This window comes from Magnolia sinica, chromosome 17 (assembly GCF_029962835.1).
Source record: "Magnolia sinica isolate HGM2019 chromosome 17, MsV1, whole genome shotgun sequence".
In the NCBI taxonomy this organism is placed as follows: Eukaryota; Viridiplantae; Streptophyta; class Magnoliopsida; order Magnoliales; family Magnoliaceae; genus Magnolia; species Magnolia sinica.
Window position 1 is genome coordinate 73,016,420 of NC_080589.1, and position 144,179 is coordinate 73,160,598.

At 40.3% G+C, this 144,179-nt stretch overlaps 6 protein-coding genes and 1 long non-coding RNA gene across 11 annotated transcripts; 5 read left to right on the top strand and 2 right to left on the bottom strand.

Annotated features, from left to right (window-relative positions):
* The first annotated feature begins 2,033 nt into the window (after window positions 1-2,033).
* LOC131231378 (protein HLB1-like) lies at window positions 2,034-6,063 on the top strand. The gene is made up of 3 exons (XM_058227544.1): window positions 2,034-4,259; window positions 5,382-5,472; window positions 5,597-6,063. The coding sequence occupies exons 1-3, from the start codon at window positions 3,237-3,239 to the stop codon at window positions 5,785-5,787; spliced, it is 1,305 nt and encodes a 434-aa protein (XP_058083527.1). The 5' UTR covers window positions 2,034-3,236; the 3' UTR covers window positions 5,788-6,063.
* A 1,893-nt stretch (window positions 6,064-7,956) lies between these two features.
* Window positions 7,957-74,406, bottom strand: LOC131230272 (uncharacterized). 4 transcript variants are annotated; one of them, XM_058226110.1, is made up of 5 exons: window positions 74,248-74,406; window positions 68,460-68,582; window positions 67,603-67,653; window positions 8,942-8,993; window positions 7,957-8,414 (listed from the first exon to the last, which is right to left on the bottom strand). In XM_058226110.1, the coding sequence occupies exons 2-5, from the start codon at window positions 68,577-68,579 to the stop codon at window positions 8,314-8,316; spliced, it is 324 nt and encodes a 107-aa protein (XP_058082093.1). In that variant the 5' UTR covers window positions 68,580-68,582; window positions 74,248-74,406; the 3' UTR covers window positions 7,957-8,313. The 4 variants fall into 4 exon arrangements, with proteins under 4 accessions (XP_058082093.1, XP_058082092.1, XP_058082090.1 ...); XM_058226109.1 differs by lacking the exon at window positions 8,942-8,993 and adding an exon at window positions 65,386-65,437; XM_058226107.1 differs by lacking the exons at window positions 7,957-8,414; window positions 8,942-8,993 and adding exons at window positions 64,551-64,872; window positions 65,386-65,437.
* Window positions 33,697-34,893, top strand: LOC131230273 (uncharacterized). Its single transcript, XR_009163955.1, has 3 exons — window positions 33,697-34,004; window positions 34,173-34,288; window positions 34,795-34,893. It is a non-coding gene; the product is annotated as an uncharacterized LOC131230273 (long non-coding RNA).
* On the top strand, window positions 58,513-62,493 carry LOC131230270 (uncharacterized). Its single transcript, XM_058226106.1, has 4 exons — window positions 58,513-60,709; window positions 61,812-61,902; window positions 62,027-62,163; window positions 62,309-62,493. The coding sequence occupies exons 1-4, from the start codon at window positions 58,538-58,540 to the stop codon at window positions 62,369-62,371; spliced, it is 2,463 nt and encodes an 820-aa protein (XP_058082089.1). The 5' UTR covers window positions 58,513-58,537; the 3' UTR covers window positions 62,372-62,493.
* An 11,668-nt stretch (window positions 74,407-86,074) lies between the features above and the next one.
* LOC131230241 (ultraviolet-B receptor UVR8) lies at window positions 86,075-103,531 on the top strand. 2 transcript variants are annotated; one of them, XM_058226074.1, is made up of 6 exons: window positions 86,075-87,270; window positions 89,601-89,813; window positions 89,893-90,003; window positions 91,453-91,821; window positions 92,115-92,222; window positions 102,970-103,531. In XM_058226074.1, exons 1-6 carry the CDS (start codon window positions 86,932-86,934, stop codon window positions 103,309-103,311), a joined length of 1,482 nt encoding a protein of 493 aa, XP_058082057.1. In that variant the 5' UTR covers window positions 86,075-86,931; the 3' UTR covers window positions 103,312-103,531. The 2 variants fall into 2 exon arrangements, with proteins under 2 accessions (XP_058082057.1, XP_058082058.1); XM_058226075.1 differs by having other exon boundaries at window positions 89,604-89,813.
* An 8,061-nt stretch (window positions 103,532-111,592) lies between these two features.
* Window positions 111,593-113,920, bottom strand: LOC131230866 (CBS domain-containing protein CBSX5-like). The gene is made up of 2 exons (XM_058226890.1): window positions 113,373-113,920; window positions 111,593-112,480 (listed from the first exon to the last, which is right to left on the bottom strand). The coding sequence occupies exons 1-2, from the start codon at window positions 113,708-113,710 to the stop codon at window positions 111,652-111,654; spliced, it is 1,167 nt and encodes a 388-aa protein (XP_058082873.1). The 5' UTR covers window positions 113,711-113,920; the 3' UTR covers window positions 111,593-111,651.
* Window positions 113,921-134,473: 20,553 nt separating this feature from the next.
* Window positions 134,474-135,917, top strand: LOC131230631 (uncharacterized). The gene is made up of 2 exons (XM_058226522.1): window positions 134,474-134,992; window positions 135,207-135,917. The coding sequence occupies exons 1-2, from the start codon at window positions 134,474-134,476 to the stop codon at window positions 135,915-135,917; spliced, it is 1,230 nt and encodes a 409-aa protein (XP_058082505.1).
* The last annotated feature ends 8,262 nt before the right edge of the window (window positions 135,918-144,179 follow it).

A 144,179-nucleotide genomic window follows, 5' to 3' on the forward strand; every position in this document is an offset into this window, starting at 1 on the left:
AAATTTCAGGATTTTCCCGCCAAAATACTTTTTTGAATTTTTTAATTAAAAAGTGTGGTGTGTGTACTTTGTCCCACATCGGAAATGCAAAGAATAGTTTTATGATTTATATGAGATGTTGAGAAGGGTATTCTTACTTGGAGCTTTTTGGAGGAGATGAAACACGGGTTGCGTGTTCCAGTGCGAAGCACTGAAACACACGCAAGCACACACCCACGCGCGCGGGCTCGGGCTCGGGCACAATCACAGGCACGGGCACGGGCATGGGCGAGGGCGTGGGCAGTGTGGCTGTAGTGGCGCTAGATGGCGCACTTTGCACTTTATAGGTGACTGAGAATGGTCGGATCTTAAATTCGAAACGTCCAGCCGTTTCTTAAACGGATGGCTACCTTAAAAGCCACAACGGTCCGAAAACGGACGGGCCAGGATGATCCAACGATCAGATCTACAGATCTAATGACCAAAAACGTCTGGGATTAATGGACAACGACTAGAAACGTTTTTCAAACGTTCTGGACCATTGAATACCACACGACAACGGGTCTAAACCTGAGGCCTATATAAACTGGACCATTCCAGTCCGATTTCATCATCTCAACACACCATCTCTCCCATCAAATCAGATACAGTCCATAGCTTCATTTTTAGAATATTGTTATCATCTCCATCATCTAAGTCTGCCAGAATAAATCTACTGCGTTAAATTGTTCCATAGTGGACCTATCGTGATTGCTGCACACTGGATCCAGATAAAGCTTGTCTTATCCTAGAAGCAATTCGCCTATAACCCATCAGCAATTGATAAGGGGGCGAATCACGCTTTAAGGACAGCATATTTTATACGTGATTCAACTTAATGATAATTTTTATTTTTTCTATTTTTTATTTTCGGTGTATCCAAAAGAAACTTTTTTAACAACCACCATCAGGACCTAATTAGATATAGGTAGTTCTGTCCATGTCCATTGTGTTGTATATGTTTTATCTGCATCATCCATCCATTTTGACATAATATTTTAAGACATGAGCTAAAAAAGGAGGTGATCTGATGGCTCAAGTGGACCATACCACATAAAGCAATGTGATTTGAATTCCCATCTCAAGCCCAATGTAATGTTTATTTGCCATCCAACGTATTCTTAAAGTCACATATAACTTTATAAAAGGAAAACATAAATATTAGCTCCATACAAAACTGATGTGACCTTTGGACGTTTTGAATGGCTCTCAAATCCAACTGTTTCCTTTGGTGTGGTTTACTTAGCCCTGAATCTCATTTTTTAGCTCGTGCTTTAAAATAACATGTAAAAATAAATTGGTCAGTAGGTAAAATCTATACATCTCAGTGGACCTCTTAGAGCCTCTGATCGGACCGTTCATCTGTAGCTAGGTCCCGGTGGGGTTCGTACTCAATCTGCGCCCCCATAAGGTCATATTCACCTTGGATGAGGAAGAGAAAACACAAATATCAGCTTGATAGAAGGTAAAAAATGTGGCCAATAAGAAAGTTTCACCGTTAGATGTTTAGTCCCCACACATCCTCACTGTGTGGTCCACTTGAGCCTCGGATCCACTTCATTTTTGGATCTATACCCTAAAATGATCTAGAAAAATGGATGGACGGCATGGATAAAACTCATATACCACAGTGGCGCCCACAGAGACCTTCATAGACGGATTATGGTCTAGCGGGGATTGAAATGCGGGCGAGTTGGCTTGATTCGCTGAGAACATGGCCGAGTCTTGAATCGATTCAGTCCGAGTCACACCGAGTCTTAAAACCTTGGATATTTGGGGCCCTTTGAATGTCCCATTCCCCTTTCACGATGAAGTCCATCAGATCAACTGTGGATCGAGACCGTTGATTTTAGGGCCAAAAGATGGATCGGGTGGTGAAAGATCTCCCACATTGCAAGATCCTAACTGTGGATTCTTCCCCATCTACAGTTTGCTCCAAATGTTCAACGGTCATGATCGCTAACCATGGGGCCCCACAGTACGGAATCCCACTCCAGACCAAACCATACAAACGAGAAACACTGAGATTCTCCTTTCCAATCTCTCTTCCCACGGAAACCCTCCCAAATGGAAGCTCTCATCTCCGAGAATTTCTTCCGTTTCTCCCATCTCCCCTACTCTCCTTCTCTCTCTCCCTTCAATTTCAGACCCTTTTCCCAAAATAACCCTCCCTTTCACCATTTTCCCCGTAGAAATCAGAGCAGGAACACAAAATTCCCGATTTTGAGCTCAATATCTGCTTCTCCCACTTCAAATTCATCGGATTTTGGAGGATGGGGCGACCTGGATTCCTGCCAAGAACTCAATCAATCCGGTGAGCTCGATGGGCTCTGTAGTTTTCTAATCTCGTTAGGATTCAACGACAAAAAAGCATGTTTTCCTGTTTTTGGTAGGATTTGTATCTGCTCTGGCTATTTCTAGAGTTAAATTTTCTTCAGTTGCAGTTTTTCCTGCTTCTGTTTTGGTTTTCGTGGTCGGGTTTTCCATAGGGTTCGTTCGTGGGGCCCGCGTTGACGGTGGCCGGGTCGAATTTGATGAGAAAATGGGTAATTTCAGCAATCTTTTGCGTGAATTAGATGTGAAGTTGTCCGAATTGAAGAATGGGATGGAAACTGCGATCGATTCGCAAAGTGTTGAAGTGGGTGAAATCGAAAGATACTGTGAAGTTGTCGAGTCCGTGAAGTTAAAGATTGTGCCTGCAAGGAATCTTGTGGAAGCTTCCATTGATGATTATCAGGAATCTGTGAGCAGTAACGGGGTGTGGGGCCGGAATGGCCAAATGTGCTTTTTGCATAACGTGAGGAGCTGCAACGGTGAGAAGTCAAGTAAGAAAAGAAAAGAGATGGGTGGTGTTGGTTTTGATTTTGTGAAATTTCTTGTCGGAGGATTGTTTCAGGAAATTTCAATTGGGTCGAAACCTCAGAAGTCGAAGGATGGCATCAAGCGAGGATCTATGGAACAGTTGAATTTGAATGAAAGTGATCGAATTGGTGGGGATGCGATGACTGGTAGTGTTTTAGCAGGTGGAATTGAAGAAAAAAGCTTAAATCCGGCGTCCGGCATTAACATAGAAAATGCTAAGGCAGGTTCTTTTTATCAAGAGTCCTTTGACAATCCAAATGTCTTTGGAAATCAGCAACAACAGGAAGGTGGGCCGAACAATAATGGTGGAATGTCTTCTTCTCCAAAGACTCAACCTTTACAAGTAGTGCAATTAGATGGGGCCAACTTTCAAATTCAAGAAAACTGAAGTATCATCGGAGATGGTGAGAAGAAATCTGCCAGAGATGCTACTTAACAATGAAAAGATTCTCGGCAATGCCAAATCAATGTCTATAAATGGGAAGCAACCCAAAAGCTCTAGGCAACAGAGTTACAATGATGATTTGTTTTCATATGATGATGAGCTTAGTCGTCTGAACGTATTGCAGTTCCGAAATGAGGGAGACGGAGTGTGTGATCCAGCTGATTTTGGTAGCAGTCGGAGACCAAATGAGCTTGATTCATTAAGTACGGAAGCCAAGGCATTGCCGCAACAAGAAGAGGTTCTTGAGGAATGTGATAGAGCTTACTTTCCCTCTCCTGGCCTAAAGAATGGCAAGTATACAGATGAAAAACAGACTTACAGATGTGATTTGCAACAAGGAACAGTGAAAAGCATGAGATTAGAAGACCAACCCATTTCAGATAATCGCTTATCTGCCTTTGATACGGAAGTAGGTAAGATGCCATTGTCTTCGACGATATCAGATGATGAGGAATTTAATATGCATATGAAGAAGGCTACTGGCCTTCTAAAACATGCTAGAGAGTGTTTGACGAGTCGGGTTGATGAAGAAAAGGCAGAGATCGTGCTGTACAAGTCTGCAAGCTTACTCTCTAAAGCGATAGCTATGAAGCCGATGAGCTTACGGGCTGTTGGTCAGCTGGGGAACACATTTCTTCTTCATGGAGAACTTAAACTGAGAATAAGTCGTGAGTTGAGAACTCTCCTATCAAGAAGTGACTCATCTGATGAAAGAGGACCAAGAGTTCAACCTCCGGGATCTAAAAAAGTCGTGAGCAAAGATAAAGTAGCCTTGCTTCTCGTTGATGCGTGTGAAGAATGCGAACAACTCCTTGTCGAGGCAGGAAGAAGGTACCGCATGGCCTTGTCAATCGATGGGAATGACATCAGAGCCCTCTATAATTGGGGCCTTGCACTGTCCTTCCGTGCTCAGTTGATCGCAGATATTGGACCGGTAAGCATTGCTGCCATTGGTTACTTAAACTGTTCTCAATGTTAAAGAACTCATGAATAAACTCAGACTTCAATGCATCAAATCCCATTTGCAGAGCTATGAGAACCGAGTCCAAACTCGCATTCATGCGCATGCACACACACATGCACGCATATTGGCCAGCTTTCCATTGACTCAACCGAGATGATTGATTCAGCATAGTCAGATTTCCTATGGAAGAGGAAGTTTCTTAAACATTTGTTGCAACTATTAGCGAACCGCATGATTCATGGGTGCACATGGATGTTAACATGGCAGTGGTCACAAGATCCAAGACATTCAGCAGGTGGCCCCCACTGTTTGTGTTCCTTGGCCAAAATCGAGATGGTCAATTGTTTTCCTGTACTCTGGTAAAAAATTGTTTATTTGGGTAGTCCAGCAGAACACCTGAAGGACCTATCCACATGCATTCTTACTGCACGCCATTAATCAAGGGGGAGAGAAAGTAGGCAGTTATTGAATTTGAAAAAGAATGCAAAAGAAAAGGGAAAAAAGAAAAATTAAAAAGGGGAGAGAGCAAAGAGAGGGCTGGCGTGTCAGCAGCCCTTTATTGAAAGGGAGTCTAGCAAATTAGAAAGAGGAGAGAGCAAAGAGAGGGCTCACGTGTCAGCAGCCCTTTATTGAAAGGGAGTATAGCTTTCTTCTATTTTAGATTCTTGGAAAATTAGAACTTTCATATAGTTGGAAATGTGAGTGAGGGTGGGAGGGAGGGGAGGGTCTAGCTTTCTTCTATTTTAGACTCTTGGAAAATTAGAACTTCCGTACAGTTGGAAATGCATGTGTGTGTGTGTGTGTGTGTGTGTGTGTGTGTGAGAGAGAGAGAGAGAGAGAGAGAGAGAGAGAGAGAGAGAGAGAGAGAGAGAGAGAGAGAGAGAGAGAGAGAGAGAGAGAGTCTAATAGGAATCTTATTTGAGAGGTTTCATTTGGACAGCACTTGCCAATTTAAGTAGATTTGAATGGTCGTGCATCTGATAGTGCTTCATTAGGCACTCCACAAATTGGCCTAGAGCTTGTTTTATTAAAGGCATTTTATGTTTTGATTGTTGAATTTCTATACAGTCTAATTTGTTTTCCCATTTTCAGGAAGCAGCAGTTGATGCCGACCAGGTGTATCTAGCGGCGATTGACAAATTCGATGCTCTGATGTCGAGAAGTAATGCTTATGCCCCAGATGGTATTTCTCCACTCCATGTATCTCATATTACCTATCTATAACTTGTACATCTGTGTTGGGGTTTTTGAACTATTGCATAAACTACTAGTGAAGATCCTTCCTAAGTAGTATATATGGTTTACAGGACTGTTCAGATGGGGCATAGCACTGCAGCAACGATCTCACCTACGGCCGAGTAGTAGTAAAGAGGAGAGGAAGCTGCTTCATCAAGCAAAGAGGCTCTTTGAAGATGCACTGCGGATGGACTCTGATAATGTTGAAGTAAGAGAAGCTCTATCGTCGTGTATATCAGAGCTAAACTATAGGCATTTATAATAATCATCTTCAAGCAAAGCTCTATCTTCATGTATATCAAAACCACACAAGTAATTTTGCAACTATTTAATAAAATCCCAATCTATTATAGGATCCTTCGAGATATTGGAGTACTCGAAGCCGGCTGCTTGGATGTTCAAATAATGTAAGATGAGGAATCTCTTTCCAAGAGGGAGACATGAGATCCAGATCTACTAGGATTTTAAATTCTAGAATTGTTGTTATTTAGAATTTATACTCAATAATACCGATTGGGTATCATAGATTCGTTGGGAATTTTGAATAGTCTGTGTTATTTTGACTCCATGGGTGCATTTGGATGCACTACCAGATTGAAGTTCAACCATTATTAGTCTAATAAAATGAAAGTAACCAAATTGTAATTTCCTTAGTATTCATATTTGAGGGAAGGAAACCTCATTAATTTTTGTCATTGCCTCTTGATTAAACTGAATGGTTGCAATTCAGTTCACTTGTGCATCCAAACATGGCCCTGGTCTTAGGTTATTTCTCTTCAGTACAGATTGCTGACAAGTCATCACCTACAACCAGTTGCATGAGAACTCTGCATGCAACTAACCTAAACTGCCAACATGTCACACATTCGGAAATGCAGGTCATGCATATTGTGCTCTCCACCATGAAGAACACCTGGTGCAAAAATCAGGCCAAGCGTATGGTGAATCGGACCACCAAGTGGTCTGGGCCTGGTTGATGAGTGGAGTGGCCTGAACTTTGTGCTAGGTTATTTTCATGGTTGGGTCCAACTTATGCATGGCTTAGATGTCCTACACATGGGTTGTTTGGATGGCGGCATGTGCATGTGTGTAATGATACTAAATTTTCTGAAAAATTAGAGGTATCATTTGCGAAAATGGATGTCAGTATACCCCATCTCCACTATATATAATGTCAGTAGATGTGGGCAAAATTATTTTTTGGATGTGGTAAACCTTTCCATTTTTTGGATGTGGCTTTTAAGGAATTTAGAACCGTACGACAGCTATCTCTTCCTTTTTGTAAGGAGAATTTTGTTTATACTGGGGTAAAGTTGGTTGAGAAATGGGCACTAAAAAATTATACATGTGAAAACCGTCAATGGTCCATATTTAACAAATAAATTCTTATTAATCAAAAGCTACAAACACCATATGAATCCGAAATTTGGAAAATAATGCAATTCCCACAACTTAAATGCTTTGAGTGAGTTAGTATGTGCCATTTGCACAACTTGAGAGTGCCATACCCACCATGCATTCACTGCCTTCTGCATTCAAGTTAATCCAAGCAGTGAACTATCTACTTTTATATTCCGATGCAGCAAATATGAGATTCTTTATCAACATTTCACTCTAAAATTGGCAATTGATGGATTTGGAAAGAAAAAAAAGCCTTCACATGCATTTAAGAAGCAATTGTAGAGGCATTGGGCAGCACAAATGCAAATGTCAATGCCAGTGTAGCAAGACACAAGATCTAGGCCTCTCATCAGGTGTCCCAATGTATATGTGCCATCAAAATCTGCACCAAGCAGATGAAAATTGACAGACCCTCTTTCAGTTTAATGAGACCAAGTTGACTCGCTAGGTTGAAAGCTCACCCATTTTTGTAAAAGTGAACTTCAAGCTTCATGCTTTCTAGCATAATCTGACTCAGCCGAGTTTTCCTGAGCATGGAACTCTACACAGTAGTCGTTGATCTCTGTCCATTCTCTCACCATTGAGCAATAGCCATATGGATTGGACTTGCAATGCAATGATCTGAGTCTATGGGCTACTGGTGTTGGCCTGATATGGTCCAGATTGGCTTATTTCTATGCCAAAGCATGGCCCACCAGGTGTGGAAGACCAGCTGAAGTTTGATCACTAATGACTTGCCCGAACCCAACCAAGGCAGGAGTATCAATGGCTGTGAAATCCAGTTCAGGCTTGATTTTCTGGGGCCTGCATCTTTGGTATAAATTAGTGGACCAGGCATCGCTTCACACTGGCCAGACCAGATGTGGCACATTGCCACCCACTGCCACTAAGGCACAGGTACAAGACCCAGATCAATGGGTTCCACCATGAACATGCCCTGCACCAAAAGACAGGCTGATGGTGGACGACACATCTATGTAAAAAATGGAGTGATGACCCAGATCTTGAATACCTCTAAACACAAATCACCTCTTTAAATCTTACCTGGCACAAACTGCCTGTGCATTTCTCATCAAGTACTCATATTTGCTTTAAAAATAAAAAACAATAGATCCAATGTCACAAGAAATTCCTCATTGCTATTTGAATAATTCCTCTCCTGTCCACCCTTTTTATAATTTTTTTTTATGAAATTTTTTATATATATGAAATAAAATCAGACGTCAATGTGACATTCTCCGTTCTTTTCAAATTACTCCTATTAAGACCCTATTGCTTTTCTTTTACATCATATTTACATGCTGGGGCGAGAGCTCAGGACCCTTAGGCTGCAACAGTAAACACCATCCATGGCGGGCCTACTTGATCTAGGCAGATGCTTTAGTCATCACTTCTGATTGTCATCTTGAGGTAATAATCTAAACTTCAAAGTTTTGTGAAGGCGAGCAATGGGCTTGACTGCTTTGGTTGAAGCCTGATTGGAGTCAACTGCCAGTAGAATTTTCTTTCATAAATAGATACACAATGCATAAAAAATGGTAAAATAAAGAGAGAGAGAGAGAGAGAGAACAAAAAAAAAAAAAACTACAAAACAAAAGATAAGATATGATTCATATAGGTTTGTAAAACCCACACAATGTACAAGTCAGCTAATTTACAGGCCACCGGATGAAATATTCAAGCCATCCATCACGTAGACCTCACCATGAAGATATTACTGCCCAAAGGAAAAGGGTCCATTCAGTAGGTGAGCCATGATATTAGAAATAAGTTGACAGGTTAGAAAACTTTGGCTGTTTTTTCACAGCTGTACATTTGTTCAGTTGATTGTGGACCACCTGACTAGTGGACTGGAATGATTCTTGGTATGGGGAATCTACTTAGTGGTGCCCTTCTGATGGATGGCTTGGATATTGCACGTCCACCACACTAGCAAGGATGTGGACTCAGGAAAGCTCAGATTCCTAATCTCTACAAAATGAAAATTTTAATATGGATGTTAATATGAGACTTACCAGTTTCCGAGAAGACAAAGCATGTACCCATTGTTTCTTCATACTCTCCTATCTGTCAAACAAAAAAGAAAAACAAAACAAATTGCTTTATTTAGAGTTGCAACGATCCACCAGAGTATGAGGGTGATGTAGATGGTAATGATGGTGATGAACGGCCACAAAAGAAACCTTGGAGAGTGGATCAAGGTTATGTTTGGACGCACCATCGAATTGAATTTCAGTTAGTAATCTAATAAAGAGGAACTAACAAAGTTGTAATTTCAGTCCATGACATCCACATGAAGGTGTGGGATCAAAATTGCAATTACATTTTACTTACTAGTTCTCTTTGAAAACGCAACTGCAATTTGGGGGCTACATCCTTGTTATGGATGCTGCGAAACATTACTGGTTTTAGTCATTTTTCCCTATTAAATTAAGTGTTCGTGATTCAATGCACTTGTGCGTCCAAATGAAACCTAATAGGTGAAATGTAATCAAGGAACTGTAACTCTTGATACAGCATTTGAAAGGGATCAAGTAGAGAGGATTTCCCACAAGAAGTCTGTGGATATGTAGTATCCTCAGGCCCCGAGTCTGTATAAGTTGGGCCTAGGATTAGCAATCAAGACAATTGAGTAACGGGCCTGACCAACTATGCACCTTTCCCCAAAAAATACCCCAGATTTGAGGACAGTAGACATCCAATGTTTTTTCAGGAGCAAAAAAAAAAAAAGAAGCTAAAACCAGGAAAAAAAAAAAAAAACTCCTACAAACAGGCCACAACCAACAAAAAAGCAGAAGAACCAAACAACAGAGGGTCTCTGGCTGCAAATTTAAAGAGATGAGACTAGACCCAAAATGAAATAAAAAACAAGATAACCAGCCCACAAGACCAAAGAGAAACAAAAGGGATACGATGGGCACTGCCTCAAAACTCCAATCAGAATGCAATCTTCTAATGAAAATCCATAACATTTTTGGGGAAGGAGGGAGCACCTAATAATGGTGGCTTTGATTCTGCAGACATCCAACCTTTGGCCTTTGTCCGAACAAATGCTTTTTTGTTCTTAAACATCTATTTCAGGCAACCAATTGAGGGATTAGGATTGTGCCAGCAGGAACCTTGGGGGCATGGTCTATCCATGGTGGGGCCCATCAAATCAATAATGTGGATCACTGAACCACGAAACCCACTTATACAGACCGAAGCTTTAAAAAACATATCCTCAGGCCAAGGATCATCGAATTTCTCACAAGTACAATTGCAACAGAAATTTTTTTTTTTTTTTGGAGGTGGGGGGGTGGGGTGGTGGCGGAAGTTACAAAAATTACATGCGTTGTAGACATAATAACAGAATTGACCATAATATGGGGGGGGGGGGGAGGCGGGGGAGAGGGGCGGAAGTTACAAAAATTACATATGTTGTAGACATAATAACAGAATTGACCATAATATGAATGATTTAGGAAGGAAATGAAAGAACCTATTACATCTCCTCAAGGAATGCAATCCACCCTATTACAATCTAATACCGTGGGATGGGCCTGTCCAAACACGCCCTGAATGATTTAGGAAGGAAATGAAAGAACCTATTACATCTCAAGGAGGAATGTTATTATGACTCCTGTGAGGAGAGATTGAAGAGATGAATTGCAACGTGGAACACATGCACACAGCAAGTCCAACCATGAACATGTGGAAGCCCATAAATCAGATCAATCTACTCATCACGTGGACCAAAATCATACGAGGAAAATAGATAGTCAAAAAGAAGATTTCACCCACAGCCTATATTCAGTATAGACATGCACACGGTATGTCCAACCATGAACAGCAAGAAGAATGCTAATATGCAGCTCATGAAATAACATTGAAGGTCTATGTAGCACTCTCTTCACAGTACACCTGGGCAACATGTGGATTGAGATTGTTGATCTGGTCACTCATCATGTGTATATGCGAAGCAAGGAGATTGGAACATGCTAAACATCCGATTGGCAGCCAGCCTGCAGAAGGGAACGGTTAGCTCAAAATAGAGCAACGATCAACATTCAACCAGAAAAGCTTGCAACAAATGGATCTGCAAGAGTTATCCAGCCACTTGGATTTTTTGAATATAGCCCATCCACATGGTGACCACCGCAGTAGCCAGTAAGAGAGGTGCATGGACCTTCGATGATGAACATTGCATATTAGCATTTCCTCTCTAAGCAATGGAATGAAACCATGCACAAGGCAGCCCTCTCTTTAACTTCAGTTGAGGTGTCGTATACATTCTTGTACAATTACATTCCTAATGCGAACAATTTTAACAAGCGGGGCCCACTGTTCATTGATAATAACATCAGTCTTTTTAACTCTTAATTAACTCATATGTATGCACACGGCAATATAGGATTTTGTTGCCACAACCTGAGTCCGGTTGATGATTTTCAGTGCATGCCCAACCCGAAGTGAGACAAGGTTGGTTTGGGTGGGTTGGGCCAATCGAGTTCAGGTTGTGATGTAGGACGAGGTCAAGGATAATCATGTGGATAGCTAGACTCAAAAGATATTGGACTAGAAAGTTGGATCAAGATTTCCATTATTAATCATCGAAATTGTGGGTACCATTATTACTGGTTGTATCTCTAAATTCATAAAAATTGAAAATTTATAACCATCATATTAATGATTATCAAGGGTATGTTTAAAAAGTAAAAGATCGAGGGGTAAGAATTAATAAGGAAATCAGACTAGTTATATTATTTTTTTCCTATAATATTTTGTCATTTATGCCTCGTCAATTTTTTGAACAGTTTGAACTATGGTACAAATATGCAATGTGTATGGGTGTAGAATCTTGATATCTCGCAAAATGATGCCAAGATAACCTGAGTGTAGATCAGAGAAAACATAAGCGCACTAAGTTGCCTTCATTTTGCGAGTACAATGTTCAATACAATGGTACGTCATCCAATTCATTCATCTCACTTACCTTATTTCAAAGAAAGAATTATTTAAAAAAATTATAATCTTCCAAAATTTAAGTAGGACAAAACATTAGGTTTTTATTATGATTTTATTAAGTGACCCACTAAAGTGATGAAATTTTGAGATCATGTCCAAACAATTCGTCAGGAGGATTTCATTAATATTAAGTCACGATTGAAAATAATAATAATACATTAGGTACTCAAGTGAGGTAAGATAAAATTTTCATAAAAAATAATATTTGTTATTCACTAAGAAAACACTTGCATGCAATTTTAAATAAGAAATATAAATGAAATATAAATTAAATTTTACCGGTGATAATTTCTTTAGTTTCTTCCAATATCTTAATTAGGTCAAATCCTTAAAGACAAAAAAAGAATAGAAGTAGAATTTAAAACACTAATAATTAAAATTTAAAAACAATAAGAAAAAATAATAATTTAATAATTTTTATTTTGAAATTTTTAATAACATATTTTAAAAATAAACATCAATGCAAAGTTTAAAATAAGTAAAAATATTTAAAAATAATCATTATCAAATTTATAATTTTCATGATAATCATATTCAACCTTTAATTTACAATTAGTAGCATAAGTTTAGATATTTTATAGGCGCCTTTTAGGCTTTGATAACTAACGAACTTCTAGTTGCATTTGTTACGATCATACAATTCAAATATAATGAATAATAAGTCATGTCTTTTTTAGTTTCTTTTAATCAACGTTAAATATATAAAGTATAGTTCCAAATGAAGATGTGAATGGTTTGGGCTAGGCTAGGGCGATGTCTGTTTAAGCCTGACTTGCGAGGTATAACCTATATGTGAGCTCAGCCCAAACTTGTGACGGGCTAAAATTAATAAGCAGACTCAAGATGTTTATTCCAAGATCAAACCCAAGCCCGACTCTATGTGCGATAGGTTAGGTGATGTAGAGCAGGACACAAACCTATTCTTCGCATAGATGGACCCAAAAGAAGCCCAAATGAAAGTGGACGTAGTTTGTCACATCTGGGCCCAGTCCTATGTATGTCATGACATCCAGAAAGCACATGCCAAGAATCATCCTGATAAAAAAGGAACTCAAAAGTTGGGTGCACAAGTGGAGCAACATATAATCACACCTAAAACCGATGTATTTTTTTAACCGTATCCATGATGGGCCACTAGATGATGGGCCTAGATATCATACACATGAGCCATATCCACACATTCAAGTCTTGCAAGTAGCATTTCTAGTCTGACACAACACTCAGATGCCTTTCAAAAAAACAAGGAAAGGTATGGATGGTAGTGATCATGAGTGGGCCAGATATTCGATGTTTGCACGTGTGATTATCACGTGCTTGTTGATCGCAACTTATGTGAGGGTCATTTTGTACTGCAGTGAGTTGGTGGGTCTTCTTTCTACCTGCGTGCCTTGTGAAAGGTGGGCCACTTGTAAGGGGCACCCCTTGCTTATCTGGTCTCTAGTCATTTCATCCTCCAAAAAAAGCCCCTTCCTCGTATAGCATGTAGCATGCCCTTGCAACGTCAGGGCCTAGCTTAAATCATGTGGCCACCATCGAGGGAGTAAGGTCTACTTCTCAAAGGGACCTGTCTAATTCTACTCGGCCTTTTGTCAAGCAAGGAGTCCAATCACTTACTTTGATCCCTTCGACACTATTATCTATGATTCCAAGCTTTCAGTGTATCAATATTTGTTGGTTCCCAATGACATATAATTTCTGCATCTGATGACTTTAGAAGACAGGCCGAGGGACATCTTAGCGTCATTCCATATCCTTTCTGATCAGTCCCAACACCTTAGATTTGGTGTCATTTCTTCGAATCTTCACCAAAGGGTCAAATACATCTTCAATGATAAGAGTGCTTATCATTCTAGCTAATCCCCATCAAATCTTTCTGATAGAAGCATCCAACCCTTGGGATCCTGACATCTTAACCATAGATGTACAACACTCTGATGAGGACATCCTATACTACAATCTCAAGTTTGAGACTACGACTTACATCCCTCTTGTATGTTCCATCGGATCAAATTACATCTTCTCTCTTGTCGAGCGTCAGATCTTTTGCTATCAACTCAAATACCAAGACTCGGCCTGAGTTAATGAGGTTCAAGAGAATGTGGATGGGAGAAGACTATGATGTCAGCTTTCTATAGGTGAGGGAAATCAAAATACAAAGGTCCTAGAAGAGGATGAGGTCGTCAAATGGAGGGCAATCCCTTTATCTGCACACCAATCTAATTTATCGGTGTAGAGATCATTTATCCTGAGGGCAAGCCAAATTCCACCTTAGAGGACCAAAAAAGTGGATTGAGCCTAATTGAGGTGCCCAACAATGACTTGGACAATGGGTAAGAATTGCCCTTGATTGACTAGACCATAATGTTAGTCACACCTAAGCCGGAAGAAACTAGAGAGTCTCAATGCATCAACGATGAGCTGGGAAAAACTGCATCTAACACTGACTCGGAGCCTAGTTTCAGATTTATCATGACGTTTGGGCACGACAGTGGGGATCCACTAATTGATCCCTTTGGCCCTGCCTTATGAGGAGAGGGAGTGTAGGGCAGTAGCTAGTTCGTAGTAACCATGAAGGCACAATAAAAGCCAAAGCAAATGGTGCTTGGCTCCCTAAACCGAATAAAGCTACCCCTAGTTTGCGTCGATGTCCTGCTTGGGGTCCCTTAAAATCAAAATCCTAAAAAAATCATAAAATCCTAAAAACCCAAAACACAAGATATTTCAAACTTTCAAAAAATTTAGATATTTGCAAAACTCTAAAAACCATAAAAATTTTCAAAGCCATAAAAATATATCCACAAAATCATTCAAAAATTCCAAGCAATAAAGTACCAAGATTGCATGTCGAAGCACTTCAGCATGATGTTGACTCACATGATTTTGATCTCGAGTTAGACCTTGAATTTATGGGTTTGGACAAAGCTATTGATGTGGAAGATTATGAGTTGACTCTCAAACTAGAGGATTTCCTCAAAAAGTTTGAAAGTAAAAGCCAATGTCATCTCTAAAAATATAAAAAAATTAAATCGAGGATTTCCCAAAACCCCTAGGAGTACTAGTTGTAGTTTAAAAGCCAATGTCATCTCAAAAAATTTTAAAATTTTAAACCTTGGAACCTCAACCATCCATAAATAGTAAGTTTACAATTTATAGTAAGTCACAATTTCTAGGAGTTTTAGTTTTAGTTTAATTCCTAATTCTGAAACTTCTTCCAAGGTTTAATATCCTTATTTAAAGGGTTGTAAGCTTATTTATTTCATTCATCAATCCATTTACAAATTTTCTAGATTTATTCTCTTTTCTTTTGCTTTTCCTCGTTGATTCGAGGCATCTCTGTGAGGAGTCTAGAGAAGTTCCGTCAATTCGAAATAGTTATCCATTTGAGGAAGATGATGCTCGACCTCAACACATCCTTACCTGCGTCAACATAGAGTTGGGCTTGGGCTTGGGCTTGATCTTGGAATAAACATATCGAGCGTGCTTGAGCTTATTGTTTTATCCCTTCAAAAGTTTGGGTTGAGCTTGCACATATGTTCTACCTTGAAGGTTGGGTTTATACAGATCTCACCCTGGCCTGGCCCAACCCATTCATACCTCCATTTGTAACTATTTTTCATACATATAACATTGATTTAAAGAAACTGAAAAAACATGACTCGCTTTTTATTACTTTTGAATTTCATGATTGTAATAAATGCAATTAAAACTGCATGAGTTTTCAAAGCCTGAAAGATGCCTATAAAATCTCTAAACTTATAATAGTAATTGTAAATTATAAATTGAACTTTTTATCATGAAAAATATAAATTTGGTAATGATTCTTTTTTAATAGTTTAACTTAGTTTAAATTTTGCATTAACATTTATTTTTAAATTATTTTATTTTCAAATAAAAATTATTGAATTATTACTTTATTACTTTTTCGTATTCTTTTTAAATTTTAATTATCAATGTTTTAACTTCTACTTATATTGTTCGTTTATCTTTTAGAATTTGATATAATTAAGATATTTGAAGAAACTAAATAAATTATCACTGGTAAAATTTAACTTCTATTTAATTTTTATTTGTTATTTAAGATTGCATACAGGTGCCTTCTTGGTGAATAACAAATATTATTTTTATTAAAATTTTGGCTTACCTCACTTGAGTATACCTAATGTATTTCTTTTTTTCAATCGTGACTTAACATTAACATTAGTGAAATTTTACATGTTCATCAGGTAGAAAATTCGTTGTTTGGAAATTATCCCTAAAATTTCAACACTTAAAGTGAGTCATTCCATAAAATTATAATAAAAATCAAATGTTATTTCCTACTTAAGTTTTGGAATATTGTAATTTTTTTAATAATTCTTTCTTTGAAATAAGGTAAGACAGAGGAATGAATTAGATGACATATAAATACCACTGTAAGCATGTGAAGATGTATAGGTACAACAAATATAATTTCATGTAAGATAAATGTTGAAAATAAGATTCAATAACTAACGCATGTGATCATGAATTAAAGACATCAGTAATCAGTTGCAATTTAAATAGAAACTATCCCTTATGCTAATTTGACAGTAGAAAGGTCAAGGGGAAGAAATCATCACCTTATGTTTTGAACCACCTACATCACCGCTAGGAAGCACGAGTGCCCTTAGAGTCGAAGCCTGTTATGATGATAATGGTCCAATGATTGTCTGGTCTTACTAACTACGAATCGACTAACACTTATTTGTTCAACATGGCTAATCAACTCGACGCAACTAAGTGTGACGATTTTAAGCCTGAAAAAACAAGTTAATTTTCTAATTAGAGATTGAACGACGGGAGTTAGCTACAAGCAGCATTAGGATTCTTCCGCATCTAAGAATAAATAAATAAACAAGAAGGGAATTGACTCACTAAGTCAACTCAGTGTGTCGCTATGATTAAACAGTCATTAAAGATCTTGAGTAGAAATAAAACATCTGGATGTGAACTTATCTGACATAAGGAGGATGCGTGGCCTAACTCATCCCAGAAAGCGTCCTGAAATCAGAACTCGGTGGGTTGACTTGCTCAGTCGACTTGGTAGCAAGCTCTTCTTTCTCTTTTCGTTTCTTTCTTTTTTTTTTCTCTCTCTCTCTCTCTTTCTCTCATTCTTTGCTAGAACTCCAGCAACACTCAGACCAAACCCAAGCCTAGCTCAACCCACTGGGACTCGATGGATTTCAGCCGAGTTGACTAGGCAGCAACCAAGGGTTCAACCTCCCCCTATCTCTCTCATTTCTCTTCCTCTTTCTCTTTCTCTATTCCTTCTCTCCTTTCTCTCTTTCTTTCTTCTTTCTGGCCGTAAAAATGGTCCAACAATGGCTGTCAGACCCGTCCTGACTCAGCCCAGACTCGTGACTCGTCAGCATGGTGCAGCACAACCAACACGCTGCCTCTCATTACAACAAAAAAAGGGCCTTTGCCGGCAGTCAAAAGCGCCACTAAAGGCCCAAAAAATCCAGCAAAGGGGTGTGTCGGTAAATCATTTGCCGGCACTAATCACCCTTTGCCGGTGCTTTTCGGTTGCCATTATTTAACAGATTTTTGTCGACGCCCATTCTACTTTTTACCAACGAATTTTGTTGGCCGCCGGTAATAACTTGAGAAGTGCTGACAAAAGTCAAAAAAGAGCCAACAAAAGTCGGTCCAAGCGCCGGTAAAAATATTCAAAGAATGGTTTTTAGAGATGGAAAAACATCGATAAAAATCTATGAAAGCGCCGGCAAAAGTCTTACAAAGATTTGAAAGGGGAGCATGGTTTTTAGGTCAGTAAATTTATTTTTTTAATTCAATTGCAACCAGCATTTTTTTAATATTTAAAACCTTAAAAATGTTGCTTCCGTATTCTCAAAAGCATCTCATTCTCTAAGGCACGAATTTGATCCAATATATAAACAACCTCTACATGACTAACTAGATCTAAGATTCCAGTCCATAGCCAAAATGGATCAGAAGACTGTCAAAAAGGGAGAGAGGGAGAGAGAGAGAGAACAAAATACGGCCGTGTTTCTTTCATTGTGTACCTGCCTGACAAACATCCTAGATCATTAGCTCCCACGATTAGATTAATTATAAAAACAAGCATTATGATTGTCATTAACAATGCTCAATTCTCCAAAAAATGGAAGTAGTCCATAGCAATTGAGTAAAAATCATCAAACAAAGATCCAAAACTGCGTTTTATGAAACGTTCAGTACATTGACATCATATCACCCAAAAAAAATCTATTGCAACTATAGTATTATATCTTGTCATTAAAGAATTTGTCGCAAGCTAGAAAAGAGACATCGACTAGTGATTACAAAATGGGCCATATTTAGAACATCACCACCAGCACAAAACGCACTTCCTTTCCCTTGCAACCATTTGAAACACAACAGTTTGAATATAGACCCACCTAATCTAGGCTAGGCCACTTACACTATTGGTGGCCAGTCGATGTTCCAGCTAGCCACTACTGACCCAAAACTAGTTAACTTGAATGGAGCAAGATGCAGTCGTAGTTCTAAAACTTGGTGACTCGACTCAAAACTCGGCTGAGTTAATTTTACTCGGCCAGATTTGGAGCGAAAATCTTGGAAACTGTGTTAATTAGGAGTTGACAAGACTCGTCGAGTGCGCATGACTCGATAGAATCACTCACTCAATCAATTGTTTTTCTATTTTAGGAACATAGGATGAAAATTGTTGGGCATGATGGAATTCAAACAGTCAACCTCTCTTCTGTGACCTACTACCTGCATACCATATAGTGCTAGATTTTATTTTATTTTTGTCTAATTTATTCACTCTAGCACCTTCCAACATTTTATTTTAAAAAAAAAAAAAATCACCACACTAACAACTTTAAATTAATTATTAAAATATCTGAGTTCGGTCAGGTACGGACTCGGTGGAGTCTTCGAGTTGACCCAGCTAAACATTGACTTGAGTCTTGAGTTTTCAAGTTTTTGAACTATGGATGTTGAGCATTTAATGTCAAGGCTCAACAACACCAGCATTCCCCATTGCCATCCAAAGAAGTCAGGATTCTTTGGAATCCCAAACATAAAGTAAATGCTTCCGGTGGATTAGAGGGGAAATCCTAGAAGAAACTCATTCCAAATCCAATTGCTTAATCGCATACACAGGCCTACTTTATGTTCATATTGGATGAAAACTGGATGTAAGAATAACCTTCTGTTAGGGACAAAAGAAGTCTAAGAAACTGATTTTGAAAAGAGAAAGGAAAAAAGAAAAACCAATAATAAAATGTATTAGGACTAATAGGCATGAACTAGCCAAAGTAATCTTTCATTTTCCTAATCCATCCTAATATATTCAAAATATTTCATAAAAATAATATGCACCTTCAAGTTACTAGCATGAAGTTTATTTATCAAGAGGGAAGATAAATATCTTGATTTGGGGTAATCGGATTGATTTGGAATCTAGTCATGATGCAGGACATGAAAGTTAAATATGATATGCGAGATTTCAGGCTTAAGATCACGTTAGTTCAGAAACAATTACACAAATTCCATATCCCACATGAAAGTCCAAACATTCAATTAAGGGGAATCTATGCGGGTCCAAGCCTACACATGATAGGGCTGGATCAATAAAAATTATGAACCAAATAATACTCAAAGATAATAAATAATCATCCATGCATGCATAGTAATCAGTCCCTAATCCAAGGGATTCAGAAATTCCAATTCAGGGAACCCTAGGGTAAAAAAATTGGCAAATAACTTAGGGAAAACGTAATCTAGGGCTAGGATTCATGAAAAAAACGGCTATGAGGATAAAAGAGGATAAAAACCTGAGCCAAAAGACGATCCCGCATGTGGACAGCAACAATGGCCAGACGACATACGAGTGATCCCGGCCGCACGTGTGTGGGGCCCACTATTCAAAAAAAGGCCACCTTGGCCCTGGTCGGCCAAGGATGTCTCTAAAATTTCCAAATCTCAGCTCGATCTGATGTACGGTTTGTGCGTGGTGCTCCGCCGAAGTTTCAGCTCGCCTGTGGGCCGAAATCTGGAAACCTGCTGTAATGAAGAAATCTGATGCAACAAAAGGACGAATTCGAAGTACGAATGGTGGGGGAAGATGGAAAAAAAGATGATGGAGGATGGGGGTGAATCCGGATCAATGTGGCTTCGCACCACAGTAGTTAGCCCTTCGAAAAGGGAGGGTTCGCACCCACTTTTGAATTCTTTCACAACTCACGAAAAGAGCAGAAAAATAAAGCAGAAATTTTTTTATTAACTTCAATGAATCCAAAGAACTACAAGGGATGCATATTTATAGGGAAAATTCTATACCCCAAAACTCGCACCATGTGCGCAACCTATTACTTGGCGATGAAGTAAACTAAAATAAAAACCAAACAGAGAAATATAAAGCGTTCACAATGTTCTAAATAATAACAATAAACAAAACCTAAAATATGAAATTAATCTGATGAGTGGGCCACGATCATGAGATCCCATGATGGGCTTTTCTTGACTACCGGGCCCACTTTTCTGGACCAAAACTTGTCTTCTAACTAGGAGGCTCTCCTTAGACATCGTTATCGAGCCAGATCGATGGTGGGGTCCTCCTTCTGCGTACGTACGTGCATAGGGGTGGTGGTGTGCGGGCGTGCGTATGCACGATGTTCTCATCAACTCTCCCCGACTGCGAAGATTTCGCCAGTTACGAAATAAAACTCCTGAACTGCTCTAGAATGTCGGGATTAAGTCTCTGAAGCTCCTCCTTAGTGAGTCACGCGCTGTCTGAAGCTGGACGTGACTTTCATTTAACTAGGTATTTCTAAAACCCGCCATCAGACATGGAAATTATCTCATGGTCCAGGATATTCTCTATTTCCTCTCTGGGTGTGTGAAGGCTAGGTATGGGAGGCAGAGGTTGAGATGAAAGGTCAGGAAGAAGCCATGGATCAAAGGGTAAGGTTGGGGCATCAGGATGGGTGGGCGAAGGGCCGGACAAAGTATCAGTAGGTCCTTGAAAAGCAACTAGATCCTCCACATTGAATGTGGAACTAATTCTCATGGAAAGTGAAAGATCTACCTCATATGCATTGAGACCATTTCGCTTTATAATTTTGAAGGGCCCAGCGCTACGCACGTGTAACTTACGAACGGCCCCTAGAGGGTACCGCTCGGGCCTGATGCGGACCATCACAAAGTCCCCAATATTGAACTTTTTGAAATGTCTATGTAGGTCTATAGAAAATTTGTAATGCTCATTACTAGTAGTGATCTTTCGCCTGATTTCTTGATGCAATGAATGTATGTGATGCACAAAAGACTCTGCAGACTTTAATGGCCTATGTGACAATGACATGGGGATAAGATCAATAGGGTTCCTAGGCTTATAACCAGTAATGACTTCAAAAGGACTTAGACCTATGGACCTATTGACAGAACTATTGTATGCAAACTCGGCTATGGGTAGCACGACATCCCATGTCCTGCTAAGCTCCCCCACTAAATATCGAAGTAAACTCTCTAAGCTCCTATTAACCACCTCAGTCTAGCCATCGGTCTGAGGGTGGTAGGCAGAAGAAAATTGGAGCCTAGTATCCATCATGTGCCATAGTGTCTTCCAAAAGTAACTCATGAATCTCACATCACAGTCAGACACTATGGTTTTTGGTAACCCATGCAGTTTGATGACCTCACTAAAGAACAGCTTGGCAACATGAGAGGCATCGGAGGTCTTAGAACAAGGAATGAAGTGGGCCATTTTAGAGAAACGATCCACGACAACAAATATGGAGTCATGCTTTCGAATAGTCTTGGGAAGTCTAAACACAAAGTCCATACTGATGTCCTGTCAAGGGATCAATGGGCCTGACAAAGGTGTATATAATCCTGTATTCTGTTTCCTTTGCTTTGCCAGTTGACAAGTAAGGCATTGCTCTATAATTTTGGCCACATCCAACTTGAGGCTTGGCCAATGAAATCTATCCTCCACTAGGGCAATGGTCTCGTCACGACCGAAAAGACCCGCGACCGCCCCTGAATGTAACTCTCAAACAAGAAAATTACGAAGAGAAGTACTATAAAGAATGCTAGTGTATTGTATATTGTATTTATTGTGTGTCCTTTTAGTGTAAGTGCATGTGCACACTTCCCTATTCCCCTGCAGTGTACTATATGCTTTATCATAATAAAATATTATGTGTCAGGGCAAGCAAGCCTAACACATCATCTCTCCCAAACTCTCCTCCTCCTTCTCTCTCAATATTCTCATCTCTTCTTCACATTATCCTCATCAAATCCTTCTCTACTGGTGCGTGGTGTGCACAAGCGGTCACTCCTAAACAAATATCTGTCCAAAATTAAATACTCACTGTTAGCTCCTGACGGACTCTCTACTAAAGACGTATACACAACCCCAAAATCTAGACACTCAGAATACTCTTCTTTGATGCGCTCAAGGCCCGTAACTTCAACGCTCATGGAGTTGAGTAATGCAACTCGACGACTCAACGCGTCGGCGGGCTTATTCTCCACACCGGCCTTGTGCTTAAGCACAAAAGTGTACTCTTTAAGGAATTGAACCCACTTAGCGTGCCTGGGGCTTAATTTCTTCTGAGAGTTCAAGTATCTTAAGGCCTCGTGATCTGAAAATAAGACGAATTCTTACGATAACAGGTAATGTCGCCAATGGCGTAGTAATTGCACTACCGCGTAGAATTCCTTGTCATAGGTAGAATTTCTTTGCTTCGCCTCATTCAGTTTCTCACTAAAAAAGGCAACAGGGTGCCCTTCCTGGCTAAGTACTCCTCCTATGCCGACTCCTGACGTGTCACATGCGACTTCAAAAGCTTTTGAAAAATCTGAAAGTCGCGTGACTGGAGCTTCGATCATCTTGACCTTTATCTCCTTGAAGGCCTTCGAGGCGGCCTTTGTCCATTAAAACTCTCCTTTTTTAATGCAGTCCGTAATGAGAGCCACAATGGAACTGAAACCTCGAATGAACAGCCTATAAAAAGTGGCTAAGCCATGAAAGTTACACACCTCATGAATATTGCGGGGTTCAGGCCAATTAACGATGGCCTTGCCTTCTCGAGATCCGCCGATACGCCCTCAGCTGACACAATAAAACCTAAGAAGATCACACTACTAGATAAGAACGCGCACTTCTTTAGGTTGGTGAACAACTTCTCGGCCCTAAGGATCCCACAAACCTACCTCAAATGGTTGAGGTGTTGCTCCTTAGTCATGCTATAAATCAAAATATCATCAAAATATACGACCAGGAACTTTCCCATGAAGGGTCTCAACACTTGGGTCATCACATACATGAAAGTGCTTGGGGCATTAGTTAACCTAAAAAGCATAACTAGCCACTCATATAGCCCATCCTTCGTCTTGAAGGCCGTCTTTCACTCATCACCAGGGCGTATACGGATTTGGTGATACCCACTTTTGAGGTCAATTTTTGAGAAGATAGTGCATTGGCCATCATATCTAGCATGTCATCAAGACGCGGTATGGGAAACCGATACTTGATTGTGATTTTGTTGATGGCCCTACTATCAACACACATCCTCCATGTGTCATCCTTCTTAGGTGTAAGAAGGGCAGGCACGGCACACGGACTCATGCTCTCTCAAATGAAACTCTTCTCTAGGAGTTCATCAATCTGCCTCTTCAACTCAGCGTGCTCCTTCGGGTTCATTCTATAATGCAGGAGGTTTAGTAGAGTTGCCCCAGGGATTAAATCAATGGCATGTTGTATATCCCTCATAGGGGGAAGCTCATTCGGTAAATCATCAGGAAAGACATCACGAAACTCATGTACTACCTGAATGGCCTCAGTGGGTAACTCTACGCTAGTCTCTGGTATACTCTCCCTAGTTACAAGGGCGTATATCATCGAGTCCACCTCCGTCTCTCGCTCAAAGTCTTTGGCATTCAAAATATGGAGTGATTTGGACTTGGACTTCGACTCCTTCACTTCTTTTGGGCCGCTCACACCACTCTGTGTGGTGAACTCTTTTCCAGTTGTATTCTTGGGTGGCAGAGGATTTAGATTGACCTTCTTGCCATCAAACCAGAATGTACACATATTTGAACAACCAAATATGGTCACATCTCTGTCATAGAGCCACGGCCTACCCAGAATGATATGGCCCACATCCATAGGAACAATATCACACCAAATTGTGTCTTTATAAGATTCGAACTGAATAGGGACAAGACAGCAGTGCGAGACTGGAATGGATGTTTCATCAACCCAGGAGACTCTATAGGGTTGAGGATGGACTTCCATCTTCAAGCCCAAATGACTCACAGTGTTAGTCGATGCCACGTTGGCACAACACTATCCACGATCATCTTACAACTCTTTTTCCCACATTTTGCATAAGTGTAGAAGATCGTGTTGCGGCGCCAGTCATCAGTGTTCTTGGCTTGAGCCAAGGCGCAACGCACAATTACGAGGGTCACAGACTCTTGTGCTCCCTCTTCCTCATCACTAGGGGTTCCGACTGGCTCATATTCCTCCTCCTCACTATCACCCTTTGGGGGCACTACTTCTACTTGCCCATCAATAAGGAGTACTTTGGTGCCCTCTCTCGTGCCGCATTGGTGTGCAAAATGACTAAACCCCTGACACCTAAAACACCCAGTAGCCCCACTTCCACGTGAACTAGAACCGACAATCTCTTTACCCTTATCATCCATAGGTCTGGGCTGAACATTAGGGGAAGGTTTGTTTTGGAATCCCGTGTTAGGTCTAGCCCCAGAGGGGTTGGCCTTAACACCGGATTCGCGAAAGTCAAACTGCCTTCCCACAGATGCTTTAAGGTATTGCTCGACATCTAACACTACTTGGTACAACTATTCGATAGTGTATATGTCTTTGGCGAGCAATTCTCTCCTAATGTCAGGACGGAGGCCCGTTTTAAAACGAGCAAGGGTGAGTACGGGGTCCTCATCAACCTCACAGCGGGTCAAGTACTCTTCGAATTTCTCAATATAGTCAGCAACACTCATGGAATCCTGTCGAGGAGACTGTCACTCCTCAATCAACCGCAGGCGATAAGAGAAAGGGGGGTACTTCTCTTTCAATGTTTCTTTCATTTCTCCCCAATGGACTATTGGGAGTTCCCTCGCCCTTTCTTTTTTTCGTTCAACCGTCGCCCAAAACCTCTTTGCTTGAACCACAAGCTTCATCTTGGCGAATCAGACTCGTCGAGCATCCGAAATATCATACCACTCAAAATAGTGGTCCATATTCGCCAACCAATCTAAAAAAGCTTTAGAGTCTAAGTGGCCATCAAAAGTAGGGGCATCTACTCTAACTCCCTTGAGGAGTTGCGCATCTGGGTCATATTGGTCATGATGTCCCTCACGGGGTGGGTGCATAGGTGCGCGCCCATGACCAACTCCTTGGCCGCCTCCATTCCTTGGTCTAATCTCCTGACCACCTGCTTGAGAATGGGCATCTTCCCCAATGGTGGGGTTTGCCCTGAGGGAGGCCCCTATTTGAGTAACACGATCATCAAATTGGTTAAGGCGTTGATCTATGTGTTGTTCCAAGCGCTTAGACATAGACTCAACCTGCTGGGCTAACTTGGCCATTGATTCTTGTAGTTGCTCCATGTTTAGAGTAGGGTGCAAACCAAAACCGCGACCCGCACGTGTGGGCATACACAAGCTAACTCAACCTAAGGACCTGCTATGGCAACTATATGTATCTTAAAAAAAAACTAAATGACCCTACGAGACTCTATATGAAGGAGACTACACACTGTTACTAAAATTCAGCTATATGTGATGGACTGAATGCATGAAGGACTCAAACAAACTAAACCCTAAATATGTGGTGAATTCCCCTACAAGAACCTTATGCTCTGATACCAAATTTGATGCAGGACATGAAAATTAAATATAACATGCGAGATTTCAGGCTTAAGATCACGTTAGTTCAGAAACAATTACACAAATTCCATATCCCACATGAAAGTTCAAACATTCAATTAAGGGGAATCTATGCGGGTCCAAGCCTACACATGATAGGGCTGGATCAATAAAAATTATGAACCAAACAATACTCAAAGATAATAAATAATCATCCACGCATGCATAGTAATCAGTCCCTAATCCAAGGGATTCAGAAATTCCAATTCGGGGAACCCTAGGGTAAGAAAATTGGCAAATACGTTTGGGAAAAAGTAATCTAGGGCTAGGATTCATGAAAAAAATGGCTATGAGAGGATAAAAGAAGATAAAAACCTGAGCCAAAAGATGATCCCGCGTGTGGACAGCAACAATGGCCAGACGGACGTACGTGTGATCCCGGCAGCACATGTGTGAGGCCCACTATTCAAAAAAAGGCCACCCTGGCCCTGGTCAGCTAAGGATAGTCTCCAAAATCCCCAAATCTCAGCTCGATTCAATGTACGGTTTGTGCGTGGTGCTCCGCCGAAGTTTCAGCTCGCCTGCGGGCCGAAATCTGAAAACCTACTGTAATGAAGAAATCTGATGCAACAAAAGGACGAATTCGAAGTACGGATGGTGGAGCAAGATGGAAAAAAAGATGATGGAGGATGGGGGTGAATCGGGATCGATGTGGTTTTGCACCACGGTAGTTAGCCCTTCGAAAAGGAAGGGCTTTGCACCTACTTTTGAATTCTTCCACAACTCACGAAGAAAACAGAAAAATAAAGCACAAATTTTTTTATTAACTTCAATGAATCCAAAGAACTACAAGGGGTGCCTATTTATAGGGAAAATCCTATACCCCAAAACTCGCACCATGTGCGTAACCTATTACTTGGCGATAAAGTAAACTAAAATAAAAACCAAACAGAGAAATATAAAGTGTTCACAATGTTCTAAATAATAACAATAAACAAAACTTAAAATATGAAATCAATCCGACGAGTGGGCCACGATCATGAGATCCCATGACGGGCTTTTCTTGACTATCGGGCCCACTTTTCTGAACCAAAACTTGTCTTCTAACTAGGAGGCCCTCCCTGGACGTCGTCATCGAGTCAGATCGATGGTGGGGTCCTCCTTCTGCGTACGTACATACGTAGGGGTGGTGTTGTGCGAGCGTGCGTGTGCACGATATCCTCATCAAGTCACCATTTCCGTGTCTTAACACACCCATTTCAAATGTTAGCTCTATCAGCTCCACTATATAATTTCCAACTGCTAAAGGAATCAAGGCAGAGGGCAAAAAAAATAAAAAGTCACTCCATTTCCATTGACAGATTTATTTCATTAAAAAAAAAATCCCAAGATAAGAGTAACCGTCTCCTCATGGAAACCAAAGCCCCCTGATGATCCATGAAAAATTCAACAAGCTAATGAAACTCTGGAAACATATTGTTTTATAATAAAATGTCTTAACATCTCCCCAAAATGGGAACTCGTAGCTAAACAGTCTCATGCCTGGCCTTGGGCTTCTATTCACCTGCTTGTAGAGATCCATATTCCCATTCCACAAATCCTGCAGTCTCCTTGTAGCTTCCTGTTTTTCTAACTGCCCAAACACAAAGGCCATGATCAATATCTTCAAGGAAGAAAGAAAAGAACAACAAAAAGAGAGAAAACTATGTAAGTGGGAAGTGGACCCACATAAATCTAGGAGTAACATCCAGTCCTTGCTTACGTATTCTCAAAAGCATCTCATTCTCTAAGGCACGGACTTGATCCAAAATGTAAACAACTCGTATAAGACTAACCAAATCTAAGATTCCAGTCCAATAGCCAAAATGGATCTGAAGACTGCCAAAATGTATCCATTTAAATAGATATCTATGGTTTAGATTCCATGTATATGGGAGATTCACGCCAAAGATCCCCGCAACCAACGAATAAATTGAGAGGCAAAAAGTTCCAGAGCTAAGGAAGAGCTCTAGCTGCAATGGAATAGAAGAAAATAGCCCCCACCCTCACGTAAGAAAAGGTAAAGAGTTACTTTAGGCAGTTTAGGTAAAGAGTCAAAGGCCTTAGGTGGCCAAGAGAGAACTTAGATTCTCAAAATCTTCCTAACGGAAGAATCAAAAGAATCCAAAAATTCACTCCTGAACTGAAAAAATAATGTCATATAATATTCTCGTAATGAGCTGCACCAAAGTTACAAGGGTGGGTATTTGGACTATTAGAACTTACATTAGACCCATTTTTTGGCAAATATGATGCTCGATGGTTGTCCTCATTGCTTGTTGTGGACTCTTCACAGAAGAAATATAAGGCAGTATATATGAGCCAAGTATTTTTTTTCAGCATAGCATATCCAACCTGGATGCATAAAAGATTATTAAATTGAACAACAGTTCATGAAACAACCATAGTATAACCACAATGATATAAAATGTTTTTTTTTTTTTTTTTTGCAGTTATTGATACGCTACGAAACTTAGACACAGCCATAAATGTTAGTGTTAAAAACAGTCAAGGTATCAAATGATGGTGTTTTGGTCAGTTGTCCATGTTTTGGCAATCCCAGACCATTGATATGATGGTCAATTGTGTATAGACCATGCTCAACGTCTCCTTCATTGGAAGGGCCTAGCCATGCATGCAATCATTGGCCTTTCTGAATAGAATGTGAACTGTTGCTGTATTTTCTTAAAACTACATCTATGTGATGATCATCAATGGAAGAATTAGCTCTTGTGGGGGAGTTTTTTATGACATGGTCTATCCACTATGGGCCTATCAGACTCTGGATCAGCAAACCATTGGCCCCACTTATACTCAAGACCCGAGGATAATATTCATAGCCTCGGGTCAAAGGATTATTTGATTATTCTCTTTCACAAGTTGAGAGTAAATTAGAGATTATGAGTTGTTTAAATATTTCTAAGCTACTTAACGAAACATATTTTTAGAATATCTTTGATTGAGCAAAGCAGCTTTGTTACTCTACCCATTATATAGATTACATTCAAGTAGTTGATAATAAAAACACCCATTGATTCAATCCTTATATTTTCCTACCAGAGGATCAGCAGACATACTAATCTATTGAACACCTCATTGGATTCAAAAAGCAACAAACATCACAAAGAAATAAAAGCATTAAAGAACACCTGTGCATTGTCGTCCTTGCTATTAGAAAGGAAGTTGATCTGTTCTTCTGAAAGGTCCACCTAGCAATTTGGGGCACACCCAAATGCAATCATAAGTGATATCCACATTGAAAAAACAAATCAATGATCAAGAAAGCATCTTTGTTTAACAATATGCAACAACAAAACTATGGGGCATACATGAATATTTCGAGATATTGAGGTAAGAAGATTGGTCCTGCTTTTCTATGCTCAAGTGAACATCTCCCTACTTTTCGATATGGAAGCAGGTTATTTGTAAAAAGGCAGATACAATAAAAATAAATAAACAAGCACTACGATTTTTTAAAACACTTTGATTGAAAATGATTTCCATGGAAGCATACCATCGAGTTTTAGGAATTGGGGATTTATGGAATCATTGATAGTTTCTCCAAATAAAACTAATAAACCCAAGTTTTCAAGTCCTCTAAGACAAGGGAATGATTTTAAACCAACATAGGTGAGAGAGAGAGAGAGAGAGAGAGAGAGAGAGAGAGAGAGAGAGAGGATCGTAAATGAAAGTCAATACTCACTTCCAGACCAAGCAATCAATAGCGGCATTATACTTGGCTCAACTGGACGTAACTTGGAAACTTGTTTTTGCTGTTTGTTTTGGCACTGGAACCTTGACCGCTACTCCCAAGGGCAAACATCTTCGCACCAAAGACACTCTTCACCTGTAAATGTTAAGCAGTAGGACTACCATAAACCATCATTAGACAAGATTGGCATCCTTAATAAGTTAAGAACTAACCTTAACACTTACTTACATCCGTGTCCCATCCAATTCCTTGATTGTCAGCAACACCCGAAATGGAAGATTTACACCCTCAGTAATACGGTGTCTACAAAAGGAGTTTTCCATTAAATAGGAAGGCAACCTGATAAGTGATGGTATGTTAAACTATGCAACAAGCCTGAATAACACTGCACACAAGTGCAGGAAATTCTGCAATATCTAGGGCCAGTCCCATCACAACAGTTCAAGCAAAAGTTTGGAACTAACTAAAGGCTCCTACATAAACTACAGAAAGAAACTGGAACAGTATTCGTTTGTTCGTATCAATCAATGGTGCAGAATCAATGTTCCTCCAAGAACCTGTTTTCAGCAACCAATCCACCCTTTCATGTCAATGATGTTCTCAATAATAGAAAAAAGGAAACCCATTAAAGAACAAGCTTTAGCTTTTCTAAAGACCGCCTTCAATCATGTTAAAGGAGAGAAGCTGAAACTCCGATGAATATCTAGATCTAACAAATCTAACAATAATAAGAACACTACAATCTCCATGCCTCATCAATGGATATTGGCAAAATTCAAAACTGGATTACCCTGCAATGCTGCCAAAACAATGGGTAGATTGTATCATCTTTCACCACGACAATGTCATGCTTTCTAATTTTCAAACTGATATTTGTGCATCTTTTATCAGGCCCTGAACAAATACCTAATTTTTGTTATCAAACATAAGAGCCGGTGCAGGCACATCAACTGAGTTTCAGTATGCAGCAGAAGAAATCACGGAAATCTACAACAGAACATAGCAATCGATTTTACTGAATTTTTTTAGTAGATAACACAAAGATAGCTGCAACTTACAGTTAATATATTGGAAATGCACATCCTACAATCATATCCCATTTTTAAAAAAACACACACACACAAAAAAAAAAAAAAAATAGAACAGATTTTTTTAGATAATCAATGCATCAAAAGCTAGAAACAAAAGTTGATTTCTACTTTCTAGAGAAGTTTGCAACAAAAGACGAATTCAGGGGGGAATTTCACGGGATCCGAAATAACACTTTATTTGGATAATAAGTGACATGGAATATACAGCAAGTGTTCTAGATTAGTCGTGTTTTTTATTGGGACTGGCATTCCATACAAGTTGCCCCAAAATTCAACAGGAGTGCACCCCTGAAATTCTGCCTACCACAGATTTATTGGGACAACAGAGCAAATAAAAATGATGTCAATTTGGCAGTCCCCAAATTCAGGTTTCAGCTGTTATGATGCATAGAAATGTCTCACTATGACATGCTCAGAATTTTTATTAACAAATAGGAGAAGTGTGCTTTTACATTTACATGCATACACAAGTGATGGAGATTAAATCTAGACGCTTGATCCAGAATCAATTTTCAGTCCAAAGCATTGCAGGTTCTTAATAGATTTTTCCAACCTTTAGAATGGGCAGATCATATTCTTTTTTTAAGCTTAAAATCTGATCAGTCCACACGCATAGATTTCCAACTAAAAACAAACAAACAACTAAAATATAAGTTTCTCAAGATTTGCTAATTTAACTTCGCTTGCAGCAAGCTTTAATAAAAGGGAAATCAGGAAGTGGTGCCCTAGAGCCACTGATGATATATAACCTTTTCATGATGTTGACAAACATCCTACAAGAATGGAGAGTTAGAATTTCAGTCATTTGATGATCATCCTGACTCACACTGTCACACATGTATGAATGAGTAGCATTTTTATTTTAATATGATCGGGATGCAGAGGAAAACACACTGCGTCGCAACAGAAATGCAAAATCAGATGTAATAGACATACTCCCATGGCACATTGCCGACAAGCATTCGATCTCCTTCATTGTCTTCATAAATAAGAACATGGTTGGGAGTTACTACCTTGCCTTCTTCATTTTGTACCTGCTTCTTGAAGTAATTTACTATTTCAAAAAACAGACACAACGCGAAAAAATCATTCACTTGAGTTTAAATGTGGTTAAATTACTAAGAATTACACTCAAAACTCAGCACAACTTTATGTGGGATGTGGAATTTTGTGTGATTGTTTTGAGCTAGTATGATCTAAAGCCTGAAATTTCGCATATCATGTATAAAATTTCATGTCCTGCATCAAATTTGGTATCAGAGCATAGGGTTTTCATAGGGGAATACATTGCATGTTTAGGGTTTAGTCTTTTCACGTTTATTTTGCATCAAATTTCATCATATAGGGCTGTTTAGGACCCATCATTTACAACATAGGCTGCTGAATTTTCTGATGTTGTCAGAAAATCTCCAATTTGCATGGCTGAATTTTTTGTTAACAAACTCTTTAGGCAGCCGTGTCACTGGAATTTTAGTAGTGTTGTGCAGTTTCCCTCATATAGAGTCATATAGGATCATTTTATCTCATTTAGACGCATATAGTTGCATTAGAGGATCTTTGAGCGAGTAGTTGTATGCCCACACGTACTAGTCATGGTTGTGGTTTGCACCCTACACTAAACATGGAGCAATTGCAAGAGTCCGCGAACGACCTAACCCGATAGTTTGATTCTTTGGATAGACACTTGGAACAACGTATTAACCAATGCTTGGATTAGCTTAATGTACGCATTACCCAACTAGAAACCACCATTGAGGTAGATGCCCAATCGCAAGCAGGTGGTCAAGAGGATAGACCTAGGAATGGAGGTGGCCAAAGAAACGATCATGGGCGCGCACCCCTGCACCCACTCCGCGAGGGAAATCATGATCATTATGATCCAAATGCGCAACTCCTCAAGGGAGTTAGAGTATATGCCCCTATGTTTGATGGTCACTTGGACCCTAAAGCTTTTCTAGATTGGTTGGTGGATATGGACCGCTATTTTGAGTGGTATGACATGTCGGATACTCGTCGGGTCCGATTCGCCAAGATGAAGCTTGTGGGCCAAGCAAAGAGGTTTTGGGCTACTATTAAGCGAAAGAAATAAAAGTCAAGGGAGCTCCCAATAGTCCATTGGGAAGAAATGAAAAAAACTCTTAAGGAGTACCTCCCTTTCTTCTCTCATCACTTAAGGTTAGTTGAGGAATGGTAATCTCTTCGACAAGGTTCCATGAGCGTGGCGGAATACATTGAAAAGTTCGAAGAGTACTTGACTAGGTTGAAGTTGATAAGGATCCTGTACTCACTCTTGCTCGATTTAAGACGGGCCTCCGTTATGACATTAGAAGAGAGTTACTCGCCAAGGACATAGACACTCTTGAACAGTTGTATCAAGTAGTGTTGGAGGTTGAGCAATACCTCAAAGTATCTGTGGAAAGGCGATTTGAGTTTCGTGATTCTGGTGCTAAGGCCAACCCTTTTGGAGCTAAGCCTAGTACTAGATACCAAAACAAACCTTCTAGTAGTTCTCAGTCTAGGCCCAAGGCCGATAAGGGATATTGTCAATCTATTCGACTTGAAAGGAAGGATACGATAGATCCAATGGATATTAGTTTTGTCAATCTATTTGATTGGGTGAGGCAATACTTGCCGAAGACTTTGCAACTCAATTTTCAAGAAGGGGTTCAAATGATTAAGGTATCTCTATGCTGATTGGTACTCGACTTATCTTTCTCGCATCATCAACCATATTTGTTTACTTTGGCTTGATATTGTCATGGTTGATAGGTGCATGCCTTATGACATGGTATGAAACTTGGGCCTATGTTACTTACAGATTGATGCATGTTGGTGTTGGACATCGCAGCCATGTTAAACTAGAGAACATGCACAAAAGTTTCACTGATGGGTGGCCCATAGCCTAATGCTACATGTATTTGGAAGGACAAATGAGTAAAACTGAGGAATTTCAATTTAATCAAGAGCAAAAAAAAAAAAAGCTTTTCATATTTACCATATATGTGAAAATAGGCCTTGTAATGCACATATGTTTCTCTCATGTCTAACTCGAAAGTAACGTAAATGCATTTGAAGTAGAAATTCTCAATATGAATGCTAATGAAGGACACTATGGTTTGTTTATTTCCATTTTGTTAGATAAAAAAATGCAGTTCAATTCAATATTGCATCCAAACACACCCATACAAATAGTTCATTGACATTCCATTTGTGGTCTGCACATCTTTTATGCTAACAATGCAGCTATAACTTGTATGTATAGGAAGCTGGCGTCAAAGTTGATCCGTTGGGGGATCTAGATATAGAGTCGGAAAGAAAATTGGGGCAGCTTGTTCTAGAGAAGTAAACTCTCTCTCTCTCTCTCTCTCTCTCTCTCTCTCTCTCTCTCTCTCTCTCTCTCTCTCTCTCTCTCTCTCTCACTCACTTTTTCGTAATATCCATTTTTTTAAATAAAGCAATGATTATCATACTTGTGTAAGCTGAAGAGCTGATTTTTACTTATCAACATAGGTAGGATACCAAGTTCTATATACTTAACCGCTATCCATTAGCTGTCAGGCCATTTTACACCATGCCATGTTATGATGACCCAGCTTACTGTAATTCATTTGATGTCTTCATTCAAGGTATGCAAATCATAATTCCATGTGAATATGTAGTCAATTTACACCAGCCTCACCTTTGAACTGCAATCCTCAATCCATGCTCTTGAACTTTCACATGTTCTGAAGGATTAAAAAGGAAATGCCTGATGTAGTGTTTGGATTTAGTGCCAAATAGTTGTTGACAGAGCGACATATGCGTGGCATAGAAATTGAAATCTGCATTAAGCAGGCTTCCGTTTTCCTGATTTTTCGACCCCAAATCCCTGGTGAGATACGTAGAGGAAGGTACAGAACATGCCTCACCCACATTTTGTGGCGATATGGAATTGTGTTCGGAACTGGGAGCTTCCAAACACATCCTAATTTTTTATCTTAAAAATAAAAAAATAAAAAAAAATAAAAAAAAAAACATTGTTAGACCATCTAATCACTTTTTAGTAAGGGAAATGTTGGTAATGTTTTCTTAGGAGAATAGGAAATGTTGTATTCTCTTTGTTCTTTAGTGCTTGTTTCGGCTTTTCTTGAAGGTGAGGAGATCATTTCGGGAGCACACCGTCTACACAATCCTGAGATTTTGTCAACTTGTACAGTGGCATGTGGAATTGATTTAAAGACAATATCAACATACGTTGATTCTTTCTATATGGTTTTTTCACTCTTGGTTAAAAAAACCATAACAACATAAGACCAATTCCAACAATCAATGCATTTATGAAGGTCATCATCCAAACCTCTACCACCTGGTTAAGTATAGAAATCTTGATATATTTTTAAAATTTTTCTTTGAAAATATTTTTTTCAAAACAACACTACACATGCATCATCAGTTGGGAGCCAAGCAGCATAACCTCACAACAGATTACATAAATTCGTACCTGGATTTGATCTCAAGAGTATTATTCTCATGAATTCAAACTTGGATTCGATTTCAAGATTATTTATTCTCAATGACTGGTTTTTATAGCAGACATGGATTTTATGTCAATATTGTTCAATATTCTCATGATAAGCGTTTTGTTTCTACAGATATCTCTCAATTGTTTCTACAAATAGCTTTAGATCAATATCTAAATTAATTACAGTTTTAGTTTAATTTGTTGTGTTTGAATTTAAGTTTATTGATTTGATTTTATCTTTCCTCTTAGCTCGTCCTTGACTTTTTTGGTGACTAAATCTCTTATTTCAGGTAATTCATTGAAAACTCAGGTTTGCTAGCGGGTTTCGAAGCTTAGGATTCAACTACATTAATCATTTCTGGCAGTTTAATCCAAATTGCCCAAAGTTTATTTCTTGATCAAATTTTGTTTATAGGTTAGTAATCACTAAGAAAGTGAGAATTACCTTATAGTTTGAAAGATTTACCTCGTATGATTTGTGAGATTTGGGATATATATTTTTTGTTAGCATAGATTTAATTGTTGTATCAATGTTCTCTCTAATATTGCTTTTAGATGGAGTTGTCATGATCTGTCATGGCCAGGTGGCAACCTGGGATTGGCTATCACATATACAATTAATTTTTAATGGAAATACAGATTTTATATGTTTGAGATTTGGATGGTATATCTGATTCTGATTTCCATTCTGATTTCTTCCTTTCCTTTTGTTTTGACTTACCTTTTCAAATAGGTTGGTTGGTTTGGGGCTTTGGAGAACATGCTTCTGAAACGAGTTTGTATTTAAGTTAGTTTTGGATGTATGCACTGATTAGGCAATCAGCGTCCAATAATTTTTATTTATTAATGAGAAACATTGACGGCGAAAAACTGTTGGCAAAAGCCTTTCTAGCCATTGGAAAGGCCATCGAGAAAGGGGGAGTTGGGGAAGGTAAACGTTGACGGTTTTTAGCCATCAGCGTTGCTTTTTTTTTTTGGTGGTTAGTGTACACTTGTGTGAATAATCAAGGAGAATCGCATAATCAATTTTTTAAATCTCTCATGTCGCCAAATCATACACAAAGTAACTGCCTCTCTAAAACTATACAAGCAGTACACAAAAGAGTTCTAAGCCCTCGTCACAAACAGTCAAACTTCTCTATAGCTCAATGCTACCCTTATCTTTTGTCCTCCATGGATGTTTAGTTTCTTAGCTTAGTCACTTTACTTCTATCCAACCATGTTACAACGAATCTGGAGTCATTAGTTTAACATAATTTTGATAGTTTCTAATACATTATTGTAGTATGCATTAAGAGTAGATTAAATATCCAAAACCTAATTGTCAAATCTCCTAGCTTATCGAGTCCTTCCTTATACATATCTAGTCATATTCTGCTGACTTCACACCATGACTATCTCACAACTGCTTGATAGATTCTATGACTATTTTGCTGGCACAAGTTGTCGTAGGTATTTTATTTTATTTTTTATATCTTTATTTAGTTTGTTTTTTATTTATTAATTGTATTTCTTTAACATTCAAATTAATAAAATTGGCGATCCAGTTGTTTTTTTTTTTTTAAATTCTGTCTATAACCCTTATTGCCTTACAAAAAAAAAAAAAAAACCAATACACTATCACTATTAAAAGAAAAGTAGTCTTTGGTTTCATGGAAAAAAGATCTCATTCAAAAGGGCTAACCCTCTCCCTCTAATATAAAATCACCTAATCATTATCACAATTGGTGGCTGAACAGTTAGCTCAATCTTCACAAATCTGATCCTAATTTAGATAGTTTGGTGCTTAGGGTCAAGCATTCAATCGAACCGAGTCCAAGATGACTCTGATATGCTCGACACTATATCTAATCGCATAGGTTTCATCCAATTCAGGCAATTTGTAACACGCATGGCCGCATGTCCAAATTAAACAACAACAATATATTTCAAATTTTGGCCCAAATAGACATAGCAATCTGAGGATTGGAATGATTTAAATAAATGCATTACCAATTATATATTAATTCCATGAAACATAAGAGCCATATTAGGTTTTCCTCTTTTTAAAACATGGCTCCATAAATCTTGCTCTGTTTTGAAGATCTCACCCATCTTGTGAATCAAAACTATATAATAAAACTCATGGGTTACTACCGTTGGAATTGATTGACAAACATGGCTCCAATCAATTGATCTTAACCATTCAATCTGCATAGGCACAGCAGCAGTCCAATCAATTGATCTTAGCTGTCCATTCGGTCCAGCCCAGACAACCATCAAATGGTCATCGACATCGAATAAACTCTCCTCTTCAACTTGGGGAAAGTTAGCTTTGGCAACAAGTAATGCCACGATCAATTAATCCACTTGCTATCTATTATGTTGGGAAAATGAGAGGGGAAGAAGCACCCACAAGCAACAAAAGAGAACTCTTTCAAGAAAAGACCAAACCATGAATGTTTGAGCCTTTTGTCTATGAATATGTATCCTTTATTTGTCACAAATAGAAAATTTCTATTTCCTTGCATCGTAATTGGTCCAGGTCATCACTGATGTTGTCCGCACTACTACATTAAATGTCATTGCAACAAACAAAAAAAAAAATCTGTTTGTGTGAAGCAAAGGATCGAGACTCCTTGTCAGACCCACCAAGAGAGGACATGTATGGTAAGCATGTTTGGCAAATAAGCTGGTCAAACCAATCATCTAAGATGAGCCAAACTACAATAAAATAAGCTGGTCAAACCAATCATCTGATATGAACCAAATTACGATAAAATACGTTGGTCAAACCAATCATCTGATATGAACCAAACTACAATAAAATTGAGTTTTTTTAATGAAAAAGAAAAAAGAAACGAAAAAGAAAGAGTATAATCCACCCAAGTTTAGACTTGCTACTCTTTTACGACGGATTGGGCGTAATCCAAATTGGTGGCGTGTCACCGAAATGAATGATGCCATTAGGTAAAAATGGCTCAATACTCTTATCTTCTAAACTGCACACTACCAAATCTCCACACATACTACTGCCTTCATAGTAGTCGTCTGTGAAATAAATACGATTGCCTTTGCCTTTGAAGCTTGGAAAATCTTTAAGTGAAAGAGAGAAGGATGTGTTCTGACCTAAGAAAAACAACGTATCCTCACCTAAACTTTTCAGTGCCACCCATCTTTGTGTCCCCTCGCTCGTCTCCTCTAACTTTAAAACTTTGAAATAATTAGTCATATGAGGTACTGATAACCATCCATCATCACCATCGCCATTGTCCCAGCCATCGTCATTGTCCTCGCCATCGCCATCGCCATTGTCCTGGCCATCGCCATCACTATTGTCCTCGCCATCACCATTGTCCTCACCATCCTCCTCCTCCTCCTTGTCTTGCTTCACAACGATGTTTTCGTCATCCTCACCATACTTCAAGAATCTCCCAACTTGTAACAACTCCCCCGACAATTCTACAAGATAGTTCCTCTCACAACAATACTTTATGGGAGGAGTTATTTCTATTGCTTTTGGATTCATACCTTCAAGATGGCAAATTAGTACTCTTCCATACTGACTTAGAGCATAAAACTGACCCTTGTGATATACGATGTCATTGACGCAAATGGGAGAATAAGAACTAGTGTCTACATGTCTCCAACTCTCGTCTCCATTCTTGAAAAATGCCAATTTATTCGTCTCGCTATAAACTGCCATGACAATGAAATCCGAAGACGAAGCGGGATCTGAAGATAGAATAGCTTTATGAAGGAAATGAAGGTCTGTTGGCTCATCTGGATAACCAGTATACTGAGGATATGGAAATTTCGATGGTGGTGGAAGCTGAATTTGAACTCGTGAGAAGGGATTCAATAGATGAAGTGACTCTGAATTGTTGGATGCTGTTATTAGCCAACCAAAAGAAGAACCACAGCATCGTTTTCCATGAATTTCAGGTACTTCAAGCCTACATATCTTATTGTCGAAGAGGCGGAAGAATGCATGAGTTTGAGGGCCTCTGTCATCATCAGAGAGAACTAACCATGGAAATTTGCAGTGGCGTCTCTGTATAATGAGAGATCGCCATGAAGAGCAAACAGCGCCAAAGCTTTGATAATCAGCAAGATAGAGTCGTTTGGCAATGAGCTCCAACAGATCTTCGTGAAGATTGGCCCAGTCGGCCATGATGAAAACTTGGGAGAGGTAGGAGAGGAGAGATAGGTAAGAGTAGTGAAGAAACAGGCAGAACATCTGGAATTCTTTTTGTTATATAGACGGAAGTGGGAGAGGTGGGACGCGGATTCACTGCGAAAGCCTTTTGGAGGAAGTTACTGTTGCGCTGTGATGCAAGCGTGGAGCTTAATTTGATGTTTGTGTGAAATCTACACCGTCTGTATGTTTTTTCAGATCATTTTAGTATTAAAAAAAAAAAAATAGGTGGATCGAAAACTTAAGTGGGCCACACGAGAGGAAATGGTTGGAATTCAGTTATCACAGTTGAAATATTTATTTGGCTACAAACGTTTTGTATAAGGTTGAGTTTTACGGTGTTTTCACTTCATCCTATTGGGAATTAAGTTATAAACGGTTTTGATGGCATATAAAAATCAAGCTAAAGGTTTTAACGGCTGAAATTTCTTTCCATAAATTTCCCTCTGGTCTATCCCGCTTGAGTTTTGAATTTACCTTGAATGTCCTAAATGAGCTCAAAAAACAGATGAATGGAGTGGATTTATCACAAATATCACGGTGGACCACCTTGCTTACCTGCGCAGTAAACTCCTGCGAACGCCTTTGGCAGTAAATCCGCGTCTGACGGAAGCGGCCGGATTCGCCGGGAAACGGATTGGCTACTCCCTGCCACCGGGCCCCGTGGCTGATGGTCGGTGCTCTGTGGGACCCACCATGATGTATGTGTTTCATCCATTTTTTAAAAAACATTTTATGGATTCATCCCAAATATTAGAGAGATATAAATCTCAGGTGGACCACACCGCGTGAAAACAATAGTGATTGGATATCCACCATTTAAATCCTCCTAAGGCCCGCTGTACTGTTTATTTGACATCCAATCTGTTTATTAGGTCATAACGACCCAGATGGAGGGAAAAACAAAGATCAGTTTGATCCAAAACTTTTATTATCCAAAAAAGTTTTTAATGATCGACGTTCATTCAACACTGTTTCTTGTAACGTGGTCCACTTAAGATTTGGATATATCTTATTTTCGGTGTCATGCTATAAAATTATCTAAAAAAAATATATGAACGGCATGGATGAAACACATACATCATGGTAGGGACCACGGAGCACCGACCACAGGGGGAGTAGCCAATCCGTTTCCGATTAGCTGCTGTATCGCACACCACCGACCTTGGTGATCTGTTGACGTCACTAAGTTATGTAGGACCCACCATGATGTATGTATTATATCAAAACCGTCCGTCCATTTGAGAACTTGTTTTAAGGGTTGAAAGAAAAAAATAAGACAGATCCAAAAATCAAGTGGACCACACTGTAGAACGAAGTGGGGATTGAACTTCTACCATTGAAACCTTCTTAGGGTCATAGAAGTTTTGGATCAATCTTATATTTGTTTTTCCTCTTCATCTTCATCCATATCTATGTGACCTTATGAACAGATTGGATGGACAATGGGCCCTACGAATGTTTTAAAAATGGTAATCATTGTTGCTACTGCTATTTGTGATGTGGTCCACTTGAGATTTTTATGTTACTCATTTTTGGGATAATACACTAAAATGATGTGTCCAAATGTATGGACGGTGTGGATATAGTAAATACATCATTGTGGTGCCACGGAACTTTGATCTTCGAGCTCCACGTACACACCAGGTCGGTGGCGTGCGGTATACCGTATACACATACGAAAAACAAAGAGAAACGAGTCCTGGTAAGAAACGGATTGGCTACTCCCCTGCCACCAGCCCGGTGGCTGGTGGTCCATGCTCTGTGGGCCCACCATGATGTATGTGTTTCATTCATTCCGCTCATCCATATTAGGTATCATTTTAGGCTTGATCCCAAAGATTAGAGGGATATAAATCTCAGGTGGACCACACCACAGAAAAACAACAGCGACTGGATATCCACCGTTAAAAATGTACTGTTTATTTGACATCCAGTCTGTTGACTACGTCATACAGACCTAGATGAAGGGAAAAAACAAATATCAGCTTGATCCAAAACTTTTATGGCCCCAAAAAGTTTTTAATGGTCGACATTCATTCAACAGTGTTTCCTGTAATGTGGTACACTTGAGATTAGGATATAACTCTTTTTTTTGTCTCGCACCATAAAATGATTTAGAAAAATAAACGTACGGCATGGATGAAACACATACATCATGGTAAGGCCCACATAGCACCGATTATCAGCCAATCGCTGGCGGCAGGGAGTAGCCAATCCGTTTCCGTTCCGGTACTTCTAGGGGTACCCTTGCTGCGGACGCAGATTGAGTCCTACCCTCACCCGGACGGTATCTTTGGGGCCCACCGTGATGTAAGTGTTTTATCTACTTCGTTAATCGTTTTTCTCATATCATTTTAAGGCATGAGCCAAAAAATGAGTTAGGTCTAGGATTAGGTGGACCACAAGGTGTAGATTGAATTTACACCATTAAAAACTTCTTGGGAGCTGTAGAAGTTTTAGGTCAAGATAATATTTGTGTTTACAATTCATCCACGTCTAAATCACCTTATGAATAGGTTTGATGGTGAAAAAATAACATCACATTGGCATTTAGAAAGGTTTCAACTGTGGGTGTCATTATCACTGTAGCTTCCTTTGGTGTGGTCCAGTGGAGCTGTGGGCCTGATGCATTTTTAGGGTAGTATTTTAAAATAATATCAGAAAAGCGATGAACGGCATGGATAAAACACTTACATCAAGATGGCCCCCAAAGAGCCCTACCCTGACGGATTACCCGGGTAGAGTGCAATCCGCGTCACTTGTTACAGCTTTAGATTGTAGAGTGATTGCTACCTTTATATGCCCGGGTTCAGTGATAGATATATTACGTTTTGACATTTAAATTATTAAGAAATAAGTTCTAAAAATTAGAAGTGAAGTGCTATAACTTTTAAATAGTGAATTATAAATTTAAGAAAATTTTAATCAAAAGCGAAGAGTAAAACATCCACATTTTTAGTGGAAATTAAATTTAAGTGCTTAAGAAATTAAGTTTGTTAAATGATTTGAATTGTATAAAATCACTAAATATTAAATTTCAATAATAAGTATTGAAAATAAGTTATATCAAAAGGCCCACCGGCCCAGCTTCGGAAACATGTGGATGGATTAGAAAACTTAATCCAATTTTTTCATAGCTGGACCATTGGATCAACTTGACTTTTGTGACAGAGCATCAATGTAATGGTTTCTTTCTAATGAATGGATTGGATTTCATACACGTGTGGTGTGTACATGAGCTTTACCGGACACCCATGTGCACTTAGCAAAGCTCTTGATGCAATGCCACATGAAAGTGTTGATTGAACATTTACCATTAAAAACTTCTTAATGGCCCACTGTAATGTTTATTTTCCATGCAACCTATTAATAAGGTCACACATACATGGATGAAAGGAAAACACAAATATCAACTTGTTCTAAAAATTTGTGGCCTCTCAAAAGTTTTAGCATTCAATCAATACTGTTTTCCTGCAGTGTAGTCCACCTGAAAGTTGAATTTGCCTTACTTTTTAGGCTCAAACCCTAAAATGATACGGAAAAATGGATAGACCTAATATATATCTATATATATATATATATAGAGAGAGAGAGAGAGAGAGAGAGAAAGAGAGAGAGAGCTTTGACACCAGCTAGCTAAGTGGTGTTGGGGTCACAAACCAAACCACGTCCATGAAATCCACCCTCGTCCGTTGCTCCATTTTACATCCATGGCCTAAATATCAATATCATCAGCCATTCAGATAGACCACGTGGCTATAAACACAGTTCATGGCAACACTCACTCTCTAAACTGTTTCTCTTCTTGTTGCCCACTTAAATAATGCATGTGAGAAAAATAGTTTTATTAGCTATTAGTGAATTACTTGAGAAGAAATGAATGCGAGGTGTCTCAAAAATATGTGCAAGCAGGTGAAAAGCATATCTCATAGAGACAGGATTTTACTTATAGAATGGGCTTCTTCTTCTATTTTTAAGGATTGTAATTTAAACTTTCTTGGATAATGTTTAGTTGCCCATCAGCATATGTCTTTGTATTATTATTATCATTATTATTTTCATTTTGTACTTTAATAAAATTCTATCACCTTTCAAAGAAAAAACAGAAAAAAAAAACACATTTGAGGCCCAAGCCCTGTCCATGGGCCGAGCCAGTGGGTTTAAGTTGAACGAAAGCTGAGTAAACCTCGTCATGTCAGGCGGGCTACTTGACCCATTTCCAATGGCTTGTTTGAGAGCTTGCATTTGGAAGGCATTAGATTCCGAATCACATTTATACAGGAATCAGGGTGATTTTAAATCTCCAATTGTGTTTGGCAGTTTCTGATTGAAATGCATGGGTATCCAAGTGGTTCATTTGGGAGCTTTTATTTGAAATATAGTGGGACTCCTTAGCACATTCATGGGTCCTAAATTTGATTAACTAAATTAACTTAATATCTGAAATTGGGCCACACATGTGATATTTGAAAGAATGATCATAATAAGCCCATTATATATATATATATATATATATATATATATATATATATATATATATATATATATAGGCAAAAAATTAGCAAATTTTGAGCTTGGGTGGGCCACAAATATAAAGATCATAAAAATGTGACTTTGACATTTTTAACTGTCCATTTAAATGGGCAACATTTGGACAATCCAAATCATTTTATGAATATGATTTTAGTGTTGTAGCTGATAATTGAGTTGTTTTGAGATATTATCGGTATTTCATTGTATAGTAAATTAGTAACTTAGTGACACTTTTTTTACAAGGTGACTTTACTACCATTAAAAATAAAGTTAAGAAGGCATTCCACCGTGAATACACTCAAATCTCAACAAAAACTAAAATTTTAAAATACATTAAAATTACTTATTTCAAATACCTCTCATTTTATTTACCTCCAAATACAAGGTGCGAAGTGGGGTCCTTACTCTTACTCCGGTGGTAGACTCTCAGGAGTTTCAACACCTAGTTGAGGGTTCGAGTACCCATAGGTGGTGAAAATCCACTACTCGTGAGTGTGTGGTGGTGTGCATGTGTGTTAAAAAAAAAAAAAAGGGTTCGGAATGACTCCTTTCCTGCCTTGGTGAATATGTAGGAATTCCAGAGGGAAAGAGTTCCTCTCATTTTCTTCACTTATGATACGGGCCGTAACGGCCGTTATGGCCCCCATATCAGCCGTTGTGGCCATTTTTAATTTTTTGAAAAAAAAAACTGTTACTGGGCCATTACAGCCTGTTTTTCTGTAACGGCCGTTTCGACCCTGTAATGCATAACGGTTATAACCATTACCGTTACGTAATGGCCGTTAATACTGATGATTTTTTGTCATTTTCATCCAAGAAAAACAGGGCAAGAGATGTGGCAAATCCCTTTTTTGAAATTCTATAACACATACATTTGCAAACAGCCTCTCTAAGTTAATCTCTATGGAATGGGTCTGCTTTTAGTTCTACGAAATTTGCTCATAGAAATCTTATAGCCAAAGGGCCCAAACCAAGTCAATCCAATGCACCTGTGTAAGCAAATCCGGTGGAAATCCAAAGTAGAGGAAACATAAATCAAAATTATTTTAGCCTGTTGATATGCAATGCCTAGTTACTACCCATCATCCACAATAAGGATTGTTTGATCGCATTGTTGGGACTACAGCTCATTAAATATAGCAGCTGCACAGTGCAGAGTCAAGAGCATCATACCATCATACATGTGATTGTGTACAGTGGTCGAGACAACCATGGGCCACAAGCAAAAAATCGCATGGATCAAACAATTCTAATTCTTAGGTCAACTAGCAATGCTTATTGATGTTTTTCAGACAATTTCAGAGAAATACACAAAGTTGGATCAAGCATTTGCTCATCCAAGTGTGAACCACCGCATTGTCAAAATATTTCTCTCTATACACTCTCTCTCTACCTTTATATATATAGAGAGAGAGAGAGTGTATATATATATAGAGAGAGAGAGAGATTTTGACAATGCGGTGGTTCACACTTGGTATCTGTGCATGTGCTTATACGGAGTTCAAACCAACCACCCAATTCTTGGATCCATTGTTTTATGTACTCTAAACTGCATTTGTTTAATGAACTACGACATTTTCTTAAAAAGAATTGTCCATTCCTTGTCCACTAATTTATTAGCTGAAGCATTAATTCATTGTAATTATTGTTGTTTTTATGATCTATCTAATTATTATAATGGTTAATTATTTCTAAATTGAAGTGTGATTTTTTAAAATGTAATTTGGATGGTGTGTGGATTTAGATCATAGATATAAATATAATGAATTTAATAACTTTTATTATCTTTAACATACGCAGTTTTGTAAATTAATAAATTTACTCTTGTAGTTAAATTGAGATTTAAAATAAATCATTTTTAATTAAAGTACATTTTTTAATAAGCTTATTACTATGATTATCTAACATCATATATGATTTACTTTATCAAATTTATTATCCTCAGAATATATTATAAATTTTTTAAAATTCATTCTCATAAATATATTATAAAAATTTTCTTTAATCAATTTAAGTTGCCAAACATAATTTTATATTCGCATTGTTGGTGCGTAACACGGCTGTGAACGTTGAAAATCGGCGCCCACGCTGATTTATGTTGTTTGTGGGTGGTGGTGATTAAGCTGATTTGGATTGATGATACAGTAGACTTGGAAACACCACTAGCTACTTAACTCAAAATCCCGCAGTCGGGAAGAACCTACAGAATATACAAAGCTAGAGAATCCGAAGACTCTCTTGCTTTAAGTTGACTCCTGGCCTGCGATCCGGGATTTCGAGTAAGGGACCTCGGTTACAAAGAGGGAAGGTTTTAGGCACCCTCTCTGCTTGTACAGTTGTACGGTATCTAATTCATGTGGTAAGATGATCTTAGGGGATAAGATGATAGGATGTAAAGCATTAAAATTTGAGACTAGGCAAACTCGAATTTCTGATGTGGTAGGGTCTGAAATTTCAGCAAGCCACAGAGTATACATCTAGAGAATGTCTAGAGGAGCAAGGAGGTTGAGAATGAATGAGATGATGCTAGAATGTTATGTGAGAGGATTAGGCTACCACGAATTTATGATGTGACAGGATCTGGAGTTCCGACAAGTCACAGAGCATACGTTTGATGGTAAGAGATGATTGGATGAGGTTAGAGGGAGGCTAAAAAGATGGGATCTTAAGAACTTAAGCACTCCCTCTTACTCTCACACACTCTCTTAGATTTTTCTTAGTGTGAGAAATGAAGAGAGGTGAAGGTTATTTATAGCCTTTTGAGATGATATTTTGGTAATTCCAAGGTTTTTGGAGGGTATATGCTGATGTGGCAGCTTGTGATTGGATGAGGGAAGGGTCATGCCACATGGCATGCTTTTATAGGCTCTTTGGGTTTGGTAGGATGGTAAATAGAGTGAACTTTGAGGGTAATTTCATATGAAAGTTGACTTTGGATTTAGTAGGATGGTAAATAGAGTGAACTTTGGAGGTAATTTCATATGAAAGTTGACTTTGGGTTTGGTAGGATGGTAAATAAAGTGAACTCCAGGGGTAATTCCATATGAAAATTGACTTTGGTATGTGGGACAACTGTGTGCTCAGAGGAGACACCTGTCGAATCTGGAGCGACGCCACTCCGATTACCGCAGGCAATAGTCAAACTACTGCCCAGCAGGGTTTGCTCTGGTTTTTGTCCGGTGGGCTTGATTCAATGTTTTGGCTGGTTCCCAAGTCCATTTTCGGGGTTTTGGCTCAAAATGGTTGGATGCTTTCTGAGGATAGGCTTGGGTTAGGGTTAGGGTTCAGGCTGAGGGTTCGAATTGGCGTTTAGGGTTCGGATTTGGGATAGGGTTAGGTTTGGGAAATGGCTGCGGTTTTGGGTAAGGTGCGGGGTTCAGGTTCAGTTCTTAAAGATCATTCATGCCTTATCAAGTTGCTAGCTTGGGTGGGGTGTCTATAGAGGCTAAAGATTTGAAGCTAGCAAATGAGCCTTAAACATACATTGGGTCCTCACTATTACTTCGGTGGTACTCACAAGAGTTTCAACACGAGATCAAGGGTTCAAGTACCTATAGATATCTATAGTGAAATCCCACTACGGCGTGAGTGTGTGGGTTGCGTGTGTAGTGATTAAAAAAATACCTATAAATATATATTTATTTGATCGATAATCTTTTTCTTCCTTTTATAATTTATACTATAGCAACCGTGACTTTTTGGGCCAACTGGGCTCACTACCTTGAGGTCTAATAAGTAATTGGACTGGGCCTTGCATTGTATTAAGGCCTGACATGGTATCCTGACCCAGCCCAACCCATCTACAACCACTTGAGGGGAATGATAAGATAACATACATTTAAGCTATGTTGGGACCCACTATTGTGTTTATGTGGAATCCAAACCATCCATGTGGTGGATTGCCATTTGTCCAGAAAGTACATGCCAATAATCATCTTGAAAAAAAATAAAAAATCAACGTAGAGCACCAAAGAGGAGCAACATACAATTAGGGCTGAAAGTCGGGTTGGTTCAACCCGACCGACCCGTGATTGACCTGACATTGGGTTGGGGTTGGTCCTGATGTATCGGGTTCGGTCAAGAGCCTGGGGTATATAAAAACCAACCGGATAAAATTTGGGTCGGGCTTGGGTTGAGGTCTCAGGTCACTCGACCCAACCCGAACCTCATCGAAATATAAGTCACTTGTAAATAATAATTGAGTGCAGATCGTCCATGTTGAAGGCACATGATATTCCAGTGCTGCCGGGTTTCATTGGCCCACGTCATTTCTAACGAGTCAAGATAACAACATAGGTCGGATTTCTGTGCCAAATAAATTGTGTCCTACACAACACGACTTTTAAAACAATATTTATCATATATTTTAGCTCATTTGTTTATAAAAAAATAAAGTTCTTTACGATAAGTAACTACATATATAATTAATAAAACCATAAGTACAAAAAATAAGACATGTATTGAAAATATAATAGACTAATGTAATAACAAAAATATTAACATGTTTCCACCCGACTAACCCGATTGAGCCCACTTGGGTTGGGCTTGGGTTGAGAATTCCCAATCCAAGGCTGGACTAGGTTGGGTCAGGGTTAAGGTATAGGAACGTTGGGTTGGGTTAGGGTTGAGCACCAACCTGGCCCAACCCGCCTGACTTTCAGCCCTACATACAATCACACCTAAAACCCATATATTCTTTTTAACTGTATCCATGGTGGGCCACCAGATGATGGGCCTAGATATCACACACATGAGACATCCACACACTCCAGTCTTGCTAGTAGCATTTCGAGTGTTACATGGCACTCAGATACCTTTCACAAACAAGGAAAGGAATGGATGGCAGTGATCATGAGTGGGCCAGGGATTTGATGTTTGCACGTGTGATTATCACGTGCTTGTTGATTGCAGCTCATTTGAGGGCCTTTTTTTTTCTGCAGCGAGTTGGTGGGTCTTCTTTCTACCTGCGTCCCTTGTGAAAGGTGGGCCCGGATCCGAAAGTTGCCGGCGAGCCGCGATGCGGTTCGTATAAGCAGGGACAACTGTTGATCGGAATGAACCATGCAAATACCTGCGAAATATCGGTTGGATTGTGCTAGGCCCTAGCGCCAAAACTCAGCCACATAGACAATTCTAAGTTGGCCACACCACGGGGAACAATGGAGATGGGACCCCGACCATAGGTTTACCTATGGGGCCACTATGATGTGTATCTTTCATCAGATCCATTCGTCATGTGGGGCCCACAAAGATGAAAGGAAGATACAAAAGTCAGCCTTATCCCAAGCTCAGGCAGGCTACACCGCTTGAACTTGAAGGTTTTAGGCAGAATTTTGAATTGTCCTCATGGGATTGAGAAGACATAATTATTACCCATGGCAGGGATTGTCCCCTATTGCCATGGGATAAAATTAATGTCATGCTTTGTTGATAATACGATGGTGCATTGAATGGATATACCCACCATCATTTGAAATTACTTAGAATAACATACATGTGTTATATCTAAACCGTTCATTTGTTTTGTAATCTCATTTTATGGCATAGGCCTAAAAATGAGATAGAACCAAAACTTACGTGGCCCCAAAGAAGTTTTCAACGGTAAATATTCAATTCCCATTGCTTTCTATGGTGGGGTCCACTTGAGCTTTAGATTTACCTGATTTTTTGGCCCATGCTCTAAAATAATCTCGATAAATGGGTGGACGGTGTGGATATAGCCCACACATCATGGTGGGACCCACACAACTTCCCAAACATTGAGTGAAATTGGCACGAGACCCAATGCAATTCCATTTAATGTAATTCCAAGCTTTTCCATTCTTCCCAAACATGGAGTGGAATTGGCACGAGACCAATGAATCCCATCCCAAGCTCAGGCAGGCTACACCGCTTGAACTTGAAGGTTTTAGGCAGAATTTTGAATTGTCCTCATTGCTGTGGCCCATTTATGTTTCTTTTGTCGAGCCGTTCTATGGTGAAAATGAGGGTTTTTACCCTATGGACGGAGTGGATTTTACGTATACAATATGATGGGTCCCATAGATCTTTAGAGTTAGCATCAGATGTTGCTGAAGATTTCAATTTTGTGATGTGCGCTAAGGATGCATTTGGGTTACCTAGGCTTATTTTGTTTTTCTGGATTCATCCACGAAGCCATGCGTGGTTAAGAAAAAAACTATCCTCCACCTTAAAAGTTTCAGGTGACTCCTCTATATCCATAGGGATTAATATGGTTTTTCGGCCGTCCTTGATGAAAATATATATGTTATCTCGTCCTTCATAAGTGGCGTCACGATCAGATTGCCATGATTGACCTAGTAATATGTGACAAACCTCCACGTCAACTACATTGCATACTACTTCGTCTTTATAATGTTTACCAATTGAAAATGATATAGTGCGTTGATCAGTTACATTCGTTTCACTAACTTTCTTAATCCAACTAATCGTATATGGGAAGGGATGATGCTCCATTTTTAATTGCAACTTTTCCATCATGACCTTAGAGATGATGTTCTCGCTGCTTCCATTGTTGATGATTATATCACAGACTTTTTGATTCACCCACACTTAGTTTGGAAGATGTTATGTCGTTAAGGGTGTACCTCTTTCCTTAGCGCTTACAGTAGTTGCCTCATGACAAGCAATTCACCATGATCCTACGGAACCTAACATGTCTCATCCGCCATGTCCTTAGTAGTGTGCGGTTCCTCGATATCGATCTGGGTCTTCATCGGCGTTTTCAACATTACCATCATTGATGAAGAGGTTCTTTACTTGTCTCTGGGTACAAGTATTTGATAGGTAACTCGGTTGGCCACAACGATAGTAATGGTTGGATCTTGACCAGCCATAGGGGTTCGGAATCCTGCTCGGACCAACAGCAGTCGGAATCCTGCCCACTTTCTTGATCTCAGTTCGTGGGTGTAGGAGGTTGAGTGCGCGCTGTTATAGGTTCCTTCCCTCTAAGTTGTGGAGCTCCCTGGGACGGACCTGCCACGACGACCTTGGTAGTAAGATGGGTCCGTGTGTTGGGAGGTTCAAACTGCGCTTCCGCTCGGGTAGCCAACTTGATTGTATCATTTATTGTCTAAACGGACTGCATCTGGACCTAATCATATATCGTCATACGCGATCCACCATTGAATCAGATGACTTGTTGCAATTCAGTGTCGACCAAATCGTTACGGGTCGGCAAGCGATAGAATTCTTCCGCGTAATCTCTCACCAACCACTTACCTTGTCGAAAGTTTTGGTATTGTTGGAATACTACCTAATCGTAGTCGCTATAAAGGAATCGTGCGTGTAGCAGCTGCTTCATCCGCTGCCATGTGCGGATTGGTGCTTTTGTTTGCCTCGTCCGTGCATGTTGCAGTTGTTCCCACCAAGCTGAAAATTCGCCTTTCAACTTTTAGGCTACAAGTTTGACCTTCTTCACTTCAGGGATGTTCATATAGTCGAAGCATCACTCAACTTCAGAAAGCCAATCGAGAAAATTCTCAATGTGAGGTTGACCATTGAAGTTAGGAATATTGACCCTCATTGTAAGCTCTCGATCTGTTCGATATACTCGATCGCCTCCTTGTCGGGGATATTGGAGGACCATGTCGTCAACTTCCTTGTCGTTAGATCTCCCTTCCTTAGAAGGATCCTTTGGTGCACCGCCGACACCATCCATCGATTAGGGCGATTACGAGTTCCAGCACCTGTTGGTGGCGAATTACCGCTATAAATATGGAGTGGCCCTATGGCCTCTGTCAAGCGATCAATGGCAGCTTGCAGCCCTTGCATGATTTGTCAATTCTCTCGCTGCACTACTTCGAAAGTCGCTTTGAAAGCCAAAAGCTAAATTCCTTACCTATATGAAATTATTGTCTGACCCGTCGTTAGAAGCCATAGGTCTAAGGAGAAAGCCTTGCTCTGATACAAACTGACGCAGGAATGATGAGGTTAAGCATTGTCTTCCTCCGGGGATAACTATTATATACGAATCCACAGAACTTCCTCGAACTCCTTAGAGAGAACCTCGAATCCACGAGAAAAATAAGAAAATAGAATAGTTTTTAAAATTTTATAATAAATTAATTAATTATAAAAAACGAGCTTACAACCTCTTGAATAATGACATGAACACTACAAAAAAGTTTCGAAATCATACTATAACTAAAACTCCTAGAAATTCATCACTTACTATGAATAGTAAACTTATTATTTATAGATGGTTGTGATTCCTACTAGACATCATGGTTTTCAGCCAAAAATAGTGTCTTATTTGGCTTAACCACATGTTGGACGCAACTCCTAAAGCCCAACCTATTAAGAGTTATAATCAAACTAAAATTTATTATAAATAGTAAAAAAATGAAAATAAAATGAAATTTTGACTGTCGATTTGATAGAATCTCGCAAATTCGGCATGCACAACCCGGCATAGCGGGATTGGGTGGCTAAAGTAGCTTCTCTTACCCAAAATCATATATAGCACATCCGATCACTCATTTCGGTTTACAAGATACGCCCATTTTAAGGTTGTGATGGTTCGGATCACTTCTGCCTCCAATAGATCTTTTTTTGGTCCATCTGGCTTTCGTTGTAGGGTTTTCCATAGGGTTCATTCGTGGGGCACGCGTTGACGGTGGTAGGGTTGAATTTGATGAGGATTAGATACTCGCAGGTTGAGTAGCCAGACTTGCTACTGAAGTGACGTCACCAAGTTCTGGCTCACTATGATGTATGTGTTGTATCGATACTGTCCATCCATTTTCAGATATCATTTTATGGCACGAGCCAAAGAATGAGGCATATAAAAAGCTGTAGTGGACCCCACCACAGAAAACAGTTGGGAGAGTGATTCCCACCGTTGAAACTATCCTAAGGCCCACCATAATGTTTATTTGAAATCCATCCTGTTCAAAAGTTAAAAAAGCCCTACAAAAGACGTAAAAGAAGGGAAAATACAGATATCAGCTTGATCGAAAACTTTTGGGGCTTTAATGGTGGGCGTCATTGTCCCCCACTGTTTTCTGTCCTAGGTCCACTAGAGCTTTAGATTTAACTCATTCTTTGGATCTTATCCTAAAATGATCTCTCCAAATGGATGGACGGCGTGGATACAAAGCATACATCATGGTGGGGCCCACGGAACTTGGTGACCAAGTGTGGGGCTGGAATGGCCCAATGGGTTTTTTGCATAGCCGCAATGGTGAGAAGTCGAATAAGAAAAGAAAAGAAATGAGATGGGTGTTGTTGGTTTTGATTTTGTGAAATTTCTCGTCGGGGGGTTGTTTCAGGAAATTTCAATTGGGTAGAAACCTCAGAAGTCAAAGGATGGCATAAGCGATGATCTATGGAACAGTTGAATTTGAATGAGAGTAATCGAACCAATCATTTGATATGAACAAACTACAATAAAATTGAGTTTTTTCAATGAAAAAAGAAAAATATATATAACCCATCCATGTTTAGGCTAGCTACTCTTTTACGAGGCATTGGGCATAATCCAAATTGGTGGCGTGTCACCGAAATGAATGATGCCATTAGGTAAAAATGACTCAATACTCTTATCTTCTAAACTGCACACTACCAAATCTCCCCACATACTACTGCCTTCATAGTAGTCGTCTATGAAATAAATACGATTACCTTTGCCTTTGAAGCTTGGAAAATCTCCAAGTGAAAGAGAGAAGGATGTGCTCTGACCTAAGAAAAACAACGTATCCTCACCTATACTTTTCAGTGCCACCTATCTTTGTAGCCCCTCGCTCGTCTCCTCTAACTTTATAACTTTGAAATAATTTGTCATATGAGGTACAGATAACCATCCATCGCCATTGTCCCAACCATCGCCATTGTCCCAACCATCGTCATTGTCCTCGCCATCACCATTGCCATCGTCCTCGCCATCACCATCGTCACCATACTTCAAGAATCTCCCAACTTGCAACAACTCCCCCGACAATTCTACGAGATAGTTCCTATCACAACAATACTTTATGGGAGGAGTTATTTCTGTTGCTCTTGTATTCATACCTTCAAGATGGCAAATTAGTACTCTTCCATACTAACTTAGAGCATAAAACCCTTGTGATATACGATGTCTTTGACGCAAATGCGAGAATTAGAACTAGTGTCTACATATCTCCAACTCTCGTTTTCGTTCTTGAAAAATGCCAATTTATTCATCTTGCTATAAACTGCCATGACAATGAAATCCGAAGACGAAGCGGGATCTGAAGATAGAACAACTTTATGAAGGAAATGAAGGTCTGTTAGCTCATCTGGGTAACCAGTATACTGAGGATATGGAAATTTCAATGGTGGTGGAAGCTGAATTTGAACTCGTGAGAAGGGATTCAATAGATGAAGCGACTTTGAATTGTTGGATACTGTTATTAGCCAACCAAAGAAGAACCGCAGCATCATTTTCCATGAATTTCAGGTACTTCAAGCCTACATATCTTATTGTCGAAGAGGCGGAAGAATGCATGAGTTTGAGGGCCTCTGTCATCATCAGAGAGAACTAACCATGGAAATTTGCAGTGGTGTCTCTCTATAATGAGAGATTGCCATGAAGAGCAAATGGCGCCAAAGCTTTGATAATCAGCAAGGTAGAGTCGTTTGGCAATGAGCTCCAACAGATCTTTGTGAAGATTGGCCCAGTCGGCCATGATGAAAGCTTGGGAGAGGAGGGAAATGTAAGAGTATTGAAGAAACAGGCAGAGCAGCTAAAATCAGGAGTTCTGTTTGTTATATAGACGAATGTCAGATGCGGGTTTACTGCAAAAGCTTTTGGAGGGAGTTAGTGTTGCGCTGGGATGCAAGCGTGGTGCTCAATTTGATGTTTGTGTGAAATCTACACTGTCTATATATGTATATATATATGTATATATATATCTGTGTGTTATATATATATATATATATATATATATATATATATATATATATATATAGATCATTTTAGAATATTACAGAAAAAATTAGGTGGATCAAAAGCTTAAGGGGGCCACACAAGAGGAAATGGTTGGAATTCAATTATCATCGTTGAAATATTTATTTGGCTACAAACGTTTTGTATTAGGTTGAGTTTTTTTCACTTCATCCTATTGGGAATTAAGTTATAAACGGTTTTGATGGCATATAAAAATCAAGTTGGAGCCTAGAAAGGTTTCAACGGCTGGAATTTCTTTCCATAAATTTCCCTCTCGTGTGTCCTGCTTGAGTTTTGAATTTACCTCGAATGTCCTAAATGAGCTCAAAAAATGGATGAACGGGGTGAATTTCTCACAAATAGAACTTCCTGCAAACGGCTTTCGCAGACTCGCAGTAAATCTGCGTCTAACGAAAGCGGATTAGCTCTGGCTACTCCGCTGCCACCAGCCTGTGGCTGATGGTCGGTGCTCTGTGGGCCCCACCATTATTTATGTATATCATCCATTTCATTCATCCGGTTTTAAAGATCATTTTAAAGATTTACACCAAAATGAGAGGGATATAAATCTCAGGTGGACCACATAACGCGAAATTGAATATCCACCATTAAAATCCTCCTAAGGCCGAATGTACTGTTTATTTGACATCCAATCTGTTGATTAGGTCATAAAGACCCAGATGGAGGGAAAAAACAAATATCAGCTTGATCCAAAACTTTTATTGCCCCCAAAAAGTTTTTATTGGTCAACATTCATCCAACACTGTTTCCTGTGTAATGTGGTCGACTTAAGATTTGAATGTATCTCATTTTTGGTCTTATATGATAAAATGATCTAAAAAAATAGATGGACAGCATGGATGAAATACATACATCATGGTGGGCCCACAGAGCACCGACCACCAGCCATTGGCTGGTGGCAAGAGAGTAGCCAATCCGTTTCCGATTAGCTGGTGTACCGCACACCACCGACCTTGTTGGTATGTTGACGTCATTAAGTTATGTGAGACCCACCATGAGGTATGTGTTATATCAAAACCGTCCGTCCATTTGGGAGATTGTTTTAAGGCTTGAACCAGAAAAATAAGACAAATCCAAAGATCAAGTGGACCACACTGTAGAAAGAAGTGGGGATTGAACTTCTACCATTGAAACCTTCTTGGAGTCACAGAAGTTTTGGATCAATCTTATATTTGTTTTTCCTCTTCATTCAGATCTGTGTGACCTCATGAGCAGATTGGATGGACAATGGGCCCTATGAATGTTTGAACGATGGTAATCATTGTCGCCACTGCTATTTGTGATGTGGTCCAAGTGAGCTTTTATGTTACTCATTTTTGGAGTAATGCACTAAAATGATCTTTCCAAATATATGGACGGTGTGGATATAGTAAATACATCATTGTGGGGCCCATGGACCTTTGATCGTGGAGCTCCACGTGCACACCAGGTCTGTGGCGTGCGGTATACACATACGAAAAACAAAAGGAGTTCTAGTGGCAGGATTGGCTACTCCCCTGCCACCAGCTCGGTGGTTGGTGGTCCGTGCTCTGTGGCCCCACCATGATGTATGTGTTTCATCCATTTTACATATCAATTTAGGCTTGATACCAAAGATCAGAGAGATATAAATCTTACGTGGACCACACCACAAAAAAACATTCATGGGTCCTGAATTTGATTAACTAAATTAACATAATATCTGAAATTGGTCCACACATGTGATATTTGAAAGAATGATCATAATAAGCCCATTAATATATATATATAGGCAAAAAATTAGCAAAGTTTGAGCTTGGGTGGGCCACAAATATAAAGATCATAAAAGAGTGACTTTGACATTTTTTAACTGTCCATTTAAATGGGTAACATTCGGACAATTCAAATCATTTTATTAATATGATTTTAGTGTTGTAGTTGATAATTGAGTTGTTTTGAGATATTATCAGTATTTCATTGTATAGCAAATTAGTAACTCAGCGGCACCTTTTTTACACTGTGACTTTACTGCCTTTAAAAATAGAGTTTAGAAGGCATTCCACTATGAATACACTCAAATCTCAACAAAAACTGAAATTTTAAAATACATCAAAATTACTTATTTCAAATACCTCCCATTTTATTTATCTCCAAATATACTGCTTGAGTGATTTGAATCTTTTTACACTAAAATCCCCCAAATACAAGGTGCGAAATGACTCCTTTTCTGCCTTGGTGCATATGTAGGAATTCCAGATGGAAAGAGATCCTCTCATTTTCTCCTGGCACCATTTATGTTCACATAGGCATTCATATGTGGCACATGCTTGCATATAAATTTTTCACTCATATTAGTGAAGGATTTTCATGAATTTTGGTTTAGATGAGGATACAGGCTCATGAAAAGAGAAGTGGATTGTGTCCCACCCTCGCTTGGATGAAAATCAGTCTAAGCAAGGGCTGTGGGGCCACCATGATCGATTTTACCACGCGGTTCATTTTTTTTTTTTCAAATCATTTTAAGATAAGAGTTCAAAAATTGAGGCAAATCAAAGGCTTAACCACACCACTCGGTGATAATAATACGTTAAAACCTTTCTTATGGAAAATTGTATCGATTATTTGCCATCCAACCTATACTTAAGGTCACACCGAGCCGTAAAACCTTTATATAATGGGGCCTCAAAATGGACGTCAATTAGCTACCGACTAATTCAGTAGTGAAATCACCGGGTTCTATGGGCCCCACCATGATCTCTGTGTTGTATCCAAACCGTCTATTTATTTAGAAAGGCCATTTTAAGGCATGAGGCAAATACAAAGATCAAGTAGACCCATTAAAGAAAACAGTGGGGAAGTGACACCCACACTTCAAAACTTCCTAATGCTTGCTGTAATGTTTATTTGAGATCCAACTTGTCTCTTAACAAAGAAAAAATTAGCACAATAGACTCCTTCATTGTATGTCTTTTTTTTTTTTTCGACACCGGAAAACTTATGCTATTAAAGTAGATTTTTACAGTATAGAAAGAATGTTTCAGACAAAACTATTCATGGTTTTTAGGATAAAGTAGCTGAAAAAAGTAAGAGTATTTTTGTTTTTATGGGTTCGTCTGTATGGGGAAAGGTTTAGTTTAATTAAATAGTTTTGTTCGGGTCGAATAAAAAAAGGTGGATGATACGTCGGGTTTATATTAAAAAAATTATCCCTTAACAAAGACACGGTGAAAAGAAAAATACAAATATCGACTTGATTAAAAACTTTTGTGGCCCTCAAAAAGTTTTTAATGGTGTGCATTCATTCCCTCACTATTTTATGTGGTGGGTCCACTTTAACTTTGGATCAGCCTCATTCTTTAGATCATGTCCTGAAATGATCTCTCCAAATGGGTGGACGGTGTGGATACAACAAAGATCATGGTGGGACCCATAGAACCTGGTGATGTCACTTCAGTAGTAAGATTCACTACTGAACCAGTAGCTAATCTCCGTCCGTCCACGATGAAGTCCATCAGATCAACTGTGGATCTAGACCGTTGATTTTAGAACCAAAAGATGGATCGGGTGCTGAAAGATCTCCCACATTGCAAGATCCTAACTGCTGATTCTTCCCGGTTTGCTCCAACTGTTCAACGGCCATGATCACCAACCATGGGCCCCACAGTACGGAATCCCACTCCAGACCAAACCATACAAACGAGAAACACTGAGATTCTCCTTTCCAATCTCTCTTCCGACGGAAACCCTCCAAAATGGAAGCTCTCATCTCCGAGAATTTCCTCCGTTTCTCCCATCTCCCCTACTCTTCTTCTCTCTCTCCCTTCAATTTGAGACGCTTTTCCCAAAATACCCCTCCCTTTCTCCATTTTCCCCATAGAAATCAGAGCAGGAAAAGAAAATTCCCGATTTTCAGCTCAATCTCTGCTTCTCCCACTTCAAATTCATCGGATTTTGGAGGATGGGGCGACCTGGATTCCTGCCAAGATCTCAATCAATCCGGTGAGCTCGATGGGCTCCGTAGTTTTCTTATCTCGTTAGGATTCAACGACAAAAAGCATGTTTTCCTGTTTTTGGTAGGATTTGTATCTGCTCTGGCTATTTCTAGAGTTAAATTTTCTTCAGTTGCAGTTTTTCCTGCTTCTGTTTTGGTTTTCGTGGTCGGGTTTTCCATAGGGTTCGTTCGTGGGGCCCGCGTTGACGGCGGCCGGGTCGAATTTCATGAGAAAATGGGTAATTTCAGCAATCTTTTGCGTGAATTAGATGTGAAGTTGTCCGAATTGAAGAATGGGATGGAAACTGCGATCGATTCGCAAAGCGTTGAAGTGGGTGAAATCGAAAGATACTGTGAAGTTGTCGAGTCCGTGAAGTTAAAGATTGTACCTGCAAGGAATCTTGTGGAAGCTTCCATTGATGATTATCAGGAATCTGTGAGCAGTAACCGAGTGTGGGGCCGGAATGGCCAAATGGGCTTTTTGCATAACGTGAGGAGCTGCAACGGTGAGAAGTCGAGTAAGAAAAGAAAAGAGATGGGTGGTGTTGGTTTTGATTTTGTGAAATTTCTTGTCGGAGGATTGTTTCAGGAAATTTCAATTGGGTCGAAACCTCAGAAGTCGAAGGATGGCATCAAGCAAGGATCTATGGAACAGTTGAATTTGAATGAGAGTAATCGAATTGGTGGGGATGCGATGAATGATAGTGTTTTAGCAGGTGGAATTGAAGAAAAAAGCTTAAATCCGGTGTCCGACATTAACATAGAAAATGCCAAGGCAGGTTCTTTTTATCAAGAGTCCTTTGACAATCCAAATGTCTGTGGAAATCAGCAACAAGAGGAAGGTAGGCCGAACAATAATGGTGGAATGTCTTCTTCTCCAAAGACTCAACCTTTACAAGTAGTGCAATTAGATGGGCCAACTTTCAAATTCAAGAAAACTGAAGTATCATCGGAGATGGTGAGAAGAAATCTGCCAGAGATGCTACTTAACAATGAAAAGATTCTCGGCAATGCCAAATCAATGTCTATAAATGGGAACAAACCCAAAAGCTCTAGGCAACAGAGTTACAATGATGATTTGTTGTCATATGATGATAAGCTTAGTCATCTGAACGTATTGCAGTTCCGAAATGAGGGAGACGGAGTGAGTGATCCAGCTGATTTTGGTAGCAGTCAGAGACCAAATGAGCTTGATTCATTAAGTACGGAAGCCAAGGCATTGCCGCAACAAGAAGAGGTTCTTGAGGGATGTGATAGAGCTTACTTTCCCTCTCCTGGCCTAAAGAATGGCAAGTATACAGATGAAAAACAGACTTACAGATGTGATTTGCAACAAGGAACAGTGAAAAGCATGAAATTAGAAGACCAACCCATTTCAGATAATCGCTTATCTGCCTTTGATACGGAAGTAGGTAAGATGCCATTGTCTTCGACGATATCAGATGATGAGGAATTTAATATGCATATGAAGAAGGCTACTGACCTTCTAAAACATGCTAGAGAGTGTTTGACGAGTCGGGTTGATGAAGAAAAGGCAGAGATTGTGCTGTACAAGTCTGCAAGCTTACTCTCTAAAGCGATAGCTATGAAGCCGATGAGCTTACGGGCTGTTGGTCAGCTGGGGAACACATTTCTTCTTCATGGAGAACTTAAACTGAGAATAAGTCGTGAGTTGAGAACTCTCCTATCAAGAAGTGACTCATCTGATGAAAGAGGACCAAGAGTTCAACCTCCGGGATCTAAAAAAGTCATGACCAAAGATAAAGTAGCCTTGCTTCTCGTTGATGCGTGTGAAGAATGCGAACAACTCCTTGTCGAGGCGGGAAGAAGGTACCGCATGGCCTTGTCAATCGATGGGAATGACATCAGAGCCCTCTATAATTGGGGCCTTGCACTGTCCTTCCGTGCTCAGTTGATCGCAGATATTGGACCGGTAAGCATTGCTGCCATTGGTTACTTAAACTGTTCTCAATGTTAAAGAACTCATGAATTAACTCAGACTTCAATGCATCAAATCCCATTTGCAGAGCTCTGAGAACCGAGTCCAAACCCGCATTCATGCGCACGCACACACACATGCATGCATATTGGCCAGCTTTCCATTGACTCAACCGAGATGATTGATTCAGCATAGTCAGATTTCCTATGGAAGAGGAAGTTTCTTAAACATTTGTTGCAACTATTAGCGAACCGCATGATTCATGGGTGCACATGGATGTTAACATGGCAGTGGTCACAAGATCCAAGACATTCAGCAGGTGGCGCCCACTGTTTGTGTTCCTTGGCCAAAATCAAGATGGTCAATTGTTTTCCTGTACTTTGGTAAAAAATTGTTTATTTGGGCACTCCAGCAGAACACCTGAAGGACCTATCCACATGCATTCTTACTGCACGCCATTAATCAAGGGGGAGAGAAAGTAGGCAGTTATTGAATTTGAAAAAGAATGCAAAAGAAAAGGGAAAAAAGAAAAATTAGAAAGGGGAGAGAGCAAAGAGAGGGCTGCCGTGTCAGCAGCCCTTTATTGAAAGGGAGTCTAGCAAATTAGAAAGAGGAGAGAGCAAAGAGAGGGCTCACGTGTCAGCAGCCCTTTATTGAAACGGAGTCTAGCTTTCTTCTATTTTAGATTCTTGGAAAATTAGAACTTTCATACTTTCATATAGTTGGAAATGTGAGTGAGGGTGGGAGGGAGGGGAGGGTCTAGCTTTCTTCTATTTTAGACTCTTGGAAAATTAGAACTTCCATACAGTTGGAAATGCATGTGTGTGTGCGCGCGCACGCGCTTGTGTGTGTGTGTGTGTGTGTGTGTGTGTGTGTGTGTGTGTGAGAGAGAGAGAGAGAGAGAGTCTAATAGGAATCTTATTTGAGAGGTTTCATTTGGACAGCACTTGCCAATTTAAGTAGATTTGAATGGTTGTGCATCTGATAGTGCTTCATTAGGCACTCCACAAATTGGCCTAGAGCTTGTTTTATTAAAGGCATTTTATGTTTTGATTGTTGAATTTCTATACAGTCTAATTTGTTTTCCCATTTTCAGGAAGCAGCAGTTGATGCCGACAAGGTGTATCTAGCGGCGATTGACAAATTCGATGCTCTGATGTCGAGAAGTAATGCTTATGCCCCAGATGGTATTTCTCCACTCCATGTATCTCATATTACCTATCTATAACTTGTACATCTGTGTTGGGGTTTTTGAACTATTGCATAAACTACTAGTGAAGATCCTTCCTAAGTAGTATATATGGTTTACAGCACTGTTCAGATGGGGCATAGCACTGCAGCAACGATCTCACCTACGGCCAAGTAGCAGTAAAGAGAAGAGGAAGCTGCTTCATCAAGCAAAGAGGCTCTTTGAAGATGCACTGCGTATGGACTCTGATAATGTTCAAGTAAGAGAAGCTCTATCGTCATGTATATCAGAGCTAAACTATAGGCATTTATAATAATCATCTTCAAGCAAAGCTCTATCTTCATGTATATCAAAACCACACAAGTCATTTTGCAACTATTTAATAAAATCCCAATCTATTATAGGATCCTTCGAGAAATTGGAGTACTCGAGGCCGGCTGCTTGGATGTTCAAATAATGTAAGATAAGGAATATCTTTCCAAGAGGGAGACATGAGATCCAGATCTACTAGGATTTTAAATTCTAGAATTGTTGTTATTTAGAATTTATACTGAATAATGCCGATTGGGTATCATAGATTCGTTGGGAATTTTGAATAGTCTGTGTTATTTTGACTCCATGGGTGCATTTGGATGCACTACCTGATTGAAGTTCAACCATTATTAGTCTAATAAAATGAAAGTAACCAAATTGTAATTTCCTTAGTATTCATATTTGAGGGAAGGAAACCTCATTAATTTTTGTCATTGCCTCTTGATTAAACTGAATGGTTGCAATTCAGTTCACTTGTGCATCCAAACATGGCCCTGGTCTTAGGTTATTTCTCTTCAGTACAGATTTCTGACAAGTCATCACCTACAACCAGTTGCATGAGAACTCCGCATGCAACTAACCTAAACTGCCAACATGTCACACGTTCGGAAATGCAGGTCATGCCTATTGTGCTCTCCACCATGAAGAACACCTGGTGCAAAAATCAGGCCAAGCGTATGGTGAATCGGACCACCAAGTGGTCTGGGCCTGGTTGATGAGTGGAGTGGCCTGAACTTTGTGCTAGTTGATTTTCATGGTTGGGTCCAACTTATGCATGGCTTAGATGTCCTACACATGGGTTGTTTGGATGGCAGCATGTGCATGTGTGTAATGATACTACATTTTCTGAAATATTAGAGGTATCTATTTGCGAAAATGGATGTCAGTATACCCCATCTCCACTATATATAATGTCAGTAGATGTGGGCAAAATTATTTTTTGGATGTGGTAAACCTCTCCCTTATATATATAAGGGGAATTTAGAACCGTACGACTGCTATCTCTTCCTTTTTGTAAGGAGAATTTTGTTTATACTTGGGTAAAGTTGGTTGAGAAATGGGCACTAAAAAATTATACATGTGAAAACAGTCAATGGTCCATATTTAACAAATAAATTCTTATTAATCAAAAGCTAGAAACACCATATGAATTCGAAATTTGGAAAATAATGCAATTCCCACAACTTAAATGCTTTGAGTGAGTTAATATGTGCCATTTGCTCAACCTGAAAGTGCCATACCCACTATGCATTCACTGCCTTCTGCATTCAAGCTAATCCAAGCAGTGAACTATTTACTTTTATATTCTGATGCAGCAAATATGAGATTCTTTATCAACATTTCACTCTAAAATTGGCAATTGATGGATTTGGAAAGAAAATAAAGCCTTCACATGCATTTAAGAAGCAATTGTAGAGGCATTGAGCAGCACAAATGCAAATGCCAATGCCAGTGTAGCAAGACACAAGATCTAGGCCTCTCATCAGCTGTCCCAATGTATATGTGCCATCAAAATCTGCACCAAGCAGATGAAGATTGACAGACCCTCTTTCAGTTTAATGAGACCAAGTTGACTCGCTAGGTTGAAAGCTCACCCATTTTTGTAAAAGTGAACTTCAAGCTTCATGCTTTCTAGCATAATCTGACTCAGCCGAGTTTTCCTGAGCATGGAACTCTACACAATAGTCGTTGATATCTGTCCATTCTCTCACCATTGAGCAGTAGCCATATGGATTGGACTTGCAATGCAATGATCTGAGTCTATGGGCTACTGGTCTTGGCCTGATATGGTCTAGATTGGCTTATTTCTATGCCAAAGCATGGCCCACCAGGTGTGGAAGACCAGCTGAAGTTTGATCACTTATGACTTGCCCGAACCCAACCAAGGCAGGAGTATCAATGGCTGTGAAATCCAGTTCAGGCTTGATTTTCTGGGGCCTGCATCTTTGGTATAAATAAGTGGGCCAGGCATCGCTCACCCTGGCCAGACCAGATGTGGCACATTGCCACCCACTGCCACTAAGGCACAGGTACAAGACCCAGATCAATGGGTTCCACCATGAACATGCCCTGCACCAAAAGACAGGCTGATGGTGGACGACACATCTATGTAAAAAATGGAGTGATGACCCAGATCTTGAATACCTCTGAACACAAATCACCTCTTTAAATCTTACCTGGCACAAACTGCCTGTGCATTTCTCATCAAGTACTCATATTTGCTTTAAAAATAAAAAACAATAGATCCAATGTCACAAGAAATTCCTTATTGCTATTTGAATAATTCCTCTCCTGTCCACCCTTCTTATAATTTTTTTTATGAAATTTTATATATATATATATATATATATATATATATATATATATATATATATGAAATAAAATCAGACGTCAATGTGACATTCTCCATTCTTTTCAAATTACTCCTATTAAGACCCTATTGCTTTTCTTTTACATCATATTTACATGCTGGGGCGAGAGCTCAGGACCCCTAGGCTGCAACAGTAAACGCCATCCATGGCGGGCCTACTTGATCTAGGCAGATGCTTTAGTCATCACTTCTGATTGTCATCTTGAGGTAATAATCTAAACTTCAAAGTTTTGTGAAGGCGAGCAATGGGCTTGACTGCTTTGGTTGAAGCCTGGTTGGGGTCAACTGCCAGTAGAATTTTCTTTCATAAATAGATACACAATGCATAAAAAATGGTAAAATAAAGAGAGAGAAAAAAAAAAAAAAAAACTATAAAACTAAAGATAAGATATGATTCATATAGCTTTGTAAAACCCACACAATGTACAAGTCAGCTAATGTACAGGCCACCGGATGAAATATTCAAGCCATCCATCACGTAACCTCACCATGAAGATATTACTGCCAAAAGGAAAAGGGTCCATTCAGTAGGTGAGCCATGATATTAGAAATAAGTTGACAGGTTAGAAAACTTTGGCTGTTTTTTCACAGCTGTACATTTGTTCAGTTGATTGTGGACCACCTGACTAGTGGACTGGAATGATTCTTGGTATGGGGAATCTACTTAGTGGTGCCCTTCTGATGGATGGCTTGGATATTGCGCGTCCACCACACTAGCAAGGATGTGGACTCAGCAAAGCTCTGATTCCGAATCTCTACAAAATGAAATTTTAATATGGATGTTAATATGAGACTTACCAGTTTCCGAGAAGACAATGCATGTACCTATTGTTTCTTCATACTCTCCTATCTGTCAAACAAAAAAGAAAAACAAAACAAATTGCTTTATTTTAAGAGTTGCAACGATCCACCAGAGTATGAGGGTGATGTAGATGGTAATGATGGTGATGAACGGCCACAAAAGAAACCTTGGAGAGTGGATCAAGGTTATGTTTGGACGCACCATCGAATTGAATTTCAGTTAGTAATCTACTAAAGAGGAACTAACAAAGTTGTAATTTCAGTCCATGACATCCACATGAAGGTGTGGGATCAAAATTGCAATTACATTTTACTTACTAGTTCTCTTTGAAAACGCAACTGCAATTTGGGGGCTACATCCTTGTTATGGATGCTGCAAAACATTACTGGTTTTAGTCATTTTTCCCTATTAAATTAAGTGTTCGTGATTCAATGCACTTGTACGTCCAATCGAAACCTAATAGGTGAAATGTAATCAAGGAACTGTAACTCTTGATACAGCATTTGAAAGGGATCAAGTAGAGAGGATTTCCCTCAAGAAGTCTGTGGATACGTAGTATCCTCAGGCCCCGAGTCTGTATAAGTTGGGCCTAGGATTAGCAATCAAGACAATTGAGTAACGGGCCTGACCAACTATGCACCTTTCCCTAAAAAATACCCCAGATTTGAGGACAGTAGGCATCCAATGTTTTTTCAGGAGCTAAAAAAAAAAGAAGCTAAAACCAGGAAAAAAAAAAAAAAAACTCCTACAAACAGGCCACAACCAACAAACAAGCAGAAGAACCAAACAACAGAGGGTCTCTGGCTGCAAATTTAAAGAGATGAGACTAGACCCAAAATGAAATAAAAAACAAGATAACCAACCCACAAGACCAAAGAGAAACAAAAGGGATACGATGGGCACCGCCTCAAAACTCCAATCAGAATGCAATTCTTCTAATGAAAACCCATAACATTTTTGGGGAAGGAGGGAGCACCTAATAATGGTGGCTTTGATTCTGTAGAAATCCAACCTTTGGCCTTTGTCCGAACAAATGCTTTTTTGTTCTTAAACATCTATTTCAGGCAACAAATTGAGGGATTAGGATTGTGCCAGCAGGAACCTTGGGGGCATGGTCTATCCATGGTGGGGCCCATCAAATCAATAATGTGGATCACTGAACCACGAAACCCACTTATACAGACCGAAGCTTTAAAAAACATATCCTCAGGCCAAGGATCATTGAATTTCTCACAAGTACAATTGCAACAGAAATTTTATTTATTTATTTTGGAGGTGGGGGAGAGGGGCGGAAGTTACAAAAATTACATATGTTGTAGACATAATAACAGAATTGACCATAATATGAATGATTTAAGAAGGAAATGAAAGAACCTATTACATCTCCTCAAGGAGGAATGTTATTATGACTCCTGTGAGGAGAGATTGAAGAGATGAATTGCAATGTGGAACACATGCACACAGCAAGTCCAACCATGAACATGTGGAAGGCCATAAATCAGATCAATCTACTCATCACGTGGACCAAAATCATACGAGGAAAATAGATAGTCAAAAAGGAGATTTCACCCACAGCCTATATTCAGTATAGACATGCACACGGTATGTCCAAACATGAACAGCAAGAAGAATGCTAATATGCAGCTCATGACATAACATTGAAGGTCTATGTAGCACTCTCTTCACAGTACACCTGGCCAACATGTGGATTGAGATTGTTGATCTGGTCACTCATCATGTGTATATGCGAAGCAAGGAGATTGGACCATGCTAAACATCCGATTGGCAGCCAGCCTGCAGAAGGGAACGGTTAGCTCAAAATAGAGCAACGATCAACATTCAACCAGAAAAGCTTGCAACAAATGGATCTGCAAGAGTTATCCAGCCACTTGGATTTTTTGAATATAGCCCATCCACATGGTGACCACCACAGTAGCCAGTAAGAGAGCTGCATGGACCTTCGATGATGAACATTGCATATTAGCATTTCCTCTCTAAGCAATGGCATGAAACCATGCACAAGGCAGCCCTCTTTTTAACTTCAGTTGAAACATGAAGACTACGAAACTGCAAATCTGTTCTATTTTCTTCGATTTTAAGGAGTGCTTTAAAGGCAATCTTCCATGAAGAAAGAGAACTTTATGGAAAGAAATCATGGATACTGTTATGGTGTTTACTTCTCAAAGGGAGGTTTAATAAAGTCAATGACTCACCAGCTTCAATTTGTTGCCAATAACCAAGACTGGATTCAGTGTGTCCAAACCCTGAAAAGATGAATGAACGCACAATATCCACTTAACTATAGCGTGAGAGGTTGAGAACAGATACTTGATGTAATCAATATAGGACCAAGACAGCCAAATAAAAGGCAACATGCATATGATTGTCTGCATTTTGAAGTAACTATATTTGCATTGAGCAGAATGGCAATTATGCTCAATTTGGCTCTTTGCCACATCAAGTGCACTTGCTATTTTGAGCCAGTGTGACAGACTTTCTCCATTGCATTCAATGTGGAACAAGGTTTCCACACCTTCCAAACAAAAGCCCATTTCAAAATGCAAAGTGACTCAGTTTAATTAGGGCCCATTGAGAAACTGCACCACTGAAAGCACCTTTTGGGTAACTACTGTTGTGAAATGGGAAACATTGACACCTCAGCTGAAACGAAGACAACTAGCTGCAAGAAATTGGAAGTATCCATCCAAATACTATAGACTTATCTCACTACAGTAACTTCAAACGAGCAATAAGTAGAGACCAATAATGCACTGAAGGGATGCATTCATAATAAAAAGCTGATTCTCCATTCACAATAGGATGCTTACCATTGTCCCTATTTAAACAGAGTTGACTTCAACTTTTAAAGCAGGTTTTGTTCTAAAGTGCAGAGACTCCATTGGTATCGACTGGGATGGAGGAAGTCCATCAAAGTGGCTCAAAATAGTGAGGGAAATCGACGTAGAGCCCAGTGACCTTTCTGGCCAGTGGCCATTCCACTCAGTGCAAATCTAGTAACTTCCAAACACAAAATATTCCATTGGAATAGTTATCACACATACACACTTACAGAGAGAACATATGGAGCATTAGCTGGGATGTCAGTTTGTCCACACACACCGCTGAGATCAAGAAAGACATACTCTTCTTCGTCTTCAACTAGCTCATTTTCCTTTAGGTTGGCCCCCATTTCCTGTATGCAATTGTTGGACAACAAGTAAATAATCAACAACTTATCCTCGAGAGCAGGTGGGGCAACAAAAGTAGAAAAGCAGTATCTTTTAACCTGAAGCATCTAGGAATCACTAGATATAGCAAGAGTTGCAACTTGTGCAGAAGATCATGCAAGTATGACATCTTTACTTCATAAGTTTCCCCATATCATATGGCATTAAAAGAAGAAATGCAATGCATTATATCGTATGGCACTTTCCTTCTCATTGAGAGAATCCAAAACCAAAGCCAAGCTATGATTGAAAATAGTTTAAAATTTAAAAGGATAAAATTAGTTACAACACACAATAACAATATTGAATGGTGTCAATTGGTGTGTCAAAAAATAAGAATTTACAGTTTGGATTATGGATTTTGTCATCGCCAATCAAATAATCAAGTTCAGTTGGGGTCAAGGTGTTCCAAAACGGTAACGGTGGCCGTAACGGCCACCACCGTTACCGTTATGATACGGGCCGTAATAGCTGTTATGGCCCCCGTATCGGCCGTTACGGCTGTTTTTAATTTTTTGAAAAAAACTATTACTGGGCCATTACAGCCTGTTTTTCTGTAACGGCCGTTTCGACCCTGTAACGAGTAACGGTTATGACCATTACCGTTACGTAATGGCCGTTACGTAACCGATTTTGAATACCTTGGTTGGGCTGATGATTTTTTGTCATTTTCATCCAAGAAAAACAGGGCAGGAGATGTGGCAAGTCCCTTTTTTGAAATTCTATAACATATACATTTGCAAACAGCCTCTCTAAGTTAATCTCTATGGAATGGGTCTGCTTTTAGTTCTTCGAAATTTGCTCATAGAAATCTTATAACGAAAGGGCCCAAACCAAGTCAATCCAATGCACCTGTGTAAGCAAATCCAGTGGAAATCCAAAGTAGAGGAAACATAAATCAAAATTATTTTAGCCTGTTGATATGCAATGCCTAGTTACTACCCATCATCCACAGTTAGGATTGTTCAATCGCATTGTTGGGACTACAGCTCATTAAATCTAGCAGCTGCACAGTGCAGAGTCAAGAGCATCATACATGTGATTGTGTACAGTGGTCGAGACAACCATGGGCCACAAGCAAAAAATCACATGGATCAAACAATTCTAATTCTTAGGTCAACTAGCAATGCTTATTGATGCTTTTCAGACAATTTCTAATAGAGAAATACACAAAGTTGGATCAAGCATTTGCTCATCCAATTTTTTTTCCTTTTTTGGATGGATGTTTACTCAGCCCAACTATCTGGCTCACGGAGCCAACCTTTTGGCAATATATAGTGTGCCCATGGTGGACACGAGAAATTCCCCCGAGAATCTCCCTACCAGATGGTCTTTAAGCAGGAGATATCACCCTTTCAGAGGACATTTGTCAAATTGTCCATTCGCATCGGATGACAAGGACCAATAGGAGAGATGTCGGATTTGGGGCATGGTCCATCCCAAGACAGGTCCCACCAGATCAATGGCTTAGAAATTGGAAAACAACCCCTAGATTTATTTTTTCTTGGTCAAACAGTAAAAAACACCATTTCTTTCAATTGAGTATCATATAATGCCTCTTCCAAAGAATTCCTTCTCAGAAATTTATCAAATCAGGCATACCGTTGGCAGGCCCATGGCTCCAAAAAACTCACATATGTATCATCTAACTGTTGAATAATGATTAGGATCATGTATTGGGTGTTATCATCCATCACATTGTTTTCAGGTGAGAGGCATTTTCTAAGAGCCAAAAAGGTCTTTTTACGATAGGTTTTTGATCTCCAAGCCAGGACGTGCCACAGACACTAAAGAGATGGTCTTCTCTTTTGAACGACAACTTCCTTTGAGCTAGAAAAGTTGGAAATGTTATGGGGTGCTCTTTAAGTTGTTGTTTCTCATGTTTGCAAGGTGACAAGGTGAGGTGGGATGGTTTTCTCTAGGCGATGTTTGGGATACAGAAAGAACCATGTGGAAAAGGGAGTTCGTGGAATCCTAGCAATTAGCCATTTGTGAAAAAGGAAATTCAAGGAAGACATCTTTCCTTCTGCAAAGTATTCTGCAGAAACCATGGCAATCAAAGTTGCCACGGGGGTTCAATCGATTTCCATGGAAATTTTCAAAATGAGATGAAAGGACCCTTAATACAACTTGAATAGTCATATATCTTGGCCATTATCTTCTCCATCTTCTATATACCTTTTTCCATGCTCTGGAGCCCTAACATCATCGTCCACCACCACCAACTGATGTTCTGCAATAAAAATCATTTTGTAATTTTCCATAGGGTTTCTTTGTATCCAGTAAGGCATTCCCGAACAGTAGAGATGGGAATGAATTTTTCCATGGAAAACTGCATTTTGAAACAAGCAGCAGTACTATGCATGGAACCCAAAGTTCTATTTTCAAAAGAATCCATGGGACTACTGTTTTCTCAAAAACATTTCCACATGCCCTCTTTGTTACAAGTTGGAAAAAAAGTGAGATGGTTTATCCCAAAGTTTCTCTTGGTTACATTATTTTGAGAAGAGGGGAACTTAAGCACTTTTCCAATTTGTGGATGTTGAGCTTATGGAGCACTTACATCCCCAACATCATCCAATTGGCATGGATTTTGAGAGGTACGACTAGACTAAATCACTTACTAATCAAACCTCCACAAGCATGCATGGATGAAGGATTGGTACTCTAAGGCTGTGTTTGGACAATGGTTACAGTGAAGCAAGGCATTCAACAATGGTAACAGCGGCCGTAACGGCCACTGTAATTGCCATTATGATGAAGGTATTTTGCAACGGTAATGGTCGCCATAATGGCCACCACCGTTACTATTACAACACGGGTTGTTACGGCCTTTTTCCTTCTTTTTTTTGAAAAAAAAAAAAACTGTATCAGCCCCCCAACGGACCATTACGGGGCATTTTTTTTCCATAAAGGTCATTGCAACCCCTTAAAGCATAACAGTATGTAATGGTAACAGTGGCAACCGTTACATATTATAGGGTTGTTATGGCTGTTATGAAAAAAAATAATGCCAAAGGCTAATACAGGTTTTTTTTTCAAAAAAAAACAAAACGAAACATTAAAAAATAAAAAAATAAAAAATAAAAAAGGCCCATAATGGCTGTTACAACACACCATGATTACAATATGTTGCAGCCCTACAACGTTCAATTTTTTTTGAGAGATTTTTACTGCAAAATTCCTCAAAAGTTAGGATTTTACCAAATAGTGCCTCTACTAACCGAAATGCTAGGGAAGTGTTTTTTGAGCAGTGAAATTACCATAATGCCCAGTATCTACTTTTTCTTTAGAAGATGTTAAAGTGGAGAATTGTGGGACCTACATGATATTTGTATTATATCCAACTTGTCCAATAGATGTAATCAGCCATGATGTTTAGAAAATTAAAAAAATTTAGTCGATCTAAAAATAAGGTGAGCCACACCATAAATAATATACACCACCAAAAAATATCAAAATGCACATGCACCCATTTGGTGATTCAATTAGAAAGATTATTGGTGTTGTGATTATCATGGTTGAGTGCTATGTTTGACAGGTTGGGTGTCATAGGCATTCCCCATGGACCCCAAAAGTTTTTGACTTTATTACTTTTTGAAGAAAAATAACATATGAGGGTACTTTGGTAACTTCTCCCCTTAAAAAGCAGTACCCAAATATTTTGATTCATGGGGGAATTCTTTGGTAAATTTGGGATTTATAAGAAAATTTCCCGACCAAATCCCCTTTTTAAAAAAAAATAAATAAACAGTATCGGCCCCGTAATGGACCGTTTTGGGCTATTTTTTCCAGAACCACCACGTAACGAGTAATGGTTCCTACCGTCACTGTTATGTAACGGCCATTACATGACCCTTTTTTAATACCTTGGCATGAAGTGAAGCGGCAACAAGTTTGGGTGCAGGAGCTAGGAAGCATCTATTTCAAAACATTAGCAAGTAGAAATGGCTAGGAAGCACGAGCATGACTCTAAAAAGCAATTCGAAGCAAGAGCAACACCTAGCTAGAAGGATCCTGCAGCTAATGTATGGATGCACGATTATGTCTAATAGTATTTGACAATTTCTTAATTCCGAGTAGTTGTAAATTGCATTTAGTCTCTTTCGCTAGCTTCTCACCAAACCGCAAATTGATTTGAATGATTGTATGGAAAGTTAACATCAAAGTACCATTTGTTTTATCAAGTTCTTCTAGGCTTAAATTAAAAATATAAAATATTGTGGGTGCTCAGTGTGCACCTAGAGTTGGTGCACACGTCTCCCATATCTGGTGATGGCAAGTGGAATTTTAACACATTCCAAAATCGACTTTTGAAATTTTAAATTTTGAAATACTTATAGCTTGCTGCCAACTACCGCACCAGTTCCCTCAGTACACTGAAGTTCAGCTCAATAAAAGTTTATGAGACACAAAGTCGGAAATTGCAATTGTCATGCAGCCATGCTATAAATCAATAAGCCAATCCACCTAACAGTCAGCCCTTTTTCCTACAACCATCCATTTATAAAAGGATAGATGGGACGCATAGGATCATCTAGTCCCAATGACTCTTTGGAACCACCAAGAATTGATAGGGCCCACCAAATGGATTGTCTACTTTTCCGATAGGACATTTTAGACCAATTGGTAGGATTGACCACGTGCTCTATGCAATTACCTGGTCATCAAACATGTTCTTGCCAAAAAATCAACACATTCCACACACAAGTGGTCAGACCTGGTCAACGAACACGCACCAGTGGCCTGTGTATTATTTTCTAGGTTTGTGTCTCCCGAGCAAGCGGACCAATCTGATTTTGCTGGTAGAATCCGCCTGATAAACAGCTCAGATTTCCAAGATCACTCCATTACACTTTCCTACATTTGCCGTTAAAATGTGATAAACCAGTGACTTACCACACGCACATGAGATCCAATCCACACATTAGGCAGGCAACATTGTGTAAACGCACCAATTTAGTCAACTCGTCTGGTGGCCAGACTTGTACATTGAATGCAAGCTGCTGATCAATCTCCTTAAAGCATCCACATTAGTTTTGGAGGAAGGTAAATTTCCCTTGGGAATTCTGTCAAACACATCAAGGGCATTCCATAGGAGGTCAAGTTTTATGCAAAAGTTAGTGAGAGTTACGGTTTTGTGTAAACCTGAATCCCAATTTCCTTTTCATCTTCCAATCTCAGGAATCACATTAGTGAGAAAACATAATTTAGTCGACTCATCCGGTGGGGCAGAACCGTACATCGAATGTGAACCGTTGGTCGATCTCTTTCAAAGCATCCATACTAGTTTTGGAGGAAGCTAAATTTATCGGAGCAATCTGTCAAACACATTGAGGGCATTCTATAGAAGGTAAAGTTTCATGCTATCGTTTTTGAATATATCCGAATTCCCAACTTCTATTTCATCCACAATCCTGAATGCCAACATTAGGAATAACTTTAAAAATATCAGAAATTTTAAAAAACCATCTTCGATTAACCTATGTTTTTCATAATTCGATGTGTAAAAATACGAATCAGTATGAAAAAAAAAAAACTACATTTTCGTGTCAGAAAAAAAAAACCCTCTCAGAATCAGAAGAAGAAGAAGAAGATTCATAAGAAGAAAAAGATACTTCGATGTCTGACCGGAAACCTCGCCGGAGATCCAGAGATTACGACGGAAAGACGTCAGAAGCAGCGATCCGGCGAGAGGAGCTGTGTGTTCGGTGGCGACACCGGCGGAGGGGTTTTAGATGAGCAAAAGAGCTTTTGAGCAAGGCTGGTCGGGGGACTGCAGTACACCACCTGTTTTACGCAGTGCGTAAAACACCCAAGTCTGTGGGGCCCACCGTGTTTTATATGTAAAATCCACTCCGTCTATATCAGGTCCTATCCTCGATTTTAGGATCTGTCCTCGATTTTAGGATCTGTCACCAAAAATCAGCAAGATCCACAACTCAGATGGGCCACACCACATGGAATAATGGGGATAAGATGTCAACCAGAGGTTTGTGTGTGGGGCCACCAGGGTGTATATCTTTAATCAAAACCGTTGATCAGGTGTAACTCACCGGAATGAAGAGAAGATTTAAAAAATAAAAATAAAAAGGCCTGGTACAAATCTCAGGCAAACCACATCATGTGAAATTAGCGGTTTGGGCGGCAATGTACATTGTTCCCACGATATATGGGTCACAGCCCAAAATCAGGTTGATTTTATGATCTAATCTTTCCTTAATTAGGACCACTATTCAGGGGATGTCGAATGGTGGGCAAGCTCAAATGCATTGTAAATTTTTTTTTCAGGACCATATATACATATAGCAGGACTATCCATTGCTTTCTTTGGTCAGGAAGGATGTTGGAAAAATTCTTGAAAATACTAAAAAGTAAAAATAAAATAAGGTTAATTATTTTTATTTTATTAAGCTACATTACGTAAAATATACATTGTCCTTAAAGCTTGATTCGCCCCTTTATCAATTGTTGACGGGTTACAAGCGAATTGCTTCTAGAATAAGACAAACCTAGATCCTATGTGCAAGTATTCTACGCTGGAGATGGATGAGGAGATATGTGTTGGAGTTTATTGGAATTTGGACTGGAATGATCTAGTTTATATAAGCATCAGGGAGTAGACCGTTGCTGGGTGGTCATCAATGATTCAGAACATTTAAAAAATATTTATGGCCGTTGATCATTAATTTAAGCCGTTTTTGGTTGTCGGATCAAAAGATTTGACCATTGGATTATCATAGCCCATCTACTTTCGGACCGTGGCTTTCAATGCTACTAGCCGTTTAAAAAAATGATTGAGCATTTCAAATTAATAATTTGACCATTCTCTGTCGCCTATAACTCTGCGATACCTGTAAAGTGCGCTAACTAGCACCACTATAGTTACACTGCCTATCATCTCAATCTCCAAAACTTTAGGTAAAAATACTATACACATCTTCACATATAAAACTACAATTTTTCTCTATTCATTTCTGGTATGGGATAAAAGCACACACAACACCTTTTGATTTGAAAATACCAGGGCAAAACGGAAAATCCAAAAATTTACAAATTTTGATTTTTTCATAAACCACAAATTTCAACAAAGGATATTATAATCATTTTGTTTATTGAATTCAGTGGGGCAGAGCTGGCGCATTTAGATTCTCGTCTTGACCAGTCAAGCTCTTGCTCCAGAACATGCATGGTTGGACCGCTCATCATGTGTGCAGGAACACGCTTGTTACGTGTGCAGGAAGGCAAACGGCTTGGTTTACTCTTTTCTAACTATATTTGGTTAAGTAATAAAATTACGAAAGGTTTTTTCACTTGTTATTGTATTTTTATTTATTTATTTTATCTTTTAATGGTATTTTTTAACTACTTTTATATCTCTGTTTTTCTCTCTTTAAAAACAAAATTGCTATTGAAGATGGATTTAGGCCAGACCTAACCCAGCCATACATGCTTGAACTCGGCTTAAACCCCAGCTCAAGAAAGCGGGTTGGACCTTTGTTTAATCACGCTCGCCCGAAAACTAATAAATTCTCATTTCCCACCTTAATGTTTATATTTTATTACTAGTCAAGTCGGCCACGCATGCAAAAAATACTTAAAAGGAATAAGCTAATGATCTACATTTAGATTTATAGTTGCCTGAAGATTAGATGATATTTGCAAGATATAAAATGCGTAAATGAAGTCGAGTCCGGGCCAAACAGGTTGGCCCGAGTCGAGCTAAAATCACTTTAGACCAAGCTAACTCAATTTTGATCAAGTCATACATGTTAGGTCTAGACCTGGTACACGGGCCAATTTAACGGAAGTGGATTGCGTCTTGCCTCGCTGAGACGGAATCGGTCCCTAGGGAGGACTCTGTGAGGCCCACAATGATGTATATGTTTTATCCATGCTGTTCATCCATTTTTATATCATTTTACTATAAAAGTTAATAAATGAGGAAGATCAATCTTTAAGTGGACCACAAAATGAGGATTAAATGCCTACCACTAAAAATGTCTTAGCGCAGATATTTTGGATGAAGATGGAATTTATGTTTTCCCGTCATCCAAATTTTTGTGACCTTATAAACATATTGAATGGAAAATGAACATCATAGTGAGCCTTAGGAAGATTTCTATTGTGCACATCATTACCACCATTACCTCTTGTGATGTGATCTACCTGAGTTAGGATCTACCTCATTTTTGTTCTCATGTTCTAAAAAATATGGAAAATGGATTAATTATGTGGATAAAACCCATACATCATAGTAGGCTCCCACATATTTCCAGCCTTGATCAATTTTCGTTCACGTGGGATAGAACACTGAGTTGGGCCTACCGTACTCACTCCATTCCTATTCTTTCCAACAACCATACATAGTAAATAAGTAAATCAAAATCAAACCACCCAAATGGTCACTCACTTTAAGCGGAGATTTGGGTTTTTAAAATAATAAATAATGTTGAAGATTTCATTTTCCACCAAAATGAATTTAAATTTTTTTTAAATTAATGGAAAGTTGTTTCTTGTTTAGTCTCACATTGGATAAATTGAGAGAAAACATTTTGTTTATAAGTTTTTTAGCGTGGAGTATTCTTACTTGGAAAAATGGATGTAGAGATGCTTGGTTCGTGTTGTGCATTAGAATAAATGCATGCATGTGTGCTCGAGTAATGTGGTTGTGGTGGCGCTAAATGGTGCACTTTGCATTTTGTGCATAAAGTGGTCGCTCCATCTTGACCTTACGCAAATCATCGTGAGATGTGAACCATTGATGACCACTTAGCGATGATCGACACCCTAAATACTATATAAACTGAACCCTTCATGAGATTTTTATTTATTTATTTATTTATTACACACGCACACACAACACCACCAGTGAAGTGTGATTTGACTGTGGGTGTACTAAGAAGCTAACAGAAAAACAGAAAAGGAAAAATAAAAGAAGGTACAAAAAGAGCTCTTTCAGTCATTTAGTTCGCTTGTCCAACAAATCTATCAAAGTTTGATGTCAATTTTAGGTTGAATGTATTGCACGTGTGATTTAGCTTGATGTCAATTTTATTTTATGTTCGGTTTTCAATATTGTTTTGAAAATATTTTTCGACACTTTAATTAGACCGTAAGCTAAACAAATGAAAAATATGCAACTCAAATTAAACCATCCACATACCTAAATTAGATTGATCATAAACTCACATAAAATGAATGAAATAAGAATTTAGTTGTTAGATTCATGGATGCTTATTAAACCGCAATTTTCACATTTAATTGCAATTCTAAAATAACATATTACTTTTTAAAATGTAGTTAAAAACTGTTTCATGTTAACACATGTTTACCAAAATGAGTTAAAATTTTATACAGAACCAATTCAAGTATTATTTTTAATTTGGTCTTTTTCTTAACTAGTAAGCAACCCAAGTCTAGTTGTATTCAAACAGTTCCTGGTATTCCTTCCCTTATTCCTGCTTGGATGCTTAATAAAATAACCTTCTTAAAAAAAAAAAAAATTTTAAATTAAAAAAGGACCATATACAGCAGGGCCCACTATTTGGACGGCTAAAATTAGCTCCGTACAAGATATGAGCACACTCTGCGAGTACACGCGGATGCGCATGCAACTTGCTTCGGCTGTGAACAGTTGTGGGCATTAATTGGTCGGCTTGTGGTGTGGCCACGTCACCAGCAACAAAACCTGCAGTTACAGAGCTTACATTATCATGTGCCCCATTTGGAGGTGGACCCTACCTTTATGTATGCATGGCATGAATGATGGTGAATCGGGTCCACCCATCCACTGGATCTTCTTTCGATGAATAAAGGACACGCTGATTGGATGACCTTATCCGTCAGATCACTCTCGTTAGATTGGATGGTAAAAACAAGATTGTTGACGGTCTACATTCAGCGAGTAATTAAACAAAATTGGTTGCTAGGATCGTCGAATTAGCGTTTTTTTAATGAAATTTGGATCATCCGTGTTTAATAATACTGGATGGACGGCCTGGATTCACTGTCCTACTTGCCATGTGACCGGGTGAAGGCAGGTAGGTTGATATAAACTCAGGACAGCTCTCCATCGAATGTCGTTTTCACACAGGAATCAGTCATCAACGAGCCTGGATTACGAGAGGCAGGGGTAATGTCTCCATGGGCGGGTGAGGCACTGACGGTGGGTATAATAGATGTATGTATCCACGCCGTCCATCCATTTTCCTATCTCATATTAATACATTATCCAAAAAATGAGGTAGATCCAAATCTCAGGCGGACCACACCACAGGAAAACAGTAGTGATTGAACGCCCACCATTAAAATTTTCCTAGGGCCCACTCCAATGTTTATTTGCCATCCAATCTGTTGTTTAGGTCATACAGACATGGATGAAGAGACAACATAAATAACAGCTTTATGGCTTTCAAGAATTTTTTCATGATGGGAATTCAATCCTTACTTTGTGGTCCACCTGAGTTCTAAATATTCCATATTTTTCGGATAGCAACCTAAAATGAGTTGTAAAAAAAGATGGACGGTGTGGATATAAAACAAATACATCAAGGTGGGCCCCAGGGCTTCACCCACCCCATGCCTCACCTAATCCGCTTCCCCCTCCTTGAATATTATTTTCACACAGGAACAGTTCGCAACAAACCACACTCCAGTGGAAGGCGCGTGGCGTGTGACACGTGGAGGAAAAATTCGATACAGCATATACTGCCACGTGGACAGCATCGAGGCCACTGGATGAGCAAGGAGAAGACAGAGCAGAGTAAAGAGGATGTGGCTTCCACCAAAGAAGCCAGCCCACTTCGGAATATCATAACGACGGAGAAATACGAAGGCTACTCGCGCACACGGGTAATTAGAAACCTACTCGCACATGGACGTCCAGTGGGGCGTGAGATCTTAGCCGATCGTTACTTTAGATGTTGGGCGTGGACGGCGCATCTTCTTAATCGGTATATATTCCTCACACGTGTTACATGCATGGACAGACGGATCTTCAGGAAGTCAGAAATTTGGACGTACGCAGTAACTGAAATTAAACCGACAAAACTGCGTGATCTACGGTATATAGGTCATAGTTTCAAAATTAAACTGATTGAATGAGTGGACGTTTGGCGGTTTAATCTGGACCATTGATTCTCTTCCATTTAAAAAATCATCACAATCGCGTGTTTTTGATCAATCTCAAAGTATAATATTTTGGCTCTTTTGTGTGTGTGTGTGTGTGTAAAAAACGTTCTTTAGTTTATTTTAGTTATTTGTATAATACGTGTATAATGTTTTATTGCATGCGTATCAACCACCACACTCTGCCGGTTCATCAAAGTCCTCTTTAGGTGGGTCCTTACTCTTGCCGGGTTGGTAGACTCACCGTGTGGGGCCCACCTTGATGAATTTTTTGTATATCCACGCTGTCCATCCGTTTTTTCAGATTATTTTAGGACTTTTCCCAAAAATTTAAGCAGATCTAAATCTCCGTTGGACCACACCACTGGAAAAAGTGGTGAATGACCATTCAAAACATTTTACAGGACAAAAAAGTTTGGATCAAGCTGATCTTTATATTTTCCCTTCATCCGGGTATGATTGACCTTTTCAACAGATTGGATGGAAAATAAAAAATTACGGATCTGCTTATAGTGGGGCCAGGGAAGTTTTTAATGGTGGGCATTCAATCACCACTTTTTATGTGGTGTGGTCCGCCTAATATTTGGGTATACTTAATTTTTGGAACCATGTTGTAAAATGGGCTGGAAAACGAATGGACGGAGTGGATATACAATACATCATCAATGTAGGCCCCACATAAGAAAACTATATTGTGCAACCACTGACGTTTGATCTCCTCAGTGATAGGCCTGGGCCCAAACATCGGTCAGATCGCATTGCGATTTCGTATTTTGCGCAGTGCGATTAGACGGGTTCATCCAACTCCATTCCAGAAGAGGCCTGGACCCTGACATGGGATTTTAGCCTTTGGATCGGGTCCTCTTTTGATGATCTGATCCATTAATACGATGGGCTTCACCTTGAATGAGGGATAGAAAATAAATAAAAAAGCTGATCGAAACATTTTAACACTTTGATCATTCGACTCTTGTTAAAATTAAAATAAATTAATGTATTAAAATATTTCAATTTGAGTCTTCTTTTTTTTTTTGTTTAAAGTCAATCATCGCATGAGGCCCATTATATAGACGGTTTAAATCATTAAAAAGGATACAATCCAATGGCTTAAAGTGACTGCGTGTACCTTTTGCCCCGCTGAGTCCCGAGGGGGACGCGGATTGCATCCTACCAGTCTGGGTAGGGCTCTGTGGGGCCCACCGTGACTTAAGTATTTGATCCATGTTGTTCATCGTTTTTATAAGATAATTTTAAGATATGAGACAAAAAAGAAATCAGGTATAGTAAAAGTGTCCTGATTTGTTAATTAGCGCGAGTGTTAGATCCGTCAGATTGCAGAGCCTTATAGGAAGATCAATTCAAAGCGTCTGCACAACCGGGATGTGTGCAAGCTCGCCTTAGGTAAATCTAAGCCTCATATCCCATATCCCAAACACCACGTATATAAACTCTAAAAGCAAACTAGAAGATCATAAGGTTTTAAAGTTGAGAAAACTTTTTCAAAACTCAGAAAATTCTCTAAGTTTTATTATTTTGTTGATTTTATCGATACACATCTCGATATGATCGACCTGTGCTATTGATGTCTCGATACTTAAACAATATCATCAAAATAAGGACAAAATATGTCCAATAACCACATACTCATCTGGATTAATTTATCGATATATCAATATACATATCGATATCATCAATATTTGAATCTCGAATCCATCAAAGGTGACTCGATAATATGGACAGACAGATTTCCGACGCTCCTATTTTTACTTAAGAAAATCACATGTGCATCGATATATCAAAGTCGTTCTCGATACCATCGAAGTTCAAATCTCGATGATATCGGATGACTCTCAATGTTATCGGTCATGGGCGCCTAAGTTCTTCAGCAATTATTTCAAGATTGTTTATCTGAATCGAGGGGCACTCGATATAATCGATATTCAAATATCGATGATATTAGTACGGTTTCGATAGCATTGAACAGAGACAGAAACTGTCTAGCAAGTTTAAACGAAAATCCTTTGGATTTATCAACGCCTCGACACTCTATCGATATCATCGACATTCAAATTCCGATGATCTCGAAAGTCCCTCGATCATTCTTGTAAACCCAAAATATTTCATGACAAGCCTCTCTCATTTTCAAGTGTCGATGAATCGAACCTCTCATCGATGATGTCGAAGTTCGAAATCCGATGACATCGATAAGTGTTTCGATTCCCTCGACCAGCTGATAAAATGTTTCAAAAGCGTATGACATTTGAGTTTGTGTCATCGAGCAGCTAGTCGATGCAATCAAGAGTATACGCTCGATGATATCAAACTCTGTCATAAATGTGACCGTTTTATATCCGTTGGAACCTTTTGCCTATATAAAGAGAGTTTATCTATTGTTGCTAGTAGAGAAAGAATAAAGTGCTTTTGAGTGTTTTACTTTAGATCATATACCTAAAGCCTTTTTTCTCAAGGGAGTTCATCTTTCAATTCACCCTCATCATTGATATTCAATAGGGTGGATTGGGGAATGAACTTCCGTATGCAAGGATCCTCCAGTTACTACTTTAATGGCAAATCATTAAGCTGGGATGCGTTCAATGCATAGATGATTGGAATCGCTCTATCTTCTTAATAGGAAAACATTTAGAGAGTAGGATTCTATCATAACTTTGACTCAACCCGTCGCCATATATTGATACATCTTTTGAGTTACGGATTAAAGAAGTAGAAAACTCTTCATCAACAAAGGAGGAGATCTTCATCAACGAGCTATATGAGACTCATCCACTTATCTGTAAGTAACTAGAGTTCAGAGGACCCTCTGATCATTCCTCTGTAGGATTGAGTCTAAAGTGTTTCTCATCCTTGCAAGCCCTCGTAGGAAGCCTCCAGCGGGAGTGTAGTGGTAGGTGCATTGTGTAGACCCTTTCTCTGTGGAGAGCATAAACATCCGGTTGAAGGTGAATCTGTCTAAAACCTTAGGTTTAAGGTGAATTGTGTAAAACCTTGGATTTGAGGTATACCATGTAAAACCTTGGGTTTGAGGTGAACTGTGTAAAACCTTCGTTAGGGTCTTGTAGAAGATCCTTGGCCAGTGTGCCTGAAAGTAGGTGCAATGTGTGGACCCTTGCTCGTGAGAGAATAAACAGTCAGCCTCAGTGTATGTTGTAAATATTGAAGGTGAACCTGATTTAAAACCTAACCTTAAGTTTGAGGTGAACCGCTGTAAAACCTCCTTAGTGAAATCCGGTACACCTAAGGGTTGAGTGCGGTTACCAGGAGTGGAGTAGACAAGTAGTCGAACCACTATAAAAATGACTGTGTTTGAGATTGCTATTCTTCTATTTGTGTGATTTACTTTAATATTTTCATATTTGAATACCTGAGATCATACCTCACACACATACACAATCATATCCATCAAAAACTAGTTTGCATATTATTTATCTCTTAGATAGTTTGTGATTGGATCTTCTACCGGGTTTGGAAGCCAGTAGAGTTACTCTTGAGTAATCATAATATAGGCTTGGTGTTATGATTAGTGTAATAGGATTCTAAATAAATCATAAAAACTTTAAAAAGTCCTATTCACCCCCTCTAGGACATATTGGCATATTCCTACTTCAACTAAAGCGGTCTTCACCGCAATTTCATACAGGTCTTAATTAGATCACAAATTAGCTATTGAATGTCCACCATTAAAAACTTATTGGGTGCTGGAGAAGTTTCAGATCAAGACGATATTTATTTTTTTAACTTCGTCAACATCTACATGACCTTATGAATAGGTTTGATGGTAAAAAAAAGATCACGGTGGGCCTTAGAAAAGTTTCAACGATAAGTGTCATTATCATTGCAGCTTCCTTTGGTGTGGTCGATTGGAACTACGAACCTGCTTCATTTGTATATCTTAAAATGATCTTAGAAAAATGATTAACGACGTGGATCAAACACTTAAATCACGATGGGCCCCACAGAGCCCTGCCCGGATAGATTACCGTCCGGGCGGGGGTAGGATGCAATCCATGTCCATATGAGGGATTGTAATCGAACGCTGATTGGGTAACAAACGCGCAGTCCTAAGCTCGGCACATGATGGGGCTCTGAGGGGCCTACTGTGATGTTTGGGTTTTATCCACATCGTCCATCTGTTTGGCCATATCATTTAAATATATAAGACCAGGAATAAGATAGATACAAGGTGCAAATGGACCTCAGGATAGGAAACAATCCACCGTTTAAACCTTGTTAGGACCCACCGTGATGGTTATTTGCTATCCAACCTGTTCATAAGGTCACATAAACCTGGACGAAGGGAAAACACCAATATTAGCTTAATCCAAGACTTCTGCAGCCCCATGAAGTTGTCAATGGTAAAAGTTTAATCCCCACCGTGTGGTCCAATTAAGTCTTAGAGTTTTTGGCTTTGGACTGTAAAATGATATGGAAAAACGGATGGACGGTGTGGATAAAACCCATACATCACAGTGGCCTCTCAGAGTCCTATTATGCGACAAGCTCGGGGCAGGCTGGGTAGTACCCAATCCGCGTCCATTATAATCCTACTCCCCGTCACAACTCACAAGTGCCGGCCACGTAGCCAACAGAAGTGCGTTCAATCCGAAACGTTTACAGATGTGGGCCCATCTCGGTGGTGGCTTCGCCACAAAACGACTCCTCGTCACGTGATCTATGCATGTACTAATAGTAACCATTACCGGGCTGCCTCGGAGCCACTAAAGTCAGTGCGCACCCGAACGGTGGGCCCCACCTGATGAACGGCCAGAGTGGATTCAACATGTCCCATGTCAACACGGCATCGATTAGGAAGTTCCTGCCCCCATACTCTACCATAATCTGGCCAGGCAGGGCTCTACGGGTCCATCATGATGTATGGGTTTCATCCAGGCCGTCCATACATTTTGAAAAAATCATTAGAGGGTATTAACCCAAAAATGATGCAAATGCAAGGCTAACGTGGACCACAGGCTTCCGAGTGTTTGGGCAGTGGGATTAGAAGGGATTAGGTGGGATGAGATTCACATGGTCCAGTGCCAATTCCACTCTAAAAGCTTGGAATTAGAACTGATGGAATTGCATGGTCCGTGCCAATTTCACTCAATAATAGTAAGTTGTGTAGGTCCCGCCATAATGTGTGGGCTGTATCCACACCGTCCACCTATTTTTCGAGATTATTTTAGAGCATGGTCCAAAAAATCAGATAAATCTAAAGCTCAATTGGACCCCACCATAGAAAGCAACGAGGATTGAATACTTACCATTGAAAACTTCTTTGGAGCCACTTAAGTTTTGGATCTAACTCATTTTTATGCCATGCCATACAATGAGGTTACAAAATAAATGAACGGTTTAGATATAACACGTGTGTTATTGCCAGTAATTTATTACCAATAGAGCATGGCATTAATCTTATGCCATGATAACAGGGAACAATCCCTGCCATGCGTATCAATTATATTTTTTTAGTCCCATCCCACCTAATCCCTTCTAATCCCACCGCCCAAACCGTTAAAAGCATTTTAGAATCCAAGGAAGTTTTGGATCAAGCTGATAATTTTTATTTATCTTCACCTACGTATATATGACCTTTTGAACAGTTTGGATGACAAATAAACAATACTGTGGGCCCTACAAAGGTTTCAACGGTGAGAGTCATTCTCACTGATGCTTCCTTTCGTCTGGTCCATTTAAGCATTGGATCTGACTAATTTTTACCTTAATATGATAAAATAATCTTAAAAAAATGGATGAATGGCGTGGATAGAACCCCTACATCACGGTGGACCCCACATATCCCCTGCCTGTACTGATTTCTGTCGAGCGGCGGCAGTACGCAATCCGCTTCTAATCGAGTAGGTCTCTAATTCTACTGCCGCGAGTATCTTCCTCAAATCTCGGTTCTCCAGTCCAAAACCCTCAACTTACTTTAGTTTGCTATTATACGGCGTACGTATTGTTACAGAATACCTGGACACTATAGCCATTGGATCTAGTGATCTAAACCGTTCATATGTCGGGCCACGCAGTTTATTATGGCTTAAATCTTCCGTATTAAAACATATTCGACGGAGACGTTTATTGTTCATCGAGAAATAGTTAGATACTAGCAAGGTTGGGATATAAAAATACACGAATTATTTTCAATATAATCAAATCTAAGTTGGGACCTATCATATTAACGGTTTGGATCATTAAAATACAACCATCAAGTAACAGAAATGGTCACGATGCATCCTGTAACAATATACGTCGAGATGTATTGTAGCAAATCTCGCTTTTCCGTTTCCCCACTGCAAGTGGAGAATTTCTCAGCAAACGCCTCTCTCTCTCTTTCACCTCCTTCTTTTAATCGCTCTAGCACGAATTTCGGCGCAAAAAGACAGAGATCGGACGGCAAGAAAGCTGGAAAGAAGAAAATCCGCTTTTCTTTTCCATCGTCCGATCAATCTCTCTGCTTTTCTCCCTTATATCTCTCTCTCTCCCCCCATTTTTCTCAATTCCACCCGAAAAAGGAAAAAAGAAAATCCCATTTTCTATTTGTCTCTTTCATAAAAATTCTCCTGAATTCCTCTTCCAAAACCCTAGTTTCGTTCTCGATTCCGATCTGGGTCGTGTTTTGACTTATCGTGGAATTTGATTTTCTTTTGCGGTAATTTTTCTTTCTATTGTATGTGAATTTCTAATCTCGTTTCAATTACGATTGTGAAATTTGTGAAATATCTTCCTTTTCTCGGTGGAAAGTGTGTGTGTGTATGATTCTCTGTCAGATGCCCTTTCTCCTATCTTTCTTTCAATCGCATTCGAATTTCACCGCCCGATACTTGATTTCTGGTATGATCCACAAATCTGATGCTTTTTTCATACACCGCCTGAGAATTTCGCTTCAAAACCCAATCTTTCCTACTCAGTCTCTGCCTCTGATTCTCCATCTGAAACCTTTTTCCCGTCACTGTATCAGTAATCTCTGAAATTCACTTCAAAAACCCCTCCCTCCTGCTCGGCTTCTGGCATCGCAGGAGAATTTCACTCCAGAATTCGACTTTTCTCGATTGATCTCTGCCCATGACCTTTGCGGTTCTGAATTGATATTTGGCGTTTGTATTTTCATCTGTTGCTGTTTCGAGAATTTCCATTTTCTTCGGGCAAAGGATTATAAGGTATTCCTTAATGGCGGATCGGGAGAGGTCTTTTTCCATAGAAGAATTGCCTTCACACTTGATTCTCGAGATCTTGACTTCAGGCCGTCTGAGTGCGGCCGATCTTGCCTGTTTGGAGAAGACGTCTCGGATTTTCGGTGGGAGCCATGGGCTATACCCTCACAAGTTCCGGTCAATGGCAGAATTTGCTGCATTCCATCTCTGTGGGGCCCATTCGATATTTGGGTCATTGCCGATGAATGCTCGGATGGAGCTCCTGGACCGCTGCAGCGGGAATTGGAAGCGAGTGTTGAGGTTCCTGCAGTCCGTAGAACAATCATCCGGCATGGTCGAGACATCAGCAGGCAATGTACTACTTCTTTGATATTGCAGTTCATTAAGAGACTATTTGCTACTTCTTCATGTGGGAGTCACAGGAGCTTTTCTGTAGAGAAATACTTTGATACTCTGGCAGGGTGTGATGGATGATACACAGGTGTTGGATATAACTGAGAAATTGCATGCTTGGCATACAATTATTTAAACTAACTGTTCAAATAATGGGCACAGGTTTAGATGCATCAGGAATAAAGTCTTACTATCATCTGGTAATCTAACTATTAGATTTGGATGGTTAAAATTGAAAAATATCCAATTGTCTTACTTCAACCAACAAGTGTCCACAAATTAGAGTTAGGATGGTTCAACCAATCTAATCTTTAGATTGTAACTTAATGACAGTGTCTTCCACAATTTAGTCGGTTTATCTGAGCTAATATATGCCACGTGTACTATTTATTTGTGCATGCGTATCAAACGTCATGCAGCCAGAGTATCAAATAACTCCCTGTTTTTACTTGCCACGGTTATCAACTCATTTTTCTATGCTTGTTTGACATATCAGGTTCTTTAAAATCCAAAATCCTCTAAGTTTGTTATACTCGTCAACTTTGTGTAAATGGAATTTGTCATAGTTCTCACATGCATCATTTTATTATTTTAAGTTACAATTTAATGATGAGACCAAGGCCAAACGCTAAACACATTGTCAACGGCGAATTCACAAAAGGGAAAAAGCAGTAAAAGTATTTATTTAACAACTTTTCACATGTTTTAGTATTCAGATGAATGGTATGTTGATCATCTTTAGTTCTTTACGTAAATTTCATATCGATGTTAGAATTGGAGCTATAATCCAGTATAATTCCTTGTACTTTATTATGCTTCCAATTTACATACAGGACCCTAGTGGGCCCACTGATGATCACCCAAGACCATTTGATTGGACAAAACCCAATGCAGATTGCACTTGAAATAAAAATAGAAACCTTGTTGGATAATCACATCCATACTCTTAAGGGCATATAAAATGGATGTAACAGTAAAAATGGCCTCACTGTCGATGTAGAGCGGGTTGCAGACACTTTCATGTCCAAGATGGATCAGAGAAGGCCCGATCGGAGGCAGAAGTCATCAAGACCATCAGAACCTTAAAATAGGCATATCTCGCAAACCGGAATGAGTTACTTGACCTACCATTTATGATTTTGGGGTAGGACAAGCTACTTTAGCCAACCAACCCAGCTATGCTGGGTTGCCCATGCCAAATTTGCGAGATTCCATCATATCGACGGTTGGTCGAATTCCATGTTTAATTCCGTTTTTACTATAAATAGTAAGTTTTAGTTTGATTATAACTCTTCATCCGTTGGGCTTTAGGAGTTGTGTCTAACATGAAAAGTGTTTATAAAAATTAGGAGAATAACTTGGTTAAACCACATAGGACACTTACTATAAATATTAAATTTACTATTTATAGTAAGTTGCGAATTTTAGGGAGTTTTAGTTATAGTTTAATTCCTAAACTTATTCCAAGTCTTGGTATCCCTATTTAAAGGGTTGTAGACTCATTTATTTCATCTATCAATAATCAACAAATTTATTTCAAATATTTTAGAATTATTTCTATTTCTTTTCCTCGTGGATTTGAGAAGTCTCTGTGAGGAGTCCAGGGAAGCTTCGTGGATTCGGAGTAGTTATCCTTGAGGAAGACGGTGATCGACCTCATCACGTTCATCCCTGCTTCAATTTTGTAGACCCTTATTTTAATGGCTGTGATCAGCTGATCAGGGTCATACCAGGGCTGTGTACAATTCATGATGGACTCTTATTGAGTGCTCTGCCATGATCATAGTTGGGCCCAGATGGGCCCCACATGTAAATTCACTACAATCACTAAACTAAGGTATGCTGGATTACAGCTTGTCAGAATTGTACATGAATGGGCATTGTTAGATCTCTCATGTAAACAGGGAAATGTAAGATATCATATCAACAGGGACTAGATTTTTCCCTTTCTTATTGGCATAAATGGGGAAAAAGGTTTCCTGTTATCTGAAGAGACAGTTACCAATTTTCTCATTTTCGTTGAATTTTCTCTCCTCTATCCATTGAGGTACTGTAAAGTATCTTTTTCATCTTCCTGGAAAATAAAAAAATAAATAAAAAATCAGCACAATTATCTCGTCCAAGGCTGTTCACTTGAACTTTTTATTACTGGAGATGGTTTTGGTAGGCTTTCTCCGGATTTTTTCCTTCTTGAATTTGAAGACGTGATCATCTCATCTCCTTAGATTTTATGTAGAATTTGTGTATTCTCTTTGCTTGCGATAAGCTGAATGTAGGGATTGTTTATGACAGCAGATGCAGATAACTACTGGAAAATATCACACACTTCTGATCAATGACAACTCCTTGTACTCTTGCGGTTCCAGTTTATGTGGAGTTCTTGGCCATGGTCCGGTTACAACCCAACGGGAAGCACTTACCCGGGTCAATTTTCCATCCAAATCACGTGTCATCCATGTGTCAGCATCCCACAACCATGCAGCTTTTGTCATGCAGTCAGGAGAGGTTTGTAGTGCTTGAAACTCATGAGTCCTGGGAAGTGTTTGTATCTGTTGAATATTACAGTTCTCTTCTTCTCATCCAGGTGTTTACTTGCGGTGATAATTCATCATTTTGTTGTGGTCATGGTGAAGTGAGGCGTGCTATTTTCAAGCCTACTCGTGTTGAAGCACTGAAGGGAGTCCCTTGCAAGCAGGTAAGGCATATGTTACCGTTGTCACTTCGCTGGGTCCTGATGCATCATGGCATGCTTGAACTACACTAAGTTAGAGTCTATGCTTGAGGTAAACTGGAAATGCAGTGTATGCACTTCTAAGATGATTGATAATTGACTAAGTCAGTCTCCAAAATAAAAACTGGCATTAAATATAATTATTTATTGATATTTGTTTAAGTTGGTGCATTACGACTCATGAGGAGGCAGCTTGCATATCTTGTCATGCCGTGGTTATCAGGTCTTTACCAATTTGTTTCTCATGGTAAAAATGATGAGTATCTGGTATCTAAGAGTTCTACTACGTTTCTCACTAACACAAGATAAAAGAACTGCAAAATACTCTAAACAAGAACTCCACCATTCAAAGATTTGATACGCTAAATCACCTACGTAGTATTTTTATCAAGACATAGGATGAAGGTGTGTAGGAGATATATGAGGCAGCAGTGACATTTACAGATGGCATGGAGAGATCTACATGAACTAACTGCAGAAAGAGACAAGTGAATCAGTTAAAGTAACTTTTCAGTAGATGACATGACATCCATCTGAACTGCTTTTGTTTAGTTCAAGATTGACACCTTCACTGTTCTCTCAACAAGTTAAAGAGTATTTGTTCCATGATCTTTGTAATAGGTGGCAGCGAATAGTTGGTATATGAACTTTGTAGAATGTTCATGTAGCATGGGACGAATGAAGGCGAAGAAATTTCCTAGTTCTCTTAACTGATGGAACATCCTTATTATGAAGCTTCAGACAAGTGTTCACATTGTGCCCTGCTCTCTTGCCAGTAGAAAAGGTAGCAAATGCCAGTATTTGAGGCACCCTTAGCAAGGGTTATGAAGTTTCTTCTTGAAGAGGAGTTTGAAGTGACACGGTTGATTGTTTCTCTTCCGTCTGATCTTCTGGAAATTTTCATCATTTAGAGGTGCCATTAACAGTAATTCGACCTTTAATTTTCCCAAATACACTCTTAATGGACTGAAATAGAATATGTCGTCTTCATTTTTGTTTAGGGATTCGGCCTTGAGTTTTTGTTTTGGTGGGGCTGGCTTTCCTAGGGTGGTTTTGTATTTTCCTTATTTCTTTTGTTTCCTTTTTATTTTTATTTTTAGTATGTCTTTGTTTTTCTTTCTTTCTTTCTTTTTTGGCCTTTGGCCCTAATAAATTTGCATTATCCTTAAAAATAAGAACTAATGTCGTCTAGAATCGATGAATGGTGTCAAGCAATGCCGTTTTCTTTTGTAACTTTTGCATTACAAAGAAGATTCTTTCTTTTTTTTTTTTAGCAAATAAATTTCTGATTTTTTCCCCAAATGTTTGAAAGATGTTGCTTTGAATCAACAAATGCTTTTTATTAAAGATATCAACAAAAGCTTTGTGAATATCATTTCTTTATCTTTGAATTGATTTCTTCTCTTTTGTCAGGTTGCAACTGGGCTTAATTTTACCGTGATCCTCACGAGGCAGGGGCATGTGTATACATGTGGGACCAATGCACATGGACAGCTTGGCCATGGGGACACTCTAGACAGGCCTACTCCTAAAATTGTTGAACCATTTGATGTTCTCGGCTGTGTAGTTCAGATTGCTGCGGGTGCAAGTTACACCTTAGCTGTCACCGTTGATGGAACAGTTCATTCTTTCGGTTCTGGCTCCAACTTCTGTCTTGGCCATGGAGACCAACACAATGAGTTCCAACCACGTGCCATCCAGTCATTTAAGAGGAAGAACATTCATGTAGTTCGTGTCTCTGCTGGGGATGAGCATGCAGTAGCACTCGATTCCAGTGGATATGTAAGTCTCCTTGGACATCTGTTAAATCGATTACCTTTTGACACATTATCTTAGGATAATGTTAAAAAAATACACGCACAAGTATTTTAATATGTATGCGCCTAAAATAGTAAAATTTAAAGAGAGAAAAATCCCGAAAAGCTATCACTCTGTGTATTATGTATTTGTATCTAAGACCTAGGGCCATGCCCAGTCATGTTGCAGTTCTCCATGACTAGAAAAACCAAAATCATTTTTATGCAGTTGTAAGCTTTTCTAATGGTAATGCTTTGTGTTAAAATGTTGTTTTGTAGGTGTATACATGGGGCAAAGGCTATTGTGGTGCATTGGGCCATGGAGATGAGAATGACAAGACTATTCCAGGATTACTGACAAGTCTTAAGGGCCACCTTGCTGTGCAGGTATGTCATAATTGGATTTTTTCCCCCCATTTGGCAAGAGAGTGTAGAGATTGAGAAGGATGTTGCCCATAGAATACGATTTGAGTGGAAGAAATAGAGAAGTGCCTCTGAAGTTTGATGTGATCATTGACTGAAAGGGAAAATTTATAGGATGGCTATAAGACTAGTCATGCTTTATGGAACTAAATGTTGGATAGTTAAGTAACAAGATGTTCATAGGGTGAGTGTAGCTGAAGTTAGGATGTTGAAATGGATGAGTGGCAAAACAAGGAAGAATATAATTAGAAATGAATGCATTCAAGGGAATTTAGGAGTCACACCAATAGGTAACATGATGAGGGAAAGTAGAATTAGATGGTTTGGGCATGTGTAACAGAGATCAAGAGCTTGACTGGTTAGAAGGCGTGAGTTGGTACAAGTTGTAGGTCCAAAAGGACATGAGTGGAGGTAGTAAGAAAAGACTCAATGACCTATGGTGTAGTGTAACTGAAGTTATGACCCGTGATAGAGTGGAATGCCGGAAAATGATTCATGTAGCTGACCCCAATTAATTGGTATAAGGCTTAAATGATGATGATGATGATTTGGCAAGAAAGGAGAACTTAGTAAGAAGTTGTTTATTTAAATCTTTATCTGAGTAGAAAGTAAAACGAAAATCCAATCTTCTTAAATGATGAAAGTGGTTATGCTGGTCATTTCTTTTTCATTGGTAACATAAATATATATTTTTGATAGGTAATCTAGGCTTGAGCCTGAGGCCTGAGTGTTGAGATGAAGCTTACACAGGCTATCTCAAGCCTGTAGGGTAGCTATAAATTATTAGTGCTAGTCAAAATTGAAGTAAACTTGAATTGCAAACTCAGACTTGAGGAGAATTCAAGTTTGAAAAGTTCACGCTCTACTAGTGTTCGAAGTATCGGTATCGCCGGTGTTCGAAATATCGGTATCATGCAATGTATCGCACCCTTGGGATACAGATATGTATTGGTTATCGCACGGGATATATTGTTTGTATCGCATAACTTATCACACTTTTTGGGAAACATAGGGAAACATTGGGAAAATGGTTGAATTTTTCAATGAAACTTCAGGGATGGTTAAAAAAGACTTTAATACACACTTTTAAATCATAACATCTCAAAAAATAAGTACAGACAATAGGTTTCCTTTGTATAGGGTCATAAGCCATGCACTGTCTGATTGAACTAAGTCAACTATATTCAAATATAATGTATAACATTTATAAATGTATCAAAACATGTACGAAAACACAACTAAGTGGACCCCACCACAAAAAACAGTGGGGACAGTGACACCCACCGTTGAAACCTTCCTGCTTTGAAACCAACATGTGTGTGGGACCCTCAGTGTGGCCCTTGCCATTATGTATGTGTTGTATCCACACCGTCCATCCATTTGGAGAGATCATTTTAGGTTGTGAGCCAAAGAATTAGGCCGATCCAAAGCTCAAGTGGACCCTACCATAGATAACAATGGAGGCAATGATACCCACCGTTGAAACTTGAAACCACTTTTATGGGGTCCACCATAATGTTTATTTTAGATCCAACCCGTTCATAAGTTTGTACAAATATTTGCAAGGTAAAACACAAAGATCAGCTTGATCGAAAACTTTTGTGGCCCTCACAAAGTTTTTAATGGTAGGAGTTCAATCCCCATTGTTTTATGTGGTGGGGTCCACTTGAGCTTTGGATTCGACCCATTATTTGTCTAATTGCCTAACCTAATCTCTCCAAATGGATGGACAGAATGGATATACAATACATACATTTATGTAGGCCCCACCATTTTTAGTGCAGCAAGTCGCACCAAATCCACTTTCCCTTAACTTAAGGGCGTGGATTAGGTGCTATGCGGGTAACTGCATAGCCGGTGTTACTTTTATTGTAGGGCCCACCTTTGATGATATGTTATATATCCACTACGTCCATTCATTTTTACAGATCCTTTTAGAACGTTTTCCCAAAAATTAAGTACATCAAATCTTAGGTGGACCACGCCACATGAAACAGTGATTATTGAACGTTCACCATTAAAAATATATCAAGGCCTACTTTAAGTAGATCCTTAATGTTTATTTGTCATCCAAATCGTTAATAAGGTCAATCAAAACTGAAGGAAATATACAAAGATTAGTGTAAACCAAAACTTTTGTGGCCTATAAAATACTTTTAATGGTCATTCACCAGTTTTTTTTTGGTGTGGTCCACCTGAAATCTTGATCTGCTTAATTTTTCGTATAACGTCCTTAAATTATATGTAAAGATGGATGGACGGCTTGGATAAAAAAATATACATCAATGTGGACCCCACAGAGCCCATTACAGACCGTCTATCTGTCTCTGCGCATCCATTAAAAAAGGTACTCGAATTGCGTCCTTCCATAGCCCGTCTCCAGCTGAGAACAGGCAGCAACTTTGATTGGCCATCGTGATGTATGGGTCTTATCCACACCGTCCATCCATTTTTTCGTATCATTTTAGGTTCTAAGCCCAAAAATGAGGAAGATCCAAGGCCCAAGTGGACCACACCACAGGAAGCAACGGTGATAATGATTCTCATCATTGAAACTTTTTTAGGGCCCACCGTTATGTTTATTTTCCTTCCAACCTATTCATAAAGTTACATAGACCTGGATGAAGAGAAAACACAAATATCAGCTCCATCCAAAACTTCCATGGCCTCTAAGAAGTTTTCAACTGTAAGAGTTTAATCCCCATTGTGTAGTCCACTTGAACCTTGGATCAGCCTATTTTTGGGTTTATACCCTAAAATGATATGAAAATATGGATGGACGGTGTGGATGAGACCCATATATCACGTGGCCACTCACGGAAGCGGATTAGCTGGTGTACCACACACCAGCTATATACCTGCTGTGGGTACGTGTCATGCAAAGACAAGCGCTGACACTCCTCGAGCTTCAAATTGTATGACCGGTTCAAAGGAGATCAAAATTACATGGGCCCACAATGATGTATTTATTATATACACATCGTTAATCCATTTGGCGAGATCATTTTAGAGGATGAGCCAAAAAATGAATCATATCCAAAGCTCAAATGGACCACACCACATATAGCAGATGTGATAATGATTTTCACCGTTAAAACATTTGTAGGGCCCACCATAATGTTTATTTTCCATCCAATATGTTCATAAGGTCACAAAGACCTGGATTAAGAGGGAAAACAAATATCATATTGATCCAAAACTTCTGTGACCCCCAAAAGGTTTTCAATGGTAGACGTTCAATCTCCCACTACTTTTTCAGTGTGGTCCACTTGTTCTTTATATTTGTCTTATTTTTCGGCTCAAGACTTACGACGAGCTCACCAAATAGATGGACGGTTTGGATACAACGTATACCTCATAATGGGACTACAGAACTTGTTGACGTCAATACAGCAGTTATATAGTTGGTGTGTGGTAAACCAGCTAATCCGCTTCCGTCACTCAAAGCTGCTGCTCGTTTCCAGCTTCCGAAGAAGATGGCGTCCTCAAAAAAGGCTTTCGAAGCCATTTTCGCAACAGGGATAGGGTTCCGGTCATCCCGGAACCCTGAAATTCTAAAACTTTTCTAAAAAATCTCCCAAATCCCTGCGAGCTTTGACAGACCTTTCGATCGAGTGGCCCCACGGTTCTAATCACGCAATCTTCTTTCACAGGTACCGAAATCCCCTCTTATGAAAGATTTTTCCTCTTTTTTTTTTTTCCTGATTTTTCGGTAAATCTGTGGATACAACACGATAGTATCGCTAATATCGGCGATTTTGCAAAAAAATCGTGCGATATATATTGCACGATGAAAAGAATTTTGGTTTTTTTTAAATTTTTTTTTTTTTTTTTAGTTATATAATTTCCAAGGGTATTGGATGGGTTTTGTCTCTCTGGGCAGCGATAATGATAATATCGGCCGATAGTATCGATATTAAGAACACTGGGTATCGCTACAAGTTTCGCTAGCCGGGGATACGAAAACAATATCGATATCACTGATAACCAGTAATGTGGGAAAGCAAGGAAGAATGGTAGAAGTGAAGCTTCAAGAGATGCTAAAATACACATTTGCATATTTAGAAGTAAAAAATTTGCAAAAAGAATGTATACACAATAAGTTTCCATTTAATGGGGGCTTAAAAGCATGTGTTGTCTCTTCAGGGAAGGACATCCTTATGTTGGGTAAAATCCGGAAGTTCAAAGTGCCTCCAAAGATTTCAGCCTTTGGTTGGTTAGCAGGGAAGAGGAAAGTCTTATTTGTTGAGAACTTAAGGAAGAGGGGCATGTTCATTACCAATATCTGTCTATGCCTCATGGTTGATGAGGACTCGGTTGATCATCTATTCGTTCACTTCCCGTTCATAGGTCAAGTTTGGTCAGCCCTTCTCAGCTCCTTCAACATTGCATGGTGCTTCCCCTCCTCCACCGACGGCCTGATCAAATCTTGGCTAGGTCCAAATTTGGGAAAGCAGAAATCGATATCTTGGAGAATGGGTCTGTTGGCAGTTTGGTGGTCGGTTTGGGACGAAACAAATGGGAGATGCTTTCTAGTAAATCCCCGGATTCTACTATCCTAAGAGTTCAGCATTTCTTAGCAGACTGGGGCCTAGTTCATCCCTTTTCTTAATGTGTTTTTGTTGTTTTTTTGTTTAGCTTTGGAGGTCGTTTTCTCCTGCTATCTCAGCGGGAGATACCCTCCTTTCTCTTGTACTTTCAATCTGTTTTCTAATATATCTTCGTCACCTTATATAAAAAAAGAAGAAGCATGTGTTGTCTTAAGAAACTGTTTAACCATCCCATTGATCCCATCTAACCATCCAAGCATCCATCCAACCTTACATCCAAACATCTATCAATATTGCAGAATATCAACAACTCACAATATTTTGCCAAGAAATCATCAACAACTGGAAAGAAAATGAAAGATTGTGGCCTTGATATCGAGCATGTTGCGATAATGATAATATTGAGATATTATCAATATTAGCAATGGTTAATTGAAAATTGCATACAACGTGCTCATTAAAAAAAAAAAAAAAAAGTTGTAATAGAATGTTTTTTTAATAAACAAAATTTCTGTGATATCTCAACATTGGTTATATTATTGAAATATCGCCGATACACTTGTGATACAAGCATCATTTAATAGTCGAAAGTATTGGCGATACATTGGCGATATCGATACATTGGCAATACAACACCTGGAATTTACAAAATTGAAAATTTTGGTGATATCGATACTTTGGTGATACTTGGCGATGCATTGCTGATGTCTAGAATTTCTAATACTACTGGTGTTATCAGTATAGCTACCAGTGTCATTCGTATTGCCAAGCTAGAGATAACGATAATATTAGAGATATTTTGATAATGTCAGAGATAATTCAAACAATGCGCTCTACCAATAAAAGGGACAGAGTTATCTCTTTTAACTGATTATTATTATTATTATTTATGAATGAGATTCATTTTATTAGCACCTAACTATGGTTTTTAATATCGGTATCATATCGGCCGATATGGCCGTGTCAGCCTGATATGATATGCAATACAGGGTTGAAAAGGCCCACCCTAGAAAAGAAGGGCTGTATTGGCTGGTAGAGGGCATATCGGCACTAATATGGGGCCAATACAGGCCACTTTGATAAAGGCTCAAGTTTGAATTTTTTTTCTTCCAAATTTTCTTTCATTCTCATTCTCCCTTTTCTTTTTCTTTTTTGCATTTCAACCATGGAGGAAGCCTAGGAAACGATTTTAGATTAGATCCAGGCTTTTTTTGGGGATCAAAACAAAAGATTTGAGCAAGATTCAATGAATCGAAATGGAATGGACACTGGAGAAATCAGAAAGAAGGGTGACCATCCACTTCTTTTTGTTTTATTTCAATGTAATGGGTACTAATTTACCAAATCATGCTTGATTTGTGTTCAATTATGGTTCATTTGGTTGACTTTCAATTTCAACCTCCTCCATATTCAGCACCGTGAGATTGCTTTTGACTATGTTGATTTTGATGCCTGAAACTATTTCAAAACATCCAAGTTTGACTTTTCATATACTGCAAATCTTACAACGAGTCATAACTGAAGAATCCTGTGTCATCTGCATCTTAGAGTGAGATCTCAGTACCAAATTATTACCCACAGCCAAACTTTGGTCATACCAACCTCTAGCGTCCGATCCATCATCTTATTCAGTACCTTCGCCACAATTGTGATTAAAAAAGGGGATAATGGATTCCCTGTCAGATACCCCAGTGACTTCTGTAATATCCTTTGTGGGAACCATTAATTAGAACCGAAAACATCATGGACGAAATGCAGATTTGGATCCATCTCCTCCATTTACACCCAAAATCCATCTGCTCCCCATCTGCTCCATCATATAAGCAAGAAAATTCCAGTTCAAACAATTGTACGACTTCTTCGTGTCAACTTTCAACAAACAACCTCTGATTCCTTTCCTGTGGCATTCATCTACCACCTCCTTCACAATGAATGGGCCATCCATGATGCTCCTTCAGCAACAAAAGCACTTGGTTTCGGACATGTCCTCTTCCATCGCCCTCCAAGTCTCCACGCGAGCACCTTTGCCAAAATTTTGTAGATGCTACCCACCAAACTAATTGGTCTGTTATATCCTCTGCCGACTCCCTTGTGACCAGAACTGAAAAAATTAAAAAGAAAGAAAAAGGATGCATTCATGTCCTTACAGAATCGAGCAGAATTACAAAATTCAATTAATACAATAGCCTGATCCTCTTAAATAAAATTCCAACATCGAAAAAATGCTTATGGGAAGCAATCTAAGCCTGGAGCCCCATCACACCATAGCTCGAAGACAACTTCCTTGCTTTCATCACACAAGTATTCTTCTTTGATTGATCTCACTACCTCCTCTGGCAAAGAATGAAAATCTAGCCCAGCCAGCCTCAGCTGCTCTGAGAACTCTTCCACCGCCATCCTTTGAAAATTACCAACAGTGTGATTACATGCAGCATCATGCTCCGAGAGAGATAACTCTTCCAAACACTATCTTTGCTCCATACGTGCAACTTAGCTTTGAAGAACTTAAGTTTCCAGTAAAATCTAAAGCTGGCCCACCTTCCACCTTACTGTGAAAATGAGACATTTTTGTTCCCTTATCTAACCTGCCTCGCCCTTGATTTTTGTCTGCTAGTAATCTATTCCTTAGAATATCTAAAGAAGCTTTGAGCTCCTCCAATACTGTTTTTTCGGCTTTGGATGATTGACCTTCTTCTCGGCTCTGCCCTCCTCTGCTATCTTGGAGAAGATCTTCTCTTTTGCTTCATTCAAGTTGCCAAACACTTCTCTGTTTCATACTTGCAACTTAGCTTTGTTGAGCCTAACCTTCTGGAAAATTCTAAAGCTGGCCTGCCTTCCACCTTAAAGGAGTACTACGGATTCTTAGCGAACTGCAAGAATGCCATGTGCTCGAACCAAAGTATCTTGAACCTGAAAGATTTCAGGCCCCATGATTCAAGCTTAGAGGGAAGGCCTATTCGCTTGTGATCGGAAAGGGGTTTTGGCCGGCTCTGACTGAGTTCCTCTGGAAATGCTTCTTCCCATCCGGCATTGATGAGAAATTGTTCTAATCCACTTACCTCTGGATCTTCCTGATAGTTAGACCACATGAAATTTGCCCCTTGAAGCAGGAGATCAATCAATTCCCATATGTCGACAAACTTCGTTAATCTCTCATACCAGCTGTAACCCGGCCTCCTCCTCCTCATGACTCAATCTAATGATGTTGAAATTGCTCCTTAAAGATAAAGAACTGCCCATTGCCTTGGAATTGGACTTGATTCATCCAAGAAATTCTGATGCATGGCACAACAATTTGAGCAAGGTATTCTATAACGGCAATAGTGGCCATAACGGCCACTGTTGTTACCATTACATTATGTCCTTAAAAAAAGAACTGTTTTGGACCTGTTACGGATTATGGGCCATTTCTTTTGTAATGGCCGTTTTGGCCCTGTAATGCATAATGGTTACAATCGTTACCGTTACGTAACAGCTATTATGTAACTGTTTTGGCATGCTATGAATTTGAGGTCATATAGACAATGCCAAGCCTACGGAAGACTCTTTGATAACAATTTGAATAGGACCATGAGAATTCTCTTCTGTGTGAATCTATTGCCACCAGCTCTGAGGTTTTCCAATTCACCAAAATTCCACCCAATCTTCCTATCTAGTTAATGCAGGACCAATCAAACTGAGAAAGTCCCATCAGCTTTCTGATCTCGGTAGACCCTGCATCCTCTCCTCTCTTTCGTGCAACATCAGGATGTCAAGATCTTGCTTTGGGCAAGATTTATTTATTTATTTTATCACGAGCCTCTTGGACTCACTCCCCATAACTCTATCATTCCACAAGATCACCATCATCGGTCGATGGCTACGATTTCTCAGTTTGGCCCCCTTGCTTTCCTTCATGCTATCATAGTTCTGTGGGGATCTTATTTTGAAGGTTCTGGAAACCTGTTTTGTCTTGTGAAAACCATCTTTCCTATTACTGCCTTTCACTGAGACTTGAAATCCAGTTTGTACTGGGTTTTTGAACTCTAGAGCCATTACCCTATTAGTTATTTGCAATTGATAGTGAATCTTACCAATTGGCCTGTCATCTGAACTCGTGATATTGTAGGGGTAATGTTTAACCATAGTTAACAAAGCGCTATAAAGGCCAAAAAAAAAAACTACGGGAGAATCTTGGGTTTAATTCTGTCAGGCTTAGTGAAAAAATGGGGGTGCAGTAGAAAAAGGGAAATTCAAAAAAAAAAAAAAAATTCAAGGTTAAGGTTTTGGCTTAAATGTGTGTGTATTCATACAAATTGTTGGCCACACACAATTGAGCCCATGACATGGGTGGTCTAAGTTATCATTAATGTCCATGTGTATTGTAGAGACTTTGCATAGACACCATAACCCAGAGATGGAGGGGAACTATGACCACAATCCACCCTTGAGTAGATTCAATTAGAACTCCCATTTAAGGTAGGCCAGTGATAGTCTGACACCAAATTTCGATGTAGGCTCATCCATGGGAAGCATGATATGCAAGTATGGCAACGCAGATTGTCCAGGTCATGGGCCCCTTATGGATGGAGCATCAACCAGAACTTATATGAATACACCATATTAGCCATTTGATTTTGCTTCATGAATTTAAACCACTGATAGTTTTATTTTAACCAATCATTTGATAACCACCAACTGGAAGGTTATGAATGCTTGGTTACTGTGATTTTTGGACCATGCTCCATCCACAATGGATTAGTATCTTTGGATGGTTTGGATTAACACGTGCATGCCTCATATGTGGTGGATGAGACGAGTATGAAAAATATTGCTGAGATTTTTAAGATCTCATGATGATATCACGAGAAATACACTAAACGATATTATCATAATATTGTCACGATATTTTCAAAACCTCGGCTGATTTTAAATAGTGTTTTTATTGTGGCATTATCATGATATTAAGTAGAAAAATACTAAACACACTAGTGAATTTATAATATAAATATAGACCGGGACGTTAGCAACATTCCCCATGCTTTTAAGTGACACACGGAGTGTCCAATCAGTGATCCCGGCTGTTCATCATTCATACAATTAGGGGGCAAGCCGTGATGACAAAATCACGCTGATTGGATGATCATGACCCTTTGAATGGGACCAACTTATTACAGCCATACGTTTTTACAAGCCATAGATCCTACAGAAACATCAAACCAAAGTGCTACTTTGGAATCATAAGCAATACAAAGATGGATCTATGGAATAGATGTTTCAAGATGATGTTTGGACCTATTTCATTTCTCTCCATTTTCCACACTATTGATCGTGTGTTTTGGATATCCCGATTAGTGTGAATTTTTCACCATGGCTTGCTCCCAATTGTATGAATGAGGGAATGGCCCGGATTAATTTGATAATGAGGTTAAGACATTCCTATAATGGGTACCAAATTTTGGATTGTTTGGTTTACCTTTTATGTGTGTTACTTGTATAATTTTGGGTGCATGTGTAGTAACCATGAGACTCTTAACATAGTACCATAAAACACTCCTTCACATATTTTTGCTACTTCTTATTCAACTTATATTTAAAAACAACATAAATTCATGATTACAACATGAAGAACATATATCTATATCTGGACAACAATCTCTAACAAAAGAAGAAAAGGAGGAATAATGAATATTTACCTTGGTTCTGGAAGTTTTTCAAAAAACCATAAATTTCTTGGAAACCACCTTTGATATGGAAATATGTTGGACTTTTCTTTGATTTGATGACAAAAACTCCTTAACAGTTTCTAGACACTTTAATAACCTAGATCTAACGTTTGGAGGTTAATATGGGCGAAAAGTGAAAGCAAAAGGAAGAAGAAGAAGAAGAAGAAGAATTTTTTATATACCGTTGAGTTGCACGGGACTGGCTCCCTATGTCAAGCGAACTCAGACAAGTCAGGCCGAGACATTTAGGGATTGGTCAAATCATGGTGTTGACTTGAGCTGAGTCCTGAAACCATGATCTACTGAATACTGATAAGGAAACCTGAAACCTGTATATCTTTCAATCGAGAAGATCTTTTAAAAAATACCAGTTGATATGGTTTATGTTTTATGTTCACAAAAATTTCCCTCTTTTCTTGACATCGGTTTGATTCCGGTTACCGTGATAATGTACAGGTCTGTGCAAGGAAGAGGAAGACCTTTGTCCTCATGGACAATGGCTCCACTTTTGGCTTCGGGTGGATGGGGTTTGGGAGCTTGGGCTTTTCTGATCGAGGCGCCTCTGACAAAGTCACCAAGCCACGGATTCTTGATAGCCTGAGGGCCCACCATATTTCTCAAATAAGCACAGGTCTGTACCACACTGTGGCAGTCACCAACAGGGGGCTGATCTTTGGGTTTGGAGACAATGAACGGGGGCAGCTTGGGCATGGCTCATTGAGAGGGTGCCTGCAGCCAACTGAAATTGTGGTGCAGACGACATCAGAAGAGACGGATATTTCTGATGAAAGTGGGTAATCTACAATACCTTTGACAACATGTTTTAGTAATTGACTTCTGTATGAGACTTGTGTAGTTTATGTTTAGTACCTGAGGTGTTTTCTTGCATTATCTAATAGAAGAAGCTCATAGTCCTTGTATTGAAATTCAACTGCAAGAAAAAAAAAAAAAAGAAGCTGAAATATTGTTGTATTTGTTATGTAAGCTCTAGCAGTCTGCAGGTTTGGTTTGATGCTGACCTCTAAATTCTTCTCCTCTATTCTCCTCATTTTTTTAGCCAGAAATTTTCTCGCTTGATGTAACAAGATCTGGAAATCGTGATCTCAAAAATGGGAATTAAGTGAGCCCCATGCCCTCCATGTAGGATTTGCCACACTAAAACAGCATTTCCCCATACATGCAATGAGCCATGTTTTTTATTTTTTGTAAAATTTCCTTGATTGTGTCTATGCTGAGGAAAGTGCCTATTTAGTGCTGTGAATCCTACATGTAGGTCATGGGGCCTTCAGAAATCTGGATTAAAGTTAATTCCAATTTCGCTGGTGCCCTACCCAAACGGACCCTTAATTACCAACTTGAAATTTAGAAACCTTTTACTTAAAAAGACGCATGAAAGGTCTTCATATCAATTAGTCTGCTTATGTTGTATTACAGGTTTTCTCAAACATGTGCACGGACATCAGATACCCTGTTGGTAACATTGCCTTAACGTACGGCTGGCTCACTGATCAGGTGGACATAAATATTTCTTTTGGTCATGCCTGAAGGCTGAGGTGGTCAGCTTTTTTGTTTTCCTCCTTTGGGAAGTTAAAAGGAGGATTTTATTACCAAGCAAGAGGGGGCACCAAGCTCAGATACAATCTGGACCCTTGCTCTTGCTCCGGTGGTAGACTCTTAGGAGTTTCAACACCTGGTCAAGGGTTCAAGTACCCACAGGTGGTGAAATCCCACTACGGCGTGAGTGTGTGCATGTGTTAAAAAAAAAAAAAAAAAAAACAATCAACACATAAAAAGGGGTAAAAAGGTCATACTTCTTGTTTAGCACTATGGCGCCCTTCTAAGACACTGGTGTTTTCATGGTTGGTGGAAAGAAACAAGGTACTTGTTGATAACTTTGAAAGAATTAGATGGTGATATCTAATATCTGCATCAGTATTGCGTATATGCAGAGTCAATCATTTCTCTCTTCATTCATAGCTCTTTTACTAGAGAAACATGGGAGAGATTTTTTTTTATATCTTTAAAGTGCTGTAGGTGATGTTGGGATCCATTAAAAGCTTCTTTCTAATATGGCATTGGGATTTTGGAGGTTATTCCTTCTGGTAGGTATTCGGGCCTTACTTCCACAATCGAAGCAGGCCTGTGTAGGAGGACAAAAATAGATGTAATTGGTTGGGCTTGGGCCTGAGGTATAAAGGCTCTGGTAAGTGCCCCATCTTTTCTGTGTTGGAATTCTTTGATGTAATTCTCCTTTAAATGTTCTATTATTATGCCTAAATCTAGATAATAGATACGCACTGTGCCTGAATCTAGATAATAGATACGCGTGATGGGCGCTAAGCCCAAAACAAAACCATAGAAAGAGAAGATATCAGCAACCTACATCCATTGCATACAAGTGGGCCAAGGGAGCTGATCAAATCGTTACTTTGCCCTTCAATGGCCGGATCGCTCTTCAATAGACTCTATGCGGAATAGTATTATCGGGAGACCAAAAGACTTAAAAAGTCCAATTCTGGAATCTGATATGGGAATGCATGTAATTTTCTAGCCACGGTATTTTTGAGCAGTGTTCATTTGATGAGGTCAGTAAATAAATCTATGGGAAGGTCCCAATATGCTTGGATTTCTGGCCGAGAATTCATGAGTCTTAGTACATATTATAAAAAGGGCCATCTTGCATGAACTCTTTGCGCCCGTTGGATTTGAAATCCTTTGGAATTGGGTGGATTTTAGTATGGACTTGAGTGGATTTGTAATTATAGTCTCTAGGTGAGTATTTTAAGAGTGCTTTTGGGGGCATTTTGATTGCTCTCAAATCCAAATCTCTCCAATTCCTTGTAACTAAACGACTATGAAATGCAATGTAAATGAGTCATCATCATGTTTATTTCAACAAGAACCAAATATGCCTGCGACCCTATGACTCTATGGCTAAGCGGTAAAGAAACAAGAGTTTCAACATGAGGTATGGGTTCGAGCATCCACTGTGGTGTGAGTGTGCTGTCCCGTGTGAGTGCGTGTGATGGTAATGGAAGCATGTAAAGTAAATTATAATTATCAGATTTCTACACTATCAAGCTATCATTTTTACAATGATTTTTAGTGAAACAAACAATGTAGTAAAATCATCATTATGGATGCATGTGATATCACCACACAATTAAATGACTAAATAATTATTATCCATTTACAGTCATTTACTATTGTAATTGGAAAATCAAACAACCCCTAAAAAACCAACAATCCCTCAAATCCATCCTATTCACCGCTGCCAACCAAGCCTTTAAAGACAGTCCATTGTGGAGAAATTTACTTTAGAAATATGGTTATTTCTCAAGTGTGACTGTTTCAAGAAGGTTGCTGGACTGGTTAAACCTCTCACCAAAAATTTCATTGTGATTGATTGAACCCAACATGGTCAGCCTTTTGGTTGCAAGGTCAGCTCCTACCCAATATTGTCTCAAATCAAACCAGGTCCTTGAGCCCCTGCACAGCACCATCAATCTCTGCACCAGACCCTGCACGACAAGGGAACTCAAAAAATCTTGAGAGTCTTGACAACATACTTCACTGAATGTCCCAGATCTGTACATGTGTGACCTTTTGGTCCAGTCCAGCAGTTGAGGCCGTTGAACAGATGGGCCCACGTTTCTTGGAATGCATGAAGTATCTCTCTGTATTGAATTATCTTAAGCTGCCTTTTAACTGGCTTCGAATATTAGAGGTTCCATTTAGTCCAGAGGAGAGCCTGCAGCAGCCGACCGATGCGACAATTGCGGCCCGTCGTTTTCAAATGTCCTTGTTATGAGCTTGAGATCTTGCTCTAGCTCTTTGATCTCACTTATCTAAAGAATCTTTTGTCATTTTCCGTTTGAATATCTCCACACCATCTGATGATCAATCTACCCGTGGCCCCGTAACTTCAGGGCTTGTGTCCGGTCTGGCCCACACCAGCCTGTCAATCAAGTACTAGCACACCTGTTTTCAAAAAAGTAGGCTTGTCTGGGACCGACAGTCGGGCCCTTAGAAAAATAGGTATGATCACCTACAATTGGTCGCATGGTAAGATCCACAATTATTTATTTATTTATTTATTTTTACTATCTACAATTTTTTAATGACTTCTTAATTCTCCCGAGAGTTGGATAAACTCATTCAGCCCTAAGTTGAGTCATGACTGACTCGAGTTGTGGGCTGAACCAGTTGGACTCATCACCGTCGGGGCTAACTCATAGCATCAAACTGGATCAGGTACCTGAAAAACTGAGTTGACTCATCCGAGTCTTAAAACCACAACGTGACCTTACGAATATCATCTAGGAAAACCAAGGCCCATAACCAGCAGAAAGTAGGGGTGAGCCCAGGGTCGTAGCCCAAGTGCAATAGATACACCCAAGAGGTTAATAGGGGTATTTTGGTCACAATGGATTTCAGCTTATCTTGATCAATCTGTCTTACACACACACACACACACACACACACACACACACACACATATATATATATATATTTCCTTCCCAAATTTCAAACCACATTGCAAACGTGTGACACATATGGTAAATTATCATTGTGTGGAAATATTCAATAATATTGCTGTCCACACAATTCTAGAAAGGAATTTTTAACTTTTCGCATTCATTTTCTTTTCCCATCTCTCCCAACAACTGTAGAAAAATAAAATATGTTGGGGAAAAAATAGAACAAGTCAAGAGACTTGGCTATGGAATGGACCAACTCTACTGACTCCGCCCGGGACCCCGAGGCAACCACCCCGACCAAGGCAAGCATATTAAATGTCTAAAGGAGAAACTTAACTCGGATTATAAGGAATGAATCCCGACGAGACTTACAAAGTCTGGAGCCATAAGACAAAGTATATGAGATGCATAAAGTTGACTCGGTAATCGAGGTAGCGACATCCAAAGGGGCTTATTAAGGCCTAAAACTTAGAAGCCACCCAATCGACCATAAAACCGACCCATCTTTAGGTTAGTTATAGAGTCGGCTATTGGATTAAGAGAGTATATTAAGTACGAATTAGTCTCATTCCACCCGACAGAGGGCAAGAAGCTTAACCTTCCGTAAGCTGGGCAGAGTCGGCCCGGCCCGATATAATCGGCAAAATCTACCGAGAAAGAGAAGAAACGGTGTATGAAGAAACACCATCTTGAAAATACACTAGGAAGATCCCCGATCTCGAGGATCGTGGGATCAGCTGGAGTCCAAAATTGGATTGAAACAAAATCTCCAAGACATCCGGAAAAGAATCTGGGCACGATGGGATCCTCCCCTTCCTATAAATATAGGAGATCTCCAAATTGAAAGGTATGCAAAAAACTGTCCCTAATACCCTAGCTCTAACTTTGGCATCGGAGGGTCCTCGGTTCTTGCCAGGGTCTCCTTTGTTTCCTTTTTGTGCAGGTGGTAGGTCGGCAGGGGGGCGTATCAGATTTTTGCATCAACAAAATACAATGGAAGAAAATGCTTACGGTGATTGTTGTAGATATTTGCATGAGCATTTCATGCCCCAAATTCCTAAAGAAATAGCTAATGTACCACCAGTTGCATGTAAATACATGTGCAAACAGCCAACCTTCCGGTTGATGAAGGCTTTGAGTAAAGTTGTGTCATTGACTTAGCAGTTCAAAACAAATTATCTACGCTTAGCTATACCATACATGTTTTCCCTTACTAATTGCTTTGTCTTCAATTCATCAAGCACTTTTAACAAGATCATGGGTTCAAGTACTCATTGTGGTGTGTGTGGGTGCATGCTTTAAAAAAACAAACAAAAAACCAAAAAATAAAAAATAAAAATCTTTAACAAGGACAAGTTGGATCGACGACACATTTAAAACTCAATGAGCATTTGCAAATTCAAATACATAGGCAGAGACGAGAGTGATTCTAGTGTGCATTGAAAATAATTTCATACTTTAATAGACACGGACTGTGTGGTAATCCCAACATGATAAATTTGATTAGGCCATGTGCCGCTGCTAATGAAGTTAAAGTACATACGAAACATATTTGAAAGTTGTTAAGTATGTACTCAACCCAACCTTTCTCCAATTGCTGCACACCACCGAACTACATGGTGTTCTGCATGCCAGATACACTTTATCCATGGTTCAATGAGTTCTGATTTTATTTTTTTTAATCAACCATGAATATAGTAGAATAGTGAAAAAGGATTTATATAGCTGAACTCAATTAGTTAGGATAAGGCTTATATAATTATTATTAATATTTTCTTTTTGACTGTCCATTTAGTGGCCATCAATCAAGCGGCTAAAGTTAGTTCAGTAAGTGTTATACTTGTGCTATGTCATTTCCATAATGGGCCCACTGATTTTGATAGCATGGAATGGTGTAGATGATGCTAGCGCCTTTTTCTTTTTAAATTGCAGAGGTCTCATTCACACATGTGGTGGCATACATTCACAATCACACCCCTTCATACCATCCAAACAGTCAGCCCTGTATTTTGGACGGATAAGAATATCATCAGTTGGGGGTTATCAAATGAACGGCTGAAAATGACATAGTGATCCAAATTCAAGGAGCAAAATCGGTGGCTGAGATAGCCTGAACGTCACTTCAGGCTGTGGTAGCATCATCAATGGGACTAATAACTTGGATAGCGTTGATGATCAAGACCGTTCATGTAGTAATTCCAATGATAGAAGGTGATCATGGAAAAGAAATGATCCAGCCCGTTCATCCAGGAGTGAATATGGAAAGGAAGTGATTGGGATCATGGCTCTTCATGTCATCCATCCTCTCCTATTTAATTGCGTCTGTAAAAACCAAGCTCTGAAAGTAGCTATCACGAACGAAGACTTGTGGTGGAAACGGCGCCAACGAAGATTTCAGTGTTTTGGTTGGAAGACGCACGCCAAAGACTTGCACGGAATAAGTACGGATGTGCTACCCACAGCACACGGCACCCCAGGTACGACGAATCCAAGCCTCCTCACTCTTCGATTAATCCAATACGTGCAATTCGGATTGCGTGTGATACAAACACCACGTTGCTCGGTAGTGTTGGGATGTGGCAGACTCTGATTGGGTCACGTCCTGCTGTCAAAGATGGCCTACCCAAACTAGGACGTAGATTACGTCCTACACCGCAGTCTCCGGAGGAGATTTGAGTGGCCACTGTGATGTATGGGTCTTATCCACACCATTTATCCATTTTTTTTTTTTTTTTTTCATATCATTTTAAGTGGTAAACCTGGAAATGAGTTGGATCCAATGCTCAAGTTGACCACACCACAGGAAGCAATGATAATGATTTTCACTGTAATATTTATTTGCCATCCAACCAATTCACAGAATTGCATAGACTTTGGATGGAAAGAAAACGTATCAGTTTCATCCAGTGCTTTTGTAACCCTAGAAAGTTTTCAACAATAAGAGTTTAATCCCCGTTGTGTAGTCCACATTTATCTTGGATCTACCTCAATTTTAGGCTTATATCTTAAAATGATGCCAAGAAAATGGATGAACAGTATAGATAAGACCTATGGATCACAGTGGCCAATCAAAGCTCCTGTCCCTATGCAATCCACGTCCCTCAAACTATATTTAAAAGTTGTCATGTCAAATACTTGCCACTTGAAGGAGGTGGCCCATCACATCTCCCCAATACGGTGAAACACGCATGGGTGGCACACGACCAAGTCAAAAGAAAACCGACTTAGGTTGTTTACTTCAACCTTGCTGTGAGATATTTTTTTATTTAGTTGGGCCATGTGCAGCTATAAAAAAATGAGCTGGTGTACCTGACTAGACTAGGGCTGGATGCACGTGACATATTTTAAAAATAAGTGGTCCATGAATCAAAGGGACGCGGATTGGAGTCTCGAAAATTATTAGATGGTCCCCATTTACAAATCAAAGGGACGCGGATTAGGTACTATCCTCACCTGCTCTGGGGCCTCAAGGGTCAGACTGTTATGTATGGTTTTATCCACACCGTCCGCCCACTTTTACCATTTTATGTCATGTGCAAAAAATGAGAAGGATCCAAGGCTCAAGTGGACCTCAAAACGAAGATTAAATGGCCATCATTAAAAACTTGTTGGGAGATGCAGAAGTATTGGATCAAGCTTATATTTGTGTTTTGGCATAGGGTGGTGAATGGAAAATAATTAAAATGGTGGACCATGGGAAGGTTTCAACGGTAGGTATCATTATCAACCCTGCTTCCTGTGGTGTGGTCCACTTAAAAATGATAAGGATCTATCTTATTTTTATTCATTGCCTGTTTACTAATACAGACACTGTTTGGTCCTGTTAAATGAAAGATCTCTTCTGGGCTTTGGCATAGGGTGATCAATCAGTGGAACTTACCGACGCTGTTTTTCTGTGGCCAGTTTATGGTGCATTTGGAGGGAGAAGGAAGAGAGATGCTTTCATAATGAAAACAAAAGTGTAGGGTTGGGAGGGTCTCTAGCCGTATTTTGTCTTCTTGCTATTTACGCTGTAATTTTTGGTTTTGTTGCTGTTGTTCTTTTCTTGGCGCTAGTTTGCAATGAAAGTCTTTTGTTATCCTTCAAAATAAATAAACAGTGGATAATCCAATTTAGTCGGCTTTTAATTTTAGTTTGGCCTGCGTATCGAGCAAAGCTCAATGGTCTGCCTTCTCAGGAGCCACTCATCTGCGGACCCACCTGGTCCATATCATTTTATTACACGAGATATTAACACGTGTTCGGTTGATTTTAGATCGTCTTTTAAAAGGTTTTTACCCATTTTCCAATTTAAGTGCAGCTGTTCAAACGCACAGTGGCCAGAAACGCATGGAAACGTAGACAGAGTAAAAGAGTAACCGAGTCTTGCTATATACAATGACAAAATTGTGGGAAAAAAAACACAGCATTGAATTCCCAAAAAACCCCCACCCATCTCCACCATTTTCTCCTACTCAAATCCCCCCACTGCTCGAGATGGACAATCTTGTCATTTTCACCTTCAAGAAGAAGACATTTTTTTTTTTTTTTTTTGATTCATCGAAACTCAAGCAAATCAAACACGCAAATCCATTTTTTTTTTCAAAAGACAAAGCCGAAAAGAAAATTGCAAACTCGATAAGAATGCATTGTTCTGGGGTTTCTCTTCCTCACACTACTACTGAAACGGCTGCAAATGTTCCCGGAAAACGTTCAGCACGTCGGAAAATGTGACAATTCCGACCAAGCTGTAGTCATCTTCGATGACCCACACGTAATTCACCCGGTGGGCCAGCGCCTGGATCATGACGGCCACCAGCGAGCTACCTGGATGGCAGACAATCGCCTCTGCCCGCCGCACCATACGCGCAGAGTAGCTCCCCGGTCGGTACCTGACCGTGGACGGTGATGATGCAAAAGATGACTCCTCATCAGAGGAAGAGGAAGATGAAGATGAAGAAAATTCATTCAAAAGCTCCAGCATCCCTTCCATGTCCCTCTCTGCTAACCTTGCTTTCACAGTCCGGATGAGGTCCTCCGGCGGGCCACCACAGTCAATGTATGCCATTAGATCGCCAGCCGAGAGGGTGGCAATGGCAGCTGCGATGGTCTCGTCGCAGGCGGCAAGTGTGAAAGGAGAGATCTCTCCAATTATCTTGCCGTCGGAGGTGACTACGGCAACAGAGGTCTGTTGGGAGAGAGCGAGGGCGATGGCATCAACAGACAAGGCAGCAGGGTCGTGATACGGGACGGCAAGGACGTCGGTGCGGATGATGTTGAGGGAGTCGATGGACAAGGCGGGGAGAGGGGAGAAGAGGCCGATGGAGTTGAGGAGGAAGCGGACGAAGTCTTCTTGGGTCAACCAGCAGAATTCACGGCCGTTGGAATGGGAAGTGCCCAAGATGGATTGATTTTTCAGGAGCTTCTTCCTTCCATTGTAGTATGTCTCAATCGGAACAATCAGGTTCTGAGCACCGTCCAGAATGAGATCGAGAGCATCTAACAAGCTGTAAATCCAAAAAAGAAAAAAGAAAAAAAGAACAATAATCAGAATAGCAATGAGAAAATAAAAAACTGAGAGAAGGAAAAGCAACAAAGAAAAGAAATCACGAATTGGAATTTTGTGCAGGGAAAGATATTTTTCTTAGATAGGAAAATAAAAAACTAAAGACACAAAACAAAAAAAATGAAAATGGAGGGAAGAAGATCTATGACAGAAGAGGGGAAAAGAAAGCCCTATCTTTTTTTGTGCAATAAAGAAGTTGAAAACTGGATTAAAGAAGACTCTTTTCTTTTTCTTTGCTTTTTTTAATTCCTTGGAATTTGAAAAATTCAAAGGATCTTTTTAAGAAGACCGAGGGAAGACCACCGCTGGAAAACCGTTGAATTCTTTGGAGAAATTAATTCAAACGAAAATTTCGAGGTGGAAATAGGCAAATGGATTGAAAAAGGAGAAGGAACAAGGAAAAAAAATTCAATCGATAGGGCAAATCAAAGCTGAAATTAGAAAAACTGAATTCCCCTGTAAAAATAATCAGAACTAAATTGTTTGAATAATAGATTTCAAAGGGGAAAAAAAATATGAAAAATCTGATGGATTGAAGAACTCAAAACTGATAATTTCCTGAGATACGGGTAACTTGAGAGAGGAAAAAGATAATCTGAACAAAATTTCAAGAAAAAAAACAATACAAGATCATGCAATTCGTGTAATAGAGAAGAATAAAACATGCAAAAATTCCTCATAAAAAAGACGTTAAGATCCACAAATCAAAGCCCATTCGCATCAAAAATCGAATTTACACAACTTAATTCCAACGAAACGCATCAGAAAAATCAAATCCATCTGCAAGACAAGATAATCTAACAAGAATTCGAAAACAATTCCAAATTCCAAACCTGAGATGGGGCTCGACGTGCCGAACGATACCCGGAGCCTTGGGTAGCAGCACCGAGACCGGCGATTTGAGCGCGGATGCCGGATCTGTTAGATTCTCTTCCCGGCAAAGGTAGCAGATAACGTCGACCATGCAAACCTTCCCGACACAGCGACAGTCGCCGATCTTCTTCTTATCGGCCGATCTATGGTCACAGCTCCAGACGCTGAGGCAGATCTCGCTGCATCGCTTGAGGGCCGACAAAGCGTCGCCGACGGTAGCGGAGATCGACAGCGATTTCAACGCCGGTTTGCCGAGGCAGAGGTCCGATACCTCATTCGATGGTAAGCTCACTGCCATACACTCACAGAAACCCTAAAAAATCTCTTAAGAGAGCAGAAAAACCTAGAAAGGTTGCAGAAAATGAGATAGAACGATCTAAAAAGATCGCAGGAAATAAGAGAGAGAGCCCTAAAAAATCGTAGAAACGAGCGAGAAACTCTGGAAATCTCGAGAGATTGAGAGATCAAGAGGTAGAGAGCGCTCGCGTCTTGAAAGGGTTGGGGAAGAATAAAAGGGTCAGGGTCGGATATTTATAGACGGTGGTTACCGGCTACAACCGGGACACTTGTTGGGGGTTTTGTACGGTTACGCGTGGGGCCGACGGGACGGCGAATTACTGACACATTCAGATGGGGCCGTTTCAATTTTTTAGAGAAAAATATTTGGTGCTCTAGAGGAGAATGGATGTTGGTACATATGCACGGAGATATATACACGTGTCATCACGGTAGCTGATCTAAATGTCTAATTCGTGGGCCCAGATTTAGGTGGGTCGGATTTATTAATCAAAGGACCTGATTTTTTTAGGGTCTAAATGAGAAAATTAAGAATCCGGGACGAGGATAGTTGAATTATCTCAGGAAGCGGTCTGCGTGCTGACCCAAACGTGTCTCTGACCCTGTGCGCCCACCGTGATGTGTGTTATATCCATGCCGTCCATACGTTTTGCAATCTAAGTTTAGGGCGGAAGCTCAAAGTAAATGAATATACAGGGAAAAAGTGGACCATGTTATAGAAAACAGTGTGATAACTCGGCCTGGCCCGGTCTCCTAGCCTGATTGGTCAGCTCGGCTCGGACAGCAACTCGGGCCAGCTTGAGACAAGATTGAGCTGAGTTCAGCCTATGCAGCATTTTCACAAACATGTATACCACACTTTAAAATTCTTATGGTATATAAAACAATAGTAATAGCTTTACATGTATTTCATCAAATACCTCGCAGGCAAAAATGAATATTTGTTTTATATATATACCTTCCTTTCCACCAACTGGCACTTCATTGAGTCATTTAGTCAAATAATTGGTGAGCAACATCAATATCAAAGTAACTGTTACTGAATGGGTTCAACTCGGGTTGAGGCAAACTTGGGCAAGCTTGAAATTGGTACAAAATTTTTTCGAGCTCAAAAAATCAGCTTGAACTGAGTTGAATCGAGCTTTTTCGAGACGAGTTGAGCAAACTAACTAAAAGCTAACTCGTTTCATGTACAACCCTATGTATAGCTAATGGAGAGGTTGCAATTCCGGCAGGTGTACCTTGGTTTTGAGTTGTGATTTCAACCCACGGATGCTCGCTCCATCCTATTCGACTTCGTGCTGACACGACCCCACTTGTTACTTGTAATCAGATTAGATTCGGTTTGGATGAGTTCAGTGTAGACCTGGACTGGGATCGGGTCAAGTTTGTTGGACTCAGTAAAAGTTGGGTCGAGTTCGAGTCAAGTCTATTTCAAAATTGGGTCGAATTGGGTTCACTCAGCTGGATGCCCAACTCTACATAGTAACGAGAATATAAACGGTTCTGACCATTGATGCAATCAGGGGATGGGAACCCATCCGAATCCATGTTCACACCAAATGTGGGTCTTAAAACATTTACAAACCCTCGGATGGTGCACTTTGGAAATTGATCTAGATCGTTCCATCATTGGATCAGTCCCTTGGATGATCCATATCTCAAAAGAAGCATAGATTGAAGGACACATGATTAGATCCATCCCCCAAATGTAGATAGTTAGAAAAACTTAAAGCAAGGGTCTAGAAAGAAAGAAAGAAAGAAAAAATACAGAGCCTAGAGAGTCCAAACGGTTGTAACTGTTTGCTGCAAATCTTAACTACCGCGGCATTAGGCTGAGTGGGCCATTAATTGGTCAGTGCAGATTGATTTGATTCATTGGTCATTCTCACGAGTAATGAGGCTGACGTTGTTTACACCGAGATCCATAGCTCAGGTGATAGACTGAGTGAAAGATAGCTCGTTTCAACACTGAGGTCTTGGAATCAATTCCCTAGTGGGGTGGCTAACAGTGAATTGTGAACTGCCCTCGTGGGGGTGGCTAACAGTGAAGTGTGAACTGACAGTTGGTATACTAACAAGCTAACAAAAAAAAAAAAAAAGGTTGATGCCTAAGGTGATGCCGATCTAGACCATTTAGATTGCTGGGGCTCAACTTGAATAGGGATGAAAGGTAACCGTTTGATTTTCGCCCATTCTTCCTTTTGCTAGCCGCTGATTGTTCAATCAGTTTTATACCATATTTTAAAATAATTCTGAAATAACCAATTAGAAAATGACATGTGTCATTGAAAAGTGAAACGTATAACATGCATATAATCTTTAAAAATATTTAGAGCATTTTTTTAAATCAAATTACAACTAACACTAATTTGAATGATACACGGGGACAGCCGAGAAGTCTAAAGACGAAAAATAGTCAACAGATGTAAGGACATATGTCAAAAAGAGCCGGATATGTAAATCCAATGTCGCGGTGAATCAACTGCCATAACCAACATCTAGAAGATATAGCGAAAGAGATCTATAAATAAAAAGAAATCCAACAAAGTAAGATATCTCCAACCAATTCGATAAAACCAATCAAATTATCTTTCCTTATTATAGTTTAGCTTTGTTGGGGAAAAAACACTAAGTTCGGAGAATGGATTAGAAAAGGCCCGGTCGACGACAGAAGTGATCCGGACCATCGGACCTTAGATAGGGCATATCTCGCAATCCGGAATGAGTTATCTGACGTAAAATATATGATTTTGGGGTAGAACGAGCTACTTTAGCCAACCAACCTGCTATGACGGGTTGCGTCGCCCGGAATTGCGAAAAACCCCTTGATCGATGGTCGTTTCGTTGTTTTAATTTCGTTTTTACTATAAATAGTAAGTTTTAGTTTGATTATAACTCTTCATCCGTTGGGCTTTAGGAGTTGCACCCAACGTGAAAAGAGCTTAGAATAATTAGGGGAACGGTTTGGTGAAGCCAAATAGGACACTTACTATTTTTGGCCGAAAACCTTGTGAACTAGTAGAATCACGAACGCCTATAAATAGTAAGTTTCTATTTATAGTAAGTACGGCGGGATCCTTCTTCTCCTATAAATGGGAGACACTCCAAGGGTAAAAGGTATGTAAAAACTCTCTCTCGAACCCCCTCATTACTATAAGACCCAGATTTCTAGCCTGACTTTGGCATCGAAAGTCCCCTGCTCTAGTCAAGGTCTCCTTTGTCTTCTTCCTGTGCAGGTACTTGAAGGTTTGAAGAGGGTGGACTAGATTTTTGCATCAACAAGCTCTATCTTAAGAGTTGCGATAATCCAATACCGGTAATTCTTAATTATAATTCAGTAATAACAATCTTTACCTGTAATTAGTACCTGTAATATAAGTTTATGATTATAGTCTGAACTATTTCCATTTTCAATACTTCCTCTTTCGGAAAGGTATCTCACCGTTGTCTCTTTTATTCATTTGTTTCTACATACAAAAGTCATTGCATATGAAGGCAAGGTGTACCTATTTTGGAAGGAAGAATCCTATTATCTTGAAATCACCTAATTATTTAATAACTCGATAAGTGGTTGAATAGACAATTGATCTTTTCAAATTAATCATATATATATATATATATATATATTCATTAACGTATATACTGGTGCTTAGGGTTAATTTGAACCAAGCGTCACAATCATTTTTGGAATGGCTGCACACATTACAAGTGACCAAAGTAAACCCCACACCCATCCCTTCTCATTTAGACGGTCCGCATCACAGGACACACCTACACCTGACGAGTTGCCATACCTGATTTGCTACACTTTTCAGCTGCCAACATGTTGGGTGGGCCACCATTCAGTACAAGATGGTCCACCCTTTCAGTAATATAGCTCCATTTAATGGGCCCCTTGATGGGCGATGGACCAAAATCCTTCTCCAGCAATGATAAGCAGACCTCTCCAACTTGCAACCATTGGCTATCTTTTATTTCCAAGCTTGGCCAAACGGTGGTGATGAAATGCACTCCTTCAATGGACGATCGACAATGGACACAACCTGATCAACGGTTGTGATCACTGGAAAGTAGCAGTGTAACTCGCGAAGAAAAGTACCTATCTTTCACCTAATTAAATGCATGTGCAGTGCACGTGCTTATTGCTGTCCACATATTGAGGTAACGGCATCGTTACAAAATCACATATTTTAACGACGAGGAATGATCGGATGCAATGGTTGCAGGGCTTTTTTGGAAAGAAGCAGATTGGGGCCCACCTTGAGGATGTATCATATATCCACGCCGTCCATCCTTTTTTACCAGCGCATTTTAAACATGATCCCAAAAATTAAGTAGATCCAAATCTCAGGTGGGCTACGCCATAGGAAGCAGTAATGATTGAACGGATACCATTAAAAACTTCCCAAGGCCTAAAGTAATGTTTATTTACCATCCAAGCCGTTGATAATGATAGAAATACCTATATGAAGAGAAAACACAAAGATGATCTTGATCTAAATATTTTTTGGCCCTTGAAAAGATTTTAACGGTCATTCACCATTGTTTCCAGTGTCGTGTTTCAACTAAGGTATGGATTTACTTGAATTTTGGGATTGAGTCCTAAAATAAACTGGAAAATCGGATGTATGGAGTGGATATGAAACGCATTCATAAAGGTGGGCTCCACACGGTCTGGGTAACACCTTAGTGCGTCTCCCGGCAACACCTAATCTGCGCCCTTTTCGACAAAGGCAATGGTTTGACGGATGAGTGTTGACACCATCAAAATCAGCTCATCGAAGACTGTCGGGTCATTTGAAGCATGTTTGGATGCACTTTGCTAAATAGCTTTTTTCACGGAGAAAGAATTTTTATTTTTATCCATACTTGAAAGTAACTATGAGGATATGTTTGGATATTGGAATTCCTATGTAATTTCATGAAAATAGAAATTGCATTTCGTCCATATGAAATCTTGGCATTTTTAGGTAAAGTAATTTAGAATTGGACTAGGTAATGTCGTAGCTTGTTTTGATATTGAAAAAGAATTTGATTGGATGGTAGGTTGTGTTGGGATTTGATTTGAGGAATCACATAAATATGAATCTAGGATAACAATCCAAGAGCACCAAACAAACATAAAAGAATACAAATTTAACGTGAAAAATTCTGACGAGAAAAAACCACAGCACGAAGCGACAAAAATTTCACTACAAAAGTATAGATTACAAAAATGGAGGACTTACCCAGTTTGAATAATTCTCAAATCTCACTTTTTTTTCACCCCTTGAAACCCTAGAACTCTTTTAGAAACCTTATCACCCTTTAAAAAAAACTTAGAACCTCCTAGAATAGCTCTTAGTCTCATATATATCCTTATTTATAGGTTTAGAAAGAAACTTCAACAAAATCAAAAATAAAATTCGCAGAATTTGCATTTCCACAAACGAATCTGCGTAGATCTTTGATGACGTCGAACTAGTTTCGATGTCATCAAAGAAGGACAAAAATTGTCTAGCAACCAGAGCCTAAAAGTTTCTGGGCCGAAGCCGTCAACATAGCCTGCTACATAATTAATAAAGTATATCTTAGAGCAAGATTGAACAAGACTCTATACAAATTATGGAGTGGAAAGCAATGTAGTGTAAAATAATTTTTAAGTTATAGTTTCAAGTACATATTCAAGTAGGCCCTATCTCTAACAATCCCACCATGTGATGTTTTGATATAGTTAACTATCTATAATAAATAAAAAATGGGTCTCATAACTTTAACATTATAGTCTTTGAAATATGGACCCTTGTTCATTAAAGTAGGATTATGGGATGTATTCATTTTCAAATGGTAAATAAATGTCCCTCGATCTCACAGTGGGTGGATCACATAAGGATAATTTTTGGTTTATTATACATTAAATCAGATTTGTAATTTGGACAGTTTAATTTAAATTAGTAGTGTTCCACATGCAATTTTTAAGTTATTTTTTGTAAGTGCCTGTATATTATTCATCATACTCCATTAGAGCATTAATTTTCTCTCTTTTAAACATCCCTTTGATAGGCTTTCTAGATTAGTGTAATATTAGACAATGTGGATTGGGCTATTACCCTGTTGATGATGCAGGTGGGACATGGTGAGATTTGATTGAAAGACAGATCATGGTCAAAGAGACACGGATCAGATATTGCCCCTTTGGTATGAACATGACATGGTGAGATTTGATTGGACAATAGGCAACGGTAAAAAAATAGCTCGGCAAAGTACATACTCATGGAATAAATTTCAAACAAGTTTTGTGTAGGCGCCATCACTAATAGCAATCTGCAGTCCAATTAGATCCTTCACATCGGACTCTCCATCTACTTCTCTATCAACCAGACTCTTTATCTATCAAAGATGAGCCCACACGAAGGATGTTTGAAAGTTGTTTTCTTTAGCTAGGTCATTTTTTACAGTATCAAATCTTATATGTGATGTGTATACTAACATTAGTACAAGCACCAATCCATGTCTAATCTTTGGACTCTGGTAACTTCTTGGTTGAAAAGCCTTGTGGTCCGATATAAAGTATGTGTTTTATCCACAAAATTCATCTATTTTTCTAGCTCATTTAGACATGAGCTCAAAAATGAGGCAACTCCAAATCTCAAGTGGACCACACCACTGGGTAGGAAGTGAATGCTTACTATAGAAAATGGACGTAGATTGGGTGCAACCCCCATGTGTCTTAAGCTCTGCACATGCAGGGGCTATAAGAGCCCACCATGATGTATGGATTTTATCCGCACCATCCATCTATTTTACCATATCATTTTAAGGCATAAGCTTAAAAATGAGGCTAATCCAAGGCTCAGGTGGACCATAAAGTGGAGATTGAATGCCCATCATTAAAAACTTCTTGAGATTTGTAATAGTTTGATCAAGCTGATATTTGAGCTTTCAATTCATCTGAGTCTATGTGACATTGTGCATAAGTTGGATGGTAAATAAACATCAAGGTAGACCCTACAAAGATTTCCATGATGGGATCATTATTATGAATATGTGATCCACTTACCCTTAGATTTGTTTAATTTTTAGGCTTATACCCTGAAATGATATGGCAAAATGAATAAACCGTTGAATAAAATTCACATGTGATGCTGCCCTGCATGTGTCAAGACTAGGACTGGTTAGTACCACATGATGGATGACTGCATATTAATGCAGGCCCACATATAAATGGTCCACATCAAAGGTAGCCCATAATGATAAAAAGCTCACATCCAAAGCAGGTTGATACAATGTACAACCCACTTTAAAAGTGGAGCCTACATGATGGACGATCCACATCAAAGGTGGGCTCCACATGATGGGCAGAGGACTCTAATGCTGGCTCCACATGGTAGATGACGCATATTGAGGTGGCTTTACAAGATGGACAATCCACGTCAAAGGCCAGCCCTAATGATGATTGACCAGATTCAAGGCAAGCCCTACATGATGCGCAACCCACATTAAAGGTGGGGCCCACATGATAGATAGTCCACATTAAAGGTGGGTTCCACATGATGGGCAATCAATAATAGTGGGGCCCACATGATGGACGATCTACATCAAGGTGAGCCCCACATGATATATGATCCACATTATAGGTCGGCCCTAATGATGAGTGGCCCATATCCAAGGCAAGCCTTACATGGTGGACAACCCACATCAAGGTGGGCCCCAGATGATGGACGGTCCACATCAAAGGTCGACCATAATGATGAGTGTCCCATATCCAATGTGGCTCTGCATGATGGACAACCCACATCAAGGTGGGCCCCATATAATGGATGGTCCACATCATAGGTCGACCGTAATGATGAGCGGCCTATATTCGAGGCGGCCTTGCATGATGGAAGGCCCACATGGTGGACGATTCACATTAAAGGTGTGCTCCACATGATGGGTGGGGGTTATTGAAGGTAGGCCTCACATTATGGATAATAATATCGATGGTGATCTCCACTTGATAGATAACCAACATCAAATGTGGACCTTACATAATGAATGGTGCACATTGAAGATCGAGCTATAATAATGAATGGCCCACATCTAAGGTGGGTCCCATATGATGGATGACCCACATCAAAGAGACACGGATTTGATACTACCCCCTTTGGTATGAGCATGCATGGTGATAGTTGATTGGCCAACAGGCCACGGTAAAAAATAGATCTGTGAAGTACATACTCATGGAATAAATTTCAGACAAGCTTTGTGTGGGCCCATCACTAATAGCAGCCTTCGGTCCAATTAGATCCCGAACATCAAACAATACTCCATCTACTTTCTATCAGCTATTATGTTTCTCTATTAAAGATGAGCCCACATAAAGCATGTTTGAAAGTTGTTTTCTTCAGTCAGGTTATTTTTTCCATGTCAAGTCTCATGTGTGATGTGTGTACCAACATTAGTACAAGCACCAGCTGGACCAATCCATGTCCAATCTTTGGATTGGGCTAACTTGTTGGTTGAAAAGCCTAATAGTCCCCAATATCATAATTTCTAGCTCATTTTAGGACATGAGCCCAAAAATTAGGTAGACCTAAATCTCAAGTAGACCACACCATCCGGTAGCAAATGAATGCTTACTAGAGAAAATGGACAGATTGGGTGCTATCCCCATGTGTCTTAAGTTCTGCACATGTAAGGGCTATAAGAGTCTACCATGATGTATGGGTTTTATGTGCACCATCCGTCCATTTTGCCATATTATTTTAAGGTATAAGCTTAAAAATGAGGCTGATCCAAGACGTAAGTCAACTACAAAGTGGAGATTGAACGCCCACCATTAAAAATTTCTTGAGAGCTGTAACAATTTAATCAAGCTGATATTTGTGTTTTCACTTTATCTAAGTCTATGTGACGTTGTGCATAAGTTGGATGGTAAATAAACATCAAGGTGGACCATACAAAGATTTCCATAATGGGATCATTATTATGAATGTGTGATCCACTTATCTTTACGTTTGTCTCAATTTTAGGCTTATACTCAAAAACGATATGGCAAAATGGATGAACTATCTGCATAAAACTCATAAGATGCTGCCCTGCATGTGTCAAACTTAGGACTAGGTTAGTACCACATGATCGATGATAGCATATTAATATGGGCCCATATATGGATGGCCCACATCAAAGGTTGGCCCATAATAATAAAAAAACCCACATTCAAAGCAGCTTGGTGTTGAGACTCAAATATTACATATTTTTTTCTCATTTATACTTTAATTTATTGAACATGATAATGCTTAATTACTATATTCATACATGTTTCTTTTACAGGTGAATTCGAGAGCTTGATTCGAAAACAAGGGTGAAAGCGGTAATTTTTAAACTGTGTTTCCCATTCCCTATAGATTCGACATCGTTCTCACCGAGTTATTACTACATTGCGACCCTGCATTTGGGGTTGTGAACAGTTTGTGTAATGTAATGTGAGACTCACTCTAAAGGTAAGGCATATATGATGGACAATTCACATCAAAGGTGGGCCTCATATGATGGGTAGAGGACATTGAAGCGGGCTCCACATGGTAGATGACACATATTGAGGTGGCTCCACATGATGGGTGGTTCACGTCAAAGGTCAGCTCCTAATGATGAATGACCCAGATCCAAGGCAAGCCTTGCATGATGCGCAACCCACATTGAAAGTGGGGCCCACATGACGGATAGTCCACATTAAAACTGGGTTCCACATTATGGGCAATCAATAATAGCGGGGCCCACATGATGGATGATTTACATCAAGGTGAGCCCCACATGATAGATGATACGCATCATAGGTGGGCCCTAATGATGAGTCGCCCACATTAAGGTGAGCCCCACATGATGAACAATCCACATCAAAGGTCGACAATAATAATGAGTGGCTCATATCCAAGGTGGCTTTGCATGATGAACAACCCACGTCAAGTTGGGCCTCACATAATGGATGGTCTACATCAAAGGTAGACCATAATGATGAGTGACATATATCTAAGGCGGCCCTACATGATGGAAGGTCACCTGATGAGCCATTCACATTAAAGGTGGGCTCGACATGATGGGTGGTGGTTATTGAAGGTGAATCCTGGACAATAATATTGTAAAGAACCAACATCAAAAGTGAGCCCTCCACGGTGAAAGGTGAACGTAAAATGTCCGGCCAGGATGATAAATGGTCCACATCTAAGATGGCCACGTACGTAGAATGTCTAACATCAGTAACTTTCATATATTATTTATCTCATATCGTATCTAACAATAGCCTAGTGTCTTATCAAATCTGGTCACATCACGTCAATGGTTACTTAAGGCGGTGAGCCTCTCATACCGGCTACCGCAAAGTCGCGTGGTTCGAAGTGCATGATCTAACGTTGATATGGACCGGGGCAAGTACCGAATACGCATCCGATCAAACATTCATCCACGATCCGGAAACGGATTGGCTACTCCCCCTGCTACGAGCCCCGTGGCGGGTGGTCGGTGCTCCGTGGGCCTCACCATGAAGCATGTGTTTCATCGTTCATTTTGTTTTATTATTTTTGAAGCGCATGTTCTATTGTTTTCCCTTCTTTCATTTTGACGGATCATTTTAGGGTTTTATCCCAAAAATAAGAAGGATATAAATATCACGTGGACCACATCATAGGAAAACAATAGTGAATGGATATCCACCATTAAAATCCTCCTAAGGCCCTTGTGTATTATTTATTTCACATCTAATATTTTATTTAGGTCATGAAGGCTCAATTAAAGGGAAAAAACAAATATCAGCTTAATCCAAAACTTTTATAGTCCGAAAAAAGTTTTTACTAGTCGATGCCCATTCAAAACTGTTTCCCGTAATGTGGTCCACTTCATACCTATATATACTTCATGTTTGGTCTTATATGATAAAATGATATGAAAGAAATAAATGGATGACAAGGGATGAAACACATATATCATGTGGTCCCCGGAGCACCGACCACCAGCCACCGGGCTGGTGGCAGGGGGAGTAGCCAATCCGTTTCCCCACGAGCCGCCCGTCTATTTGAGTAGTCCGCTTGTGACCGGTGGTGAGGATGAATCACCACCGTTGAGGAGTCGGGCCTTTCCCAGAAAGCACAGAGTAACAGCTCGGCTCAAACGCAGACGTGAGCTGCATAAGCTGAGAGGAAGCCAGCGGCTATTTTTAAAGCCAGAACCTTGTGGGTCCTACCATGTGGCTCCGCCAACGACAAATCACATCACATCGTGGTGGGGTCAAACGTCCGTGCCACGGTCCTGACCCAACCTACCTACTCTGTCTGTATTATCAATTTCATCTCCTTTCATCAACAGTCCTAATACGTACGATGATTTGGATTTTTCTACCGTATAAATGCCTTCCTATGGATATTACTTCCTTTTACTACGGCGATTCCTCGGCGCTCCCAAATAAGAGGCTTTGCACGCTGTACTCGGTTCTAACGAGTGGGCCTACCTGTATGTAATCCAGACCATTGATCTATTGATTCATGCCATGGATGGGCCATTACCAAAACATCTCTCACGTTGGAAGATCGTAACACCCCAACTTGTAAATTCTTTTTTTGAATCTGCACTGCTGCTGCTGTATTTCTCTTCTCAGCCGTCTTATTGTACTTGATTCAATCAAAAGGTTAGCTTTGCGCTGTCAATGGTTCATCGACGGTGGGATGCCACAGCCAAATGGTCTGAATTACTGAACCCGGATTTTCAAATGTGGTAATTTTTTTTTATTGCATGTGACATGTGCGACACGGCCAACAATATTAACGGTTTGGATCCCTCCAATAGGAGATCTGTGGGCCCGTCATGATGAATGTGTTTTATCCCAGCCGTCCAACTATTTTGCCAGCTCAAATTAGGCATGAAATGAAAAAAATGAGGCAGATTAAAGTCGAAAGTCAGCCACACCATGTGAAAAAGTAGGCATTGGACTACCAATATCGAATCCTTCATCAGCTGTCATGATGTTTAAGGCCCGTTTGGCCAGGCGGGAGCATTATATTTACCTGATTTTTTGGCCCATTCTCTAAAATAATCTCAATAAATAGGTGGACGGTGTGGATATAGTCCACACATCATGGTGGGACCTACAACAACTTGCTAACATTGAGTGAAATTGGCACAGGATCCAATGCAATTCTATTTAATGTTATTACAAGCTTTCCCATTCTTGCCAAACATGGAGTGGAATTGGCACAGGTCCAAGATGAATCCCATCCCACCGCCCAAACAGACCCTAATATGTTCAAATTTGCCTGGGACGTGTTTGGCTCGAAGTATTGGAAGTGATGGGAAGGTTTAATCCCGGATTGGCCGGGCGTGTCAAACAAACTCGATGTCCCAATCGTGGGATGTCGCAATCCCATGGATCTTAAGAGAAACCACTGACAGCACCATCATTAGCTAGAAATCCATGTCATCCACCCTAATACCATCCAATCCCTTCCAATCCACTCGGCCTAACGGGCCCTTAGGGCCTGTTTGGCCGGGCAGGCTGGATTGGATTAGATTGTATTAGAAGGGATTGGAAGGAGTAATCCCGGGATTGGCTGGGCGTACCAAACAAGCACGATGAAAATTTGCCTGGATTGGAGCAATCCCATGGGATTGCCAGCAATCCACTGACATCACCAATATTACCTTGAAATCCACCCAATCCTTCTTAAACCCACCTAATCCCATGATTTTTGCCTGGAACATGTTTGGATGAACAAATTGGAAGGGATTGGGGCGTAATCTCGGGATTGACCAGGCGGGCCAAACATACTCGGTGGTAGGTTCCCTGGATTTAGCAATCCCATGGGATTGCCTGGGATCCACTGACACAGCCATCATTGAATGCAATCCACCCTATTACAATCTAATCCCGCGGGATGGGCCTGGCCAAACACACCCTTAATGTTTACGTGCAATCCAACCCATTCATAAGGTAGGCCCCCGGATGAAAGGAGATGTAAAAATATAGGCATTACCCAAAAACTTAAGTGGGCCCAAAGAAAGTACCTGATTGTAAGGATCCACGCCCTGAAATGAGCCAGTGCAAACGATGAACGGAGTGGATTTCACACCGATGGTGGGACCCACGGATATTTTTGTTACTGCGTCTGCCCGCGGCAATTGTAAAATAAAAAAATAAAAAAAGAAAAAAGAAAAAAAAAGGAGAATCTTGAGATTTGGGAAGATGGGAGTGATGGGCATATGAAAATGATCTCATGGCTATTAATGAGGCCACGACAAGACGGTGGGGCCCACCATCATTTCAAAGGAACATAAATTCAAAAGTGCTGTTTCAAATGGACAGAGACGCCTGTGGAGGATGCTTTGCTCAGTGGTCCCAACTCAATCTACGGTGTGATGGCCCTTCTGGAGATAAAACAAAATCATTGAGTCCAGCCGGTTGGACCACAGGTTACCGTCCACCCTATGAATAACTTCTAACCTGTCAAGTGTGTGCGACATCTAACCCATCAAATGGATCTTTATTCCCATGAAGAGTATCACCTTATGCGAAAAAACAGCTAGTCCAGTAATCATCTGGACCACTCTTATATTTTGTTATTTATCAGTTACTAGGATTATTTTTATGGTGTGGCCCAGTTGATCAGCTTTTGAGACAGACGCTTTGATCAAGAAAATCTTCATGATGGAGGCAACCTATTGGACGGGTTAGATTTCACATGAAGATGACAGGTTGGAAGTTATTCACTGGGAGGACCGTGCCTTATGGTCCAGCTGGTTGGACTTGGGATCTTCTTGAGCTGCGATCTTATCGTGTTCCAGGGTCGGTGTCCCTACTGATGAGAAACGAGAAATATTACCATTCCTTGTACTCGAGCTTTTTTCACATACAACCCTTTGTTGTTCCCACAAATGTTCACTTGTACAGAACATCTGAGCCATTCAAAATGTAGACCATGCGATAATTAACATATGGGTAAAAAATAGGACTTATCCATTCATTAGGTCCCATGATCCATACATCAAGGTACATGATCGGCTGTCCATCAATTTCATTGGTGGGGTCTAGCTGATGAGTGGATCATCCTTTCATTGCAGGGCAGTCATATAATCCAGTGGGCCCCAAGCATAAACCAATAGCTCATGAAGGTCTTATAAGCTAAGGTATGTTATGTAAATGCCATGGTTTTTTCAGCTCCACGCTTTGGACTGACTAGGTTGGTCCTGACTCGGCTGAGTTGGGCTGAGTCACCCCATCTCAAATTCTGATAGATGGGATCTTGTGGTTTGGAAATCTAGACCATTGATCTGTTGATATGTATCTTGGATGGTGTGTAGGGTACTTACCATGGTTTTAAGTCCTAGATGAGTCTCATGTGACTCATTCGACTGGTCTCGAACTTGGTCAGACCCGGTCTGATTAATTCTATGATTTGCATAACCCGAGGAGCTCAACACTCAACCTCACTCAACATGTGCACACGATGTGTGTAGTTAAAATGAGAATGGTAAGTCACCCCATGAAAGATTTTTTTTTTTTTTTAATTTTTAGTGCATGGTCTAATATTTCTTGTTGTTGGCCTTTGATTTGTTTTAATCACACGTGGTGTGTGAGGGCTTGTCAAAACCAAATGTACGACTCAATTCAAATTGAATAACTTAACCACAAGTGCCAAGATATATAGATATGTCGAATGTGATCGTATATGATCAAGAACTAAGAAGCTCGATCGCTTGTTCAGTCCCTCACATGATATTTATTAAAAAGATCAAGTGATTATCAAAGAGTAAGGTTTTTTCTTGGAAGATGGGTTGCACATTGCCTTTGATATGAAAGAACTTTTATAAGAAAAAATAGTCAAATAAAAAAAATACTTATGGTCAATCACAAGGAGTAGCTATAAGATGTCTTTCTGAAAGACGGATTGATTAAATTAATATCGGGAATAGTCTAACACAAATGCATGGACTTGGATTACAACTAAAGATTACTACTACTCGATTATGACTAAAGATTACTGTTGGGAAAAAATATGACAAGTCCGGAGACCCAGCTATGAAATGGACCAACTCTACTGACACCACCTGGGAATCCAAGGCAATAAATCCGACCGAGGCGGAGAAGCAAAAAGCCTGAAGGAGAGACTTAACTCGGATCGCGAGGAATAAACCCCGACCGAGACTTATAATGTAAGGCCCGTATCCTAGTCCATACCGTTCTGTTGCCTTCCGCGGTCATTCCAGTCGAATTTCGGCAATCCTCAACCCGTATCCGACGTTTGTGCGCGATCCTAAGCTGAGTCCTGCATGCCGAAGTCGGCTCGATCCGAAACTTGTATTATAGAGACTGCGCCGTCGCCGCAGTTCCAACGCCGCGACTCGCGCACCGAACCGATACCTAGGCTAGAAGATGTGGGCCTGCGTTTGTTCCGAAGAAACGCCGCGCGTTGCGAATTTTGAGGGAATCTCTACGATATGTCCCATCAATCAATCAATCACTCATGTCAAGTACAAGCCATACCCCTAAGTACATCAACCCATCCCTCCTTTCCCATAAGTCAACTCTCTCTCTCCCCTCACCATTCCCCTTTACAAAATTTCAACCACAACCATACCTCTTTTACAAAAAAATCAAACTAAACCATACCCTCCCATCTCCTTCCTTACATCATCCCATCCATATCATTCCCATCACCTCACTCTCTCTCTCATTTCTCAAATCTCCCAAGCAACCCAAAATTTCCAACGTCCAACACTCTCTACCAAGCCAAGTGTGGCCCACCCTCTCATCTCTCATCCCCACCATCAAGGCTTCATCATCCACCATTAAACGTCAAGCATAGGTGCATACAAGCCTAAGGGAGCAAGGAGAAGGCCTAGAGGTGGGTGATCCACCGTTAATTCTCTCTTTAAGGGACCCACTTATGATGGGACCCACTTGATGTATGTGTTTGTGATTAAAGAGGGGCCCATAGTGGCGGGGTCCCTCCACTCCACCGATCTCTCTCTCTCTCTCTCTCTCTCTCTCTCTCTCTCTTTCATTGTGATGGCCTACCTAAGGATTTACATATTTTATCCACGCTATCAACATCAGATGGTGTGGCCCACCCTATTGCAGGTGATGATCCACACCATCCACTGTTTAGATGGACCCAATACACCCTTCTTTCTATATATTATAATTTATATAATATATATATGATATATATAATATAATATATATTGTATATATATAATATAAGATATATATTATATATGTATATACATGCAGGTGGGCCACGTGCATGTGGAGCCCCACCATGATGCCTGTGATATTCCACACCGTCCAGTGTCCAGAGACGCTGGACGTAGCTAACAGTGAAGTGTAAACTGACGTGGGGTGTACTAGGCTTGGGGTGGGCCACGCATGCAGGCCCCACCTTGATGTATGTATATAATCCAAGCCGTCCATTCCGATCCCCAGCTCATTTTAGGCGTTGAGCCTAAAAATGAAGCTGATCCCATTTTTTGGCAGGCCATACCATAGGAAATAGTGGTGGTTACCGTTGAAAACCACTTGGATCTTTTTACTCGCCAAAAGCAGGCCGCATATTGGACTCATTTGGTCGGTCTTAAGCCGTACGATCCAATGGTTGGAGTAGATTCGCCTGATGCGGGCCCCACCTGTGAAAAACCACAGGAAAACAAAAAAAAAGGTACAGCAGCTGACGCTGCTGCTGTCAGAACGCACGCAGGTGCTGCCTGCGCGCTGACGGGCGGACAGCCTGGCAGGGACCCACGGTCCCAGCCGTGGGCCCCACCATGATGAGTGTCGATCATCAACACCGTGCATTTGATAGGTCCCCTTCAGGACAGTGGGCCCCCCAAAAATCAGCCCTATGAGAAGCTCAGGTGGCCCAGGAAACAGTTGGATGGGACATCTGCCATTGAAACTCTTTTGGGGCAGGAGTTTTGGATCAACATGAAATTTGTTTTTCCTCCTCAACCCAGGTCCACTAACATCATCAACCGGTCGGGTGGAAAATAAACAGCACGGTGGGCCCCCGGTCCACGTGACCTTATAAACAGTTTGGATGGCAGATAAACAGTACGGTGGGCCCCTGGTCCACGTGACCTTATGAACAGTTTGGATGTCATAAAAAGCAGCATGGTGGGCCCCAGGTCTATATGACCTTATCAACAGGTTTGGATGGAAAATAAACAGTACGGTGGGCCTAGGTCCACGTAACCTTATCAGCGGGTTGGGTGGGAGATAAACATTTCAGTGGACCCCATGTCCGTGTGACCTTATCAACAGGGCTGGGTGGAAAATAAACATTATGGTGGGCCCCACATGGGACCCACTGATGTATGTTTTATAATCCACACCTTCCATAGTGTGGGCCCCACCATGAGGTATGTACCTCATCTATGCCGTCCATCCTTCCCATATGGAATCCGCCATGATGCATGTGTTGCATCCAAACTGTCTAATCATTTTTTAAAGGATCATTTTTAAGGCTTGAGACAAAAATAAGACAGATCTATTTATCATGTGGACCACGATGCACGGTGAGGATTGAACGGCTACCATTGAAGTCCCTTGGGACCTTACGATCAGAATGAATGGGAAATAAATGTTATGGCGGGCCTTGGGAATTTTAATGGTGGGAATCATTATCACCACTTAGATTTGGGCGTGGCCCATGAGATGTGGCCCATTTACCATGTTTATGGCCCAGGTTATGAGGCCCATTGTGATGCATGCAAGGCCCATGGATTATGGCCATTGCAATGTATGTAAGGCCCAATCGGTGCGGCCTATTCGGTATATATACACACACACACACACACATATGAGGCCCATGTGATTAGGCCCAACTTGATGTATTTGTGGCCCGCCCATTGAGGCTCACCTTGATATAGATATGGGGCCCATGCTATGCGGCCCACTTGATGTATTTGGGTCCTTGGGTCGAGGCCCAACAGGATGTACATAAGGCCCATTGCAATGTATGATTCATGGCAGGTCGTGCCTTGGGAGCAATGATGGTTTGATGTCCACATTGTAAGGATGATGTTGGTTAAATGTCCGCATTGTCACTCTCCCTAGGGCCCATTGATAGGCCCATACTTGTAGCACGTAGGCCGTCTAAGCCCATCCTCATTATGACAGAGCCCATCACCACATAACTTGTTTAGTATAGATCCATGATTCATGATCATACGCATCATATGTATGCCTGATATGAGGAGTGACTGATTATAGCATATGCCTCTGGGTAGATTGTTTGTAGGCTCCCTGATAGGCGGAGTTACCCCACATGAGCGCTCGGTACGTGCAGGATTGTTGCATGTCTGATAGTATGATTCATGCACTTGCATTTATGTGATTGTGATTATTATATGCCCTATCGACATCAGGGTCATAACCTCCACAGACACATCGTGGATGGTTGGATTGGATACCGAAAATATTGTTACTAAGCACCGGAGCGCCATAGATGTCCCTGGGTAAAAATCCATAAACCCGATGGTACCAGAGGATGACTCCAACATCGAGACCGAGTGAATATATGAGTGCACGAGGGCCAAGTACCAGGAGGCCGCGTCTCCCACTGTGTCGTGGTCGGTTAGAAAGGGGTGTGGCCTTACTCGCCCAAGAGTAGGAGACAATACTAGGCTGAGTTTGACCAGCTCGTAAATGGGTCCGCTATCGACGTACCGGATAGGTATTGACAGACTATTGGCCAGGCGGACAGTGAGGTTTCTTATGCCCACTTGGACTGTGTGGCTAGGAGAGCGGCAATGTCATTTGGAGTGTACTGAACACCGGTGATTATCCAGATTGAGAACTGTACTGATATATGATGAGGATTGGCATGCTTGAGTTATATCTCGCATTGCGTGGCCGTGTTATGGCCGATAACATTCATGTACTCATCACCATGATTTCGCATTACTCTGACCTTGCATTCTGAGCACGCTTATATTGCGCACACACTTACACCACTCTCTAAGCTTTCTATAAGCTTATATACGATCGATGCGTGCAGGTGACGCAGTCATAGCCATAGTCTCGCCACAGTTGGAGCGTGCAGCCGAGCTTCTGGAGTTTTGTTACTTTCACTATATTGTATTTCTCTTTCATACGCATTGTACTAAAATTTTTTTTATCATAGTGGATTTTGTGATGGTGTTCTTGTGGTTATTGTTCGTGGGTTATACTTATGGTTATGCTTATACTGAATCAAAAATCATGCTTGAAACCCTCCTTGTAGGATCCCAGGATCGGAACCTGGTGTATAGATGCCGGGAGCCGAGAATGGAATACTACGGAGGCTGTTGGCGCCGGATTCGGTGATCAAAAATTTTATGAGCCTAGTTTCCGACTTTGGGGCATGACATATAAAGTCATGGGCCGCAAGGCCAAGCACATAAGATGCACAAAGTTGACTCAGGAAACAAGGAAGCAACATCTAAAGAGACCGATCAAGGCTCATGGCATAAAAGCCACTTGAAGCCACTCGACCGACCATAAAACCGACTTAAATTAGGTCAGTTACATAGTCGGCTACTGGATTAAGAAAGGATATTGATTATGGATCGATTCCATCTTATTCGACAGATGACAAGCAACTTGATCCTTAGAGCTCGCTGAGACTAACTCTTCATCAGAGTCGGTCAGGATAGTGCCGAGCAAGGAAAAGACGACATAAGCGCTGTCATGAGAATCTCGTAAAAGGATCCCTGATCCCGAAGATCTCGGGATCGGATGGAGTCCAAAAACGGATCAAATCAGCCCTCCAAGATCTCAGGAAGAGAATCCCTACACGATGGGACCCTCCTATTCTTAAAAAAATAAGAATCTTCAAGCTAAAAGGTACGCAGAAAATTCCTCTCAAAACCCTTCCTATATAATCCTATCACTGACTTTAGCATCGGAGGGTCCCCGGCTCTAGCTAGGGTCTCCTTTGTTTCTTCCTTTTGCAGGTGGTAGGACGTCAGAGGGTGAACCAGTTTTTTGCATCAACAGATTGGCGTCGTTTGTGGGAAACAATACGAAAAGTCATTTTCCAGGCTCTATCCAGTAGCTTCAAGCGAGTTCCAATGACGAGAACTAGAAAAATTGCTCAAAATGAGCCTGCTGAGGTCGATGTTACTGAACCACCGGCACTTGAAGGTCCGCCGGTTACGAACGGAGCCTAAGGGGCTCAGAACCAACCCAATCATCGACAAGGTTCTGCCCCCCGTCCAACAACCTCCGTTTCGACCAGGTATAACCAACGGAACCGAGGAAACGGTTGGTTAGATAAGGAAATCCAAGAGCTTAGGACCGATCCGAACTATATGAAGCAGATGCTGGAGTAGATCCATCGCCAGCAAGTTCCGCCCCAATATGATAGTGGTCGGGCGAATGCTCCATAACAATTCGTTGACCCTCATCCTGTCGCACCGCGATCTGTCCCTCAGTCGAGTGAGCACCAGGGTCCGGTCGAGCCTACGCCCACTCATTTCAGATCTACGACATGAAATAGATTAGAGGAGGCGCAGCAGGCCTCCGGTTGAAGGTACAACAGATAGTAACGAACCTTGGAAAGCCGACCTTCAGGACTTCAGGAGAGAAGTGAGGGAAGAGATTGCTGATATGAAGCAGGGTCGTGATGCACATCAAACGAGGCCCGAAGCAAAAGCGTCTCCATTCAAAGAAGAGATAATACAAGCTCAGTTACTAAAACGATTTCGTCTTCCGTAGATTATGCCCTTTACTGGCAAGACCAATCCTATCGAGCACATCGAATCATTTCGGACTTATATGGAGCTTCACAATGCTAGACGCTGTGATGTGCCGAGCTTTCTACCTCACTTTAGCCGACATAGCTCGACTTTGGTTCAAGCTGTTGAAGCTAAAATCATTAGCTCTTTCGCAGAACTCAGCGATACCTTCCTCACCAATTTCATTGGCGGGAAGAAAAAGTTGAAGCTACCTACATACTTGAACAACATAGTGGAAAAAGAGGGAGAGCTGCTGAAAGGCTATATCGAACGTTTCAACTTCGAATCGCTCCAAGTCCGGAAACATTTGGACGAGACAGCACTCAACTCGATCATACGAGGCGTCAGAGACAAACCGTTTCTAGCATTCTTGGACAAGAACCCACCTACTACTCTAGCTGAGTTCATGGCTCGATCAAATAAGTACACGGAGGCCGAGGAAACCCGGATCATGCATGAAGCCGCCCAAAACGCAAAAGTCCTAGCTAAAGATTTAGCAAAGAAAGAATTGACTCGGCCAATGGAAAGAAGCCTAAAGATGATCGAACACGTGATGATTGTAAGTCGGGTAAACGTCGAGACCATAAGTTTTCAACGTACGTATACCCCGCTCAACAAGCAACAAGAGCAGGTTTTGATGGAAATTAAGGGCGAAGGATTCGTCAACTGGCCAGATAGGCTCCGAAGCAACCCGAACTGATGAAGCAAAAACAAGTATTGTCATTACCATTGCGATCATGGGCACAACACAAGTGATTGCTATCACTTGAAAGAAGAAATCGAGCGACTCATCTAAGAAGGCCATCTCAGAGAGCACGTCGAGAAAACCGGAACTACGAAAGAACGCCCAGGTGACAGCTGACCCACGGAGGAAATTCGAACCATTGTCGGTGGTCCTCGACGTGGAGGCGACTCAAACAATGCTCGGGAAAATCATGCCCGGAGCATTAGTTAGCCTCCGAAATCCTAATCTTGGCTCGGCCTTCAAAAAAAAGAAAATGGAGAAATATTGCATATTGTTCACCGATGAAGACGCTCAAGGCATTTATCATCCGCACGATGATGCATTGGTCGTCAACCTCACTATAGCGAACCGTAAGGTATTCCGCATTCTCGTTGATACAGGATCGTCCGCCGATGTACTGTTCAATCAGGCGTTTGATAAAATGGGTGTCGAGCGATCAACGTTACGGCCGGTTCACACTCCCTTGATTGGTTTCTCTAGTGGACGAACACTCCCTGAAGGAGTCATCTCATTGCCACTCACTGCTAGTAACTCTCCACACCAGGCGACAGTAATGGTCGACTTTCTGATAGTCGATCAATCATCGGTTTACAACGCTATACTCGGCCAACCCTCTCTGAGTCTTCTCCAAGCTGTGGTATCAACGTGTCATCTCTTCATGAAATTTCTGACCGAATCGGGACTAGGAGTCGTAAGGGCGATCAACATGATTCACGGCACTGCTATGCAACAATTGTGAAAGCTCCGGCCGAGGTAACCACGATTGAATCGTTGGACCCTCGGGCCGAGATATACGAGCGAGGCCAGCCAGTAGAAGATCTTATTCCAATACCCTTGTTCGGGACAGACGAATCTAAAACAGTATAGATTGACTCGTCTCTGCAATCACCTTTGAAAGATAAGCTGATATCACTACTCCAATGATACGCTGATGTATTTGCATGAAGTCATGAAAATATACTCGGGATTGATCATTCGGTGATGACCCACAGACTCAACATCGATCCGACCTACCGACCAATCCGATAGAAATGACGTCCGCTCGGCTCTAAAAGGTATGCCGTCATTGAATAAGAGGTCAGCAAGTCCTCAAAGCTAAATTCATCGAGGAGATCTATTATCCGGAATGGGTAGCCAACGTCGTCCTCGTGAAGAAATCCAATGGGAAGTGGCGAGTCTGTATTGACTATACCGACCTAAACAAAGCCTGCCTAAAGGATAGCTTCCCTCTTCCAAGGATTGATCAGCTGGTGGATAGTACGGAAGGATACGAACTTCTTAGTTTTATGAATGGTTATTCTGGGTACAATCAAATTGTAATGCATCAATCAGATAAATCTAAGACTACCTTTGTCACTGACAAAGGACTTTACTGGTACCCTGTAATGCCATTTGGTCTAAAGAATGTAGGAACGACGTATCAACAGTTGGTAAATAAAATGTTCACTCAGCAGATCAGTCGAACCATGGAAGTATACATTGATGACATGCTCGTCAAAAGCATACTCGCGGCCGATCATATTGCCGACTTAGAGGAGATGTTTCTCATTCTTCGTAAATACCAGATGAAGTTAAACCTGAGCAAGTGTGCCTTTAGGATCGGCTAGGGTAAATTTCTCGGATTTCTGGTCAGCCAGCGAGGAATCGAGGTAAAACCACAGAAAATTAAAGCATTACTTGACATAAAATCCTAAAAACCATCAAGAATTTACAAAGGCTGACTGGACGAGTACCCGCACTCAACCGTTTCCATTCTTGAGTAACTGATAAGTGCCTTCCGTTCTTCAAACAACTAAAGGATCGGCAAACGGTAGAGCGGACGGAAGAGTGTGAAGTAACATTCCAGCAGTTGAAGTCCTACCTCGGATCTCCACCTATCTTATCGAAACCCGAGCCCAGGGAAGCTTTGTTATTGTACCTCGCAGTTTCCGACGTAGCCGTAAGCTTAGCTTTGATACGCGAGCATGAAGGAAGATAATTGTTGGTGTATTACGTCAGCAAAAGATTGTTGCAAGAAGAAACAAGATATCCGCCTCTGGAGAAGGTGACCCTACTCTTAGTCGTCTCCTCGCGATGACTTCAACTATATTTTCAAGCTCACACTATCGTTGTCATGACCGACCTCTCATTATGTCAATTCCTTCAGAAACCAGAAGCTTCCGGCCAACTAACAAAGTGGGTGATTGAGTTCAGTGAAGACATTCAATACAAGCCGAGAATAGCGATAAAATGACAAGTTGTGGCTGACTTCATAGCTGAAGTTACACCACAAGACAATCCACTTACCAAGCTTAGAACCGAACGATCAACGACTGCTTCTCCCGAGTCATTACCCGGCCCAACCCCTTGGAAGCTTTATGTCGATGGCTCTTCTAACTCTAAAACAAGCGGGGCAGGAGTCGTCTTGGAAACTCCCGATCAAACCTGCATGCAATATGCCTTAGGACTTAGATTTTAAGCCTCGAACAATGCAACAGAATAAGAAGTCTTATTGCTCGACCTCCGACTAGCGGCCAATCTTGGAGTTACTCATCTTGATGTATTCAACAACTCGCAATTGGTCATCAATCAAGTCACTAATGTGTATCAAACACGAAAAGAGCAATTGAAAGCATACATGAAGAAAGCCAAAGAGTTGATCGATGGTTTTCAACTATGTATTGTAACTTGGATCCCTCGAATAAAAAATGCTAAGGCCGATCTACTGGCAAAACTTGCCTCTGCTGATGAAGATGACATACTCAGGTCCGTTCTGATCGAGTACGTTGCTAAGCCAAGTACTGATGACCCGGTTAGCTCGACCGTACATTCAATTGATTCGGAACCTACTTGGCTTGACCCGATCATTCAATATCTCGGTAGTGGAAAGTTGCCTGAGGATCGTGTCGAAGCCCAATGATTGAAAATCTGAGCCTCTTATTACACCATACTTAACGGGGTGTTGTACAAGAAAGGATTCTTTGCTCCTCTACTACGATGTCGAAATTCCAAAGAAGCCGATTATGTGTTACGAGAGATCCACGAAGGGATTTGTGGAAATCACTCGGGAGGACGATCACTCACACATAAGGTATTACGACATGGATACTACTGGCCGACTATATAGCACGACGCTCAGAAGCTCGTCCAAAGCTGCGACAAATGCCAACGATTCGCTGCCATTCTGCGACAGCATCCCGAGGAACTGACTCCTATGACCGGCCCTTAGCCATTTGCATAATTGGGAATCGACATCATCAGACCACTCCCTTTAGGGAAGAGACAAACTAAGTTCGCTGTTGTTGCAGTGGACTACTTCACCAAATGGGCCGAGGATGAGCCATTGGCTAGGATAACTGAACAGATGATCATTAAATTTGTATGGAAAAACATTATCTGTCGGTTTGAGATACCCTGAACCATTGTTACCGACAATGGGAAGCAATTCGATAACAGACAATACCGAGAAATGTGCAGTAATCTCGGGATCAGAAATGTTTACGCATCCTCGCATCATCCTCATATGAATGGACAGGTCGAGGTAGTCAATAAGATTATTAAACAGCACCTCCGAACTAAACTCGACCAAGCTAAAGGAGCATGGGCCGAAGAGCTTCCTAAAATACCAGGGGCATACCGAACCACTGCTCGAATGGCCATAGGAGAAACTCCTTTCTCCCTTGCGTATGAATCGAAAGCTGTCACCCTGGTCGAGATCGGGTTGCCTTCAGCCCGAGTCAGCTCGTTTAATGAAGAAGATAATGAAGAATTGCTGGTTATCGGACTCGACCTTGTGGAAGAACAAAGGGAAAAAGCTCGACTACAGATGATGGCTCGGCAACGCCAAGTAGCTCGATTTTACAATGTCCACGTCAAGGATAGACGCTTCCGAGTGGGAGACATGGTCTTCCGAAAAATGTTCCTAAACACTAAGAATGTTGGTGCGGGCATACTGGGACCCAATAGGGAAGGACCTTATGTTGTCTCAAGCACTATTCGACCCAGAATATATCGGTTGGAAGATCTAATCGGGCAATTACTACCTCATCCTTGGAATACTGAGCATCTAAAGATCTATTATCCCTAGGTCGGCCGTTGAGCACTCGTGAAGACTCGGTTAAGCAAAGAATGAAAACAATGTAAGCTGAGTCAAATGAATAAGAAAACCGAGTATATTCTTTCACCAGTATGTGTTTTACATCGGATTACATTAGTTTCTATTTTGCAATTATATTGATGGAACCACAAAGATAAAAGCAAAAAGAGTCCGCCGCAATATACTATGTCCTCTCTTAGGTGCAGATGCTCTCTAGCCTGCCTGGTGTGCTTAAAGTGCTTGAAGCTTGGTGTGCTTAAAGTGCTTGAAATCTTCAAACCAGCTCCAAGGTTCATTAGGAGCTAACATAGGAGGTGGCTCGGACTCAGCTGCTACCGCCACTCGGAGCAACCTCTGGCGCCGCCTCAGGAGCAGCCTCAGAATCGACCTTGATACCAGCCGAAGATTCAGCTGCCTCGGCTTCTGGACCTTCCGACCCATAGGCACCTTCGTCAAATCCCAAGAGATCAAGGTCGGGAAGGCTTTCTTCATCAGTCGAACACACTTGGTGTAACCGTCCTGATACAAGCGATCTCGTTCCTCTAGATACTCCTGAGATTCAAGAAAGGCCTTTATGGCTTGATCCCTGGCCTCTTCCTTAGCTTACTCAATGGTACCCCAGGTTTCAGTCTTAAGCCGAGCCAACTTGTCCTTTGAAGAGGCATGAGCCTGACGAATTCGCCGACTCTCCCCCTGGGCCTCTTTCAATAGCGAGGCCACATGAGCACACTTGGCCTTGGCATCCTCGGCAGCCTTTCTGACAAGCCCCAAGTCGCCGGTCATTATGCCGATCTGAGCCACGACAGCTTCAAGTTGTGCTTGCGCTTCCATTGCCCATTTTCGAGCTGCTTCAGCTTCCACTGCTTGACTCTAAGCCCCAACTAGATCCACGCTAGCCCTGAGCAAACAATGAGCGAACTGCAAAAGAAAAAGGCAAAGTCAGATTAAAATCAAAAGGATCAGCAAGACAAGTAAGGAGTCCAAGTCTTACCTCAAGGAGAATCTTTGCGGCATGAGAGATAGTCCGCCTCTGGGGAGCTTCGAAAAGGGTAGCAAATTCTTTCTTGCTCCCATGAGAAATCACCCAAGAGACCATGTCCGACACAGCCCGTTGGAAAAATGACACCTCCTGTTGAGTCGTCTCCTCTCCTAAGGGTTCCCCCTCTACTCCTCCCTCTGGTCTGGAACCTACTCTGCAACGGGTCCTAGCTCAGGGGCCACCAGAGGCTCGGGAGCCACTGCGTCAACCACTTCCGCCCCTTCATCCAAGTCGGGGATTATTACTGCCGGTGTGGCTTGCCCCTTAGCCTTTAAGACCATCTTCGGTCTCTTTGGAGGACGAGTCTCGGACAGAGTCTCTGATCGTGGAGGAGCTTTCATCTAAGAGGGCGGACGAAGAATGGGCCTTGCCTCAGCCATCTCTACATCAGGAAAAGCAAGACGAGTTAAGTAAAATTCGAAGAAAACACAACCAGATATCCAGAAGTTACCTGTAAAGGCCGAGTCTAAACCTGAGTCAAGAAGACGCTTCGGCTGGAGAAGTGTCTTCCAAGACCACTCTTCCTGACTTAGCGCCTTTAGGTCCTTGATCCGAGTTAAAGCGTCGGCTCCGAGTTTCGGCTTTCGCTCGGGAAAATCTGTAAAACTTATCCTATCAGACTCAAAGACACAACAGTGAGAGGAGATAAAGGAAAAAGTACATGCCGAGTCTCCTACTTGAGAGAACGCCCGAGGAACACAAGGTTCAATGAGTCCTGGCTCGGCAGTCTCCCAGTAATCACATGTCCAGAACCATCTCTCTCTAGTGCTTGTTGGAGGTAGGATGGTCGGTTATCAAAGGTCTGCCCTTGTTCCGCCAAGCACACAAAAAGTACCAGCCGGGTTACTGCAGATTTGGCCGTACTTGATACAAATGGAGAAACTCGTCGATAATCAGTAGGGTCTGCTTTGTCTCAGCCCACAACACCAAGCATCCGAACAAGTTCCTCCACCCGTTCAGGACCATCTGCCCAGGCGCTATTTGGAGTCGGGAAAGCAAATCCCGAACAATGCCTTGGAGGGGCAGACGCAAGCCGCATTGTAAGGTGACTTGAAAGATTGCGACCATCCCATCCGGAGGACAGTCGGGTAACTCACTCGGTAGGGGAAGTCGAAGGATGACCGAGTCGGGGACATAATACCCGACTCTGATCTTATCCACATCCGCCTCGGTTATAACTGAGGGAACCGGACCCCTCTACTCATCTCCTGTCTCCCCTCCCTCGGCCACCGACTTAGCAACCTTCACCGATCTCCGTGTGAAGACTGACTCACTGGCCCCTTCGATCTCCTCATCCTCTTCCTCCATTTCCTCCCTAGGAGGATTAGGTCTGTCAGGGGCAGTCTCAATGACGCCTCTTCACGAGAGGGACATACTGAAGCAGAGCGCTCCGCTGAAGATTAAGTTGCCCTTTCTGAGTACTGAAAGACATTATTGGCACCAATGGCCATCTCTGTCAGCAGTGAGGGCGATTTCGAGACATTCCAGAAATGTCTCGCTTCGCCCTCTTCACCGGAAGCTCCCTCCCCGGGGCTCCAGGAACCTTGCATTGTTATAAGAACTAAAAACGAAAGGGAGGGAGAGAGCTAGAACTCATTAGAGATGGCAGAAAGGATGCGAACGTGATGGGAAATCAGAAAGGGAAGACGAAAATGGTGGAAAGCACAGAGAAAATGAAAATGAGAAGAGGAGGGCGCGTGCGAAAATGAGAAAGGGGCGTCCCACTCCTCATTTTAAAGCCCTACCACGTGGCAATGGCATTTAAGGAGGAGTCGAATCGACAGTCATTTCGACTCACCCGCCCGACACTTGGCACGCGCCAACTGATGAGATGTCGCCCTCACCACGCGTCCAAAGCTCCCTGACGGTTTCTCGCGCGTGCGGCCTCGATCAACGAATCGACGCATGTTCAGGACGACACACGACTCTTGCGAACATTAAATGCTCCATCATAATATCGGTCTCCGGTCCAAGCCGACCCAAAACTCTTTACTCCTTAGCATCAGCACCGTTGACGCAAGAAGTAAGGGGGCTTACTGTTGAGAAAAAATATGACAAGTCCGGAGACCCGGCTATGAAATGGACCAACTCTACTGACACTGTCCGAGAATCTGAGACAATAAGCTCGATCGAGGTGGAGAAGTAAAAAGCCTGAAGGAGAGACTTAAGTCGGATCACGAGGAATAAACTCTGACCGAGACTTATAAAGTCATGAGCCGCAAGGCTAAGCACATAAGATGCATAAAGTTGACTCGGGAAACGAGGAAGCAACATCTAAAGTGGCCAATCAAGGCCCAAGGCATAGAAGCCACTCGACCGACCATAAAACCGACTCAAATTAAGTCAGCTACATAGTCGGCTATCGGATTAAGAAAGGATATCGATTATGGATCAGTTCCATCTTATCCGACAGATGGCAAGCAACTTGATCCTTAGATCTAGCGGAGACTGACTCTTCATCAGAGTCGGTCAGGATAGTGCCGAGCAAGGAAAAGACAGCGTAAGCACTGTCCTGAGAATCTCGTAAAAGGATCCCCGATCCCGAAGATCTCAGAATCGGATGGAGTCCAAAAACGGAACAAAATCAATCATCCAAGAGATCAGGAAGAGAATCCCTGCATGGCGGGACCCTCACATTCTTATAAAAACCAGAATCTCCAAGCTAAAAGGTACGCAGAAAGTTCCTCTCAAAACCCTTTCTATATAGTCCTATCATTGACTTTATCATCGGAGGGTCCCCTGACTCTAGCCAGGGTCTCCTTTGTTTCTTCTTTTTGCAGGTGGTAGGACGGCAGAGGGTGAACCAGTTTTTTGCATCAACAATTACCACTATTCAATTATCACTAATCTTAAAATAGAGCTAAGATATGATGAGGAAATATAATTTGATTGTTTTAATTGGTTTGGTGTGAGATAACTTGATTTGTTAGATTTCTTATTATTTATAGATTTCTTCCATGTGATCTTTTATGCGTTTCTCACTTTATTCAACTTAATGTAGTTGATTCGTCGTTACGTTGGTATTTCACATCATTCTTTTTGCTCTTGACATTCGTCCCTTTAACCACTCTTTTCGCACGACCACTTTCCATCTCTTACACTTCTTAGCTATGCCCGTCGCCAATTGACGTGTATCATTAGATCAATGCCAAGTTGTTATTCCATGAAAAGCGCTCTAAATATCTTTAAAGATCTTTTGCATGTTATACAATTTCCGTACAACGACACATGTTCTATTCTAATTGGCTATATCAGGAATGGTTAAAAATAGGATATAACCACATAATAACTCTATAGAAAAATGATCTAGATTATCGAAACATGGGCTGCACTTTTTGCTCTTGATTCTCAAGTAAAAATACTAACAAAAATCATGAGATGGGAGAATCTTCAAATTTAGCTTGATGATAGTGATGGTCATGGAAATGATCTCCGGCCTATTCAATGGGCCCATGAACAAGACGTTGGGGCCCACCATTATTTCAAATGAACACGAAGTCATACGTAAATAGAAACACTTGAGTAAGGTGCTTTGCTCAATCGTCCCAGGACACTCCCAATCGAGTAGGATTAGGTGAAACTGACACCGTTGCTATCTGTGGCACACCTAGGATTAAAACAAAACCTCATTGTCAATCGAATTCCCAACCAATCTTGTTCCCAGACCGGTCTCCACTCATGACTAGCAACTAGAAAATGTTACTTGAACTTTCACATGCAACCCTTTGTTCCTCACATATCCACTTGTAAAATGTGGGTCACGCGACAGTTATTATATGTGTGGAAATTTGGACAGATCCACCCATTAGGTGGGCCAAAACCCATAAGCGGATCATTCTAATTTTCGATCATAAGGCAATGATCTCATCTTGTACTCCAAGGAATGT

Excerpts from the sequence above, each read along its gene's own strand:
- LOC131231378 (XM_058227544.1), top strand. The coding sequence starts at position 3,237 with ATGGGGCCAACTTTCAAATTCAAGAAAACTGAAGTATCATCGGAGATG. Across the intron at positions 4,260-5,381 it reads TGATCGCAGATATTGGACCG|GAAGCAGCAGTTGATGCCGA; the intron begins GTAAGCATTGCT and ends TCCCATTTTCAG. Across the intron at positions 5,473-5,596 it reads TAATGCTTATGCCCCAGATG|GACTGTTCAGATGGGGCATA; the intron begins GTATTTCTCCAC and ends TATGGTTTACAG.
- LOC131230270 (XM_058226106.1), top strand. The coding sequence starts at position 58,538 with ATGGAAGCTCTCATCTCCGAGAATTTCCTCCGTTTCTCCCATCTCCCC. Across the intron at positions 61,903-62,026 it reads TAATGCTTATGCCCCAGATG|CACTGTTCAGATGGGGCATA; the intron begins GTATTTCTCCAC and ends TATGGTTTACAG. Across the intron at positions 62,164-62,308 it reads TGGACTCTGATAATGTTCAA|GATCCTTCGAGAAATTGGAG; the intron begins GTAAGAGAAGCT and ends AATCTATTATAG.
- LOC131230272 (XM_058226110.1), bottom strand. The coding sequence starts at position 68,579 with ATGGGGGCCAACCTAAAGGAAAATGAGCTAGTTGAAGACGAAGAAGAG. Across the intron at positions 67,654-68,459 it reads ATGCTCCATATGTTCTCTCT|GGTTTGGACACACTGAATCC; the intron begins GTAAGTGTGTAT and ends TCATCTTTTCAG. Across the intron at positions 8,415-8,941 it reads CTTTGTCTTCTCGGAAACTG|TTGACTCCAATCAGGCTTCA; the intron begins GTAAGTCTCATA and ends TTCTACTGGCAG.
- LOC131230241 (XM_058226074.1), top strand. The coding sequence starts at position 86,932 with ATGGCGGATCGGGAGAGGTCTTTTTCCATAGAAGAATTGCCTTCACAC. Across the intron at positions 87,271-89,600 it reads TCGAGACATCAGCAGGCAAT|CAGATGCAGATAACTACTGG; the intron begins GTACTACTTCTT and ends TGTTTATGACAG. Across the intron at positions 89,814-89,892 it reads TTGTCATGCAGTCAGGAGAG|GTGTTTACTTGCGGTGATAA; the intron begins GTTTGTAGTGCT and ends CTTCTCATCCAG.
- LOC131230866 (XM_058226890.1), bottom strand. The coding sequence starts at position 113,710 with ATGGCAGTGAGCTTACCATCGAATGAGGTATCGGACCTCTGCCTCGGC. Across the intron at positions 112,481-113,372 it reads CACGTCGAGCCCCATCTCAG|CTTGTTAGATGCTCTCGATC; the intron begins GTTTGGAATTTG and ends TTGGATTTACAG.
- LOC131230631 (XM_058226522.1), top strand. The coding sequence starts at position 134,474 with ATGGAGCTTCACAATGCTAGACGCTGTGATGTGCCGAGCTTTCTACCT. Across the intron at positions 134,993-135,206 it reads TGATCGAACACGTGATGATT|AAGAAATCGAGCGACTCATC; the intron begins GTAAGTCGGGTA and ends ATCACTTGAAAG.